We start from the raw sequence: 144,179 nt of genomic DNA on the forward strand, positions 1-144,179 counted from the left end.
AAAAAGAAAAGGAGTACTTGTGGCACCTTAGAGACTAACCAATTTATCTGAGCATAAGCTTTCGTGAGCTACGGCTGAGCTGAGCTGTAGCTCACGAAAGCTTATGCTCAAATAAATTGGTTAGTCTCTAAGGTGCCACAAGTACTCCTTTTCTTTTTGCGAATACAGACTAACACAGCTGTTACTCTGAAACCTTTCCTTGGTAGTTTGTTCCAAAGATTAATCACCCTCACTGTTAAAAATGTGTCGTCTTTATATTTGAATTTGTCTGTCTTTAACTTCCAGCCATTGGTTCTTGTTATGGCTTTCTCCGGTCAATGGACGTGCCCTTAAGTACCCATCATTTTCTCCCTATGAAAGTACTTATACTCTGTAATCAAGTCATCGCTCAATCTTCTTTTGGATAAGGTAAACAAATGGGGTTCTTTAAGGCCCTCACTGTGAGGTATTTTCTCCTGCATTCAGCTCATTTTTGTTTCTCTTTCCTGCACCCTCTGCAATTTTTCAACATCCTTTTTAAAATGTGGAAACCAGAGCTGGACGTAGTACAGGGTATTCCAATACTGGTCTCACCAATGCCATATACTGAGGTAAAATCACTTCTCTACTCCTATTCAGTACTCCCCTGTTTATATATCCATGGATTTGCCCTTTTTGCCACTGCATCATACTGGGAGCTCACATTGAATTGTTTGTCCACTGTGACTTCATAATCCTTTCCAGAGTCACTGCTTTCTAAGATAAAAGCCCCCATTCTGTGGGTAAGGCCGACTACATTCCTTATTCCTAGATTTATGACCTTCAATTTGCCTATACTGAAACACATTTTGTTTGAATGGGCCCAAGTGATCCAAATTCTCTGCATGACTGTCCTGTCCTGATCATTATTTACCAGTCTGAGAATCTTTATGTCATTGCAATTTTTATCAGCAATTTTATATTTACTTACAGATAACTGTCAAAAATATTGAATAGCATCACGCCTAGAACAGATTCCCTGCAGAACCCCACAAGAAACACCCCCATTCAATGATGATTTCCCATTGACAGCTGGTTGTTGAGATCTGTCAGTTAGTCATTTCTTAATCCATTTAACACATGCTTTATTGATGTTGCCTAGTGCTAAGTGTTTAGTCAGAATATCATATGGGACTAAGTCAAATGCCTCGCAAAAGTCTATGTATATTGCACCTACAAAGTTGCCTTGATCAAGCATACTTGTAATCTCATCAAAAAATGAAATCAGGTTTGTTTGACAAAACCTGTTCTCATATAAAACACCATTGATTGGTGTTAAATAAATTCCCATTGTTTAATTCTTTATTGATTGAATCCTGCATCAGCTTTTCCATTCTTTTTACTGCGATTGAAATATTTGTTCATTCTTTATGGTATATGGTTAGTCTCTTAAGTCACAAATGAGAAGCAAACCTGTCAGAATTATTGTATTATTGTAAGTATTGTATTATTTCTGCTCCCTATTTGGATAAATCAAACTTTTTGAACAGGAGATTCAGTAGTGGCAGGTAGAGACCAATCCTGATCCCATCAAAGTCAAAGGCAAAACTACCATTGACTTTAACATTGCAGAAGCAGACATATTAAGGATAACACGTAACGTGCTTCTAGCACAGTATTTCAAATGAATCACACATTGTGATAAAACTCATGAATCTTTCTGGCTTTTCATGAATAACTAGTGGTCATCTGAATATTTGTGAACAATTAACTCCATGCCCCCAGGAATCATCTGTCACCGTGCCTCAATAGGACACAGCTGAGAATACCAAATTTAGGGCAGACTGCTGAAAAATAGGACAGATTCACCCCCAAATTGGTGGTTATTCAATCGTTAGACTATACCAGGGATCGGCAACCTCTGGCACGCGGCCCGTCAAGAAAATCCGCTGGTGGGCTGGGATGGTTTGTTTACCTGCAGCGTCCACAGGTTTAGCTGATCACAGCTCCCACTGGCCACGGTTCACCGTTCTAGGTCAATGGGGGCTGCGGGAAGCGGCGGCCAGCACATCCCGCAGCCCACGCTGCTTCCCAAAGCTCCCACTGGCCTGGAACGGTGAACTGTGACCAGTGAGAACTGCGATTGGCCAAACCTGCAGATGCTGCAGGTAAACAAACTGTCCCGGCCCGCAAGCAGATTTCCCTGATGGGCTGCGTGTCAAAGGTTACCGATCCCTGGACTATACCAAGCCAGGAGCAAAAGTGAACTTCTGTCTCACCAAATTGGTTAACAAGAAGCCAAAAAGGCAGTCTCCTTAGGCATTCCAGGCCTTGGCTCACCACCCAGACACTGGGCTTTATGATGAGTGGTTACTGAAAACCAATTTACTCAAATATAGGGGCCTTGTAATCAATATATAACTCAGATCTTACCCAATAATCACGCTGATGCCAATCCTTTAGTAACTAAAAACTAAAGGTTTAATAAGAAAAGAAAAGAAGAGCATTTTATAAATGGTTAATAGATCATATACATGCAGGTGATTTTTTTTTTTTTTAGTGTTTATAGATCAGGATCATAACAGTGATGGAATAAACTGGTAGCTTGCAAAAGCCTTTTTGGAGTTTTCCAAACATATTGGGGGTCATCAGTCCTTGTCCGATGCTTCCTTTTAGAAAGCCACTCCAGGGAAATGGAGATGACATGGAGATGCCTCAGCTGCCTTTTTATAGCCTTTTCCATGTGCATGGAATTTTACTGTCTCAAAGCTCACAGCCTGCATGGGAAATTACTGGCCCAAGATGGCGTCCAGGGTCACGTGAGCCTATCACATGCCCTTACATGCTTTTGATGACTCACAGGGGTAGCCATTGCCCATATTGTTTCTGAGGCTTCCACAGACATGAGTTTCTTTGATGGCTGATTGTTAGAGTGAAGTGTCCCTAATGGGCCATCGACACACAGCAGTCTAGCCTTGCTGTAAATTTTATCCGGTGGGTGTTACCCAGGAATACAACGCATGTATAAGCTACAAGTCAACAGCCAATATTCACAACTTTAGATGCAAAGATGGTACATGGATTTAACCAGGATAACCATATCTGAAAGACTGTAACTTTTCCATTGACACTGTACATGACATATTTTGTACAAGATTAACAGTGATAGCAACAATGCTATAAATGACCATCTTTCTTATACACAGCGTCACATCATCACAAACTGAACTCAGCACTGGGAATTGCAAACATTTTCCTGATCAGTTATGTTATTATTCAACCAGCTCTAAGGCTCAAGTAATGATCATATATATGAATAAGCAAGTAACAAATACTCCATCAATGACTGCACAGTGAAAATCATCACGTCTCATATTTTGTATAACCCAAGCAAGATCTAGTTATTTTCTATGGAAAATTAAGCACAGTTTAGCATAAAGAACCAGTAATGTGTGCAGTTGGCATTTTTCTGTTTTTGTTTCATCCCTACGTTCAACTTGTTAGACTCAATGTACTGAGTGTTAGCAAGAAGCTTTCTGACAGGTTTGCTTCTCATTTGTCTGTAAATATACTGATGAATTGTAGTGCATTGCAAATGGCTTCTGGTGTGTACTTCTATACATACAGCTCTGAGCACCACGGGGGTACCACGTATTCAACTGTCCAACTTGTGACCTTCCTGAGCTCACACAGCAAGTCAGTGGTTAAAGCCAAGCCTACACTATGAAGTTTTGGTGGCGCAGTCAGAGGCATAAAAGAGCTACACCCCTTAGCCAGCATAGCTATGCTGGAACCCCTGTGCAGAGGCAGAAGAGGGCTTTTGTCAGTATAGCTAATGTCAGCAGCTGCATTGATGTAGCACTGGGTAAAGATGCTCCTGTGATGATGGGAGAAAGTCAGCATAGATAATCCACCTCCACGAGAGGTGGTGGCTATGTCGATGGGAGCTGTCTACACAGGGGTTTAAGGTTGGTATAACTACATTGCTCAAGGGTATGGATGTTTCACACCAATGAACAACATAATTATAGCACTCTAGGTCTGTAGTATAGACCGGGCCTATATGAACAGAAAAACGCCTTCTGTCAGCATAAGCTATGTCTACCCTAGGGGCTCTGCTAATTTAGCTATACTGACAAAGCACTTGCAGTGTAGACAAGGCCTTAGTCAGGAACTGAATCCCGATTTCAAGTCCCCTGATCTAGCCATCTTCTGCTTTCATTTAAAAATGTACCCAGAAATTATTTTGCAGCACTGACCATGCTGCACATTTATTGGGAACGTTTGGCCCACAATTGATACATCACTTTGTAAAGTGTCTTGAGATCCTTTCAGATGAAAAATGTGTATAATTACAAGTCATTAGCATAACAAAATTTGAAAAATGAAAACAAAAATAATCTATCCATGTGATGAATCAATCCGATTATCGGTAACACATAAGTATGCTCCCGCCCTGCTCTGGCAGGATTGCCAGGGTATTAGTGACCGTTGTTTATTGTACAGCATCCATCATGGTTCACAAGTCATTATAAGCTTGATCTCTGGCTATAAGTATACATGACTCAACATAGTGTTCCCTTTCATATCTATCTCTTTGAGCAAAGAAGAGACAGCACTAATAGACATGGGACTGTGATAAAATGTACAGAAGGCCATTAGAAAATTTTCACAGGATGGGAAAAAACATTTCCTACTCCACTCGGGGACACTTTTATTCCATAATATGAGCGTCCACATGCAGATTTACACCAAAATACCCAAACGGTGTGAATGAGACCAGTGCTCTCTGTGTGAGTCTGCGGGTAGACCAGCTCATAGGGCCTCATTCTGATTTCTGTCACTTGTGTAATTCCAGTGACTTCAGCCTACTAGGCCTGTCTTCCGCACTGTCACACTGGTGTAATGGAGTGGAACATCTGGCCTGGTGCTGCTAACCTGCCAACCCATTCACAAGTATTCACTGCGAAAGTCACCTTCCTGTTCTGTCACTGACCATATCAACCAAGGTCCTCGCTCTACTTACATCTCTGCTGTCATTTCTACCTACTCAATTTGCTCCCTGCACCTCTCCTAGTCCTCTTGCTTAACTGAACCTCCATTTTCATTCTTGGCATCATACTCTCTGTCGTTACCCTATACCTGAAATAATCTCCCACTCTTCAGTCTGCCAAACGTCTCATGGTAAAACCCACTTTTTCCAGGAATTCTTTAATCACCTTTTCCCTACTCCAGTAATTTCTTTCTGCTTTCCCATCCCTGGAATGCCCTTCATATTGTCTTGTATTTGTTTTCCATTTACCTTAGACTGGCAAACTATCAGTGCATGACCTGTGCTGTACTGTATGTTTGTAAAGCACCATATCAATCTATGACCAAATATATACAGTTTAAGAATAATAATTATTCCTTTTAATATGCTAAATGTCAGGAAGCTTCTAGATTGTCCTATTATTTCCAAAACAGTGGCATCTCAGTTTTGGCCAATGAGTGTCAAGATACATTTTCTTGCAGTTATAGCATTCATGCAATAGGTGTCTCTGTGTCGTGTAGAGTTCCAAACTGTGTGTGATACTGGTAAACAAGAGAAACAAAGCTGGAACTTAAGGTTTGGGGACATTTTGTTCATTTGCATATGTAGCTGTAGTCATTTTGTTTAATGTATGTATCCTGTTTAATATTGTAATACTGTATATATTATTACAGTAAGGTTTGATGTATAGAGAAAATGTATATAACAGCAGCGCTCAGTAATTCAGAGTGCATTTACAAAGCAAAAAAAAAAAAAAGACCCAGATCAGTGAGTCTCAGTGTCTGAGTCAACTGACTCAGGCTCATGCTGGGGAGCAAAAAATAGCGGTTTAGACATTCGGGCTTAGGCCAGAGCCCAAGGTCTGAAACCCAGTGTGATAAATGGAATGCGGCGGGAAGCTCCCTTTTATGGACACCCAGCCTGCCAGTTAGCTATAAAACCACTCGTAGTAGCTGTTCTCTACTTGCTTTACCAGTAAAGGGTTAAAAAGTCTCACTGCTATGCATAGGTAAAAGGAAGGGAGTGGGCTCCTGGCCAAAAGAGCCAATGGGAAGGCGAGAACTTTTTAAAATTGAGAAAAAACTGCCCCTTGTCAGTCTGTTGTGGTTCTCTCGGCTGGAGAGGTGGACAGAGCAGCAACTATGCTGTAAGAAGCTTGGGGCCAGGTATGAAAAGTCATCAGTATCAGAACTAGAAACGACTCATTTGAGACCCCAGACATGTAAGGAGATCAGGTTATCTACTTAGGTTTCTCTGTTTATTTCTTTATGGCTTGTTGATTCCTCTGTGCTAACCCTAGGTGCATTTGTTTTGCTTGTAACCTTTTAAGCTGGACCCCAAGAAAGCTATTCTTGGTGCTTAGTCCTTGGAGTTGCTCTTTTAAAATCTAGCAATAGATTTTCCAGATGTATTTTCTTTCTTTTTGTTTTTAATAAAATTTACCTTTTTTAAGAACAGGACTGGATTTCTCTGTCTTAAGAGGTTTGTACACATGTTTTTTAGTTAGCTGGTGGCAACAGCTGACTTATGTTTTTACTTTTTCTTTCTCAGGTCTTCCCCGGAGGGAGGGTGAAAGGGCTTGAGGGTGCCCCACAGGAAGGAATTCCCAAGTGCGCCTTCCTGGGCTTTCAAAGGGGTCTGCACTTGGGTGGTGGCAACATCTACCCATCCAAAGTCAGAGAAAAGCTGTAACTTAACTGGAAGTTTAATACAAGCCTGGAGTGGCAAGTATTAATTTTTAGAGTCCTTGCAGGCTGCCAACTTCTGCACTCGAAGTGCCAGAGTGGGGAATCAACCTTGATGGGGGGAGGAGCTCAGATCCTGGTCTCCAGCCCAAGCCTGAATGTCTGCATCGTTATTTTTAGCTCTGCAGCACAAGCCCAAAGAGCCTGAGTAAGTTGACCCAGGATCTGAGACTTGCTGCTATGGTATGGTTTTTTTCCTGCTTAGATGTGCTCTTTTGCTTCTTGGAAACTCATGTGCTCCCATGTCTCCTGCATAAACTCATTACAACCAGCGTGAGTTCTACTGGCACCTTTGCTGAGCATGCTAGTTCCTGGAATTTCGAACATATTAAATAAACAGCTTGTTGACATCACAGTGGTAAAGACATGATATAAATATGCTGATGATTGTTATGGAAAAAATGTATCTCAACAAAGGGGACAGGATGTCAGGGTGTCTGGAGTAGCTCACAAGCGTGAGTGCCAACCTCAGGGCAGTCTGGCCAGGAACAGGGCACAAACTGGTTGTATGTTCTATAATTACATTTCACCAATCCAGTAAAAAATGTAAACTCCTCAAGCACTATAACAGCCTTAACATGGAGTCACAGATAGTCCCCTTGGGCACTCCGGTCTCTCTTGCCATGCAGGCCCACCTGCCTTTTCAATAGATGGTCCCTTACACCTAAAATCACAACAATATTCAGGTTACTTCCAGTCCCAAAGGACCAGGTCAGTTGTACCATAGAGATTGCATTCCAAAGACAACGCTTGTAGCCAGTCCTGTAATAAACTAACTCAAGATTTGTTATGTAGGAAAAAGAAACGAGAGTTATATACAAGGTTAAAGCAGGTAAACACATGAGCTACAAGCTTAGGTTTCAAAAGGTAATAAATGTTGCAGTAATATGCAAGCTCCATATGTCCTTCAGGGCTAACCCAAGCTAAACAGCTTGGGCATCCCTTGTTTATGCTTAGAAATATTGCCCTCTCCAAATTCCAAGCAGCATAGTGCTACAGTTCCTTCTTATTAGGCAATTTTATTCTCTTCCCCGAGAGCTCAGGTTGATGGGATGAATTCATGTGCAGGTCCCCTCTCTAGGGGGCAATCAACAAGGTCTTTGTCTTCTGATGTTTCACAATGGCTCATTTGGTTTCAGTGGACCTTCTTGTGGGCAGGACCTAACACCTTCAGTAGGAAGTCAGTATTTTAAATCAGTTAATGCTTCTTTCCTGTTTGGTGAGTTACACAGTTACAGAAGTTTACAGTGCAACCACTCAGTAGAACTTTATACCATGGGTTACAGAGGTTATAAGTGAGATCAATACATGCAGCATCCTACAAGCATTTCTTCATGACTAACCGCTAAACACATTCTTATCATCATAACAGCTATTTTAACAATGCTAACACACAGAGGCCAGAAGAGCATGCAGAAGTTACCTACGACAGGACAGGCCCGACAAAGAAAGTAACAGAACGCCACTAGCCATCACCTTCAGCCCCCAACTAAAACCTCTCCAATGCATCATCAAGGATCTACAACCTATCCTGAAGGACGACCCATCACTCTCACAGATCTTGGGAGACAGACCAGTCCTTGCTTACAGACAGCCCCCCCAAGCAACCTTGAAGTAAATACTCACCAGCAACCACACACCATACAACAAAAACACTAAGCCAGGAACCTATCCTTGCAACAAAGCCCGTTGCCAACTGTGTCCACATATCTATTCAGGGGACACCATCATAGGGCCTAATCACATCAGTCACACTATCAGAGGCTCGTTCACCTGCACATCTACCAATGTGATAAATGCCATCATGTGCCAGCAGTGCCCCTCTGCCATGTATATTGGCCAAACTGGACAGTCTCTATGTAAAAGAATAAATGGACACAAATCAGATGTCAAGAATTATAGCATTCAAAAACTAGTTGGAGAACACTTCAATCTCTTTGGTCACTCGATTATAGACCTAAAAGTGGCAATTCTTCAACAAAAAAACTTCAAAAACAGACTCCAACGAGAGACTGCTGAATTGGAATTAATTTGCAAACTGGATACAATTAACTTAGGCTTGAATAAAGACTGGGAGTGGATGTGTCATTACACAAAGTAAAACTATTTCCCCATGTTTATTTCCACCCTACTGTTCCTCAATTTTCTTGTCAACTGCTGGAAATGGCCCACCTTGATTATCACTACAAAATGTTCCCCCTCCCTCCCCCCCCGCTTGCCTGCTGGTAATAGCTCACCTTACCTGATCACTCTTGTTACAGTGTGTATGGTAACACCCATTGTTTCATGCTCTCTGTGTATATAAATCTCCCCACTGTATTTTCCACTGCATGCATCTGATGAAGTGAGCTGTAGCTCACGAAAGCTTATGCTCAAATAAATTGGTTAGTCTCTAAGGTGCCACAAGTCCTCCTTTTCTTTTTGTGGATACAGACTAACACGGCTGCCACACCTGACACAGGGGAGTGTCCACTGGTTTCCAGCTATGCATCTGCCAGTGTTCAGTGAGGCCTAGGGGGCCTTAGCATGGGCTGGCACCTGGTCTGCCAGCATCACACAGCACAACTTAAGTTTTGTATTAAATAACCCCAAACAATTTTTGATAAATTCAGACAGAATCAGGTTGATTGCAGCAGAAATATATTCGTGCTAATCATACAATGCATGAATAGAGCAGAAATATTTGTATAGTTCTCTTAACTCATTTCACAGTGTTTCCTGGCATGAGACGAGCATGCTTATCAAGTTCATAGTGATTTTGTGTTCCTGGAGAGTTGTCAGACATAATTGCCTATAAAATACTACTTACAGTTTGCTACTTATTGAGTTAAATGCCAAGTTTTCTTTCTTTCCCCCTGCAATCAACTAGAATTTGTTCAAAATGACCTTGCTTTCTCACGTTTCCGCATACACACTGTTATAATAATAAAGATGCCACATTGCCCCATCTGTACTGACCAAAGCCAGGTTGCATTTGCAGCACAATTTAGATAGGTGACTTGCCGTTCCTTTGCCTTTGACCATGTACTTCATCCATAACCTCATTTTTGATTTTGCTTCCCTTTTGGTCAAAAGTCCAGAGGCTGATTCTCCTCTCACACCACCATTTTACATGGGTCTGATTCTATTGGCATCAACAGAGGTACTCCTGATTTGCACCTTTGTAACTGAGTTCAGAATCAGGCCCAGTTTCTTTTTTACTCTGGGTTATTTGATTCCTCTTGCAGTGACTTCAATTCCAAATCCGGGAGCCAAACTTGTAAGAGAATCATTGAGAATGACAAAATAAGCTGTAGTTAAACACCGCTCAACAGAGACAGCTCAAAGTAATATTACTTAAGGGCCTGCTCCAAAATCCATTGAAGTCAATGGAGAGCTTCCCATTGAATTAATGGGCTTTGGATCAGGGTCCCAAAATATCTCTAGGTAAGCAAGAATGTTGTCATATAATATGGGAAGCATTGACTAAACATGGCAGGAAAAATTCTTGATTCCAACCCACATCTCACCAACTGGGTTAATTCAGTCTGTGTGTGTTTGTCAGCTCTGGGCCCCAGGTCAAACTCCAGTGTGCATCTTTTCCCACATTATAAGACACCCATGTTCTTTGTCCTCCCAAAGGGCCTGCCTCTTTATCACTGGTCACAGTAGTTCAGGCCCCCAGTTGTAACCAACATCTCAGAACTTGTCCAATGTCCCCTTTTCTGTATATGTTTGGGTCGTCCCTTCTTTAGCATCTTCACTCATACTTGCGCATAAGGTTGACACCATCTGTTGTTCAACTCACAAAGGGGCTATGTGTGTAAACGAGTCATGAATATAGTCAAGGATCTATATTATTATATGTGAAAAATATTTTTCAAACTCTAATGAAATTTCTGGTAAGATTCATCTGTCTCAGCATTATTTAGATCAGGTCCATATTGCATTGTCTAATGTTCAATGAAGTCAATGGAAAGACTCCGGTTATCTTCTGTGGGTTCCCATGTCACTCACTGCAGCCTGAAAAGATGGGAAAACTTTCTCCCAACCCCACAGCTTCAGTCACGGTTATATCAGAATACAACCATGTCTGACAAAAATAAACTGGCCCTTTGGATTTTCTGGGATGTCAGCTGTGGCCTGTGTGCATAACGGCCAATATGCCAGGGAGTATTTAAAGCTGCTGGTCACAGTGCAGACTAATTAAATTAAATCAGGTCGCAAAGAGAACGTGAAAAGAATACTCTTTTGATGTGGCTCACTGAATTATTTCTTTTAAATAAAAACTACCATGGTCATCTCACGACCATGGATCCTCCGCCAGTATAAACCAGTGCAGCACCACTGAAGTACGTGTAAATAACAAGCTGGCATAGCGTTACTTTCATCATCTAGCTGGTGTCAATGCTTCCCATACATTGGGGGTAAATCTTTAGCTGAAGCAGGCTCCTTGAGCCCAGAAACAATATCCATCATAACGTGTCCTGTTATGTTTCTAAACTTCAGTGCTCTCTTCGTTTGTTTAGATACATTTGGCGAACTGCCATCATCGTAAAAGCTCGATGAGGAGCTCACCAAAGCACCTCAGAAAATGTTGCTTTGATAAAGTCACAACTTATTCAACACAGTATGGACCAGCTCCTCAGCTGGTATAAAGCCGTGCTAGGCTGAGGCCTAAAGGCTTGGCAAGAGCTGGCACCTGGTCTGCCAGCATAACAAACCTAATAGAATTGGCTAACCGGACTTTTGCCTGACTAAGGAATATATGTTGAGGTTTTAGACAGAAAATCTGATGACGACAAGCTTTGTTGCAAAATAGCGTCGTTGCTCCTGTTAATCCCGCTCCAGGAATAACACAAGACTCCTCCTCCTGGGTGGTATTTAATACCGTTTTTTCCAATGTCTGTTAGAACTTGGCTTCAATGGGGGAGGGAAGAAGTTAAGTGGATGGTTCAGAACCTTCAGAAAAGTTAATCGCAGGTTCAACTCTGGCACTGCTCAAAAGTTTACTTTTTGGGGGGGGGGTCAGAAATGGGACAGTCACTTCTCTAAAATGTAATGTGCATTTGTAATTTGGCAAGTAATAGCTTATTTTAAAGCATTGCTATGTACTCAGAGGGTATCTGCGTTCTTTATGCCACCCGCCTTTTTTTTTTTTTTTTTACTTGCAGCAATCAATAATCTTCCTGGTTCCTCCAATACGCTAGTACAATTTCCGTTGCGTTCGTTACGTAGCTTTGATGGCCTTTCTTGCGTCTTTTATTCACTCCTTCACTGTATTGACCTCTGTGATGTTTCTCAGGCAAATAGGAGAGAGGAAGGTAGGATTTAGCTATTGCTTCTTTTTTTCAAGACTAGCGTTCCACCTTGATAATTGACATCAATCAGCTTTCTTGCTCTTATCAGTCTCTTTCTCACAGTCTGTATCTTTCTGCCTGCTTGTTTTAATGATCTTGCTGTCTCACGCAAGTCTTCATGAGCACTTCAAAGATGGTCCCAGGCATACTAAGCTAAGGATCTTGAGACTAAATTCATGGATTTGTTATGTGTATAGCCAATTCTATTGTCCCAATGAAGCTTACTGTAACTGAACCCCCCAATATCCATTTTTTACCCTTTCTTCATGAGGTTTATCACAATTCCCTTGGGTGCCAGTCTCTGCCTAGGACAAATGCACCAGTCTTTAGTTCCAATGTCAGTCCAAGCTTTCCCTTGCTGTGAAACCCGGTTAAATACATTTTGCTTAGGTGCATGAATGTAACCGAAAGTTTATGCTTGCTATACATACATGATTCAGAGACAGGTTAAAACATAGGCACAGAGGATTGTCACACTTAATCAGAGCATGGTTCATCTAGTCTGGTATCCTGCCCAATACCAGATGCCTTAGAGTAAGGTGCAAAAAATCCCTTAAAGAACAATTATGGCACAGGCCCACAGAGAAAGTGTCTTCATTAGTTAGTGGCTGGCTGAGGCCTTTGAGGGTTAATGAGGGAGATTGTCAAAGCCACAAATGACAGGCTGCCAACTCTTACTGAGTCAATGGGAGTTAGGTCTCTAACTACTCTTTATGCCTATCAAAATCTCTCTGTGGAGGGGTAGAGAACCCCCTCCACGAGTCAAGAAGGGGTTAAAGACCCATTGGAGTCACAATCAGCCCCAACTCACCACACCTGTGAGGCATGGTGGCAGGCCCTTAACAGCGAGGTCCTCTGCTCAGGTTGGGGTGACACTCTGAACCAGACCAGGGCTGTGGGCTACTGGCTGAGGAACAGATTGACAGCACTCCCACCTTGAGCCTTTTAAGGGAAAAAAAGATGGACTGGCTTGTGTCATTTGTTGAAATTCTCAGGGCTAGGTCTTGGCCTTTAACTGTGCGGGAGGGTGGGAGCTGACACTGCCTCTGGTACCAACCCCAAGACTGCTGCTGCCCACGGACTGATGTATGAGGTTAGAAAAGTACCTGCCTTCACCTCAAGGGGGTGACCTTGAGACATAACCTTTGACACTCCCCCTCCATCGCTTCTATATATTTTTATTTCCTATGTGTTATCTTAAAAGCTTTGGCTCTTTTAGCTGCTTTAGGTATGGAACTAACAGGCATTGAAAGCCCAACGTGAATTTAGGGATTCCATTTTGGAGAAGCAACTAACCGGGCAACAATAATAATAAAGGTTGACTCTGCTCTTCATAAGGGGCATGTTGACACAAGTATAGGAGGGAGTGGCTCATAGATCCAGCTGTTGCAATGGGTCAAAGGCAGGCTAGATGACCTTACCAAACCCTTTAAAATGCAAGTCTGTTCAGCAGGGAGTGCATGCACACCTTTTCAAGGAAAGAAGTCCTCTGACGGTCACGTTGTTCGTCAAAGCAGCATTCTCTTAAGTGTTCCCTGCTCCCACACCAAAACCATTCCAAGTATTTCAGAGTATTACAATTGTCTGCGGGAACACATTAATACCCTCCTTACAATGGATCCTTTAAATATGATGACAGAGAAGAACATTAATGGCTTGATTCTCCACTCAGCCTGAGCTGTGGAAATGGTTTGAGGGGTTCGTAGTAGGGCGCCTGCCCCACTCCGATAGGCAGGGGTTAAAAGCAGCCCTGAAGAGGGCAGGGGCTGGGAAAAGCTAGGCTGACTGGGGAAGCAGCCACAGCTGTGGACAGCTCAATCCAGGCCCAGCTGGCCCTTATAAGAGGGCTGCGGGCCAGGAGCTGAAGGAGTCTCACTCTAGCCCTGGAGTGAGAAGGGCTAGCTGCCCGGGAGCAAGGTACCTGAAGTGGAGCAGTGCTGGGAAAGGGCAAAGGGAGCTGGGGAGCTCAGCCTCGTAAAACCCCATGAAGGTACTGGGGCTATAGAGGTGTAGCCTAGGGATAGGCAAAGGCAGCAGTTCCCATCCTCCTTGCCAGTGATGAGTGCCCATTACAGACTTCAGTCTGCCCCAGTGAGCGGGGGGCTAGATGATGACTGTCAGTAGCCACTGAGGCAAGGTGGGTTTAGAGGGTTGGGGGTTCCCCTGGGAGGGGAGACGCAGAGACTGCGGGTACTGCAGTGGGCAGAACCTCAAGGGAAAAGGGCACTGGGGTCCGGGAGGGACATGGGGCCTGAGGCAGGCGAGACACCGGCCAGAAGGAGGTGCTCCGAGGCTGGAAAGAGCTATTACCCAGATGACCAGCAGGAGGTGCCGTGCCGGTAAGTCATTGTCTTGCTACAGGGTTGTACAGGGATCCTACTCCATTAGGCATAACTGAGCTCTGCTCCGCTCCACCCGCTTCTTTCCCTGGTAGATTGGAGAATCTGGCCTGATGCACTGAGCAGAAAGTAACGAGCACTACCTCGCTGTCACTAGATGTGATCAGCCCCGGTGAGGTAGGAGGCAACCTGACTGGATAGTAAAGAGGATGTTTGCAGTTGCATTGGCAGTGCCATAAATCAGGAGGTGTTCATGTTGCTGGTGCTATCAATCTGAGCTCTCTCACTGGCCATGCACTTGCTTTTTAAAACTATAAAGAAAGAACACTCTTTTGGAGACACCGTGATAAAGCAAGGAAGATGACAGGAGGACCCTTTCCTCAGACAGCTGCATCCAGGGATTGATTTGTAAAATGTCACTCCTGTGCATCGGGAAGAGAAAATATTATTACTCCAAGGCAGCAGACAGCTCTTCCAGCAGAAATAGTTGCTGAACCAGTATCCAGACTTGGATTCAGATGAAGTGTGAAGGTATGAGCTTGGGCAACCAGTTTTGCAGAAGGAAAGGCTGCAGAGGGGCTGGAGTCAGTGCCAGGTGGGGAGAGGGAAGAGTTATGAAAATTTTTCAGCATCTACACAGTTGAGAAAATGAGGCTGACCCATAAGCTTCTTTAATAAACCTCTATAATATAAGCAAAGTCGAAATGCTGGCCAGTTAGGGGCTGGTGCTGAAGTGCAATGTAAATCCATTCTATTACATTCATGTCATCTTTGACCATTTTGATGGGTTTTTCCCCCACTAGTTTTCTCTTCTGGACTGTTTACCTTTGCTCATTGGTTTGACAGAACGTTTGTCTTATTTTCTGGGCTATTGACTGTAGCTCTGTTTCAATTTCTTGCTGCTCTAGATCTGACCCAGATTAGTAGAGACAGAGGCCCAGATCGTCAAAGGAACTCGTGCACCTAACTCTCACTAATTGCCATCTTGTCTATTCCCCTGTCTAAAAGGTTTACCGGCTAGTTCATAGGCTCAATGAGGGAAATCTGAGCTTTTAATCACAGAGAATACCTGGGTAGGAAAAGGATCACTGTAATGAAGAAGCGTCTCTGAGAGAGATTTGATAGGCCACAGAAGCAGAAATAAACGAGAAGCACAAGTGCCAGGCCAAAGCTTTAAGCACAACTGAAAAGCTGAAAAAAGGAGGGTGTTTTTTAATGTTTCTCATGTGCCACTGAACAATAGTTACCCAACAAAATCATGAAACAACAGCAACCGAAACAGCACAATGGACATCTAACATCTAACATCAGTTAGCACTTCACAGCATCAGCCCTCTGATGTTTCATTCAGACATGAAGTTGCTGTGGGATCTGGGACTTTTTGTGGGAAATCATGCAGTTCCCAGAGAGCGGACTTGGCATCGCCCTGGCCTGTTCTTCTTTTCATGCCTTGTAGGGAGAAATGCGCTGCCGTTCCTGGTAAATTTCAAATCTACTCCAAACAGATCATTGCTTCGTTAGTTATCTCAGTCTTTTCGGCTCAATTGACACTCAGATGAAATTTAAACTATTTTCACCCATTTCCCCCAAATTCAGTCATTTAAAAAACATTTCCGTGTTTTACAGCACACTCTGGTACTTCTCAATAGTTAGGATGGAAGCCCTCCCTCCCCCCCGCCTCATGTAGACATGTGGGGATGTGAATGGCAGCATACTGCACCTTCCACCCCACCCCAAGCGGTCCAGCTTACACAGCAGCACCACAAAAATGGCCTTTTTGCTGCCATCTTCACCCCTGGGCCGTGGTGTGAGTTTTTCTCACAAGGGAGGAATTCAGTGCATTTCCTGGGCTTCCCCCTCTGCCGTTGCCCTTGTTATGGCCGAGCAGAAGGCAGAAAGAGTGAAATCTTTCTAAGAGTCAAGACTGTGGCACGGACGGCAGCACTAGCCTACCACGATGGGAGCCATTGCATTTCCATTTAGGGGCTCTCTCATGAGTTCCCCCTACCTAGGCCAACATGGCGAGGCAAGCAGCAGCTCCTTAACTGTTCTGTCCGATTGTTATACCATGTCCATTACCACATCTGAGCTCAACTGCGTCTTCTCCACTTTACATAGCAGCTCCGCATGAGGGGAAGCAATGAAAAATTGCCTGGACAGCAGAAGCATGTCAGAGGGGTGCACTTAGAGGGGCTGTGGAGAGACGTGGTGTAGGCAGCTGCCAGACTGTGTATCCGATCCCCCCTGTAGCAGAAATCCACTGCTTGGAAATCCATGGAAGAATGGAGTGGGATTGTGTGCCAGCAGAAGAATTTGATCTCCGCATAAGGATCTTTGGACCAAAGTTGGCCAACAGGAAGTAAGTATCTGGCAAAGATCTTGACGTGTTTAATAAAAGTGCTTTTGACACAGTACTGAAGCTGGCTGAAGTAGTTCAGGTCTCTATTCATCCAATCACGGCTTCTTTTGATGTTTAATGGAGATTCAGAGGGCACAAACCCATTCGCTGTCCAACATCAAAGTCTTTCAGAGATCGACATACAGCAGGAGACATTCCTCCACTACAGGGCACTAATTATATTTAAATTTTCTGGTGCTCTTTTTAGCATTATTTCAGTTACCCGGAAGGTTTTCAAATGATTTCATATTCAGTTAGTATTGCCACTTAATTCCCAAATCACTGCAGAGCTCAGTGCATGCAGTAGGGGCTGTCTCATTAGAGAATTTAGGTCGCATAGTACATGAGGTTTTGGTTTGGATGTTTCCATAAAACAAACTAAAGCAATAGTATAAATAATCAAACGTAAGTAGCATCTCAGTTTAAAAACATGATTTGAAACATTCCGCTTTGAGATCAAAGTTCACAAGGTACTGGATGGAAACCCTTAAGTTTTTCCCAGCCCTGTGATTCACAGCGAAGACATTTTGGAGTCCAGAGAATCCCTTCACATGCATATACTGTAAACCTTCTGATTTCCACCTTTCAGGTCTACAAATGGAGGAGTCACCTTTCACATGCCTTCAGAAGAGCATTTGCATAAACCAGCTAAGATGTGTTTGCTGTGCAGAGTTTTAAGTGTAATGCAGGTAGTGTAAGCATATAAAGAATGACTGTGTCTCAACAGAATGTTTTATCGTGTATAAAGCCTCTGGCTAAAAATTCACTTTTTTGTGCCTTTGCCATTTGTGGCTGTCATAAAAATAAAGGGAAGGGTAACCACCTTTCTTTATATAGTACTATAAAATCCCTCCTGACCAGAGGCAAAACCCTTTCATCTGTAAAGGGTTAAGAAGCTAAGATAACCTCGCTGGCACCTGACCAAAATGACCAATGGGGAGACAAGATACTTTCAAAGCTGGAGCAGGGAAACAAAGGGTCTGTCTGTGTGATGCTTTTGCCAGGAACAGATCAGGAACGCAGTCTCAGAACTTCTGTTAGTTAGTAATCTAGCTAGAAATGCATTAGATTTCCTTTTGTTTAATGGCTGGTAAAATAAGCTGTGCTGGGTGGAATGTATATTCCTGTTTTTGTTTCTTTTTGTAACTTAAGGTTTTGCCTAGAGGGATTCTCTATGTTTTGAATCTGATTACCCTGTAAGGTATTTACCATCCTGATTTTACAGAGGTGATTCTTTTACCTTTTCTTTAATTAAATTCTTCTTTTAAGAACCTGATTGCTTTTTCATTGTTCTTAAGATCCAAGGGTTTGGGTTTGTGTTGACCTGTACAAATTGGTGAGGATTTTTATTAAGCCTTCCCCAGGAAAGGGGGTGTAGGGCTTGGGGGGATATTTTGGAGGAAGACATCTCCAAGTGGTCTCTTTTCCTGTTCTTTGTTTAACACGTTTGGTGGTGGCAGCATAGGGTTCAAGGACAAGGCAAAGTTTGTACCTTGGGGAAGTTTTTAACCTAAGCTGGTAAAAATAAGCTTACGGGGTCTTTCATGCAGATCCCCACATCTGTACCCTAGAGTTCAGAGTGGGGAGGGAACCTTGACAGTGGCATAGAAACCATTTTGCGTAGTCAGCAGCATTATGTAGGTCTGGAGTCCTTGTAAATTGAGCTTCATCATTGACCAAGATCTTCACCGAGATTGGCTCAAGGCAGTATACAGATACTAGTAGCTGTTGGCATCATAAGAGGATTCAACTCGTTTTATATTGGACATCCCCATGGATGTCCATGACTGTTCACAGAGCCTCCTCCATTTCTACCCTGTTCCGCTCAGGGTCTGTGCTACTACCCCGCGGTCTAAGTGATTCCTTGAGCGATATATCATCCACCTGCTCCTCTTCATTTTCATTGGCCTCTTCACGAACCCAGTGGTGCACACAGTCCTGTTCAGTGTTGCTCCTAACGTACCCAGGCAAATTCATGTGTGCCTCATTTTGCCTACTGGCATTTCTGCAGACTTTGCTGGAAATCAGAACCACGCGAGAGCTGGCCACCATCTGAGACTGGCTGCTAGTGCTGTGGGTCATGTTGGTTAGGACGGAGCCATATCTGTAATTGCCACATGGAGTCGTCCTTTTCCAGTCAATAGCCAGGTTCCATCTAGTCCAAGTCTTCTTGATTTCAGTCTGAACCTACCAGAGGGAAAAACAAAATCAATCAACAGATCTAAGGCATAAATTGTAAGGGGAAGGAGTCAAAAGCTAAAGGAAACCTTTAACCATCTTCCCTTTAAAGCACAATCTTGAAAATTCACATGATATGAAGCCCCTCCAGCTGTGTAAAATCAGGTTAAAAAATCACATATTAACCCTTAAGAAAAATCCCAAATGCCCAATCAAATGTCATCACCTATCAGCCAGATTCTAATTAACTTTCTCAAGTTGTACAGTTCCTTTCTCCAGTCCTACTGTAATCATAGATTCAGATGATAAAGCCAGAAGGGACCATTAGAGTAAAGTGTTGCTGAAGTAAGAGCATCAGAATCTGGCCCTGTGTCACTAATGTCACCTTGACTGAAAGACCTTTTTAAACATTGCATTTACATTTCATCGTGCATGTCATTTCACTCCATTGGTACAATGAATATTACTAGTCAGTTTCTGACCAAGGTGCAAATAATACAGGGGCCTGTTCAAATCTAGACAAAAATTGTTTCCATTTTGTTTATTTTATAATTCATAACAATTTAGGGAACCAACTGCCTGACCCTATCCCTTTAAGAGTTGCTCAGTAGCTGTAGGGACAAACTGCTAACTCGCAACTACCCTCTTATTACATTCTGTACAAAATATCCCTTTCTGTCACGCAGTGATTTTTGGTTAGGAGCCTCATCCAATCCGGGCTTTCAACTTACCTCTCCATTGCAGTAACAATAGATGATGGAGACGAAGAAACCCTAAAGGATAAGGAAGCATAAATTATTAAGGGATAATTGCCATGTGAAGAAGCATGTCAAATGTAAGTCTCCTTCCAGCTAAATTTTAGCATGTCTAACTTATGTTAAACATATTAATGAAGTTTATCATTTCTCAAAGTCTTCTAAGTTCTTTCCATGTTATTTTAGCTACACCCAGCAGAGTTTTATCTGTTATCACAATCCCTGGAGAAAGAAGACAAGGAGATGGAAGCTAGATACTCTCTCTAGTACAACTGGCTGGAAAATGGAAATCCCTTCCCATGAAATATTTCACATTCCTGGGGGGAAAAAATTGGTGCCAAATGAGGACAGAAAGTAAAAAAATGTGAAATGTTTTGTGAGAAGAAACTTCCAGAAAAATTCCCTTTCAGGAGAACTAAAATGGAATGTTTCCACTGGCCAGAATCCTGCCTGCAGAGAGAATGTGAAACTGACAAGAGTCAGAAAGTGAAATTAACAAGACCTTTGCACAGGGCAGCTGGAAAACCATCACTTCAGTTTTCCTGAGAGAAAATATTTTTTTTTTTTTTGCAAAATTGATATTTTCCTACAGAAAATTTTGATTTTTGTGAAAATGGCATTTTGTGTTGGAAAATTATTCCAACCAATCAGCTCTGCTCTCTATCTTCAGATTCGTGTCTGCAATGTCTGCTTTCACTGTTATTTCTTGAACCTACATAATCTTGTGGTTATTTACACCCAGTTGTCATAGTAACTGAATGCATATAGTAGAAAAGTAAATTAAACTCGGAATCTTCATCCTAACTAGGAAACAAAAAGACATCTATTTTATCACAAAAGCTAATAATACGCCAGCAGAGAAAACACACTCCAGATATAGTCATCACAACCCTTCCATGGTAAATAGCACACAGGAGCAGGAGTACTGTTGTGTTTTCTCTAGTGTGGAACGAGCCCCCAGCTGCTCCTAGGTTTAGGAACTCAATGACCAACCTTGTCAGAGCTCTGTAAAAATGTGATTTGCCTTTGGCGTCAGAATTACACTGTTACGTAGTGTCAAGGGTCTGCAGAAAACCAGAGAGAAGGGGTAAGGGATGAGAAGGACAGAGAACAAAACGGATAATATATCTCGCACCTGGAAAGAGTTGAAGAAGAGCTCACAGTGCATTCGGATCTGCCATCCCAGCCCGGTGAAAGTGTGCGGTAGGCACACAAAGACAATATAATGCACCCCGAAGACCAGAATCAGAACCAAGGTGGACTTTGCTAACTTCCTGTAAGACCGTTACAAAAAAATACAAGAATGAGTGGATTGCAGTGAGGAGATCATGTAGACTCATTAAGATTACATCTAACATAAATTTGTTGACTTTTCAACCTCCTACAGAGTAATGACTTCCTATTTTGTTTTTAGCTAATCATTTTCCAGCATAAAAAGTCCCAGTGGCAATGTGGGATAATTACATTTCCTCAATCCAGCATAAAACATAGAGTCCCACTTGATTGTGTCCCCAAAATGTACCCCAACAAGGGTGATTTGTACTGCAGCCGTCACTCCCTCAGCAGGTACTTGCTACGTGAATTAGCACTGTGGTACACAAGTACTTTTCTATTACATTGGACCCGTGAGAGCTTTTACACTTCATCTTGAAAAAGCAAAAGCTCTCTTTTCTTGTGTGAAATGCTGAAAAGCTCAAGAGCCTGGGGAAGGTTCAGTTAAAAAGGAAATGGGCATTTCCAAGAAAACCCTACAAATTAAGGGCTCTACTGTGGCTTGCAGCAAAAACCCTCCAATAGGGTGTGGCTTGTAGCTGCAACACCTCAGTGAGAGATCTGTGAAGCATTGGAGCTCCAAGAGGTCCAGTGGAAGTGTGCCTGCTGCTACATCCCTTGCACGGCTGGCTAGCTCCACTGCTCAGTGTGGTGGAGGCTGGGAGCATGGGCTCACAACCTCCCCATCGCACCCTGTCTACTTTTGCACCCCAGGACACACCTGAAGGGATCAGTTTCAAACTGTTCCAGAAAATGGCAGAGGTGCTCCCCTGGTTAGGACCGCCCTTTCAATACAGCTTTGCAACTTCAGTGTGTCACTACCGAGCCCGCTGCTCGGGTAAGTGTGACAGCCACGAGTGTTTTTCCCATTGGCAGGTGGTGTAATCTTTCTTTTCTCATGCAGGTCTTTGCACATTCATCTACGCTTTTGTCACCTTAGGAATAGTTTATTGTAATTCACTCTACGGGAGGCTACACACAGCAATCAACTGGAAACTGAAGCTAGTGCAGTATGTGGCCAACCACTTGTTAAGCAGAGCGCCGTGGAGAGAATACATTACACCAGTGCTCCAGAGTCTGAACTGACTGCCTATTTGGTTCCAGCTGGAGCTTTAATTATATTAAAATTTGCATTTCTTTTGCTGTTTGGACTTTTGCAGGAGCCATGAAACAGAAGCAGAGATCTCTAGGGTCAAGCTGGGTTAGCCCTATAAGACATTCAGTGCTGACGGATTTCTACAACTCTGTCACCTTTTGGAACCATAAACTGTAACTCATTGGCATATATATGCTTTACCTGTAAATAATTCTCTCATTCCTTTTCTTAGTTAACAAATCCTTAGTTAGTTTATTACAGGATTGGCTACAAGTGTTGTCTGTGGTGTGAGATCTAGGTACAAATTGACCTAGGGTAAGTGACTGGTCTGTGGGGACTGGAAGCAACCTGAATCTTTTGTGGTCTTTGGTTTTATGTGTGGCAGCCAACTATCACTGAGTCCAGCTTGCCTGGCTGGCAAGATAGCGTGGAATGCCTGAGGGGACTGTCTGTGACTCCATGGTAAGACTGGTATGGTGCTTCAGGAATTCACATTTGTTACTGGGTTGGTGAAATCTAATTTTTGACAGTCTGCCCTGAGATTGACACTCACAGTTGTGAACCACTCCAAACAGTGTGACAGTCCTTCATTGGTTTGGGAGCTGGTTAACTGAGACACCACCTTTCACCTTGAAGAGATGCTGGACCTTGCTTGAGTTAAAGGTATACATCTGCTGGCAGGACATTCTCCAAGTTGGGTGCTCAGTTTGGAATGCACTCCCTCTCCTTGATTCGCCACCCCCAGAATTGTTAACCTGCAAGACCCATCTGTTTTCTCAGGAGTTTGGTAGATCAATGGGTTGACTTGGGTCCCAAGTGGTGGTGGTGGTTATAAGAGTAAGAGGGGATTTTTGAGAGTACCCCTCTATAAGAGTTCTGTAAGCATTTGTGTGTGTGTGTGATTTTTTTTAACGATATTTCATTATGGTTAGGTGTGCTAGGGTTGTAGCCTCTGCTGGATAGATCTAGATTAATGAATAAATTAGGGCTGTCGATTAATCGCAGTTAACTCACGCGATTAACTCAAAAAAATTAACTGCAATTAAAAAAATTAATCGTGATTGCACGATTAAACAATAGAATACCAATTGAAATGCATTAAATATTTTGGATGTTTTTCTACATTTTCAAATGTATTGATTTCCATTACAACCCAGAATACAAAGTGTACAGTGCTCACTTTATATTTTTGATTACAAATATTTGCACTGTAAAAATGATAAACAAGAGTATTTTTCAATTCACCTCATACAATAGTGTAGTGCAGGGAAAACGGGCTCAGAGGTGATTCCAGCACATCAGGTGACAGTCCCAAAGGGGATCCCTGTGACCGAACCCATCACAGCCAGTTACAACAGTGCCATGCGAACGCTTGTTCTCACTTTCAGGTGACATTGTAAACAAGACGTGGGCAGCATTATCTCCTGCAAATTGTCACCAAACTTGTTTGTCTGAGCAATTGGCTGAAGTAGAACTGAGTGGACTTGTAGGTTCTAAAGTTTTACATTTGTTTTATTTTTGAATGCAGTTATTTTTTTGTACATAATTCTACATTTGTAAGTTCAACTTTTGTTATTAAGAGATTGCACTACAGTATTTGTATTAGGTGAATTATACTATTTCTTTTGTTTTTTACAGTGCAAGTATTTGTAATCAAATATAACTATAAAGTGAGCACTGTACACTTTGTACTCTGTGTTGTAATTGAAATCAATATATTTGAAAATGTAGAAAACATCCAAAAATATTTTAAATAAATGGGATTCTATTATTGTTTAACAGTGCAATTAATCGCTTGACAGCCCTAGAATAAATGAATGAATATTTTTCAGAAATGCCCACAGGAAAGCTGAACTTGCATGCCCACACAGTCTGGAAGATGAATTTACAAAACCAGGATATTTCAGATGAATGTAGCAAAACAATCCATCAACCCCGAAATTTCTCAGAAGCTATGCTTCAAAGGCTGCTTCACCTTTTATTGAGACTTGTAGGTGATTCATACCGTTTAAAGCATCTCTTTTAGCCAGAAAAATCTTGACTATGCTGTTAAACAAAATCCAGCCCAGGGATTTACCTGTATTGTTTCCTTGTGTCATACCCAACAGCATTTGTCTCCCATATTTTGGTTGCCAGAACCCGTACGGTGTTCAGGAACAGAATGAAGTTCAGCTGTAAAATGCAGAGCGGTATTACAGGGGGTTTGAAGGTTGGTTGAAAAGAATGTAATCAGGAGCATAGGCACAAAAACAATGAAGAACATTTTGCCACATAGGAAAACTGCAGAAAGGATAAAATATATCTTTCTGATCACTGGTCCAGGACATTGCTTGGAAAAGTTACTGGTTCTGAAGTTCCTAGCCCTGGCTAGCTGTGAGATATCACATCACTTGGTTATCATGGATGGGCCAGATTTTCAGCTCCATTGAAGTCAACCATGCCAAATTAAACCACTTCAGTTCTGACATGGGTTAAGTTAGATATTGATGAGGTGTTAATTATGGGATCCCATGCTTTCCATTACTAAAAGCTTTAGGGCCAGATTCATTGGCCTGGAGGCTACTCCAGAGGTGCAAAGTGGACTGGCTACCTGGGTCAGGGGAGGGAGGAATCCTTGGGTGGCAGAGAGATGATATAAACACTCCTATGTCAACCCTTCTTTGATTTAGTGTAGGGGGGATAGCCTGGCAAAAGGGACTGTGGCTATGATGGTCTTTTGGGGCCACAGGCACCAGGTTTAAGTCATGCTGGGGACAAGGACCAATGCCCATTGACCACATGATCAGGGAGTTGCAAAGATGGCTTAATATCACCTTAGTCCATCACCAACCTGTGCACTTCCCCTGAGCACAGTTCAGCCAGTTCGGTGACTCTGGGCCTAACTCCAGCTGTGCTCAATATAGCAGCAGCTCAAACCACATCAGGATTTGAGTAGAAACAAAAGTCAGCTCGGTATAAAGTGTGGGTTTTTTTTTTTATTGTTTTTAAGGGCTGATGTCCTCAATCTGGCCAGGATTACTGGAGTTGGCAGTACCAGCTCTGTGAAATTGGACAAATCCCAGCTTCCCAAAGCTATATGGCATTTCTTTCCAGCCCCGGGGGTTTGGGAGATATTGCACCTTAAAACAGGTTCCGCTGAACTGGCGGAGATCTTTTCGGCATTGCTTGAGTGCTGGGCATAGTAAGCCCTAGTCTTCACAGCAGTGTAATTTTTTTATGCATCACAGATAGCCCTGTTATCACAGTTTATTTTGCATTGTTTCCCTTGTACCTACTGCCAGTGTTACTTGTGTACACGCAGGGCTTTCATTTGCAAACCACCCCTTTCAAGTGCAGCTTTGGCAAGACTTCTGTGGTGTAATTTAGAAATCCTGAATACACCTGCTGCCTTTATTAGGCATAGAAAGCATTTTCTATTCCATGCACCAAAGTGCCTATTATTGCATCAGCTAAGCCCTCCCGCAGAATTGGATGCTGATTGTGAACAAACAAACAATCAAATGGTCTCATAGTGTCAGTTGAAAATCTAGTGAGTACGCTGCCAGGGGATCATACGCTATGCTGCCAAAAGGATGAAACTGAGAGTATAATGGGTCTTTTGTATCACTAACTGGAATCCCACGCTGTCACAACAGCATATTGCCAGTGGAAACAGTTGCAGTGAAAAAGGTTTGGGGTCCCTTAAGGAGAACTTTCATCCACATGAATCAAACAGAAATTTGTTAGGAAACTTTCAAATCTGAGCTACCTGTCAGACCCCTTCTCCCCAAAGCCCATCTAGTCAATTGGAGCATTTTCCCATTCACTTCAGCGGCTTTGGACCAGGCCTTTATTGCCACTGTGACCTCTGAAATAAGGGCAGAACATCTGGGATCTGGAGGCAAACTGGTCTTGGTGAAAGGCTTTTGAATTCCTTGTTCCTATAGGTCCTCAGAGGCTAAGTTTAGGACATCAATTCACACAGGGCCTGAGCCTGATTCTCCTGCTGTTTAAATCAGAAGTAATTCCATTGAAATTGTTGGCACGAGACCAGTGGCATGAGAGAAGAATCAGGTCAAGAACTGGACAGCATCATATATGAACACAGACAGTTCATTCACATATTACTGAGGCTGTAAAAACAGGGCTTGAAGAAAGGACGCTCTCCCTGCATTAAGCATGGCCATTTCCATTACACAAATTACTGCCACTTTCACCTTGAAACATAGTGAAAGGTCCCAATTGACACCAAAAGAATGGATTGACTGCACTCAAAATATGGCACCGAAGTGGAGTATACTGACAGAGAGCACCTATGTCACTGTTTTCTGGCAATTCCTTATTTCTACAGCAATTCTAAATAGCACATAGTTAGAACAGTACGCAGGGGCCTCTCGTGCCACTGCTCATAAAGATACCAAGGGATGTGACGCATCCTCCGGCAACAGAATTTTTCAAATTAAGATTTCATGTTTTTCTAGCAGATAGTGCAAGCAGAGCTATTGGACGTGAAGCAGGAATTAATTCTTTGACATTCGATGGCCTGTGATTGCAGGTGGTCAGATTAAATCATCAGAATGATCCCTAAAAATCTGTGACTAACTGACCTGATTCCAATCTCATTTACACAAGTTCTGTGCGGCTGTATATCATTGGGCATGGCTCTCCTTTACACTTAAGACCCTTTTACACCATTATATTAATGTAAAGGAGAATTTACATCCACTTCACGTTGCCAAAGAGAGGAAGAGGGGCCACAGTGTAAACACAAATCAGGTTCCATTGTCTTAGTGGAGTTACTCCTCTTTTACACCTATGTAAGTTAGCCCACAAACAGCCCCAAAATCTTCACTAACCAAAGAAAAGGTGACTTCGTCGTTTTTTTGAAACCTTTCATTTTGATGTTACTCTTTTTGGTTTCCTGGGTGTGTGCCTTTAAAAAGGATGTGCTTTGTCTCAATTTGTTTTCATTTCTCTCAGCCCGTTTTTATGCTGGTTTGTTTGTTACTTGGCTTTCCTGAAATATTTCCAGGTTCATTTGAAAACAAACCAGTGCATCAGATATAATGTCCGGTCATAGAACTGGGTGGCTTTTGTACTCAGAGAGCAAACAGCAGTGCAAACTGTCACTCTTGGGCTTGAAGAAAAACCCCGTGTTCTGTTCTAGAGACAAAAGAAACAGCTAGCTTGCGATCGGAGTGTTTGATAATAAAATTTGTTCCGTAAAATAGGATGGGGGCACCAGTAATGTTGTTATTTCTATGTATTACAGTAGTGCTTAGTGGCCCCAATTGAGACTGGCACCCCATTGTGCTAGGTCCTTTACAAATACTGAGAGTATGTCTACACTACACAGTGCAGGTAGGCATGCCTATGCTAGCTTTAATCTAGCTAGCGGATCTAAAAACCCGCAGTGAAGATGTGGTGGCATAGACCCTTCCATTGGCTGTACAAGCTGCCTGGAATCCTGGGTTGGTAGTGGGGTCTGGGTCCCCACAGTTTCACTGCTAGTTTGGCATGAGAGTAGCTTGCTAAATGCAGGACCAGCATATACCATTCCCCAGACAATTCTCTCAGTGCAGCTAGTCCTCACCTTTCAAACCTCGTCCACTCTCCTGAGGTCTCAGTCCCACAGTTTTGTGATGCTGGCAATCAAGTTGAAACTGCCATGCTCATTTTCATTTGGGAAGCAAGCTGGCTTGGAATCCAGATCTCCTGTTCCAACCTGTCATAACACTTCATTTACTACAAATGTGTTTTGAGCCCAGTAAGAGTGATAGCTCTGGAAACTCACCAAAGTGTCATTTTGATTATAATAAAAAAGCTTGGTGTCAAGTGCAGAAGCGGCTAATAACTAGGGGCCATGTCTAATACCTAGACTCTGAGTTAAGCACATTTCAATGAGCCATCTAAAAGCCTTAAATCAGAGATGAGTCTGAAAAGTAGATTTTAATGTCTGGACAAATTTGATCATTTATTACAACACCGCTCCTAAGACAAGAGACTCTGGCAAGAGCTACAGCCATTACTAGTGAATTTTTATGAGGCCGAGGCAGCAGAAATTAAGTGTGTCTAGAAACAAAGGAGGATATAAATGTAAATATAACAGAAGAAGAAAACGCTCTCCAAAGATTTTTTTTTTCTGCTTCTCCTGAAGCAAACAAAATTAACTGTGTAAGGATGCATGTGTCCTGGTTACAGAAGCACCTTTGACAGGTTAGGTTGATGCATGATGAAAATTCAGTATGCAGCAGCCCTTTAAAAAAAATCCCATTTTTATGTGTTTTTAAGGTGTCACATCAGGCTCTGCACAGTGTACAGATGAGCTCAGCAGAGGTGCTGCAGTGAAAGCTACGCTGGTATAAATAAGAAAGGGCAATTGGCTGAGTGTTCTCTGGCCTCATGGCTTTGGAATTCAATCCCAACTCAGTGGTCTGAAACAGACCAAATCTGATCAGTTGACATGATCAGAAAGTGAGAACCATGTCATGAAAATAGCACAGTGTTATTTGTTCTGCTGGTTTAGAAAAGGAACAATTATTGGGTTATTCCAAATTTTTTCTTTAACATTTTTATAGAAAAGTTTTCATTTGGGACTTTTTTTATTTTTCCTTTCTCCGCCCCCCCCCCCCCCCCGCCCTTCCCATGTTGCCAACAGGAAGAATGATAAATCAAATCTCAAAAACTTAAATACCCCCCCCCCCCAATATTTTTGTTTTCTATGTTTGTTCAAAACACCAGGACCGTTTGGGAGAAAAAAAGGTCAAGAAATTTGTCAATTTCCTAAAAAGGCCATTTTTGACACTGCCCTCGCCCCCGTCTCCCCCCCCACACCAAAAATTGTCCAACCAGCTCTACTACTGATCCTCACGGCATGCTGCAAAGTTAAGCTTTGGTGGGGAAAGGGTATTTATGCTTTTAATATGCTGGGGTTGCTGATGGTGGGTTATATTGGATCGCCCTGCTGTGCTTTAGCTATTTTGGGGAATATTTTTAAATTATTTTTAAGTTATGCCAGGGGAGTGTACAGCTACATTCTGTTTAAATATAATATTTATTTTATGGGCCAGATTAATTAGTAGGATAATGGAGACACAATTCTTGGTTTCCCTATGCATTGGCAAATGCCAGTCTTTTTAATTCTGTATTTGAATAAATTGTTCCAGTTATAATCATCAGGTATTTTCATGTGTGTCAAAAATTGGGCCATACACAGAGCATGAATGAGATTTATGACGTACTGATTTTACATAAATACAGACATGAGATTAATCATGAGATGCATGAAACTTGGCAGGTCCAGCTGCCGTATTATTATTATGTTTATTATTTGTGTGCCAAGTTACGGTAACAAAGATAGTACCCAGTGCAGTACTTGGGTTGTGCAATGCTGCCCAGGACTTGGGCCATTGTGGATACAAGCACTATAATTCTAAAAGCAAAAGTATGGACTCATTAGCATTATCCCCTCTGAAGAATCTACCTTCATATCAAACTCCCAGTAGTTTCAATGAGGGTTTCGCACATGGAAGAGCCGCATGATTCGGCTCCTGGAGTCACACATCACTTTCCTATCTTCCTTGCCCTACTCTGTGCTTTTCAGCCATTCCCTTTAGCATAAAATGTTACAGGGCTAAAATTCAAGATGAGAATATGGGCATGGGGATTGAAACTGCAAAGAAGATCTTTCGTTTCCCATATACTTTTGAAAATGGAACTCACGTGATTTTGAAAAGGGAACCCTTGGCCTACACTTGAATATGATCATTTTTATCAGCTATCATAAACAAAGTGTTCTCAGTCTGGAATTTTAAAAAAAGAAGCCATTACAGCTTTTGCCCTAAACTTTCCCCTTGAGGTTCAAAAACCAAAAGTTGGATTAACTTTATTTTTAAATTGCTTTTCATTGTCACCCGTTTTTACACTTCTGGATGGGACCAATAAAGAAAGTGATTAAATCCTGACGCAAAGGCTGTTCTTATGTTATTCCTGGCCTGGACAGGAAGCACTGGAAATTCCATGAGAACATCTGTTTTCGGGCAAGTTCCAGCCAATTTTATAGACTCAAGAGATTTCAATAATTAGGAAAAGGATCTGAAATTTGGAGCATTTATCTGAACAGAGTCTAACTGCTGACTCTTCATTCATCCATCACTAGGGAAAGCTTCACCTTGATCAACTTCATTTCTTGAGTCACTTTTTCTGATCGATCCCAAGAGTTAGTTGAGAGACTAAGGTAACTTGCTCCTCATTCCACCCTCCCCATCCCCACTCTCACTTCAGAACCTGTGTCGTTTACAGCAAAGCCAGAGAGTTTAAAAAAAAAATCAGACAACCAATAAACTATTTACGCTACATCGCATGTATAAAACCTACCCCAATGGCTGCTAATATCGGTGCTTGGTAAATCCATTTGATAGCGCCGGCACTGAGCTCCCAGCATCTGTGATATCAACAAATACCTAGAGTTAAACTAATGACAACAGCAATAAACAATCAAAGGTGGGTTTTTTTTTTTTTTTTTTTTTAGTTTTGTTTTTTCCCCATTGGCTAGAATGGGTCATGCTCACTTTGGAGGCGTGTAGACGAATGGGCCACCGATTTAGGTCAGCCAAAAGAAACAGTCAGCGCTAGGCTATCAGTCTACGAAAAGACCAACAAAACCAGCCACATCATCACCCTCAAAACAATGACACTCCCCCCATCCCCCACTGGGACTAACTGCCTTCATTGTTGGCACTCGCAGAGTGAAAGGACAAGGAGACTGGAAGCTCTAGTCAAGAGCTGATCCCGCTGGGGCACAGTTGAGACCCTCTGAGAAGACAAGGTGGGTAACTTCCACTGCTGCAGGAGTGGTTGCACAGACGGCATCATTCGCCTGCGCTGTCAAGACAGCAGCTTTCATGACCGTTGACTGGAGACATGGGTTTTAACCAGGAAAAGCATGTCAGCCATAAGTTCAAGCTTCAGAATGGGGTCAAAAAATGCGTTTGGCTGATAGATAAATGACGGAGAGTGGAAGCGAAAACAAGACTGATCAATACAACCCAAATGGCCCATATTAGACAAACATGCAGGGCTTTGATGACTAATGATGAGGGTACAGGGAATCAGAGTTTGTCTCTATAAAAACATAAGCCAAAATGATGTGATCCTTTACCTCCTGCTGCATGTTTTCATTATATAAACGTAGGTATTACAGCTGTTTAGCTACTCTAAAGCAATGTAAATACTTCATCACACATGCTACAGTTGGGTCAGCTGTAGCTGTAATCATGTTAACGATAGAGGCCATGACACTACTTGCTAAATGCAGATACCATTGGTTTTACAGGAATAACATGTCAGTTTAGGGATAAGTTTTTTCCTGCCGGGGCGTGCTTAAGCACACCCATTTGCCCATTGACTTCAATGGGTCCCTGGTATGACTAAGTGCTCTCCAGGCTGAGTTAGGTTCACACAGTTAGCCTGTGGTTAGTAAATAATGCATATGAATTGCAAAGTTCTGGTGCATCCATTTACAAGTAGTCATGAGCCTGGAGTGGCAAGTCTTAAGCAACCTCAGGCCTTGTTTTAGGGATATTTTATGAGCGCATTTCCTGCTGAATGGGCGTATGTGTTGTCTGAACATGACAATAATTTTCTGTCTTACTCTATATGAGACTCTTAGCTATTCAGGCTTGTCAACAGCGCCTTCTGCTCTCTAAAGGACTTATTTTCTTCCTGTTGTTGACAAAATAATGTCTGCAATTTCATACCGACACAGACATGAAAGAACGTCAACCGATTGTCATGCTGGACACTGTGTTTCAGCCCTGTAGAAAACGTAATGTTTTAGTATGAATTTACATTGCATATAAAGGGTCAAATGCTAACCAAACACACCCAAAATGCATCATTTGTGGTGTTTGCATGGTTATTTTTCAGCTGGAATAACAGACTTCTTAATTGACTTCTTAATTCAGCTGGAATAACAGACTTCTTAATCCGAGTGTGTGTTTGCTGAGTGAGTATCCGAGTGTGTGTTTGCTGGGAGCACAGTTTGAAAGCCTGAGCGAGTGCCTGATTGGGTGGTAGCCTGCAGGGGGTGGGTATTGGGGGTGTCTGTTTGTTTGTTTCAGGGAAGCCTGGCTGTTTAAAAATAGCCAGAGCTCCGCGAACCAGTTGAGCGGCGGCGGACCAGCTGAGCAGCGGGGAACAGCAGAGCAGCAAACAGCAGGAGTTTGCCTGGGAGTTCACCTGGGGTGAGCCCAGTGAGGCTTACATCTTGCCAGCTTCTCTGAGGAAGCTCATAGTAGGAAGGTGATATGGAGGGGGGGCGTTCAGCTATTGTGACCTGCACTGGATGTGCCATGTTTGTCTTTCTTCCACAGGACAGAAGTGACTTTGTCTGTACAAAGTGCAAGCTAGTATCCATATTGGAAGAGAAGATTGAAGGTCTGGAGCAACAGATATCGACCCTGCGTTGCATACGAGAATCTGAGGATTTCCTGGACAAAAGTCAGGATATGCTTCTACGGGCACAAAGCTCTAAAGATTTAGAGCACGTTGCACAGCGGAGCCAAGAGGCCAGTGAAGAAGCTTGGCAACATGTGACCTCCAGAAGAAGAAGGGGGAATGTCCGGATACCAGCAACGCAGACACAGGTAAGTAACCGTTTTCATGTTCTCTCCACAGGTACCATTGTGGAGAGTGGACCAGATGATACGTCTGAGGGGAGAAAGCAGAAGGAGACTCCGCTGGTTGGAAGGCATGAGATGCGCTGTCCTAAGGTTGGGGGTTCCACGACCACCACTCCCAAGAGAAGGAGGCGGGTGGTGGTGGTCGGGGACTCTCTCCTCAGGGGGACTGAGTCATCTATCTGCCGCCCTGACCGGGAAAACAGAGAAGTCTACTGCTTGCCAGGGGCTAAGATTCGCGATGTGACGGAGAGACTGCCGAGACTCATCAAGCCCTCGGATCGCTACCCCTTCCTGCTTCTCCACGTGGGCACCAATGATACTGCCAAGAATGACCTTGAGCGGATCACTGCGGACTACGTGGCTCTGGGAAGAAGGATAAAGGAGTTTGAGGCCCAAGTGGTGTTCTTGTCCATCCTCCCCGTGGAAGGAAAAGGCCGGGGTAGGGACCGTCGAATCATGGAAGTCAACAAATGGCTACGCAGGTGGTGTCAGAGAGAAGGCTTTGGATTCTTTGCCCATGGGATGGTGTTACATGAACGAGGAGTGCTGGGCAGAGACGGGCTCCACCTAACGAAGAGAGGGAAGAGCATCTTTGCGAGCAGGCTGGCTAACCTAGTGAGGAGGGCTTTAAACTAGGTTCACCGGGGGAAGGAGACCAAAGCCCTGAGGTAAGTGGGCAAGCAGGATACCGGGAGGAAGCACAGGCAGGAACGTCTGTGAGGGGAGGGCTCCTGCCTCATACTGAGAATGAGGGGCAATCAGCAGGTTATCTCAAGTGCCTATATACAAATGCACAAAGCCTTGGAAACAAACAGGGAGAACTGGAGGTCCTGGTGAAGGCAAGGAATTATGACGTGATTGGAAAAACAGAGACTTGGTGGGATAACTCACATGACTGGAGTACTGTCATGGATGGTTATAAACTGTTCAGGAAGGACAGGCAGGGCAGAAAAGGTGGGGGAGTACCACTGTATGTAAGGGAGCAGTATGACTGCTCAGAGCTCCGGTATGAAACTGCAGAAAAACCTGAGTGTCTCTGGATTAAGTTTAGAAGTGTGAGCAACAAGAGTGATGTAGTGGTGGGAGTCTGCTATAGACCACCGGACCAGGGGGATGAGGTGGATGAGGCTTTCTTCCGGCAACTCGCAGAAGCTACTAGATCGCACACCCTGGTTCTCATGGGCAACTTCAATCACCCTGATATCTGCTGGGAGAGCACTACAGCGGTGCACAGACAATCCAGGAAGTTTTTGGAAAATGTAGGGGACAATTTCCTGGTGCAAGTGCTGGAGGAGCCAACTAGGGGGAGAGCTTTTCTTGACCTGCTGCTCACAAACCGGGAAGAATTAGTAGGGGAAGCAAAAGTGGATGGGAACGTGGGAGGCAGTGACCATGAGTTGGTCAAGTTCAGGATCCTGACACAGGGAAGAAAGGTAAGCAGCAGAATACGGACGCTGGACTTCAGGAAAGCAGACTTTGACTCCCTCAGGGAACTGATGGGTAGGATCCCCTGGGGGAATAACATGAGGGGGAAAGGAGTCCAGGAGAGCTGGCTGTATTTCAGAGAATCCCTATTGAGGTTACAGGGACAAACCATTCCGATGTGTCGAAAGAATAGTAAATATGGCAGGCGACCAGCTTGGCTTAACAGTGAAATCCTTGCGGATCTTAAACATAAAAAAGAAGCTTACAAGATGTGGAAGATTGGACAAATGACCAGGGAAGAGTATAAAAATGTTGCTCGGGCATGCAGGAGTGAAATCAGGAAGGCCAAATCCCACCTGGAGTTGCAGCTAGCAAGAGATGTTAAGAGTAACAAGAAGGGTTTCTTCAGGTATGTTCGCAACAAGAAGAAAGCCAAGGAAAGTGTGGGCCCCTTACTGAATGAGGGAGGCAACCTAGTGACAGAGGATGTGGAAAAAGCTAATGTACTCAATGCTTTTTTTGCCTCTGTCTTCACGAACAAGGTCAGCTCCCAGAGTGCTGCGCTGGGCAACATACCATGGGGAGTAGGTGGCCAGCCCTCTGTGGAGAAAGAGGTGGTTAGGGACTATTTAGAAAAGCTAGATGAGCACAAGTCCATGGGGCCAGATGCGCTGCATCCGAGAGTGCTAAAGGAGTTGGCGGCTGTGATGGCAGAGCCATTGGCCATTATCTTTGAAAACTCATAGCGATCGGGGGAAGTCCCGGACGACTGGAAAAAGGCTAATGTAGTGCCCACCTTTAAAAAAGGGAAGAAGGAGGATCCTGGGAACTACAGGCCAGTCAGCCTCACCTCAGTCCCTGGAAAAATCATGGAGCAGGTCCTCAAGGAATCAATCCTGAAGCACTTACACGAGAGGAAAGTGATCAGGAACAGTCAGCATGGATTCACCAAGGGAAGGTCATGCCTGACTAATCTAATCACCTTCTATGATGAGATTACTGGTTCTGTGGATGAAGGGAAAGCAGTGGATGTATTGTTTCTTGACTTTAGCAAAGCTTTTGACACGGTCTCCCACAGTATTCTTGTCAGCAAGTTAAAGAAGTATGGGCTGGATGAATGCACTATAAGATGGGTAGAAAGTTGGCTAGATTGTCGGGCTCAATGAGTAGTGATCAATGGCTCCATGTCTGGATGGCAGTCAGTATCAAGTGGAGTGCCCCAAGGGTCGGTTCTGGGGCTGGTTTTGTTCAATATCTCCATAAATGATCTGGAGGATGGTGTGGATTGCACTCTCAGCAAATTTGCGGATGATACTAAACTAGGAGGAGTGGTAGATATGGTGGCAGGCAGGGATAGGATACAGAGGGACCTAGACAAATTGGAGGATTGGGCCAAAAGAAATCTGATGAGGTTCAACAAGGATAAGTGCAGGGTCCTGCACTTAGGACGGAAGAATCCAATGCACTGCTACAGACTAGGGACCGAATGGCTAGGCAGCAGTTCTGCGGAAAAGGACCTACGGGTGACAGTGGATGAGAAGCTGGATATGAGTCAACAGTGTGCCCTTGTTGCCAAGAAGGCCAATGGTATTTTGGGATGTATAAGTAGGGGCATAGCCAGCAGATCAAGGGACGTGATTGTTCCCCTCTATTCGACATTGGTGAGGCCTCATCTGGAGTACTGTGTCCAGTTTTGGGCCCCACACTACAGGAAGGATGTGGAGAAATTGGAGAGAGTCCAGCGAAGAGCAACAAAAATGATTAGGGGTCTGGAACACATGACTTATGAGGAGAGGCTGAGGGAACTGGGATTGTTTAGTCTGCAGAAGAGAAGAATGAGGGGGGATTTGATAGCTGCTTTCAACTACCTGAGAGGTGGTTCCAAAGAGGATGGTTCTAGACTATTCTCAGTGGTAGAAGAGGACAGAACAAGGAGTAATGGTCTCAAGTTGCAGTGGGGGAGGTTTAGGTTGGATATTAGGAGAAACTTCTTCACTAGGAAGGTGGTGAAACACTGGAATGCGTTACCTAGGAAGGTGGTAGAATCTCCTTCCTTAGAAGTTTTTAAGGTCAGGCTTGACAAAGCCCTGGCTGGGATGATTTAATTGGGGATTGGTCCTGCTTTGAGCAGAGGGTTGGACTAGATGACCTCCTGAGGTCCCTTCCAACCCTGATATTCTATGATTCTATGACAGTGGCTAGCACAGCTGAAATGCCTTTGAATGCTCATCAGAGTGCCACTCCATCAGTAATTACATTGTCTATCTGATGCCCATGGTTGTCATATCGGAGCACCTCAGAATAATGCATTTTTCCTCAAAACAGCTCACTGAGGCAGGGAAGTGCTATTATCCACGTTTCCTGGATGGTGAACTGAAGCCCCAAAGAGACTGACTGTTCCACAGTCACACAGAACATCAATAGCAAAGCAGGGACTTGAACCCAGGTCTCCCCACTTCTTGGGTAGGGGCCTCACCCTTGGAGCAGAGCTTCAACTAGTGTCAATCTGTGTTGAACCACTGACTTCAATGGAGTAATGCTGATTTGCATCACCTGCTGTTCAGCCCATACATCGGTGATCAGCTTGCAAAATAGATATTTGATAAGAATAGGATTTTCAATTAAAAAAAAGCCAGAAGAGTGGGACCTGGCTGGAGGCTATTTGCTGTTCATAGTGGGGGTTTATACACCAGTAGTGTTCCTTCTAAATGCCTGTATGTACACAGCTTACGTGGACTACATTATATTCTTTAATCGATTGTTTCTTTCGGTACCGAATGTAGCTCTCTTGAAAGGCGTCCGACTGATAGCCCTAGAGACTGAAGTCACCGACTGCACAGTATAAGTGACAGCCTTCTGCTAGTGGAAGCTGGTTCCTTTTGAGTGCTGTTGAATGAGCTCTGTGAAGCCAGTCGCTGGTCTCCATCCAATTTCAAGTTGGCAGATGCCCATATCACAAAAACCACCTGAGCAATCAACATCTTCACTGGAAGACTCAGCAGCGAGGTCAAGAACTGACTTACCCATCGGCGTGGGGGAGCTCCCTCAGTTCAGAGTTTAATCATGGTGATGTGACAAGGCAAGGATCCTTGAACTGCAACAGCCCAAACCACCCCAGTTTGATAAAGGCCTTTCAGTCTCTGGGGCTGTCAATCTGGCAATTAAGCATGTTGCAGAATAGGTTATGTTCTGATGGCAAATTTGTGGAATATCCATGAATGGCAAGAAATCAGGCAAGAATATATGGCATGTAACAGACAAACAGCGCTGCTGTTTTTATTAATAAGATATTGTACTTGATTTCTTCTGGCCACTTACTCCACCGGGAAAGTATGTTTATTTTACAAAGGAAGCAAAGGCTGTTTGAATTTAGACAAACTAAAAAAAAAAAAAAAATCAATACACAGATTTAAAGACCAGAAGGGACCATTATGATCTAGTCTGACCTCCTGCATTACATAGCCCAGAAAATTTCACGCAGTGAGTTCTGCATCAAGACCATAAATTCTATTCAAATTACAGGACATCTTTTAGAAGTACATCCAGGCCCAGCTCCTAAAAAGTAGTTAGGGACCTAATTCCCTTTTAAATCAATGGGAGTTAGGTACCTAAATACCTTTAAGGATCTGGGCTCCAGTCTTGATTTAATGAATTAAAGTGATGGAGAATCAACCTCATCCTTAAATTGTTCCAATGGCTAATTACCCTCACTTAAAAATTTGCACCTTATTTTTAGTCTGAATTTTGAGGGTGATTTTCTCCTTTCTGACAGACAGACAGACGTAGAGGGAATGTGCACACAAGCCACAGTGATAGGTGCCAATAGTTTTGATTTTCCGTACATTTAGGATGAGTGGATATACTTTGTTACACTAAGCTATACTACGTGACGGGAAAGAAATGTATAATATTGTACTGTTAATTAGAGCTGGGTGATAAATGGTTTTCCCATCCAAGGAAAACTTTTGAGATTTTGAATTTTTTTCCCATCCTGACTCAGAATGAAAAGTCAAAATCTTGAAAATGTTTGCTAACCAACAATCACAAAATCAACCATTCAATCAGTTTGAATCCATCAAATAGTTCAGTTTCAAAAAAGTTCTTTTTTAAAATTGTAACTCTTTTTAAAACTACACTAAGCTTAACTTTTGAAACAAAGTAATTTTGAACTAAAACCTGGAATATTTCTTTTAAAAAATATCAAAACGGGTCATTGTGACAACTCTGAATTTTTTTCAAAACAAGACATTTGTCAAAACCGTTCCTGTGAACTGTTTTGGTTTAGATGAATCAGCATTTTCTGCTGAAAAGCCATTTTCTTGACAAAAATTCCATCCTGCTCTTCCATTAGCACAGTGTAATGCTCTCCATTTCCTACCAATGGACTTCACTGATGATGATTTTTCAATATAAGAAATAGCTGGAAGACTCCAAACTGGAAGAGAATAACACAAGGCCCAATCAAGTTGGCCGTTTTTCAAAGAGATATTATTAAGGGAACAAGAGTAAACTATCCCACTGCGTAGGAAAGATAGGAAGTATGGCAAGTGACCACTCTTGCTTAACCAGGAGATCTTCAATGATCTGAAACTCAAAAAAGAGTCCTATAAAAAGTGGAAACTATGTCAAATTACAAAGGATGAATATAAACAAACAATTCAAGCATGTAGGGACAAAATTAGAAAGGCCAAAGCACAAAATGAGATCAAACTAGCTAGAGACATAAAAGGGTAACAAGAATACATTCTTCAAATATATTAGAAGCAAGCGGAAGACCAAAGAAAGAGTAGGCCCATTACTCAATGGGGGGTGGGGGGAAGAGACAATAAAAGAAAATGTGGAAATGGCAGAAGTACTAAATGACTTTTTGTTTCAGTTTTCACCAAAAAGGTTAGTAGCGATTGGACATCTAACATAATGAATGCCAGTGAAAATTAGATAGGCTTTAAAGCTAAAATAGGGAAAGAACAAATTAAAAATGACTTAGACAAGTTAGATATCTTCAAGTCAGCAAGGCCTGATGAAATACATCTTAGAATACTCAAGGAGCTGACTGAGGAGATCTCGGAGCCATTTCATGACTATCTTCAAAAACTCATGGAAGATTGGAGAGATTCCAGAGGATTGGAAGAGGGCAAATATAGTGTCAATCTATAAAAAGGGGAATAAAGACAACCTGAGAAATTTCAGGCCCATCAGCTTAACTTCAGTACCCAGAAAGATAGTGGCTCAAATAATCAAGCAATCAAGTTGCAAACACCCAGAAGATAATAAGGTGACAAGTAACAGTCAACAGGGATTTGTCAAGAACAAATCGTGTCAAACCAACCTAATAGCTTTCTTTGACAGGGTAACAAGCCTTGTGGATGGAGGGGAAGCAGTAGATGTGGTATACCTTGACTTTAGTAAGGCATTTGATACTGTCTCGCATGACCTTCTCATAAACAAACGAAGGAAATACAGCCTAGACAGAGCTACTATAAGATGGGTGTAAAACTGATTGGAAAACCATTCCCAGAGAGTAGTTATCAGTGGTTCACAGTCATGCTGGAAGGACATATTGAGTGGGGTTCCACAAGAATCGGTCCTGGGTCCAGTTCTGTTTAATATCTTCATCAATGATTTAGATAATGGCATAAAGAGTACGCTTATAAAGTTTGTGGACAATACCAAGCTGGGAGGGGTTGCAAGTGCTTTGGAGGATAGGATTAAAATTCAAAATGATCTGGACGAACTAGAGAAATGTTCTGAACTAAATAGGATGCAATTCAATAAGGACAAATGCAAAGTACTCCACTTAGGAAGGAACAATCAATTGCTCACAAACAAAATGGGAAATGACTGCCTAGGAAGGAGTACTGCAGAAAGGGATCTGGAGGTCATAGTGGATCACAAGTTCAATACGAGTCAACAGTGTAACACCGTTGAAAAAAAAGTGAACATCATTCTGGGATGATCATTAGTGGGAGGGTTGGAAGCAAGACACGAGAAGTAATTCTTCTGCTCTATTCCGGACTGATTATGGCTCTGCTGGAGTATTGTGTCCCATTCTGGATCTTACATTTCAGGAAAAATGTGGACAAACTGGAGAAAGTCCAGAGGAGAGCCACAAAAGTTATTAAAGGTCTAGAAAACATCACCAAGGAGGAAAGATTGAAAAAATTGGGTTTGTTTAGTCTGGAAAAGAGAAGACAGAGCAAACATGGTAACAGTTTTCAAGTACATAAAAGGCTGTTACAAGGAGGAGGGGGAAAAACTGTTCTCCTTAACCTCTGAGGATAGGACAAGAAGTTTAAATTGCAGCAAGGGAAGTTTAGGTTTGACAGGAAGTTTTTCCTAAAAACTGTCAGGGTGGCTAAGCACTGGAACAAATTGCCTAGGGATGTTGTGGAATCTGCATCACTGGAGGTTTTTAAGAACAGGTTAGACAACTAGACCATCCTTGACAGGTGTTTATTACGTAGTCCTGCCTTGAGTTCCAGGGACTGAACTAGATGACCTACTGAGGTCCCTTCCAGCCCTACACTTCTAGGATTCTATGCTCCCTAGCTCTGCAAGCAGAGGGGAATCTATGGGTGTGAATCTTCCCCTTAAGTGAGCATACAATGGCAGGGGACCTGTGCACAGTCAATGGAAAGGCCCAGCTCAGTTGCATTCTCTGTGCTCAGTAGAGTGCATGAACCATTCCCTCGCTACTCCTCCATAGGCACACAGTGCCTCAAAGTGGCAAGAGGAGCCATGCTGTCCTATGGCCCATAGGGCTATCAGCTGCTATCCCATAAAGATGTGTGGTAGCAGGCATGTTCCTTCTACATGTTAGGGAGCTACTTAAGATGTAATGTGCTTTGGGACAGCACAGTCTGCCCAACCCTTTCCGATTGTTTGAGCTGTGCAGGTCATATAATTATTATTTATGAATCAAAAATGTTTCATTGATGCTAATAACTCATAAAAACATTAACAGGAACTCTCCAGTACTGATCTTGTCTGATTAAAGAAACAGATTCTTTCCATACCATTGCAAAGTGACAATACATACTGCATGAAACCAAGCTTTCTGAAACATGATTCTGTCTCATCCATCTGTGGGCATCCAACAGAGCTCTTCTCTATATCGGATTGTGACTCATCAGACCATTACTGCTGGACAATTTTCATTAGCAATTACGGGAAACTACTGCCAGAAAAATAAACACTTACCATAACCATAACAGCAATACAATGAAAAGAACCCTTGTTAATTTACGAGTCTGGCTAATTTGCTCAAACCAGGGTGGACTGATTTAAATCAAAGCAATTTAAAATGACTGATTTTAATTAGCAAGCAGGAAACCTTGATTTACGTAATCAGTTTCAATCATATTTTGCATTTGTACTTTTCAGTTATTTTCATTAATTCTTGGTAGTTGGTAACCATTAAAACATAGACTCATAGATAGTAAGGTCAGAAGGGACCATTATGATGTTATTTGCAACTAAATATAGCCGTTACGTTAAATTTGTCGCCTTTTTGCTAACCAGCAGGATATACAATATCTACACACATTTATTGAAGCAGTTATATAGCTTAATTTATTCAGATTCTTAGTTTTTCTATTTTTTATCAGTTAGAAAATGGTGAATGATGCATCTCTTACTTACTAGATGATTAATTTTTATTTATGATCTGTGCCAAGTTTTAATTGGATGGAAATTAAAAATCTGATTAAAATGCACAAAAGCATTTTTTTGTTAAATAAAACCACCTTAAATGTGTTGGATACATAAGAAAAAGTTTGTAAAAACACGTTTTGCATTTAAAACTAACTGCTTTTATTAAACAAAGGTGGTATTACCCATAGTTAATTAATTGAACAGATTGTTTCTGGTCACCATGTCCTTCCTGAGTCTAGTACTAGTAGATCTCGCTCCCACACCTTCTTTTTTATTCATACATTGCTGGAGTAAACAAGCTTTCTTGCTTTTTCAACTCCCAACTGGTTTCTTAACTTTGAATGAACTAGTCATTGAACTGAATTAGATGAATAAACTGAAATGGAGAAATAGTCTCTTTGCACTGGCAGAAAGGGCTACTGCTGTCAAAAGCCAGGTTAGCACTTCAAACACACACTTGTTTCAAGTGCTTAGCCAGTGAGTTCAAGCAGTTCAGGGTTTGACTTTCTTAATACCTTGTCAGCAAACTTGTACTGCTTAAAAGCTTTTGTATTTAATTTTAATAGATTAGAATAAGTTTAGGCCTTAACATAGATTGTCAATTTCAAATTTCAATGTAAATAGGTTTATTTTTAAAAATAAATCGGGATTTAAATGTTAAAAATCAGATTTTTTTTTTAATGTCTCACCAATTTGTATTCACCTGGTCTCAAACTGACTTGATAATAGGATATGGGGTACTTTGTACTAGGGCTTGTCTATATGGAGAGTTAGTGCACAGCAAGTTAGGGTGTAAATCGACAGCGCACTCGCCTTCTATCACTAACTAGCCCTGGGAACCCTGCTACCACACACAAAAAGCTCCTTAGTGCCCTCTGACCTGCGTGCCTTTACTGCAAAGAAGCAGGGTCCGCATGGTGACCTAGTGTGCAGAAAGCTAGTGTGCAGTAGATTTACTCCCCAACTTGCTGTGCATTAACTTGCCACATAGACAAGCCCTTAGCCTTTGCCTCCAGAGTCTTCCGACTTCATAAGAGACATGAGTTAGTAAAAGATCTCAGCTCATATTTCCTTCCAGGAATGCTGCCTTCCTAAACAAGGAAAATGGAAACCTTCACTGTGTTGAGTGTTCTCCCTCTTCATTCTTTGCTTAACAAACAAACTCTGCTAGGCAGCATTGTTTGAATCGCAGCCAGTCTGACTCACAGAACAATAGGGTTAGAAGGGACCGCAAGGACCATATGGCTATTGACCCTATGAGTCCCTCAATATCCACAGGCAAAGTGTTCACCATCTGTAATGAGAATTGTTACCATGTCTGACAAACTCACTACACATCACACCCTTTTGTCATAATATTTATCTAAAGTGCATCTTGTAAGCTACCATATGAAAACTAGTGACACTCTGGTCATTAATATCTTGTGCAATATATGTACAGTGAGCATATAAAGAGTTATGCAGGTGTGCTGGAAACGTGTTACTAAAATATGTTGAGTCCAAGCAATCCAAGTAGAGATGATAAGCAGGTTGTCCTAGAGAAAGGAAGGTATATTGACCGGTCTGCCAGCATCAAGCTTTGCAAGCCAGTGGATAATGCATTTGCCTCTGTGGTAAACAGAGTGATCAAGCTAACAGGCAAAGGAGACAACAGTATGGCCTCATTACAAGCAAAAGACATTTGCATCTAAGGTAAATAGAGTAATCAAACCAGCAGGAAAAGGGACCCAGCTTGCTGGAAAACAAACGAGCATGACTGGAGTCTGAACCCCAGGCTCTGAAGGCAAAGACAATGAACTTCAGGGAATATAAGGAGAAGCAAAAAGACATTCTGGTTATCCATCACTTAAGGGACCAAGAGACCTGTGCTCTTTGAATCTGTGAAAGATGGAACCCCACAGCCATGTGGGTTGAAGGTGATGAGAACTGACTCAGTGAGAAATTGCCTGAAACCAAGATTGTAATCTGCTACGCTGTAGACACTGGAAAGCATGTTTTATTTTTGTTTTATTTGTAACCATTGTCTGTTTCTATTATCCTTGGTTACTATCACTTAAATTGCGGTTCTTTATTAATAAACCTTTGTTTGGTTTTAGCATAAAATCATCTCAGCGCGGTGTATTAAAGTGCAGGTCCTCTGCTAAATTAACAGGATGATGAGTGCACTGTCTCTTTGGAGGCAGTGGACTTGGTAGTTTGTGTGAGTGTCCAATGTTAGGGGCTGGATACTGCTCTTCTGCGGGGTGTTGGGAACGGTGTTGGGAACTAGAGAGTGACCTGCAATGCCAGGCTGAGACTGGCAGAGTCTCTAGGAGTTTGCTGGGGAGGTAGACAAGCTGCTGACACACAGTTTAAGCTCCTGTAAAGCTTTCTCTTCCTAAGGCAAAGGGTAATACAGTGGCTTACAGTTCTGGACGCCCTGACAAAGCATCCCAATGGCCAACTTCAGTGATACTAAAGCAGAGGAATTCTGATGAGAAGGGTGCCATCTGTTAATGGAGACTGGACTGCCAAATTCAATGCACATTCAAATAAAATCTCTGGCTCAAGTAAATGCAGGGGTAACACAGGACACTCTGGGCCAGATGCTGATCTCGACTGAATGGGTGTACATCTGGAATAACTCCATCAGCAGAGTGACTCCACGAATACATCAGTGCAACAGGGATCACAGTCTCTCCTTTCTTCGTAAAAGAACTATCAAGCTATCTATGGAAATTGACGCAACTTTCAATATCTGCCAGTGGAGAACTACTAGGTTTTGTTTTGTTTTTTTAACAGGAGTCAGAGCTACTTGCTAACAGTTTTGAGTGGATGAAGTGATTGCTGTGAGTCAGAATGTGGGAGACAGAAACTTTCAGCTACTCAGTCTAGTATTTACTGGGAAAAAAATGTTCCTGTATCAGCCTAGCAAGAAAAGATAAATGGTGACATCCTCGGTGAAAAGGCTGCTGGTAGTGAACGACACTTCAAAAGAACCTGCAACAGCATCCTCTGCCAAAGATCAAAATGGAATGACCGACATTGTTCCGTCCAGTGAGTGCTACTATAAGGAAACTGAGCAACTGACAGAAAAGTTAGTACCTTCCTTTAGATTTCTTTCACTCAAAATAATAGAGCACATGGGCTGATGAGCATCTTTTTCAATCTTGCTGAAATTTCAAATTTTGAAATTAAAAAAAAATTGAGTTGGACAAACTTCTGAATTGAAAAAGAAACCTGGTGAAATACTTCTCTTCCCCCCTCACCCCCCATTATCTCTATATAGCACCATGATGGGGTAAAGAATCTGTAAGGAAAGTTCCCGTATGTGTCGAGTAATTTGCTATGGTTGTTCCAAGGCATGGGAGATGTTTGAAGAAGTCAAAGGGTCGCCATTCACACTGGAGTGCAGTTCTGGGAATGTGCAGCAGAATGGAGAGCTGCAAGCTGCGGCTGAATAAACAGCCTCTGGTTTTTGGGGTGCATGCACAGAGAAAAGACCAGAAGTATTTAATGGAGGTTTACAAGCTCTCCTTGTTTTCCTAAGAAGAACACCATCATTGGTTGACCATATCTATCCCAAACGACTGGAAATTCAAAGGTTAAAAACATAAGAACAGCCATACTGGGTCAGACCAAAGGTCCATCTAGCCCAGCATCCTGTCTTCTGACAGTGGCCAATGCCAGGAGCCCCAGAGGGAAAGAACAGAACAGGTAATCATCAAGTGATCATCCATCCCCTGTTGCTCATTCCCAGCTTCTGGCAAACAGAAGGTTCTGAGCATCTGTACGTCCCACTGCCAGCAGTCGGAGAGGTGAGTGCTTGAGCACCTTTGAAAATATATCAACAGGTGCATGATACAATTAATAAAAAAGCCCCAGTTCCAACTGAAGAGCAGGCTGCTGAACGAGCAGATCACTTATTTTAGGTGTCTAAATATGGGCTTTGAAGAATCCAGGTTTCAATATTTTTGGTCCAATACTCCTAGGCAGAAGCTCTATTAGTGGAAACATACCAATAAATCCAGTCATGGAATTCAATAAAATAAATACGCCAGGACAAATCAGAGATTTGTGTAGGCTCCTCCAGAGAGGGGCATGCAAATTAGATTCTTGCATGCACATGCACAAAATCTGGTCCGATCTGGGGACTGAAGATCAGGCCCTATATGTCTTTGGAATATTTTACTCTGTGACAGCTGGGTCCATAATTCAGGTTTCAAAGACTTTTTTTCTTTTCACCTTGATGTTTTGCATGAAGGAAAGTGGCAGGGGGAGGCTTAAGCATGGGTTCAGAATGCACCCACAGAAACTGCAGCCAGGCCATGGCACATGGGGGTCACACCGCCACTTGGTTTGGTGACTCGTGCTGTGCCCTTGCAAAGCAGCAGCCCTCTAGTGGTCAAGACTGAAGATAACACTGGCAATTGCCGGCAGGAACGGGAACAATGGCTTCTTTATAGGCTTTTCACATCAAAGCTTCATACACACCTTCTACATTAAAGGAGCCGCTACCCTTTGTTTCCTGTAGAGTTACAGCTGTCTCTCCTCGGCGATGATGTTTTTCATTAGTCACCTCAGATTTCACTGCTTTCTTCCTTACCACAGGCTTTAAGTGCGATGAATCTCATCACACAATGGAAAGAGGGTTCTGAGATGGATTTTTTATTTTTTGTACATTTTATTGTAAAACCAGATTTCCACTGTTGATTTGCAGGGGGATTTTTATATGTCCTTTAAGGTTCCTCAGTTAAAACCCCCATCATGGTCTGGCTGCTTGGCCCTGGTGTGGATGCACAAGGAAAAGATGCAGGGCACCTTTCCCACACGTCTGGTCCCCATGTCCATGAGCCAGCCACACATGCCCACCTCCCTTTCCAGGATGCCCACAGATGCTAACTGCCTCACGGGGAGAAGGGTATGCAGAATTTTGGGATGCGGCCCTACTGCCATTCCTGTGCAGCAGCTAGCAGAGCTAGGTGGGAACGGGGGGTGTGTGAGATGTCACGTCTTCTCCAGGAGTGGAGTAGTTACCATGCCATGTATGCTGCCTGAAAGCTCCCTTCCTGGGGACTTCCGCTACAGTACAGCCCTTTCACACCACCTAGCTCTATATGCAGCCCTCTTCATTTCAGTGCAGGCATAACACAGCAGCTTCCGGCGTACAAATTTTCAGACCAAATTCTGCGCTTCCCTGGACTCATGCTCAGAGCTTCTGAGGAGAGGGTGAGAAAAAGGTGACTGTAAGCCACCTTTCCAAACTGCTTATCCTGGAGAGATCCCTGGAGGGCACGGATCAGCTAAAATGTCATGTGTTCTGCTCCTACCCCTGTTACACCATTCTGAGACTGCCAGCAGCAAATATCTCCAAGGACAGGGGATGGGACTCTAGATGGGGAGGGCTCCAAGTTACTACAGAGAATTCGTTCCCAGGTGTCTGGCTGGTGGTACGGTGTCAGACTGTAAACTGGAGCAGGGAGCTTGATTTCTTTGTAATTTTTAGGGTAATGGAGGAATCAGTGATCTATGTTGCCGGTGATTTTTTTAAATATAGAAATGTCAGAACTGAAGTCCTGCATAGGCGAACTCGTGTATTGATTTCAAGATGCAGGTTGGGTTGTTCCAGCTGAAGGCTGGAGAGACGTAGTTGTGGGTGGTGGAACTTGAGAATGAGAACTAGTGAGTGGAGTGGAGGTGGGGTGTGGAACAACGTAGCTGCTCCTTTCCGGCCATGTGGCGTAGCAACCTTCTCTCAAAGGTTATGAAGACACTATTTGCATGGGAGTTTTCCGTGTGTTTAATAAGGCTGCTACTCAAAGGGGCCTGATCCAAAGCTCATTGAAGTCAATGGGGGGCTTTCCATGCCTGTGGATCAGTCCCATGGATAGCTGTCAGGGTCGACATGTAAAATCCCTTGTGTATCCTGCTGCAGAGCCCCAATGTCTTCCATAAGCTCCCCTCTTCCCCAGCCTTGCTCCTCATCAAGGCCCCCGAGTGCGTCATAGCAAAGAAAACTTCGAAAGCAAAAACTCCAAGATCAGTGCACTTCCTTGACTCTAATTGTCTGTCTTCACTATTACTGTGTCCCAGTGATAAAGCAAGCAGCAAACTAACAGTAACAATTCCAACCTCAAACAAATGGCTATTAAGTGGACAACCTGGCACCAACACTTGCCCTTGGATTCAGCTGAAATGATGAATCATAGGAGCAACTACTAAACAATATCTATGACCTTATTCCAGGCTCTCGCCCTCTGCGTCAATATGTGCAGAAAATTATTCTTTCCTCTCAGAGCTTTACTTTTGTCTGTGTAATAATTGCTGAGGATTTGCTTTGCTGCATGTCGATAGTTCAAACCTTTGTCAGGCAGCAGGAATGGTTCAAAGCAATTTACTACCATGCATCACTTTCACTACCCACAAATATATACTGAGCTGGGCTGGACAACTCTTTGTTCATGTCCTAGAAGAAAGGTACATTGTGTATTCAGACAAATATCTGCTCATTGTGAGTGACAGGTAGAGAGACCATATTTTCCTATGCTGAATACCGGCCACATGGTAAAATTACTCATATTCAAGGTAATTCAAAGAACTATGCAGTACAAATGTTCAAATTAACATCAAGTTGACTGAGCCCCTCTTAAAAAGAAATACTGGGTCGTTAGATTCTTTTTATTTACCTTCTCATTAAGGCTTTAGGGTTCAGATGAGGAGAGGTGACACACACATCTCTCTCACACGGGGGTAGGGGGGAGGGGTGTTTGACTGACCGACCCCATGCTCCCTGCCTGGCATTCTCTGACCTCCATGCCTGGCTGGACGCACCCACCTCTCTTGGTACCTTGCACTGCATCGTCCCAAGGCAACATGTGGGGGGCATGCAGGGTCACCTAGCTCTCTCTCCCTCCACCTCCCCCCCCACCCCGTGGCTGGAAGCTGCTTGTCCCTTCCTACCATGCACATGGAGTGTTGAATGACTTTTCTTAGCTCCTTGTTTGTTGTGAAGGGACTTTCAAAAACACTCAGCATCCCCTGCTCCTGTTGACCTCAGTAGCAGCCGGGAGGCCCATGCTGAGTGCATTTGAAAAACCCACCCTAGATGCCTGACTCTCGTCTGTCGACAGAGTCTGGGAGGATGAAATGTAAATTCTCTTATTTGCACTTATCGCTAACGGTATGTGCAAACCTTTGGATGTGTCTAGAAGCCAGCTTGGGGGCCCCTTTTTAGAAAATGGGCAGTAATGGATATGGAGCGTGTGTGTGTGTATATACACACACACACACACACACACAATATGAATATATACAATATGTACTGGTGATACTCCTGTACTAAACTATGGTACCGTGTGATAAATCACATTTATCATACAACTTTCATTTTCTCACTTGTCCTCTCCCCACCAGTCCCTCAGTACCACCAACTTTTAACATTTCAAACATCTGAGCAGCTTCAGTTACTATTCGTTTACAGAAACAGCCTGTCAGGAGAGTTCGCCCCTTCCTTGCAAATATAAAATGTTTACTCCCAAAAATTCACTGGCTTGATATGTCTGCCAATCAGTATTCAATCCTGGGTTAATGGCAGGTTTAAGGTCCAATAGCTTATCAATCACGAGGTCTAGAAAAAGCAGTTGTTTGAACACTGGCTAACCCAATATTTGGTCTCATTGAGTGTAAACGGTATATAACAGAAAAAGATCCAGAGTGGAAATGACGCACCATTCTTCAGTGCTCTAGCTGCATGCCTAGCAATTTTATTGCCCACTATCTAAATGCCATGTCTGATTTTAAACCCTTTAGAAATACAATAGAAACAGGTTTATAATCGCAGCGAGGATCTACACAGCAATGAGTTATCAGACCAATAGGAATGATTTGCTTTGGGCATTTAACTTACTATCGGACCTTCGGGAAATGAGAAAGGAAAGCTCTATGTTGGGCTTTAGCCCATTATCATCTCTCAGCTTTGCCACACAGAAAGTAAACAAGGGAAAGTAGGGTTATGCAGGCTGTTATTCTCGGTACTCGTGGAGCCATGCTGAGACACAGCAGTAAATAAACTGGCCCATTGTTTTTATCATCACTTTTCTTCTCTTTTACATTAAGGTTTCCACCATCGACCCCGGCACTCTGATGGTGCATCTGTCTTTTGCTGTTTAAAAATGACACTTTGTTTGCAGGTAAGAATGGGAGCACGTGATCTGCGGTACATGCAGGAATGGAGAGATGAAAACAAATCTGACAGCTTTCCATAAACAGATAGCTCACAGCGCCTTCTGCGTCTTTGCCGCTTACCTTGCATCTGCCACCGTTGCACGGACCACTGCCCAGGCTACTACAAAGACAGCCGGAAATCCTACAATTATGAAAAGTTAATTGGTTACTGTTCAGAGTAGGTTCATTTGGAAGAATGATGGCATGGGTGAGAAAATTACCTTTTATTTGCACCTTAAGGGAAAGTAAAATAACTACTTGTAAAAGAAGCCAGAAGGAAATGAAGTTCTTATTATTAATAAACCATGAGCTGTGAAGAAGCAGTATTCAACGTGAGCATGAAAGACAAATTCTAAAAAAAAAAAAAAAAAAAAAGTCGATGGGATGGAACGGAGGTCAGAATTTGCACATAAATTTTAGACAGAGCTGAAGGTTTGGAAAACACCCATTCTACACACAACTTTTTGGGCCAGATTCTTGGATGGTGTAATTCAGTGGCTTCATTTACATCAGCTGAGGATCTGTGTCCTTGCCTCCACTGTTTCTTATACACCATGAACCAGAGGATGAGGTGATTATGAGTCATGGAGCTTTTCTCTCTATAGGATACAGGAACCCAGCCCAGCTTGGAAATGATTTAAAGTTTGACAGTCATTGGTTGGTGTATGTGAAATGAATTGGGTAGCCTCAAGCCAGTTCCAAGTGAACAAAAAGCACTAAACAAAAGCCGGAATCACAGCTGGCAACTTTCAGCTGTCTCAGGCCAAGGCCAAGGAACGTATGGGCGGGAAGCATGAATTATTCTTTCCCTCGAAAAGCTAGTCAAAGAAAGGATTGAGGCAAAGTGGCAGGACAGGGACATTTGCACTGTTTCTGCCCGCAAGGGAACCTGTTGGCTGGACAGAGGACTTCAGTCTCCTGCAATGTTCTCCCGGCACACGTCTCAGATTGAGTATTTAAAATGCAGCACCACTCATGGGTTGTGTGATGCAAATATAGGGTCTGGGTTTGTTCTCACTGAGGACAGTGGGAGTTTTGCCACTGGCTTCAATGAAGCAAATGCAAAGGTTTCCAGTCACCAGTCTCTAACCTCCCCTGTGAGAGTAAGAATATTTGTAGTGGAATCAAGGCTACCAACCTTTCCCATTTGAAAATAGACAATTATGTGCAAAGTGAGCTACTCCCTTGGGGGAAGATTTGCCATGGTGCAGAGGGCTGGCCCACAGCCCACTGTAGGCCCATTTTGATGGCTTAGGCAGGACGTATGCAGTTCATGGATTTGCTTCAGCTTGTCCGCAGAGCGCCAGATGTGGCCTACTCCTAAGGAAACGATGTCAAAAGTGTATTAAAAATGGTGCTGGTGGTTTCGGGAAGGATTGTTGCCCTTTCAGGATGTTTGTTTTTGGTAACAATTTTCTTAACATAGGAAACCTGCAGATGACAGTTATTGAAAACACTACTGACCTTACTTTGGCCAAATGCATTAGTGGCCTGAGCTAAAGCCAATGGGAGTTTTTCCATTGACTTCAATAGGCTTTGGGCAAGGCCCTAAACAACCAATAACAGCAAGAACTTCCTGTGGACTACCATCTGAGCACCAACAGATTAGAGCATCTGATGCTGACATTCCTCTTTAAGAGATGAATAGAGTTTTAGAAAGCTGACAGCGCTTTCAGGCTATACTTGCTCAAGAAGTTGTGATTTCTGAGATGCACCATGCAATGCGACCCTCAATACTGACAAAGGCTCAGGTGAGCTACCATTTGCTTCCTCCATTCGTTAATGGAAATAGCATTGTGTGTTCCTGTGATCCTGCAACTCTGAATTTGATTTTGCCATGTGGGGAAAGTTGGTGATAAAGTATTGAATTAAAGTGAAAAAAAAAAAAGACAAAGCCTTATGTTTATACTTGAAATGGAAGAGCCATCTCTCTGCACAAACATCATTGCTCTCTACAGAGTGTCTTCTAATGTCATGACTAGTCTCATTTTAAAACACTCCAATGCTGGGTCTTCAGAAGAGCTGAGCAAACAATTGTCCTTTTGCTGTTTGTGAATTCTCTTAGAACAGACTTAGATTCCTACTAATTTGTACCTTATTCAAAATATGGTTCATGAGGACATATCTCAGTCTATGGAGTGCTCTCAAACTATTCTCTGCCTCTCTTGCTTTGGAGATATGCCATTTGTGTTGTGCACTCTTCACTTATATCACCTGGTTTTACATACCAGGAAGCCACAATTCCTTCTCTGCTCCAAGCTGGCCCTAGGGAGACAGTAATTTACCCTTGGCCTACACCAATAGTAAATTACCACCTCTGGGGAGCTGGCTCAGATGTACTGTGTGTTGTGGGGGCAGAGCCAATTCCCTGCCACTCTCTACCTGTTCCATCTGGTATGCAATGAACTTCTCCCCAACACCCGAACTCAAGGACTAATCTGCCCCCCCTCCCCCGCCTTTGTCTACACATGAATTGCGCTAACCCAAAATTTGGACTCAGGGTCCCAGGACCCCAGAGGGTGAGTCAAGCTAGGACCCCGGGTTCAAGCCCTATTGCTTTGCACTGTAGAAACAGCCCCACAGGACTTGTGCTCTGGGAGTCTGCCAAAAGTGCCCCACAATCCCATGGGCTGACTTTGTCCTCTGGACAGTCAAATGTGGTGGACAGTTAAGTTTGCCCACACTGCACCACAAACAAAGGGCTAGAACAGTCACATTTTGGGAGGGTGAGAGGACGCCTGGGACATGGGTGGCTGGACTCAGGTTCAGACAATGCAGTGTAGATGCTGGAGCCCCAGGTTGGGACCCAGGGTTCAAAAATTCCTAACCTGGGGTTACAAACGAGTGTCGATGCTCAACCCCTAGGTTAACAAACCCCAGGTCTGCTAACTCGTGTTCTACTAACCGTCGGTTACAGTACAGTGTAGACATTGCCTTAGGCACACACAATTATTAGCAAGCTGGGAAGACAGGGATCTGAGAGAAAACCCCAGACACGAACACTGCCAGCCAGGAGGAAGTGTATGCGAGGATCTAGACTTTGAGAGTGAGCCAAACCCTGTATGTCAACATCCATGAACTTTGAGATCCAGATTCAGACTTTTGCAACTCTGTCCATCCCTGTTCAGGAGAGCCTCTGTGGAAGAGAGGATTCTGGCTGATTGCATTTGGTTATGTCAGGACCTGTAGGGTCTACTAAGGGTGGCCTGGAAACAGCAGAGCTATTCAAAAGTATATAGAAGACTCGCTGCTTGTTCCAGGGGCAGGTTTTTCCAACAGTTAAAATGTATTCACCCTAACTGATGCCCACAACATCTAGGAAGGGACTATAGGGCAGGGAAATGATAGACTGCAACAGATGAAAGAAATAGAGAAACAACAATGAAGAGGAAAGAGCGGGGAAGAAAGGAAGGTGTTAATGTCAGATTGGAGAAGGGTATTAGAGAATGAAAGAAACAATGATTAATTCTTTACTTAAAAGCATTATTTATTCATTATTTGTATTACTGTAGCCCCCACAAACCCTAGTCCTAGTCCTGTGCTAGGTGCTGTACAAACACAACACAAAGAGGCTACCTCCCTACCCCAAAGAGCTTAACAATCTAATTGGAAAGTATAAGACAAAAGACAAAAGGGCCCAATCATCAGCTCGTGTCAACTAGTAAAGCTCCAGTGAAGTCAATGAAGCTACAACCCTTTACAGCAGAGGACCTACCCGGTCCCTTTTGGCACCAAAACAGTATTAAAATTCCCCAGGTGCAAGGGAAGCTCAGTGTGCTTCAGTGTCCAAGTGCTTTTTATTTATATCTTCCTCAAAGTCAGCTGCAGCTTCTGGCTGTCACAAGGTGCTTTATCCACTTTTATAATTAATAGTAACTGTGACATATATGGCAATTTCCTCCCATACCCTTGAAACACCTTGTCAAGGTTCCTCCCCCACTCTGAACTCTAGGGTACAGATGTGGGGACCTGCATGAAAAACCTCCTAAGCTTATCTTTACCAGCTTAGGTCAAAACTTCCCCAAGGTACAAAATATTCCACCTTTGTCCTTGGATTGGCCGCTACCACCACCAAACTAATACTGGTTACTGGGGAAGAGCTGTTTGGACGCGTCTTTCCCCCCAAAATACTTCCCAAAACCTTGCACCCCACTTCCTGGACAAGGTTTGGTAAAAAGCCTCACCAATTTGCCTAGGTGACTACAGACCCAGCCCCTTGGATCTTAAGAACAATGAACAATCCTCCCAACACTTGCACCCCCCCTTTCCTGGGAAATGTTGGATAAAAAGCCTCACCAATTTGCATAGGTGACCACAGACCCAAACCCTTGGATCTGAGAACAATGAAAAAGCATTCAGTTTTCTTACAAGAAGACTTTTAATAAAAATAGAAGTAAATAGAAATAAAGAAATCCCCCCTGTAAAATCAGGATGGTAGATATCTTACAGGGTAATTAGATTCAAAAACATAGAGAACCCCTCTAGGCAAAACCTTAAGTTACAAAAAAGATACACAGACAGAAATAGTTATTCTATTCAGCACAGTTCTTTTCTCAGCCATTTAAAGAAATCATAATCTAACACGTACCTAGCTAGATTACTTACTAAAAGTTCTAAGACTCCATTCCTGGTCTATCCCCGGCAAAGACAGACTATAGACAGACACACAGACCCTTTGTTTCTCTCCCTCCTCCCAGCTTTTGAAAGTATCTTGTCTCCTCATTGGTCATTTTGGTCAGGTGCCAGCGAGGTTACCTTTAGCTTCTTAACCCTTTACAGGTGAGAAGAGCTTTCCCCTGGCCAGGAGGGATTTCAAAGGGGTTTACCCTTCCCTTTATATTTATGACACACCTAATGAAATTAAGCTTAAGTATCTTTCAGGTCCATTTCATTAAATGAAAATTTTATGTATTATTGTAGGCCAGGATTGTATGTAACCTCTCTAAGGAGGTGTTGACCTATGACCCTATTTTATGTATAATTTAGCTTGCTGTGAAATTAGTGACACTGCAGGGCCTAATATTGATAGCTTTATTCGATTGGGACATGCTAGGGGGCAAAGAGGAGAATCCAGATAATTGGGTTATTTGGCTTTGCTCTGGTTAAGGCCTACTCTATTAGTGTGAGAAGCTTGACTTTGTCATGCTAAAGTGAGAAGGTGAAAAGGTAACTATGTTTGATTGGGGCGATTGAGACAGGAAGGCAAAGGGTTAACTGTAGAAGTTCTCATGTGCAGTTCTAGTCAGGAATGGCCGAAGGCCTGTGTGCCTATCAATATTTAAGGGGGGGCTACCTCCTACTCTTGTTAATGACAAAGTTTTAGCCACTCAAAGGCTCTGCATACAACTCAAAGGCTATAAGCACTTGAATTGGGTGGTAATAGTGTGGACAACTTTATTTGAATGATAATCACAATATATTACTAATTCCTAAAGGTATATATAATTATTTAAAAGAAGGAACCTCTGCGTATCAGACAATAATGGAAGCTTAGTTATTCACAGGTTTGAGAGGCTGCGTAGCTATGTATTTTGTAAGCCATAGAGAAGGGCCACCAGCTGTAATGGAAGTAAAAAGGTTTATGTAAAATGTGTACATTACCTGGACTTTTCCCCACACACACTACAAATCTGTTTGCCTTTAATCATTAAAAGACAAATAATTATAAAGGTATTATTTAATTAGTTAATCAAGTTTAAAGTTAAAGGCATTAATTAATTCTTTCTGTGCCTTTCACTTGTAATTCAGGTGTAATCTTCAGCTAGAAAGCTGACAGGAGGGAACAGTGAAATGTGGCTTAAAACTCTTTGGCCAGCTGCCAATATGTTGATGTACGCAACTGGAAATGACTTCCTTGGTAGTTTTATCTGTGTCTATTAAAAAGGGAAGCAAATTGCTTTTAACTTATATCTGACTGAACAGAATTAAAATTGGTTCCCCATAAATCAGTCTCAAAATCATTATTTTAAATGTACAGAATGTATCAAACAACAGCAATTAACAGCCTTTATTGTTGCAGAACATCTAATTTAGTACCCTTTAGATGTATTAACATCAAAGAGTCCTGTGGCACCTTATAGACTAACAGACGTATTGGAGCATAAGCTTTCATGGGTGATACCCACTTCGTCGGACGAAGTGCATCCGACGAAGTGGGTATTCATCCATGAAAGCTCATGCTCCAATACGTCTGTTAGTCTATAAGGTGCCACAGGACTCTTTGCCGCTACAGATTCAGACTAACACGGCTACCCTTCTGATACTTAGATGTATTAGTAATTTGTAAAGTTCACTATCTCTTTAAACAAAACAATATATTTTACATTTACATCAAGCAAACTAGTAAGTAAAGGTAGAGAGAAAACAAACCCGAGTCACTACCCCTGTGACCTGAAAGTATGACAGGGGAGAAAGTTTAAAAAACAAACAAAAACCAGCAATAAAACCCTTTGGTGAATTAAAGTATGGAGAGAGAGAGAGAGAGAGAGAGAGAAGATGTGTGTGTGTGTGTGTGTGTGATATATACATATCGCAGCATGTTCACTGACTGCTTCATCTCCAGAAGGTTGTACGTATGCACAAGGTTAGATTGCAAGGATGAATAATACAGGAAACCACTTTACTGTACTTAAATTATACTTGTATGTATTAATTTCTCTATGATTTCAATTACATTTGTTTGTATTAACTAAACCTCAAAGTTTCTTTGTGTTTTTCAAAAATTTCATCTTCTTAATTAACTCTAAGCAGCTGTCTGAATAAAGAACCTGTTATCTGTGACAAGTGTGTGTTGCAATAATCAATCAGGCTACAGGGGAGATGTGATGTAAGGCCCAGAAGATCAAAGGACCACACTGAATAATATGCCAAACAAGAATGGATTTTTGGACAATACATGTGAAGCGGATTTCCTGGGGAAAACACTAAGGAGAGGTAAATGCTAATTCCCCACTTCTGGTAATGCAACCCCCCCTGCCTTTTGAAGCTATGCCTGGAGGGGAGGACCTTTGTCTACTGATTATCTGTCTCTGGAATCTCAAGATCAAAATGCCCAAACCGTATAAAGGAAAGACTAACCTCTTCCATGTGGGTGCGAGTTCTGAGCTAAGGCTGTTATGAAAGTGTCACCACAGAAAATAAAACCTTTGGTGGGGTTTGAAGGACTGACTCCCACCAGATCTCAAGATTAGAGTTGGGCTGATCTCTGGTATGCTTATTAGCTTGCCTGTAGGGTCTTTGATTGTTTTTAATTGGTTGTCTCTGTAATGCTTTCACCTTAAGAATAAATGTGCTTGCTTAGAAAGAACTGTGTGATAATTCATAACTGTTGGCAATTACAGCTGTTCATGGCCCCTAGAATGAAAGCAGCGTGCAGACGCTGGCCTGTTTAGGCAGTCTGGCTTGCTGGGAATATCAGAACTATGGGAACTATGCAGGCTGGAAACCCCCCGGTCATAGGAGGGAGAGAGATGTGGGTCTCTACACAAGAAAGATGACAGCTAAGGAGCAGTGAGCGTAGAGTGGCTGCCCTTGGTAGACCAGCAAGGGGAAATACACAGTGCAGTAGCCCTGAACTTGTGACACTAACCAAGACACAGAGATTAAGTGACTCCCTCCCTGTCCCCACAAACACATATCCTAAGATCATACCATGAGTAAGTGTGTCTCAAGCCTGTTTTAGATGGACTTGCCCTAAAAAGACAACTGAGAATGGTGGGGTGGATGTGAATAATAAACCAAGAAAAGCAGCCAGGAGCCAAGCTCACACTCCACTCTAATGAAGCTAATAAATCAAAGCACTGGAGGAATGTATGAACTCTTTTACTTCAGATGACTCAGCACACAGAAAGAAAAGGAGTACTTGTGGCACCTTAGAGACTAACAAATTTATTTGAGCATAGGCTTTCGTAAGGTGAATGCCACTGAATACCACTGAATGCATCCGATGAAGTGAGCTGTAGCTCACAAAAGCTTATGCTCAAATAAATTTGTTAGTCTCTAAGGTGCCACAAATCCTCCTTTTCTTTTTGCGAATACAGACTCGAAAAAATTCAGATTCGGCAACATCAAAATGTTTTGCAAGTTCGTGTTGGCTTCCCCAAATTATTGTTTAGAAAAAAAAACAAGTTGAAAAAACCCTGAAACAATTTTGTCAGCCCTTATTCTTTGTCCCCCTCTCCTGCCACACGCTATCAGCTGAGTAGCACAGGCCTGAAAAAAGTTTTAATGTCTCCTTGCTTTTTGATGCATATTATAAAGTGGGCTCCTTTCTGAATGATGCACTCCGCCGGGTGTTTACCGTCTGCTGGAAGAGTATCTGCTGGAGAGCGGGCGCGCTGAGGCCAGAGAGGAACAGCGTTTAAATCACAAGGGCAGGCCTTACCGAATGAGACACTTCGCAGTGGAGTTCACCTTGCCCAGCTTGTCAAGGAAGGAAGGGGGGCTGACAGCCGGGATGCTAAATAGGTTGGTTCACCTGTCCAGTTTCATGAGGGAAAGTGGGAAGGGGGAAGCATGGAACAAACAAACTGCATTAATCTCAAGTACTCCCACCATCCGCTCACATAGCTGTGTATAACCCCTTGAGCACCACAGCTGGTGTGCATCAGGGAGCATGACATTTTACCCTAACCTTCACTGGGCTGGGCATAAACTTGAAAGAACTCTACAATGCACAGGAGTACGGCTACACACATGGCCCTTCCGTGGTCGCACGGTGAACACCCATAGGGCTGATTTATGCTGCAGCCTGGCAGTTGATCACACATGAAAGACAGGGAATATGGGCTCCAATCAATTAACTAAAAATGGTGGCCTGGAATGAAGAGCTGAATAAAAATCGCTAGGGGTCTCATTTATACCAGCTTTACATAGATTGACCTCAGAGGCATTACTCCTCTTAGAACAGTGCGAGCAGGAGGAGAATGAGGCCCTAAGTCTGCCCTCGGATCAGCCTACTATCTTGAATACAGTCGTTAACTCAAAGCAGTACTTGGCACATACCCTCGTCCTTTTCTTTACCCACCCTTTCCTGACCATGCACTTGACTGCTTAGTCCCTACATCCCAAGCCCTAAAGTGGCTAGATGATTAAATTTGGTCTCCCCTCTGAACAAGCTGTGTGATGCATTATGGGAGTCATATGGCTCAGGTGCATCATGGGAGATGTAGTCTGGCCAGAGAGCCCAGCCCACACTAGAAAATGGGGGCAACAAGTAGCTGAACCACATCTCCTATGAGGCAATACAGCACCACTGGAAGAAGCAGTTTAATCATTTCAAGTCAATTCAACAAACCAGAGCTTGAATGTTTTCATTCAGAAATATAGAAAACTTAGCTGTGATCAAAAATGCTGAAACAAAAATGTTTCACCATTTCCAAATCGAAGAACACATGTTGAAATACCTGAATTTCCCATAGGACAGACATTCCAAGTTTTGTTCAGCTCAATTCAATATGTTTTGTGTGGACTATTTATAGAGATCCTAAGCAAACTATTTTAGAAGCCATTCTTGGAATTGGTGTCTGGGAAGCAGCTGCGATGTACTTTATCAAAAATATGTTAGTTTAGAAAAAAATTAAATAAATATAACAGTAAATGAGCATGCAGAACACAGCATTGGCATGGAAACCAGCAAGTGTTGTGTGCTCCTCTCTTCAAGTACTTTCTTTTCCTTGAGCTGCCAACTGAGATTTGAACATTACCATGATCAGAACATACAGATGTTCAGTTATCAGCAAGACCATGGCAGTGGTGGCTGAAAAATAATTGCTTAATGCTGCAATATGTATGATCTTGTCCCTATAAGGCATTATTGGAAGGGTCTGTGGAAAAGTACCCATGCGGAAGTGTATTGTTCGAGAATGCCACTGAAAACCCTCTATAATTCTGTTAAAGTGTATGGAAAACAGAGCAGCTTGCCACCCTGCGTGGGGCTATGCTGACTCTCCTGGCATATATGCTTGCATTAAATAAAAGCCTCAGGCAATTCTGATTCCTAAAACAACGAGTGGTTAATTTTCTGCCACACATCCAAAGTAAATATGCAGATAAAAGGCCCACGCAAAGCAAGAAGTGACTGAAGAGGAAGTAACTGATGGCCTTTATGTAAATAATGGTATCATAGCAGTTGGTGATTGAAAAGGCCTATTTGGTCACCGCATCCATCCCTTTGCAGAGGCAGGCTATAAGTCTATATGAAAGGGCTACTGAACTCAGCAGAAAGAGTGAAAAGTAGCTTGAAAATAATAATCCCCAAATACTAGTAGTTTGTTTTTTTTTTTTTAAAAAATCACAAGGGACTCCACATTTTCAAAATGAAAAGTTATGAGAAGGAGAAATGTGCTAGATCTCCATATCGAATCCACCTTCAGCCCATCTTTATTCTCCATGGTAGGACTGCCACTGGCCTAGGGACTATGGGCTAGATTTCTGAAGGTAGTTCAAGGAGTTAGACACCAAATTTAGCTCTCGGTAGGCCCACTGAAGTCATAAGATGAATTTGACACATCATGCTTCATGTCCCTGTTCGTTCAGCATTAGCACTTGGGAAAGCAGCTCTGTTCTCTAATTACCCTCCACATCATCTACTGCTGTAAACCAAAACTGATAGCTTTCCAGACCTTTAAAAATCGGGCCCCTAACCTTTGAAACAATCCAAATGTAGCCCTGCATGTTCCAGGGGGACTGGGGTGTCTAACTCTCTTCGGATCCTTTGAAAATCATAGCCTACATTTCTAAAGTACCTTCCATCCAGACATCTCAAAGGCTATTACACACAATAACACCACACAGAGCCCCTGTGAGTTAATGAGTATTACACCTAATGTGTTTTGATATAGTGAAGCTGGCATGGGAGGTTAAACGATTTGGCCAAGCTCACATAGATAGACATGCCTATGTCAGAGCGAGGGATAGAACCTGGACGTATCCAATCAAGCATTTCCTATCAGTGTGTCTTAATAGATTAACTCAAAGCTTTGGCAGATGATGGCAAGCAGGGCTGCACCCTGAAAGCTGCTAAGGAGATTTGGAAAGCGATACGTTTTTGTTTACAGCAACAGGCGAGGGGGAGGGTACGTAGAGAGGAGCGCTGCTTTCCCAAGTGCTAATGCTGGAATGAACAGACACATTCAACAGGATGTGTCAAATTCATGCGATGACTTCAATGGGCCTGCCCCAGAGCTCCCTTTGGCCCAGGATATTTTTCCTCTGGAGTGTTCTTCATTCACAAGAAAAAGCAGCCTGCTTGCTCCTGAAAAGAGTTGTGTTACTTTAAGAGACTAACCAGAGATGGGAGAAACTCATGATGTTTTGGGTTTCCTGAAATGTTTAGATATATAAAAATAAATAAATAAATAAATAAAGCCCAAACTTCCCCCCTGTACTGTAACCTTCCTTTCCATTTCTCCCTTACCAGGGAAATTGATTTTAAAAACCAGGCAACGAGCCCTGTTTGGATCAGGCCCTCGCATAGGCACTCAGATACAATGCTGATGCAGGGCCATATAAACATCTAACTAGTTAGCCAGATGGATTGAAAACCTCTTCAAAGCAGGTATTACCTGCATCTCCAGAGAAACATTTCATTTCTATTCCCCTGTCCCGCAAGTCCTGAGACACACCCCAGTCTACGTGCACATCGATGAGCCTGTGACAGCCTTGGCTAACAGAGCCGGGTCTTTTCGCTCAGGTAGTCAAGGCTTGTAGCACACGAGGTCCTGGGTCAATCCAACCTCCATACAACCCACTACTGCTGCCCCGCCGAGGAGCGCGGAGTCAGTTACTTCTCCTGGAGATTTTGAGACGACAGTAAAGAACGGTCCTGTGCATAAACAAGGTCTCTCTCTCGTTCAGTTCTCTTTGGTATGAAAAGAGTAGCCTTAGATCCGTGTTACTGCACTGCGAACATTTAATCAAAGACACTTTATGGCGCCTGTCTCACATTGCAGTGCTTATTTATCTATTCACTGCAGATACCATCCCCCAAGCAGCACTTAGAATCATAGAATATCAGGGTTGGAAGGGATCTCAGGAGGTCATCTAGTCCAACTCCCTGCTCAAAGCAGGACCAATCCCCAATTTTTGGCCCCAGATCCCTAAATGCCCCCCTCAAGGATTGAACTCACAACTCTGGGTTTAGCAGGCCAATACTCAAACCGCTGAGCTATCCCTCCCCCACTTGTTACAGGGAAGCCTCCATTTACAGTGTCTTATGCCAGAATCACCACTTAGTATCAAGGATGAAATGTCAGTGGTGAACCATCATGCCACACCATTAATAGATTTTTAAGGCCAGAAGGGACCACTGTGGTCACCTAGTCTGAACTCCTGCATAATAGAGGTCAGGGAACCTCACCCAGTAATTTCTGCATCCAGCCCATAACGTCTGGTTGAGCTATAGTACAGCTAATAGAAAGATAGAGTCTGCAAGTGCTGGAGAAGCCACATCATCACTAGATAAGCTGTTCCAAAGATGAATGACCTTCACTGTTGGGTTCTGAGTTGAATCCAGAACTAGAAAGACAAGGAAGGGGGGAGCTGTTTACGCTTGGATCAGCTGTGGAGAACACGAGTTTCAGCCTGGTAAATATCCTTTTTTCTCCTTCATGAATTTCCTTTTCAGAGCCCCCACCACCTGTCAATTTCACCAGCGTTAACTTCATTTCCCCCATTTCAGAAAAGTTAAAAATATTGAAATACAAAATGAAGTTAACCTCAGATCTCTTTACAGACCAAACAGAGAACACACTTCACTGTGAAAGCAAAAGGAATCAGACAACGGATCTTAACTGCAGTGACTGTTTATAGAGGGGATGGTATAAGACTGCCTACAATGGCACTTGTCCCATCCGTGACTGCTACTAGAAAATATCTCCAGTGGCCAGATATGGGACACCAGCTGGGGAGAACTCTGTGTTACTACAGAGAATTCTTTCCCAGTTGTCTGGCTGGTGGGTCTTGTCCACATGCTCAGGGCTAACTGATCGCCATATTTGGGGTCAGGAAGGAATTTTCCTCCAGGTCAGGTTGACTGAGACTCTGGGGGCATGGGGGATTTCACCTTCCTCTGCAGCATGTAGAATGAGTCACTTGATGGAATGAACTAGAATAAATGATGAATTCTCTGTACCTTGAAGTCTTTAAATGATTAATTGAGGACGTCAGTAACACAGACACCGGTTATGGGCCTATTACAAGAGTAGGTGGGTGAGATTTTGTGGCTTGCGATGTGCAGGAGGTCAGACTAGATAATCATGATGGATCCTTCTGGCTTTAAAGTCTATGAGTCTAATGCAAGACTATGAGAACGCAATACCAGTGTAAGAAGTTCAACCTGAGGATGACTGTTGAAGAGACCCAGTGCAGTAAGTAACCTCCTGCCATTTCTCTTCTGAGGCTTGTGGTCAATCCCTAGTTCTGGACATGGATAAATTCTGCTCAGTTACACTGGTTTAAATCGGGAGTAACATCATTGACAGGAGCAGATTTACATGAAGGGACTCAGTGGAATTTGCCTTAATCTCTGCAAATTCATAGATCCTTCTTGAACGGATAATAATGGCCAGTGTATTGATATATGAAATAAGCTAACAGGAGGACAGGAGATTCACCTCTCTCTGGAGTATGGAGAGGACCAAATATCCAATTATCTCTTATTTTAATTTATAGTGAGGCTTTTCTGTGGTGCTCCCCACCATACCATGTTTAGCTTGCAATTAAGCACTTCACATGATTTGCTTTGCCCTCACAACACCCCTGGAAGTAGGGATGTATTATTATCCCCATTTCAGAGTCGGGAAATGGAGGAGTTAAGTCACTTGCCTCAGGTTGTACAGGAGTCAGTGGCAGAGCTTTACCTCCTGATGAGTTCACCAGTGGTGCTCAACACAATCAACTTCCTGTAACTACTGGTGGCCCTGGATTATTGCTGGACATAGGTCCTTCCTGTCTTTTTCTTTGTGTCTCATGTGATAAAACAGAGCAATGGGGATAGTAAAATAGCAGAATCCTCTCCCTCTGAGAAGCCTGATGAAAAGATGCAAGGAACAGAAGAGTCCCATATACCTTACCCCAGCCTATCAAGGTGAAACCCCACAGGTATTTGGTATCCGAAAAGAAAGCCACGAAGATTAGGCTGTGCAGGTAGAGGCCTTCAACCAGGATCCAGTAGTAGTTGGTGGCTAAGAAGTAAATAAACATCAAAACCGCAATCTTGCACCCCACCTGTCAAGGAACCCAAACAGAAAGATAATGGGTTACCATTCCTGGATACAGCAACCATCCAAGAACTGCATCTGTAATTTTCACTCCATGCATCTGAAGAAGTGGGGTTTTTTACCCATGAAAGCTTATGTCCAAATAAATCTGTTCGTCTTTAATGTGCCACCAGACTCCTCGTTGTTTTTGTGAATACAGACTAACATGGCTACCCCCAAAACTTGACATTATGCTACTAAACCCATTGCACATGGCTCCTATTCTGACAACTTTAACATGTCTTATTTACAGAGATAGGAACAGGTAGCAAGGCCATCCTTAGCACAGTGTCAAGTCTTTGTGTAAAATCAACAGTTCTCCTTGCTTTGTAAGGACCATTTGTGGATGAATTAGTGCTTGTGAAAGTGGAGAACTAACAGCTTTTCTTTGAGACAGCTAGAGAGAGGGCGAGTGCTGTAAAAGCTTCCCACACCCCCGCTGCTCTGCTAAGGCAGCTTCATTGTGACCTGCTAATGCAGTCCTGCATCTGACTCGAGCAGAAAATGACAAGTGGGTCAGATTTTGCAAGGAGGACAGCCAGGGTGACCTGAACAAATAAGCAAAAGTGAGTCAGTCTCATCCCCATTAACAAAGAGAAAGATTCACAATAGAAACAAGTAGACAAGTATTGAAATCTGGGGAACAATTTTCAAAGGTGCTTAAGTCAGAGGTTCTCAACCAGGTGTACGTAAACCCCTGGGGGTAGGCAGGTCTCCCAGGGAGTACATTAACTCATCTAGATATTTGCCTAGTTTTACAACAGGCTACATAAAAAGCATTAGCAAAGTCAGTACAATGTAAAATTTCATGGAGACAGTGACTTGTTTAATACTGCTCTACATACTATACACTGAAATGTAAGTACAATATTTATATTCCAATTCATTTGTTTTATAATTAGATGGTAAAAATGAGAAAGTGTGCTGTGACACTTCTGTATTTTTAGGTCTGATTTTGTAAGTTTTTAAGTGAGGTAAAACTTGGGGACATGCAAAACAAATCAGAGTCCTGAAAGGGGTACAGAAGTCTGGAAAGGTTGAGAGCCACTGGCTTGAGTGACTTAGGAATCCAAGTCCCATATTTAAAAGTGTCAAGCACTTAAGTGAGGATCTTAAAGGTATTTAGGCACCTAAAGATGAAGATAGGGGCCTAGTGGGATTTTCAGACATGCCTAGGCACCTAATTCCCATTGGCGCCTATGCACTTCTGAAAATCCCACCAGGCATCTATCTTCACCTTTCAGCCCCTAAATACCTTTAAAAATCTGGCCCTAGGAGCCAGAGCCTCACAGGCCCCCAACTTCCATTGACATCAATACCTTTGAGGATCTGGGCCTCAGGAGCTTAAGTTACTTTAAGAAAATGAGACTTTGGCCCATTGCATACTGAATTTTCAAGAGCCTGATCCTCAGGATCAGCCTGATATTTTATACTGATTCACCACAGTAATACCTCACCCCTCTGGAAGGAATACAGATTGTCCTAAAAGGGGCATAACAACTCAGAGAACAGTTAACTAGCAGGCTGACTGTTTTCCCAGAGGGTCAGTGCTTACGTATTGTGACTTGTCAATTGCAGGTGCCACTACAGTGCTCTGGAGGTCACTCATCAGCAGCGAGTCCAGCTCTTTGACTCCTCTGTGCGTATGCACAACTTTGTCCTTGATAAAGATGCTGGCAGCTCTTAGCATGAAAGAGACAAAGAGATGCATGTGGATGCAATTCCTGGTGCAGTGCAGCCTCCTGTGGGACGAAAAGGATAATTTAGGTTTCAGAGGAACAGCCGTGTTAGTCTGTATTCGCAAAAAGAAAAGGAGGACTTGTGGCACCTTAGAGACCAACCAAATAAATTGGTTAGTCTCTAAGGTGCCACAAGTACTCCTTTTCTTTAAGGATAATTTAGAAGAGGTTATTGAATTCAGCCAGCAAAAGGGCAAAATTTTGCAGTAGGCTCTGGGATAATCTATGGCCAAGCTCAGCAAGTTCAATACTTCCACATCCCTCGACTTAGGGTACGTCTACACTACCCGCCGCATCGGCGGGTAGTGATCGATCTATAGGGGATCGATTTATCACATCTAGTGTAGACGTGATAAATCGATCCCTGATCACTCTGCCGTCGACTCCTGTACTCCACCGCAGCGAGAGGCAGAAGCGGAGTCGACGGGGGAGCAGCGGCAGTCGACCCCTCGCCGTGAGGACACGAGGACACTTTAGCTACACTATTCTCGTAGCTGAAGTTGCGTATCTCAGGTCGACCCCCCCACTAGTGTAGACCAGGCCTTAGTCACTATTTCATACTTTAAGGACTCTTATATTTTTCTTAGGAAGGTCAAAAATACAAAATAAAAGGGCATGATTACTTAGTGATGACAGTTACCGACAATATTTTTGCTGAACTTTCCTATCGTAAGATAAGGCTTAAAATGCAACACCTCACATGAGCAAATATTTACAAGTCTCAACTGTTGACAGTCTGCAGCTTGTTGTTAGTAAACTGAATATAAAGCTTGCCAGATGCCACCCTGACAGCAATAGAAACTAATTGGGCTGAATCGTACAACCACTTACTCAAACATTGTGCACTGTACAGTGAATAATGCTACTGAAGGGGGAAGTTCATGGTATTATGCACTATGCTTGGTAATAAGAGTTTGCAGTACAGCATCCTTAAATTACATAGGCTCCAACTCAGGAAAGCATCTCTATTCAGGACAGCCCTCCAGCAAATGCTTAACATCAAGCATGTGCTTAAGTCCCGTTTGTGATGCTGGCAGACCAGGTGCCAGCTCATGCCAGAGCCCCAGGCCTATTCATTGTCTATTTGTGTGGATCAAAGTGATTATTAAATGTATAAGAGTGTATTTGGTGTTTAAACGTCATGAAAACTAGTGGGATGTTACTTGCATTGTTTTCACTTATCTGTATCCTGCTATAATGCAGTAGCAAACATTTCCATTTTGTGTACCCCCGTAACTAAATAACCCACCAAACAAGCCCTAAAACGCAAAGGAGGCTTTGTGGAATGCAAATGAGGAACTTGAACAGAAAAGTGCTAATTTCAAAGCAAGTGGTCATTATGTATGATGACCGGAGGTCAAAGACTCTAAATACCTTCCTCACTCATCAAAGGAAAAACCCACCTGGGTAGTGACATTGTCAGCTTGTTTTCTGTGAGAAGAAGCTATAAGTATGGATTCAGAGAAAGATCCTTCATCTCTGGACTGTTTGGACTCTTACAGGGAGGTGTACCAGATACAAAGCCGAGGTGCCCAAAGACAATCTGGGTACCCTGAGAAGACTTTTGGGAAACCGGCAGTTTATGACATCACTGCCACTATTTGGAATTACAAACTGTGATTCATTTGTGCATATATTTTATCTGCTTTAACCTCTCAATAACTCTCATTTCCTTTTCTTAGCTAATAAGCATTTAGTTAGTTTACTATAGAATTGGCTACCAGCGTTGTCTTTGGTGTAAGATCTAGAGTAAAATTGATCTAGGGTAACTGATTGGTCTCTTGAGACTGGGAGCAACCAGATGTGACGTGATTTTCGGTTTAAGTGACCATTATCACAAAGCCCAGTTTGTCTGGGTGGCAAGATAGATTGGAGAGTCTAAGCCCTGGTCTGCACTGGGGTGGGGGGTGGGGGGAATCTATCTAAGTTACGCAACTTCAGCTACGTGAATAATGTAGCTGAAGTCGACATACTTAGACCTACTCAACGAGGTGTCTTCACTATGGTGAGTCGACTGCTGCTGCTCCCCTGTTGACTCGCCTGCACCTCTCGCGGCGGTGGAGTACAGGAGTCGACGGGAGAGTGCTCGGGGGTCAATTTATCATGTCTAGACTAGATGCAATAAATCGACCCCCGCTGGATTGATCACTGCCCGCCGATCTGGCAGGTAGCGTAGACAGACCCTAAGGGGACTGTCTGTGACTCCATGGTAGGACTGGTATAGTAATCCAGGAGTTCACATTTGTTACTGGGTTGGTGAAATCTAATTATAGAACCCACTACCAGTTTGGGGTGTCTACCCTGTTTTCTGACAGTCTGCCTTGAGGTTGGCACTCAGAGCTGTGAGCCACTCCAGACAGTATGACACCATTGACTGCATAGATTCACATATTTTAAGGCCAGAAGACTACCAGTGATGGAAAAATCCACAATGTCCCTAGGTAAGTTGTTTCAGCGGTTAATTGACCTTAATGTAAAAATACACATCGTGTTTCTAGTCTGAAGCTGTCTAGCTTCAGTTTCCAGTCCGTGGGTCCTGTTAAGCCTTTGTCTGATAGATCAAAGAACTGTCTACCATCAGAATTCTTTCCCCCTTGTAGACCATGATCAAGTCACCTTTTAACCCGCTCTTTAATAAACAAAACAGATGGAGTCTCTTTACTCTCTCACTATAAGGCACATTCTCCAGACCCTGTAGTTCTTTTCTGAACCCTTTCTGATTTTTCAGCATCCTTTTTGAAGTATGGACACCTGAACCAGACAGTAATAGTCTCATTAATGCTATATACAAAGATAATACCACCTCCCCATTCTGACCTGATATTTCCCTGCTTATGTGGATCACATTTACTCAGCATCTACCAACTCACACTCGGAGCTCACACTCAGTTGGTTATCTACCATTTCCTTTACAGAGTGACTGCGTTCTTATTGACTTAAGTAGGCCTTAAGCACATGAATGTGCCTAAGAGCTCTCCTGAACGGAAATGGCCTGAAGCACATAAGTATTTTTCTGAATCTGATTCTAGCAGACATCAAACTTCTTGCTGCTTGCAATAGCTTCTTCTACCCACACCCTTGCAACTAAAACTATATAAACATTTCTTCCAAGATTAAACCTTGTTCACATGCTATGGAAAAGAAGTTGGAAGAATGTGTGTAACTGCCCCACCTGGAGATGCCTGCCCTAATGCATAATATTAACTAGTTAGCAATCACTCAAACTCCCTAAGGTCCTTTCCCAGAATGCACTGGGTTTTATGCTGATGACTCAGTAAGGCAGGCAATCATTATTATCTATTTTTAAAGCCATAATAAAAACTCAGACAAAATTGCCAGAAACACCAACAAGTGCAAATGCTGACAATGAAAAAACTGCATAGTCTTACTGCGGTAATCCTCATCCTCCTCGCTCCTTTCCCTTCCTACTGTTTGCCCCCATCGTTTTTGTCTGTCACAGGTCAGGTTTGCATTGGGACTGTGACCATGCATCCCTAGGAGGCATGGCCCAGAACTTGCAGCCCAGGAGGGTGCGGTGTCAAGGGACTGTCTACATTACAGCAGCCTCCCTAGGCCGACCTATGGGTCACAGCACTGCTCTTAATGGCTGCAATGCTACTTGCATTCCCTGGCATTCCTCTCCCACACCTAGCATGCGCCCTACACCAAGATTCGTGAGGAGGTTCTCCACTCTATGGCTGTCTTCTGCAGTGCCTGTACCAGAAGAAATCTTCCAGAGCCAAAAACAGGGCTTTCAGAGCTCCTCTGCAGCCTTTTTACACAGCATAAAGGGGCCAGAGCAGAAGCGAGGATCTCACTGTTTTTCCATGTCTTCCATGAAATGCCTAACACGCTGCTGGAGACCTTAATATGAGGAATAGTCATGGAAAACTTGGCATGCAGTCTTTAGAGTTTGTTTCTTCTTTGGTTATTTCAAAAGAGAGCATTAGAGTGAGCATTCAACTCCTAAAGTGTTGGCAACTGACCACAGCAATATTCCTAGCAATAACTCAAGCGGATAATTCCACATGCCAGCAATCCTATTGTTTCAGTTGTGAAATAAGCCATTAAGCCTCAAAAACAGACTATAGGATAATCCACTCTGATCTTTCTGTGCCTCACTGTGCTGTCATCTTTAACTGTTCTGGAGACTGATACAATGTCTCTTGCTGCTTGCAATTTTTACATGGCCATGGGAAATTATTTTCCCTTGAAATGTTTTAACGTGTTCTTCATCTGATCAAAGCTTTACACAATGGGTAGCCATTGAAAATTACTCCATGCAATGCACAATATTTACTGTCAGCACTGCAGACAGGAATATAAAAAAGCATCAAGAGATTGGACAGTCCTGTGTGAATAAGGAATATAAGATTATCTCTTGTAGAGATGATGGTGCAAAAAGGGGACAGAGCAGCTGGAACTATGAATTGCTCACCTGAAGTAGCCGATGATGAAAACAGCCACTGCCAGGGAACTGAAGGACATAGAATATCCAACAGTATACATAATGTAGAGACGTTCAAAGAATTCCCTCTGGAAAAGAAAACAAGACCATTTCCACTTTATTTTCTTCATCTGTGTGTACAAAGTCTCCAATAATCCAGTTTACCAGTTTCTGACATCAGTGGATTTACACCAGGGATGAACCTGTTGTACTGCCATCCCAAAGAATTCAAGATTCATCAGTCTACACTGGAAAAAAATAAATCACAAGAGTACTAAAAGGAAGAACTTGGGTTCATATATTTGCCTTCTGGTGTTGTACTCCTTAGGGGGTCACTTTTAAAACTTTATTCCACAACCATGGAAACTAACATTTATTTTTATAAAGAAAGATGAGATCATGTAACATGATTCTTGGAGCTGCAGATTTGAAGAAACACACTAACCATCATTCAAAAGCACAAGAGCAGGCAATATTGGCAATATTGGCATTTTGTCTGTTGTCAGTTCCCGCCACTAGCTTTGGTGGGAGGGAGGGAATAATTGGGCACACTTCTCTTGCCCTGGTATCTGCTCAGCTCCATTGACTTCTACATTGGAGGGGGTGGAGCCAAGGCTCTGATTCCTCCTCCTCCCTCTCAGCTCAGCTGCTGATGGCGTTTTAGAATATGTTTGCCCATTGCCCTGAAGAGGGCTGCTGTGTGACAGCTTGCTGAGAGTCTAGCATGAATACATCACACAGCTCAATATTAAAAGGAAGAAAGACGTAGCCTATTTAGACCCGGATCCAAGCACACAGCCCTGGGACATGAATTTTGGATCCAAGAATCTGGAGTTAGTCCACCCCTGCCTAAAGCAGATACCATGCCGACTGATGACAATGGAAATTGCAGCTCTTCTGCTATGGATGAATTTAGCCCTCACAACCACATTAAACACAGCGAGGCACACTTGAGAGGGGAAAGTGCCTTCAGTTCATAGCTTCAATGTCTGCAGTTCCTTGACGTCTATGTTGTTTTAAATAAGACTCTTCCTCATTTTATGACTTAAAAACCATTGTGTAAATAATAAACGCTCAATGGGACTGATGCACCATTATTAAGTTAGGACAACAATGTGCATGTCATTCATATTTCCATTTGTTTCTGTATAGAACCATCAAGGAATGAAAAGTGCGTACAATTTCAGGATTTGTTCCTCCCATCCAAACTCTCATGCTCTATGATTGCATTGGGAAAACACCCCCATACCTTCCCCGGGCTGATTTCTGGCTGTAAGTAGCGAAGGCAGTCAGAGTAATTGGCCCACGTTCGGTTCAAACCCTGCACAAGGTCCCATGTTCCATTAGGGCTACAGTGTCTGAAAGCCACCCCTGCATGGAGGAAATAAGTCTTGGTTAGTCTACGCAGGTCCTTTGCACCACCTGGCTTTTTATTTGCTTCAGATAAATCCGATGAGAACAAGAAGACCAGTGGTACCTTTGTGATTGAAGTCATATATATAAGGAGGGCATGGGACAGCCATCTTTTTTCCCAGTGAGCCCCTGGGCCAGCATATTAGTCCATCCCATTCTGGAAAGCAGTTACCCTCTGCACACAATAGAAGGAAGACATAGAAAGAAGAAATGAAAAGTGTGAGACAAGCCTCTATGCCACTTATGTTTTTACCGTTTCGCCTAAATACCTGTGCCCAAATTAAGTAACAGAGATTTAAAAGTATCTTGCAATTTAGGTACCTAAGGATTAAAGTGTTAAATTTCTTCCCAAATAACACAATTGAAAATGAACTAGTGACATCTAGCTTATACCCCCAAAACAATATCAGTTTCTTTAAAAAAATAAAATCAACCTCTAAATATTTTTAAAACCCAATTCTTAGACTCTCTGGAGATGCAGCCAGTTCCGCACTTCCATAGAACTCTTCATCTCTGACTCTCAACCCACTTAATTTACACCATCCACCTACCTTAACTCTGCCCTCCAACATTTGCAAAATATGTCAAATTTATTGGAAATTCATGGTCCCCCATGAATAAGAAATAGGAGATCGTATACTGCTAGGAAATTGTTATTTTGACTGTTGCACACATTTTTGCTGATTCTAGGAGCTGTGGTAGGATAGGTATATCAAGGTATGTCTGTGAACCTCCTAAATTGTCTAATTTCTGACTGCTCAAATTAAGACTGATTCCAAAGCGGAGTCCTGCTGCCAGGACAATTATCGGTGTAATAAAGTGAGGTCTATGTGGTGAAGCTACACTGGAGTCTGTCACCATTTGACTCCACAATAATGCAATGTGCAAATCTCCTAGCGGAAGCAGTGATAACTTACTCCTTGTGCTTGCTTGCCCCACAGAGAGGGATATAGGACACAAGTACCAAGGGGACAGAGAAGAAGGATGGTCCAGTGGTTATACTGCTAGCCTAGAACTTGGGAGACCTGGTTGCAAATTCCCTGCTCTGCCACAGACTTCCCATGTGACCGTGGTCAAGTCTCTCTGTGCCTCAATTACCCCATCTGTGGAAATGGAGATAATAGCACTTCCACGCCTCACAGGGCTGTTGTGAGGGACTAATACATTAAAGATTGCGAGGTGCTAAGATACTATGATAATGGGGCTATATAAGTACCTAAGTTAGACAAATGGTAGCCACACAACTCCTATGGCCTATGCTGACTTGCACGCACCATGCAGGGTTCCTGCATCTATTTAGTTGACAGCTGATTTCCTGATGGACTTGGCCCCACCTGGTCCCCATATTGGTGCTACAGATTCTTCCCCTACATTGGAAGGATGAAGAGGAAACTCTGGGTTTTTCAACAGGAGGAAGGATAACTGGCCCCTGGGCTTCCTATGAGAACAAACTACATGGGAAAATATATGTGCAGTATATCCATGCCATTTAGTCTACGCAGAGAATCATAGAAAAGTAGGTCTGGAAAGGACCTTGAAAAGGCATCTAATCCATCCCCCCACCTTTCATCTTCAGATTCACAACCAATTCCTCACTGCTAGCCAGAATCAAGTCTAAAATAAATGGCTGCCCTTCGGCTTCTGAAACAAGAAGTTGTCCCCATCACATTCCAAGAATTCACTAGAGATTTTGTGCTTTGCCATATCACTTTTCTAACAGCTGTCTGGGTAGTTGAAGTCCAGCATTACTACCAGGGGAACATGACGATTTTGTGGAAGACAGACTGCTATGGTATATACCAAAATCCAATTCAAAGTTATTGATGGTGTTGATGGAGCAAGTTGCAGATGGCCAAGCACTGCTTGTGGGCCTAAGAAAGGAGCACGGATGGGTGGGATTGCACTATAATGTAGGTTTGGGATGACAAGCAGTGGCCACAGAACTCTTTGATCAGAAAGGCCACATTTCTGGATCTGCATGCAGAGCTCACCCCAGCCCTCCAGTGCAGGGACACGAGAATTAGAGCTACATTGACAGCGGGGAAGCAAGTGATGATCACACTGTGCAAACTTGCAATGTTGGATTGCTACTGGTCAGCGGGAAATAGTTTGGAGTTGGAAAATCCACGATGGGGGCCATTGTCATGGAAATGTGCAGGGCCATTAATCATCTCCTCCAACACAGGACTGTCACTCTCGGCAACGCACAAGACTTAGTGAATGGATACGTAGCCAGGGCGCTCCCGAACATGAGTGGAGCAGTAGGTGGCCTGCATATTCTTATTTTGACCACCTAATCCCAGAGTAAAACAGAATGGGCTACTTTTCTATGGTTTTACGAGCATTGGTGGATCACCAGGGATGCTTCATCGACAGTCTTGGGCTGGTCAGGGAAGGTGCATGACGCTCGTATCTTTAAGAACACAGTACTATTCAGAAAGCTGCAAGCCGGGGGACATTCTTTCCCATCCAGAAGGTTACCATTTGGAGAATGCTGAAATGCCAATATAGTCCTGGGGGACCCAGCTATCCCCTTGTTCGTGAAGCCGTACACTGAGCACCTCAATAGCACTAAGGAAAGATTCAGCCACCGGCTCAACAGGTGCAGAAGGACAGCTGAACGTGCTTTTGGTTGATTGAAGAAACCATGGGGATTGTTTACTCACAAGATTGGATCTCCAAGCGAAATATCTCAACAGTTATAACTGCCTGCTGTGCCCTGCATAATATCTGTGAGGCAAAGGGGGAAAAGTCACCACCAGTGTGGAGGGCTGAGGTGGCACATTTGTTGAATTTGAGCAGCCGGACACAAGGGCTATTAGAAGAGCTCAACGTGGAGGTTTTCTGTTAAGGGAGGCCTTGAAAGAGCATTTAACCATGAGCCACAGTAATGCACTGAAGTGGCCCTACTGTTTTGGGGCCTGTTGGGAATTGCGTGGTGTACATTTATGAATATAGCACTGTTTGTCACTGATCCTAGGAGTTCTGTCACTCTGTACAACACGCATGTAAGTGCTTTCAGTTCCACTAGGCACTCTGCAGAATAGGTTGTCAAGGAAAGAAGATGAATTATTTTCCAAAAAATAGGAGTTTATTGAGTAACAAAAACAGTGCAAGAAAAATTGGTGCAATTTAAAAGCAAATACGTTTTAAAAGAACTAAATAAATGAATGGAACAGAACTTAACAAGGGGAAAGAACACGCATGTCCATTTTTACCTACACACAGCAACCGTGGCTCTCCCAGGTCAGTGTATGTGAAGCAGGAGTTGTCCTTACTGTCCCTCAGTGTGAAGTAGTAGGGGTAGGGATGCAGCCCGGGGGGCCATGTGGACTGTTGAGCGGGGTGTAGGGAGGTACTAAAATGGAGTTCTCCATGGAAGGCAAAGGGAGCTTAGCCTGTGCTTGTTGAACCGGTCATTCCACTTGAGTCTGCAGCATCTGTGTTTGGTGCCACAGAAGCCCCTGTGTGTCCTGGTGCATCTCCTTCTCCCTCTCCTTTTCAGTCTTTCTTTTTCCATACAGCCTGCAATATTCACCCTCCAGGCCCTCTGCTCATGGTCTGATGCAGCACTGGCTTGCAGGATCTCATTGAGCATGTCGCCCCAAGTCCTCCTCTTTCTCCTCATCTGGCTCAGGCATTCCGCGGGTGTGGAGAGGGAAGCCCTGAAGGCTGCAACACCAGCAGCTACAGACAGAACACAGGTACCTTTTGCACTGTAGCCATAACAGAAAGTGAAAGGGTCAGAACTCCCTTTGCTTGCTCCCCTAAAGTTTTACACAAGACATACTTATTGACACTTCTACTTGGGATTGCTTGCACACAGCACCAGCCATGGGGAGTGTGGCCCACCAGGGGCGGGAAATGAGGAAGGAATTGTTCAGTTGCACGAAACTATGATGATCAGGCACTGAATACCCGTACCAGTTTCCACAGGCCATGGTGATTTTAGTGGATATCTCACTCCTGACGGTAACAAAGGCACAGAGAGCACAGCTGCTGCTGGCATCCTGAAGCCGCCCAGGCCTATATGCCGCTAGCCTGTGTACTGCAGTGGTGCCTGACGAAGTCATCACAGATTGGCGTGGGAAAGTGTCCTGCCATAGAGGAAGAAATAAGGCTGCCATCCCTAGAAACCTTTGGGAGAGGATTGCAAAGAACCTCCATGAAAGTTTCATCAAGATCTCTCAGGAGAATTCAAAGAACATAAGAATGGCCCTACTGGGTCAGACCAAAGGTCCATCTAGCCCAGTATCCTGTCTTCTGACAGTGGCCAGTGTGCCCCAGAGGGAATGAACAATACAGGTAATCATCAGGTGATCCATCCTCTGTCACTCACTCCCAGAAACAGAAACACAAAGGATGCCCCTCTGTACATAAACTGCTCTGCATGGCCTCCCCTGCCTAACTCTACAGGGGACTGAAAAGCAGATAACTGTCTCTGCTTGTTGTACTGCTACCTCTTCTAGTACGAATAAATTAATGAAAAAGTTGAGAGCTACATCCTGCTAAGCTGGGAGCACCATCAGTACATCACTGGAATGGGAAATACGTTTACACGCCTACCCAAGGTTCTTTCCCCTGCATCAAGCTCGCCTGTGCTCGACCCCTGGGGCTGACTGGACTGCTGTGAAGTCTTCAACAGGTTCTGGCTTGCAGCATAGCTGGGCCCGCCGTCGCATGTCTCCCTCCTCTCCCCATCCTCCTCCTCCTCACTGTTCATGTCAGGGGCCTGTGACTCAGCTCCTTGAAGACATCCACAATGCCGTGCGGGGTGTAAGTGGGGTCTCCACCAAGCATGGGATGCAGTTCTTTGCAAAAGGGGCAGGTCTGTAGCTCAGCACTGTATTGACTCTTGGCTTCCCTGACCTTCTGATATGCCTGCTGCAGCTCCTTGGCTTTCATTCGGCACTGCTGCTGGTCCCTGTCATACCCCTTCTCCTGCATCCCCCGTGCAATTTCCCCATAGATGTTCACATTTCTGTGGCTGGTCCATGTACATCTGGAGCGTGTAGTCAGCACAGTCAGCTGAGCAGTTGTACATAACAATCGAGAGCTGCGACGTGTGCTCATCAAGCTGGGCAATAAGGAAAAGGCATTTCAAAAATTCACAAGGCTTTAAGGTGGGAGGAAGAGAGGCTTCCAGTGTCCGTGACCCCCTGGGTAGTGGAGTTCACATTTGTGACCAGAGCGGTCAGTGTCGGGCATTGTGAGACAGCTGCAGGAGGACTGTTAGGGTTGACATAGGTAATACAGTGTCTACATGCACGTCACGTTGACCTCAGTACATCAACCGTGGCTCAATGCCGTTCGGGGAGGCGATGTCACTGTGTCACCACAACAGGGTACTTACGTTGGTGGGAGACAAATTAAAGTATAGACACATGCACAACTAGGTTGATGCAAGGCAGCTTATGTCAACCTAACTTTGTAGTATAGACTGGGTCTCAAACTCTCCACATCACTTAGCCTGCCTCTTTTATTCACACAGTGGGAAATACAGGTCATTCATCAGTGCAGAACAGAGACCCAGCAACCTTTCTGGAAATATAATTGAAATTATTCTATTAAAGAAATAGCAACCAACTCAGTTACCCTTTACTCACTGGCTCAATACATCTCGTCTCAGAACAAGTATACCCAATTATATTTGGCTGCTTAAAAGGGGTTGGCTTTTGAACAAACGTAAAATCTGATTAACTTTTGATCCAGTAATTTTTGTGTGGTTAAAGATTGTTCCAGTTTGTTTCATCCATTAAGAATTACACTTGTCAGGGACTTCACTACTAAGAATAAGTATAAAAGGCTCGTATATTATTTCAGGTCCACTACAGGAAGTCACTACCACCAAAAAAGCAGATCAAAGGAAAACCTGAACTTCGGGGCTTCTTAAATATTTATTTTTAACTCATTCTGTAAAGCTTCAGGGCCAGATACTGATCTCAGTTACACTGGCGTAAATTTGGAAAAACACCACTTCCTAAGAACGGGATTATTTCAAATGCACAGCATTGTAAAGAAAGCACCCTTATTCAGGAAGCACTTACACACATGTTTTTGTACAGCATGGTCTTAAAGTTAAGGATGTACCTAAATCCTATCTGGAATACAGATTGATTTACACACGTTTAAGTAGTGTCGTGAAATAGGTCGTGAGATGAAATCCTAGTTCATAGTATTCATTTTTCTGTGGCACCTCGACAGACATGTTTGTGTGTTACTGTAACTCACATGACCTAAGCCATTGGACTTTGCATTCATTTTTGTGGAGCTCTCGTGAAAACAGGCTTCGGTAAGTATTTTGTTCACCGAGAGTTGTTTTGTGCATGTAAACAGTACACATGCATTGTCTGGTAGAAGGAAAAAAATACTTTATGTTCAATTGAATATTAACTTGCCATCTTCCTCTCAATGAACACCATAAATTATCTTCTTTCAAAAAACTTGGAAACCGTGATTACTGTTATTAGTGATATTACTATTATGACGACTGGCATTAGTATTATTTATTGGTGAGACTGTTCTTATGGTTGCTATTACACATTGTTACTGACAGTAATAATATGTATGTACAGAAGACATGTTTTCTTATTTAGACAAAACCAAACGAAAACAAAGCAAAGCCTAATTTTGTGGTTTCCCTTTTATCCCAAATTCCTTTTACTCCAAGTCCTCATCCTCCAATATAAATCTCTTCTCCAACCGCTCGCAAGAGTATCTCAATACTTATGATGTCTTTGAAGCATTTCCATGTAAATGGGGTGATACAATATGTTTTTGAAAATAGTGTGCAAAGTTCACCGATATGTGGTCTGTAGGAATTAATCCTGCAGTGACAGGGAGCTAGACTAGCCGATCTTTTCTAAATTCTAGAGGCCAGATTTTCAACTGGTGAAGCCAACAGTTATAGTGGGGGTAACTCTAGTGTAAGTAGGAAAAGAATCAGGAAACCTAGAAATTCAAGTCCTGACTGGGCTGGAACTCTCCATAAAGAATGCAGAACTAGTGAAACGGTGATGTCTAGGGCTAGGTGAATTTTGCTTTGGGCAAATATTCACACACACATTCAGGTCTAATTTGGCAAGTAGCTTCAGCCAAAAAAAAAAAAAAAAAAAAGTTTTGGAATATTTTGTTTCACTGGTTCTGAAACAAAATGGTTTTGACATTTTGAAATGAAGCATTTCATTTCAGCAATTTCAACAGTGAAACATTTCGACTTCTCATTTCAAAATGGTGTTTCATATAGAAATTAAGTTAATTAAAAAGGGCGAAAGACAGCAATCCCATCTGCAATCATTTCAGGTTGAACAAAGTATTTAGATGGATACTACACAACATTTATTTTGCATTTTTCAGTTCAGCGCTGAACCAAAAAAAATAAAAATCCATTATCTGCTCAGCTGTAGGGATGTCAGAAGAGCCAAAAGAGTAAAAGTTGATCAACTGAGAGAAGAAGGGATTTGAAGTCTTTATATTTGATTTGTCTTAATTAACAACTATTTAAGTTCAGTGGCTAACATTTTAGACAAAAGAAAGTTTTGTTAAAGATTCTGTAGCCTCATCCTTTCAATTCAGGTGTTATTGTTCACAATAAAGATGTCTGAGACCTTCTAAAAAAGAAAAGGAGGACTTGTGGCACCTTAGAGACTAACAAATTTATTTGAGCATAAGCTTCCGTGAGCTACAGCTCACTTCATCAGATGCAAATAAATTGGTTAGTCTCTAAGGTGCCACAAGTCCTCCTTTTCTTTTTGCAAATACAGACTAACACGGCTGCTACTCTGAAACCTGAGACCTTCTAGCAAACCAGGAAAGATCAAACTGGACATGCATGATAGCCAAGATAAAATCTCTTCCAAAAGAGCAAAAAAGGCATGTTTTTAAAAACCCTTTTCAGCTCACCTTTAAACTTAACTCCACAGCAGTGTGGAATAATAAAACAGACTATGAAGAGAATGTGGTATCTCAGGCACATCCATGAATTCAAGTGACTGGAACCTCACTAACTACGGATATCAAAGAAGGCTCAAAAGCCTTGATCAGTTTGAAGCATCAGCCTATGTGCAACCTTGTCTCCTTGAGTCTTCAAGATAAACTGGGAGAGAAATAAGGAATGTCTATTAAAGGCAACATTCACACACACACACGATTCGATTCAGAGAAATGTTGAATAAGAAAAAAATTGGGATCTTTCTGCATTGATCTCCTGCGCTTTGGGATGGTCAATATACTTGACAGTCTTGACACCCCTTTAGTACTGATGGTGGAGGGAAGAGAAAGATCGGGTGCTTAAGTACTTCACCTCCTTCTTGTAGTTGGGTTGTGAGGTTTAGTTCACACTGAATTTTGGCTTCCAGGAGAAGATAAATCTGCTCCTCCGTGGTAATCGTGTCATCAGAATCCACCTGTACAGAAAAAAAATGCATAGAAAACAGCAGTGAGAAAGGCTGTTGCTTGGATCCTTTGACACTTAGCTGTATTTTAATGGGAGTGCTCTAAACGAGTTAATTTTCAAAACCCGCATTTCTAACACTTTCAGAAGGAAATGTTTTGATTTTACAAAGGGACACACATTTTTGTTTTGAATTTCACTTTTTTTACATTTGGGGGTGGGGTAACTTTACACACTGGTTGATCTGAGACAAGTTCTCTCCCCCCCCCCCCCCCCCCGCAAAAAAAAATTCATTTCGCCAAAAAAAAATGTAAATAGTTTCATTTCAGGTTAACCCAAAACTAGTTTTTCCGCAATGCTGCAGTTCAGCCACTAAACTGAAAGGTTGGCTATTCCCACAACCCTAATTCCACCAGTTAACATTCTCATCATGCCGGCATTTTCGAAGGCACGTTCCCCTGTAGCTGTTGAGAAAAACTTCTGGCAGATTTAATGGTGCCACTAGCTGCACACTATGTATGTACATCGTCAAACCCTGACTTTCAACCTACGTACTGCCTGCTGGGATAGACAGAGGGGAGTCGGGTGAGTCTCAGTTACTCCCATGTCCCTGTGCCTGTGCTGAGGATGAGGAGGTGATGGTAGACAAAGGTGGTTTTAAGCCTTCTTTGCACTCCCTGTATTCCTCCCTGGCCCTGTTGTGTTAGAGCATCCCGAGGGTTGCTCTGATTTGTACTCTGCTTCCCATTTCCCCAGATGCATCCTGGAAAGCAGACTAGTTGTAGCATAGTGCGCTGCGGTCACACTCTCCACCCACCCCCTTTACACTGCCACTCCATCCTCTACACCAGGGCTGAGAACAGGGAACCTGGACACAAGCACTATACCAGATAGGCAGTCCCCTCTGCATAAGGGATGCTTTCAGAAGGCTGTTTCCGCACGCTTCCCGTAGGTCCGGGGAAAGGGGGAATGTGTGCATTCTGATAGAAGCATGTATAATTCATTCCAGAATAATACTGTGCCCTTCTATATCACCTTCTGTCTGAAATGCTCAAAGCCCTTTATAAACATTAGTGAATTAAGACTTAACACATCCTGGTGAGGTAGGTGTTAAGCCCATTTTATAGAAGGGAACAATGAGGCAGTGTTAAGTGACACAACCAAAGTCAAACAGGAAGTCTGTGGCAGATCAGCCAGATCTCCTGACTTCCACGCTTGACCTGGCTAGACCACTCTCCTTCCCTCCTGTAAAGCATAATGCCCTGAATGCATGCCCCTGCATATGCAAACGTAAGGGGTACATTAGCCAAGTCTCCAGAACCCAAACTCACAGAAGTGGAGTTTCTTCAACTGAAACCAGGCAAGGGTGAGTTTTTTACCTAACCTACCGGCTCAGCCCTAGCAGATAAGTTGTCTCTTTCAAAATACCCTTATCTACAGATCTGCTATTCAGGAGAGGATATTTCATAAGCTGAGCATCTAAACATTTCCCAAAGTCATGCGCATCAAAAATAAATGTCTCTCTCAAAGTTCATATGTAATTTAGCTCGGTACAGGATTGTCCTTTTTTGTGCCAGTTTCCCAGTGGGTAAATCTTAAATTCACCTGGGTTTTCTTTTCTTGTGTCAAAAGAAAAAAAATATTAGACAAGTAAGAGCTATGGAAAGACCATACTTCATGTTCTCCCCCACTCCCTCCCACTGCTGCTTTAACCCACTCTTTATCCACATAGGATAAATCAGACCTAAATGAAAGTTAAAATGCATCTCTAATATATGGTGGTGTTAGCCCTCTGGAGCACCTGAGCACAACATATTTGCGTGGTACAGGACCAGAGATGGCTTTATGTTACTTTACCTCCCTTTACAATCCTGGGGCAAATGTAGCACCTTGTGTAAAGCGGAGCAGCTTTCCCCAGCTCCAGGGCTGCAGCTGCCAGGGAGACACCCCGCTCCTTCCCAGCCCCAGCTCGGGGGCTGCTGCGGTGCAGGAGAGAGAGCACAACCATTGCATTAGAAAGGTAAGACTACTGATATTAAAATACAAGTTGTGTGCTTTTATTTGTAGAACAAAAAACATTAATTATTATTAAGTTTTTTTTAATATAGCGCTTTTATCCAAAGCGCTTTACAATAGTTAGCTAACAGTACAAACAACATTTGGAAAGATCATTAAGTAGTCTGCTAAGACCCTCAGCAAGTTTCAAGTGGTCTGTGAAAAAAAAGTTTGAGAACAACTGATCTAAGTAATTAATGAACCTATTGACTCGTACCAGACCCAGGACTGACCCATGTGGACCCCACTAGATACACCCCTCCCAGTTTGACGGAAAGCTACTGATGATTACTACGAGTACAATCTTTCAAGCTGTTGTGCATCCACTTTATAGCAATTTAATCTAGACCATATTTCCCTAGTTTGCTTATGAGAATGTCATGTGGGACTGTGAAAAGCCACACCAAAAACCAAGTTATATCACGTTGACTGCTTCCCCACAATCCACTAGACCAGTAATCATGTCAAAAGGAGGAAATTAGGTTGGTTTGGCAGGATTTGTTCTTAACAAATCCATGCTGGCTATTACATCTAGCCCTATTATCCTCTAGGTGCTTACAAACTGATTGTTTAATAATTTGTTCCAGTACCTTTCCTTGTATCAAAGTTAGGCTGACTGGTCTATAATTCCTCTGGCCCTCTGTGTTCTCCTTTTTCAGGATAGGTACTATGTTTGTCCTTCTCCTGTCCTCTGGGACCTCCCCCATCCTCTGAGAGTTCTCAAAAATAATTGCGAACGGTTCTGAGAGTGCTTCAGCATGTTCCTTACGTACCCTAGGATGAATTTCATCAGGCCCTGCTGACTTGAATACATCAATTTATCTTATTGGGGGGAGGGATAGCTCAGTGGTTTGAGCATTGGCCTGCTAAACCCAGAGTTGAGAGTTCAATTTAGGGATGTGGAGCAAAAATTGGGGATTGGTCCTGGTTTGAGCAGGGGTTGGACTAGATAACCTCCTGAGGTCCCTTCCAACTCTGATATTCTATTCTAAATATTCTCTAACCTTTTCTTCCCTACTTTGGCTTGCATTCTTTCCCCCTCATGGTTGATATTAATTGGTCACCATTAGCCTTTTTAGGGAAGACTGAAGCAAAATAGGCACTAAACACCTCAGTTTTATTGAGGTCATCAGCTATCCTTCCTCTGTAAGTAGAGGTTCTACAATTTCTTTTGCCTTCCTCTCACTCCTATTGTATTCGAAGAACCCCATTTTATAGCTTTTTTCTGTCCTTTGCTGGGTGTCTCTCATTTTGTCCCTATAGGCAAGTGCAATACTTCTCTGCTCCTCCTTAGCAATTCATCCATGTTTCCACTTTTTGTAGGACTCCTTTTTTAATTTTCTTGTCATTAAAGACTTCCTGATGGAGTCATACTGGCCTTTCATTAGTCTTCCTATCTTTCCTTCATATCAGGATAGTTTGCAGGTAGCAGCACAGGTCTGGGTCTTGTGGGCTTAATTGGAATAACCACTATATGAGTCAACAGTGTGCCCCTGTTACCAAGAAGGCCAATGGCATTTGGGGATGTATAAGTAGGGGCATTGCCAGCAGATCATGGGATGTGATCATTCCCCTCTATTCGGCATTTGTGAGGCCTCATCTGGAGTACTGTGTCCAGTGTTGGGCCCCACACTACAAGAAGGATGTGGGAAATTTGGAAAGAGTCCAGCGGAGGGCAACAAAAATGATTAGGGGGCTGGAGCATATGACTTATGAGGAGAGGCTGAGGGAACTGGGATTGTTTAGTCTGCGGAAGAGAAGAATGAGGGGGGATTTGATAGCTGCTTTCAACTACCTCAAAGGGGGTTCCAGAGAGGATGGATCTAGACTGTTCTCAGTAGTACCAGATGACAGTACAAAGAGTTATAGTCTCAAGTTTCAGTGGGGGAAATTTAGGTTGGATATTAGGAAAAACTTTTTCACTGGGAGGGTGGTGAAGCACTGGAATGGGTTACCTAGGGAGGTGGTGGAATCTCCTTCCTTAGCGGTTTTTAAGGTCAGGCTTGACAAAGCCCTGGCTGGGATGATTTAGTTGCGGATTGGTCTTGCTTTGAGCAGGGGGTTAGACTAGATGACCTCCTGAGGTTCCTTCCAACCCTGATATTTTCTATGATGCTATGATTGTTAACAAAAAAAAAAAAAAAAGAGGTCAGTAATAGCAAAGCTGAGTGTCTGAAAGCTCCACAGAATTTCAGATCAAAGTTTGAATAATAAATCTGTCACACTGGTGGATCAAGCCATTTACAAGGGCACTTCTGTGCTAGGTCACTGATTCAAAGGGGACTGGTGGTGATTTAAGCCCTATCCTAAGTGAAGAGGTAGCCACACAACAAAACCTCATCAACCCTAATCTGTACTAAGCAGCAAACGCTCATAGTGCTGTGAGAGAGGCCAGCCGGCTAGTCTTCCTCTCTCCCTCCAATGAGCTGCGAAGTACACCTAGGCAACCTGGGGAAGCTTGCACTACTGACAGAGGCAAGGTTTACTGCAGGTGATGTTACTGTAATGATAGCCCCTTGTGATGTTCTATGGTTCTCCTTCCAGGCTGTCCATCTGATAAGGTTCTCAATCATTCCATTGAGTTAAGGAAAAGTAAAAATTTGCTTCATTTGGTCATCACCGAATCTGTACAAGGAATTAATTATTTGAATAAGGAGTTCTGCATCCCCCAATCTGAACTTCAAATATACTTTTAAAAAAAGACAGAGTTGCAGATTGAAAAAAAAAAGACTGGAGTGAATTCCTGACTTCAGTGAAGCCAATAAGAGTTTTGCCATTCACTTCAATGGTGCCAGGATTTCACCCCAAGAATTCAGTTTCACACCAGTATAATTCAGTTCATTATATCCATACAGTTTTAAAGTTTTCCAACCAGCCAGTTCAAACAATGTTGCATTTTACTTCTGACAGATACAACAAATTTTCATCATGACACTATCACCAGCATCTTGTTTTGACAGCTCTATTCAAAGTCAATGGGACTTTTCAATTGTTTTCACCTCCATTGTTTTATAGTGGAATTGGAAAAGGTTCAGAAAAGTGCAACAAAAATAATAGAATATCAGGGTTGGAAGGGACCTCAGGAGGTCATCTAGTCCAACCCCCTGCTCAAAGCAAGACCAATCCCCAATTTTTGCCCCAGATCCCTAAATGGCCCCCTCAAGGATTGAACTCACAACCCTAGGTTTAGCGGGCCACTGCTCAAACCACTGAGCTATCCCTCCTCCCTGCCATAGGGGTATGGAACAGCTTCCAGATGAGGAGAGATTAATAAAACTGGGACTTTTCAGCTTGGAAAAGAGATGACTAAGGGGGGGATATGATTGAGGTCTATAAAAATTACTACTGGTGTGGAGAAAGTAAAGAAGGAAGTGTTATTTACTCCTTCACATAACACAAGAACTAGGGGCCACCAAATGAAATGAACAGGCAGCAGGTTTAAAACAAACAAAATGAAGTGTTTTTTTCACACAACGTACAGTCAACCTGTAGAACTCTTTGCCAAAGGATGTTGTGAAGGACAAAACAAAAAAGGATGTTGTGAAGGACAAAAAAAAAAAAATGCGTTACCTAGGGAGGTGGTAGAATCTCCTTCCTTAGAGGTTTTTAAGGTCAGACTTGACAAAGCCCTGGCTGGGATGATTTAACTGGGAATTGGTCCTGCTTTGAGCAGGGGGTTGGACTAGATGACCTTCTGGGGTCCCTTCCAACCCTGATATTCTATGATTCTATGATTCTATGAAAACTAACAGGGCTCAAAAAGGAACTAGATAAGTTCATGGAGGACAGGTCCATTAATGGCTTTTAGCCAGGATGGGCAGGGATGGTGTCTCTACCCTCTGTTTGCTGGAAGTTGGGAATAGGTGACAGGGGATGGATCATTTGATGATTACCTGTTCTGTTCATTCCATCTGGGGCACCTGGCATTAGCCTCTGTCAGAAGACAGAATACTGGACCAGATGGACCTTTGGTCTGACCCAATATGGTCGTTCTTATGTTCATATTTTAAGAGAGTTGGGTGCCGTTTCCTGTGAGAACTGAGGGCATGGCTACACTTGCAGATGTAGAGCGCTGTGAGTTAAACCCGCCTTTGGAGAGCGCAGCAGGGAAAGCGCTGCAGTCTGTCCACACTGACAGCTGCAGGCGCACTGGCGTGGTCACATTTGGGGCACTTGCAGCAGCATTGGGAGCGGTGCATTATGGGCAGCTATCCCATAGAGCACCTCTTCCCATTCTGGCACTGTGGCTTCTGGGAAGGGGGCAGGGAGTACGGGGCATTCTGGGTCCTGTCCCAATGCCCCGTGATGCATCAGTTTGCACCCCAGCATTCCCTGTGCTTCCGTCCACATTTGGCGCTATCTTTCAATGGTTTTTGTACTGCGCGCTCTGTCCTCCCTTTCGGTCTGCGGGAATGGAGCCCGAACTGCTGAGGAGTCTGCTGATGAGTCTCGCCAGCACATCACGTTTGGCAGTCAAGTTATTCCTCATGATCTAAAGGGACAGTGAGGGCTCCGACGAGGATATCGACTCGAGTAAAGCATATGACACGAGTTAGCTTGTGGCATTCACAGACATGCTCACCACCGTGGAACACCGCTTTTGGGCTAGGGAAACAAGCACTGAGTGGTGGGATCACATCGTCATGCAAGTCTGGGATGACGAGCAGTGGCTGCAGAACTTTCGGATGAGAAAAGCCACTTTCATGGGACTGTGTGAGGAGCTCGCCCCCACCCTGTGGCGCAAGGACACGAGATTGAGAGCTGCCCTGACGGTGGAGAAGCGGGTGGCTATTGCAATCTGGAAGCTGGCAACTCTAGACAGCTACCGATTGGTCGCTAACCAGTTTGGAGTGGGGAAGTCAACCGTTGGAATCGTGTTGATGCACGTTTGCAGGGTCATTAATCGCATCCTGCTCAGAAGAACCGTGACCCTGGGCAGTGTGCATGACATTGTGGCTGGCTTTGCACAAATGGGTTTCCCTAACTGCGGAGGGGCGATAGATGGCACGCATATTTCAATTCTGGCACCAGCCTACCTAGGCTCCCAGTACGTTAATTGGAAGGGGTATTTCCTCAGTGGTTCTCCAGGCGCTTGTGGATCACCATGGGCGTTTCATTGACATTAACACAGGCTGGCCCAGAAAGGTGCACGACGCACGCATCTTTTGGAACACTGGCCTGTTCAGGAAGCTGCAAACGGGACTTTTTTCCCAGACCAGAAGATCACCGTAGGGGAAGTCGAAGTGCCCACTGTGATCCTTGGAGACCCCACTTACCCTTTAATGCTGTTGCTCATGAAACCCTAAACAGGGGGCCTTGACAGCAGCAAGGAGCAGTTCAACAACAGGCTGAGCTGGTGCAGAATGACTGTAGAGTGTGCTTTTGGCCGTTTAAAGGGCTGCTGGCTCTCTCTGTAGGGGAAGCTGGACCTGGCCGATGACAGCATCCCTGCGGTTATATCCGCGTGCTGTACCCTCCATAACACGGGACTGAAGTGCAGTGGTTCCAATGTTAGTAGGAGTCTATGTTTGCTATGCTGACATGCAGAGCCTGTTTCTTTCCTGGGCTAAGGTATCTTTTACTTTATGCAATAATAAAGAATGTTTTCAAAGCCAAAAAATCCATTTATTTATTGAAAAAGAGACAGAACTGCTTGGGAAACAGAAAGGGCAAGGAGGTAGGGAACGGTACAATCACAGATTTGCGTATGTCCTGTCTGGAGTGCTGTGCAATGAGTGCTGCACTTCAGGATGGCTATGCTGCATGGTGATGGGGGTTGAGTGCTGTGGGTAAGGGTCGTAGTTTTCAGGGCTGGGTGGTGAAGCTACAGGCATTGGAGGCAGCTGGTGGCGGTAAGAACCCGGATGTTGGGGAAAGTGGGTTGGCAGTGACATGGGGGCACAATAGTTTTGGGACAAGGGCTGCGGGGAGCAGGTGCGGTAGTGTTCTGCCTGCACGGCTATGAGCGCCTGGATCGAGTCCCCTTGGTGCTCCATGACGCTTAGCAGCCGTTCCGTGCTTTGGTGCCGGCGATCCGCATTCTGCTGGTGGACCCTCCTGTCACTCTCCCCCCACTCCTGCACTTTTTGATTTTCATTACTTGAATGCTGCATTATTTCATGCAACATGTCTTCCTTGCTTCTATGTGGCCTCTTTCTGATTCTTTGGAGTCTTTCGGCCGGTGATAACGCAGACGGCTGAGATCTCAAGGTTGCATCTGTAAAGGCAAAATGCAACACTTAACAGAGGCAGCATTGTTCACACCAGACAGAGCAATGATTCCCCCCTACTTAAGGGCAAGCACAGTCTACACAATAGCATAATTTTCCCATCCCAAAGCGAGTGCACATAACCCACGGGAGCCCCAAAACGGTGAGTAAGCACAGGGTCAAGCGTGACTGATTGTTTCATGGCTGTACTGTCCTCTGAGTTTCTGTGCCTTGGGGAGAGCCAACAGCGGCAGGGGACCCCTATACTGAACACTGTCCCCACATTTTCCACAGGAGTTGGTCCTGGAAGATATCTCGCTGCTGAGGGTGACCTGGGAAGAAAGACAGGGTCTTCTACTGCAATGCGGCTTCTGCCCTGGCCCAGCTGCAGCTTGCAAGTGTGCAGCAATGGTCCCCCCGCCCCTCACGGCACAGTGGTGCAGACAAGTTAGCCTGACTGGGACAAGGAGCACAATGGCTCTCCCGAGAAACCTGCGCAAGCGTATTGCCCAAGTTCTGGATGAGACCTTTGAAGAGATCACTGAGGCCGATTACCGCGATGTGAGAGAGCACATCAACACCCTATTCCGCATCTAGGCATGCATGCAGCCCTAACCCTCCTCGCCCCAGGAGCCTGCACCGAATAACTTCCTTCCCAAAATAAAAGCCACTTACTGGGAACCTCCTCTGGTGTTTGTCCTTCCCCAAGCACCGGCCACCACAACTGGCTACCTTCCTCCTGGCTTGAGAGCAGCTCCTGGCTGCATGCATCTAGGGATGCCGGGGTGTCTTCCTCCACCTCAGCACCCTCGCTCCCACTTTGCTCCTCATCTTCCCTTGTTGCACTGGGCTCTGAAGTGTCCCTGGTGGTCCCCAGAGTGGAGATGGGGTCGCCCCCAAGTATTGCGTCCATCTCTTTGTAGAAACGGCAGGTCGCGGGGGCAGCACCGGAGCGGCGGTTTGCCTTGCGGGCTTTGCGGTCGGCATTCCACTGTTCCTTCACTTTAACCCTGCACTGCAATGCGTCCCAATCATGGCCCCTTTCCGTCATGTCCCTTGGTACCTGCCCAAAGGTATCGTAATTCCTACGGCTGGAACGCAGCTGGGACTGGACAGCTTCATCCCCCCAAACACTGTTGAGGTCCAGCAACTTGCCATTGCTCCATACCGGGGCTCGCCTGGCGCACGGAGGCATGGTCACCTGGAAAGATTGGCTGAGAGCACTCCACGCCTGGCTGAGCAACCAGGAAGGGATTTTTCAAAATTCCCAGAGAATTTAAAGGGCGGGTCTGACGCTTGGTCACCTGAGGGCAGGGCAGTAGAGTTCAAAGTGATGACCAGAGTGGCTAGCACAGGCATTGTGGGACACTTCTGGAGGCCAATCAGCGCGCACTCTAGGACCAGGGCGTCCACACTGGTGCCGCGGCGCTCCAGCGGGGGCACAGCAAACGTTATTCCACTCGCCGAGGTGGAGACCAGCAGCGCTGTAGCCGCGGAGTCAGAGCGCTCTACGTGCCTTGCCAGTGTGGACGCGGAGTGAGCTAGTGTGCCCGGGGCTCCTTTATTGTGCTGTAACTCGCAAGTGTGGCCAAGACCTGAATTGGGCCAGATACTCAGACGCTGTAAATCAACCAATAGAGCTGCAATGGAGGTAGGCTGATTTAGACCAGCTGATGGTGTGGCCCACTGACCTTCGTGGAGACTCTCCCACTTTAGAGGAGACTACTGAACGATGAATCAGGCCCTTTCTTTCCCCCGCCTTCTCCCCAGCAACTATAGTCTGCAATGTTTCTCACAGAGCAAGCTCACAACAAGCCTCTGTTTTAAGATGACCACACTGAGCATTTTGCACCATCTTGCCTTAATACTTGAGACTATAATCCAGCAAAGCACTTAAGGATCCGCTTGACTTCAGTGGAACGACTGACGTCAAGTGCTTTGCAAGATTGAGGAGCAATAGTTTACATGAAGTTGTTTGTTACTCAGTAAAAGGAAAGCGGGTAAGCATGTGCTTAAAGTCCACCTGTTTCACAAGGCTCGTAAGCACATGCTTACATTTCATTAAATTTCAGTGGGACTTGAGCAAGTGCTTAAATGCTTTGCTTACCAGACGCCTAAAATACAGAGAGCTTACAATTTAACTATACACATTAGGACAGAATGGTAACATCCCCTGTGGGACTGCAGTCAGATGGATTCTCCCAGCTTTCTCCCTGGAATTTGTCCAGCCTCTATGTTGAGGACTGTTCGTCCACTAGTGCTAATGTTATGCTTTGGCTGTATAATTTGTAAGTGTTTTTTGGTAAATGCTTAAAAATGCTTGAAAGTGAACTGGGAACAGCAAATCAGAGCATGAGTAATTCATGACCAGAAAGCATTCATGAATACGTATTAAGTAGGCACACTGAGAATCTTATGTGATAATTTACATCTGAGTTTGAAACCACCTGTGCTGTAAATGTTCAATCATTTCAGAGAGACAGAGAGAGGGGGAAGCCAACGGACCACAACCCTTCGCTTTAGAAGATTATTTGCCGTATTTCTCCTCCGAGTCCCAGATCTGCCTCGGAAATATGCTTTAAGATTATAAAAATATTGGTTCGGTTCTGAAGGGTAAAAAGGACAATATATATTTTCATTTCCTGGGAAACCTAATGGTAATTTCTCTAGAGTAGCTGACAAGAAATATGCTTCTCACAGCCCCAAACCGAATTTGAGTGTAGCTGCCCTTTATGTAACTGAGCATACAGTACAGAGACCAAAAGAGCTTGATTAATATTGGAGTCAGCTCGCACAGAGGAAGTGCTGCTGACAACTTTTGCACGATCCAAGAGACAAATGAGATCCTGAAGGATCTCGTACATGGCCATGGACTCCATTAGAAAGGGCAGTTTATGAAATATTAAAATAGCATTCAACTACTGGTGAGATTCAAGAGGATTTTAGAGAAAGTGCTGAAAAGGAGGTCAGATACAAACAGAGGTGAAAGTAAGCCGGTATGGCATACCAGCAAGAGCCGGTACACAGCCAACCGTACCTGCAGGGGGCAGCTTCCCCAGGCCGGCAATTTAAAAGGGCCCTGGCCCTTTAAATCACCGCCAGAGCCCCGGGGCTCCCGGCTGCCACTGCAGCTACCGCTACCATGGGGCTCTGGTGGGGATTTAAAGGGCCTAGGGCTCCCAGCCACCACGACCACAGTCAGCGCCTTGGGCCCTTTAAATCGCTGCTGGAGTCCCGGGGTAGTGGCAGTGATTTAAAGGCCCCGCCCCTTCCACCCGAGGCCTCGCCCCTTCCACCCAAGGGCCCCCCCTTGCTCAGGACCCCAGCCCTGCGTACCAGTAAGTCTCAAGTTATTTTCACCCCGGGATATAAATGAAACCAGACTGATCATTCATAAGAACATAGGAATTGCCACACTTGATCAGACTACTGGTGTATCTAGGTCAGTATCCTGTGTCTGACAGTGGCCATTACTAAAGGCTTCAGAGGCAGACACAAACCCCAAATTGTGCAATTATTGGATAACCTGCCCCTAAGGGATGTTACTTCTTAACTTCCAGCGGGTAGAGATTGGCTGATACCCCAAAGCACAAGGGTTTGTAACCCTTTCAACTTTTTTTAAATGATCCTTTCTGATGTATCATAGAATATCAGGGTTGGAAGGGACCTCAGGAGATCATCTAGTCCAAGCCCCTGCTCAAAGCAGGACCAATCCCCAATTTTTGCCCCAGATTCCTAAATGGCTCCCTCAAGGATTGAACTCACAACCCTGGGTTTAGCAGGCCAATGCTCAAACCACTGAGCTATCCCTTCCCCCCCTTTTATATGAGTCACATGTCCTTTGCATGTTTGTTAATAATATGTTTTGGCTTATGACTGGAGTTTATTCTTCAGGTAAAACATGCTCCACAAAGAGAATCATAGAATATCAGGGTTGGAAGGGACCTCAGGAGGGCATCTAGTCCAACCCCCTGCTCAAAGCAGGACCAATCCCCAATTTTTGTCCCACATCCCTAAATGGCTCCCTCAAGGATTGAGCTCACAACCCTGGGTTTAGGAGGCCAAAGCTCAAACCACTGAGCTATCCCTTCCCCGCCCACTGGGTGTGTTCTCATCACGCACCTTGCTTTTAGCACTCTTCTCTCCAAAGCATCTCATCAGATTTGCCCCATTGGTCACAAGACTCCTAATATGACATAAGATCACACATGGGCTATCTCAGAGATATTAGTGTCGTTCTGGTGAAGGAGTTGGCATTTATAATGGAAAGTTGGCGTCACCATCCAGGGCAGACTACAGTCCCAGTAATTAATACTAGTTACTACTCAAGACAGAGTAAGTTGAAAGCTACTGTGAAATACGAACTGGAAGCAATTTCTCAGTTACAAATAGGGCTTTTCTACACTTACATTTTACAGCGCTCTAACTTGCTGGCTCAGGGGTGTGAAAAATCACCCCCCTGAGTGTAGCAAGTCTGAGCGCTTTAAAGCTCTAGTGTAGACAGGCACCCTCGTGGAGGTGGATTACCAGGAGCGCTGGGAGACCAGCGCTCACGCACGACCACACTCGCACTTCAAAGGGCCGCTGCGGGAGCGTTCCCGCGACAGTGCTGTGAAGTTGCCAGTGTAGCCATGCCCTTAGAGTTGGGTGACAAATGGTTTGGACTTTTTTTGTGTGCTAAAAATGCAGATTTGGGTTGACAAACGTTTCCAAATGTGTGTCAAATTTACCAAATTGTTTTGGCCAAAATACAAAATTCTAAGACGTCAAAAAGCGTTTCATGTTTACAGTTTCTGAATGAAATGTTTTAATTTTTTTAAAAATTCAAAACAAAGAACTGTTTTGAATTTAACTTCAATTTTACTTTTTTTTTTAAATGCGTAAAAATTCAAACGTGAAATGAAACATTTCAGGTTGAACAAAACATTATGTTCAGCCTGAAATGAATTTTTTCACTTTTCTGGTTCGGGGGAAAAAAAAAATTCATTTTAGGCCAACCCAAAACAATTAAAAAAAAACAAAAAAACCCAAAAAATCAGTTCAGCCAGCAAACTGGAAGCCAGTTCGTCTTCAATATGTTGCTAATTCAGAGTCTAGAAAAGTTTTTCTAGACACCAAATACTGTGCAGGATCCCCCAGTTTGTGGCATTTTCTATTGTATTTCATGAAAGCGGGAGAACACTGGAACATCAGACACTGCTCTAGAAGGATTGTATTGATAAGCAAAAGCTCTTTCTGGATGCCAGCCGTGAGATGGGCACTTTTTCATTTCAGGACATAGTGCAGTACAATCACTGAGCTATAACCATTACAACTGGTGAACGTTCAAAATAAAAGAAGCGGTGGGACAACTGAGCAGCAAATAGCCCAGATAATTAATGGTACATTTCAGGATAGAAAAAGTCACATGGGCCTTCTACCTGCTGGTCTAGCAGTTGTCTGTAAAGTTTGTGACAGTTCCAGGGTAACTGCACCTGTATTCTGCCTTCACGATCTAGCAAGGGCACCCACTTAGAAGTTTATAGCTCCCAGCCACCATCTCTCTTGAGTCGAGACCTGCATTTCTCCGCCTTGTGACCAGCTTTTTAAAGGCTGCACAGTTCCCTGCCTTACACGGTGATATTCCCAGGAAATTAGACTGCCTAAATAGGCCAGCAATTGTCAGTCACAAGCTACCACACAGCTGTTTCTAAGCAAGCACTCTTCTTAAGTGAAATCGTTACAGAGATGACATACTAAATAAATAAGAGGCTACACACATCAAAAAATCTTACCAGAGGTCACCCCATCTGGTAGGGATCAGTCCTTCAATCCAACAATGAGGTACTACTCTCTGTAGTTACAAGTTCATAACGGTCCACAGGCGCCAACTTTTACTTTTGCCAGGGGTTGTTCCACCCCCACTGCGCCCTGAGGCCTCCACCCCTTCCCCAGAGGCCTCCCTTCACTCCGCCTCTTCCCGCCCCCTCCTCCGAGGCCTCCCCTTCACTCCGCCTCTTCCCGCTCCCGCTCCGCCCCCTCCCCCGAGGCCTCATCCTCACGCCGCCTTTTCCCGCTCCCGCTCCGCCCCCTCCCCCGAGGCCTCATCCTCACGCCGCCTCTTCCCGCCCCATTCCCTGATGCCACCCCCTGCTCGTCATCCTCCCCTCAAGCCTCTCCCTAAGCCGCCAAACAGCTGTTTGGCAGCGCCCCTGATTCGCTAATCAGGGCACCACCAAACATCTGAATGGGGGTGCAGCCAAACAGCTGTGACTGCTGAGTACCCATGGAGTCAGCGCCTATGTAACTGTCCCAGATTCAGCACCAGAACCAAGACTGGGCAGATCAGCCTGTTTCTTTATACAGCTTCGACCTTTGATCTCCAGGAACAGGTAATCAGCAATCATCCTCTGCTTCTGGCCTTCTATACTAGCAGACAATGACCCTCTCCTCAGGGCATAGCTTCAAAAGGCTGGATTTTTGTATAACTGGAGGTGCGGGATTTACATTAACCTCTCCCTAAGTATTCGCCAGGAAATCCACTTAACATTCATTGTCCCAAAAGTTCATTCTTGCCAGACACGTTTTCAACATAGTCCTGTTTCTTCACTTCGCAGGGGGAAGGGAGAGCTCAGTGGTTTGAGCATTGGCCTGCTAAACCCAGGGTTGTGAGTTCAATCCTTGAGGGGCCATTTAGGGATCTGGGGGGGAAAAATTGGGGATTGGTCCTGCTTTGAGCAGGGGGTTGGACTAGATGAGGTCCCTTCCAACCCTGTGATTCTATGATGGTCAGCAGAGCAGAAATTTAGTGGGAACCACTGTGCAGTAGTCAAAAGCTGTTACTTGTGACTGCTAGGATGGTCCAAGATATTTTATACTGGTTTGCTGTGGGTATGCACACACCACCTGAAATCTGTTCGGTTTTTGCCCCAGATTTCAAATGCAGGATGTTGTGATCTTTTTGTTTCTGTTGCTTTCCTAACTACAGCAGGAAACTCGAAGGGCCAAATTCACCACTTGAATAACTACACTGATTTCAAATTCATCCCGGCTATAACTTATTTGACACAAGCCCAGATTTTGTCAGGACCTACAACATTCTGAATTCATAGGGGTGAGCAGAGATGTCAATCTGGGCCATAATCCTAATCCTGTATTCCTTGCACAGCCACAACTCCGCTGAACTCACGGGGATCTCTAGTGCACAGAATCAGTCCCAGTAGGGAACTTGAATCTGTGATGCCAAGAGCGGCGCCCACCTGCAGTGACCTTCCACACATAATGGAAAGGAGAAATAAATACCCGCACGTTGCAACGTGCAAACTGCAGCTCTGGCTATAAGGCATCGGCTTGAAGTGAAACTCTTCTGGGGAATGGGGGGGGGAGAGTGACTTTGCTAAGAGGGTTTCACCATATTTGCTAGAGTGCATTCCTGTCAAGTGCCTTCTCAAAGCCCACTCTCTTCATTTGACCTCTCCATGGCACCATGCGCTTCCACCTCAGCACTGATGTTTTTCTTATTTGTATCCGATCCATCGTAATACAACTATAATCTCTTCCAGGTGTGGCTCTTTTCCTTTTAGGCTTCACACATGTGCGGTACTACGTGCCATGGATTTGTAAGCTTCTTTATGACGTGGAGTGGTTTACAGTCATTATGTTCCTTCCTTTATAAAAGCAGCCTCAGGCAGCACTTAATGGCAGTACACCCTTTGAGCTTCCAAAATATTTCTCGCCTCTGGAGTGCAGCAATTTGCACGAGGCAGATCTGGCTCCACGCAGAGAAAGAACACACAAGCTAGGGCAGCAAAGCATTAGCCTCTCTGTATTGCATGACTGACTCCAGGCGAAGACATTTTGCCATCTGCATAAAGCAACAAACTCCAGAGCTGTGGTTCCCTGGCTGTAGTCTGAAGAGAGCTTGTAGGTGGGTCCTCAGAGCGACCGCCCTCCTAGCGGTGAAGCATCCAGCGACCTTTAAGCAGTGACACTTGCTGCTAGAAGTCACCTTTTCTCTCTCATGAGTTCCAGCAGCATCTTTGACCTACTAAACCAGAGGTGGGCAAACTAGGGCCCGTGGGCCACGTCCGGCCCGTGGGACCCTCCTGCCTGGCCCCTGAGCTCCTGGCCCAGGAGGCTAGTCCCCGGCCCCTCCCCCGCTGTCCCCCCCCTCCCCCGCAGCCTCAGTGTACTACACCGCCAGCGCAATGCTCTGGGCGGCCGGGCAGCACAGTGGCAGATCCGCGGCCTGTCCTGGTGCTCTGGGTGGCGCGGCTGCAGCACCACCAGCCACCAGCGCTCCAGGCAGTGCCGTAAGGGGGCAGGGGGGGTTGGGTAGAAGGCAGGGGAATTGGGGATGGGGGTCAGAGGGGGGTTGGATGGGGCAGCAGTCCCGGGGGGCAGTCAGGGGCAGGGGTTCCGGGGGTGGTCAGGGTACAGGGAGAAGGGGTGGTTGGATGGAGCGGGGATCCTGGGGGGCAAGTCAGGAATGAGAGAGGGGGTTGAATGGGGCAGCAGGGGGCGGGTCTGGGGGTGGTCGGGGTAGGAGTCCCGGGAGGGCCATCAGGGGACAGAGGGGGGTTGGATGGGGCAGCAGTCCCGGGGGAGCCATTGGGGGCGAGAAGCTGGGGTGGGGGGGGGTCAGATAGGAGGCGGGAGCCGGGCCATGCTTGGCTGTTTGGGGAGACACAGCCTCCCCTAACCAGCCCTCCATACAATTTTGGAAACCCGACGTGGCCCTCAGGCCAAAAAGTTTGCCTGCCCCTGTACTAAACTGTCACTGGGACGTGTCGTGATGCACCCTTAAGCGGCACTAACCTGTGTTTTGGTGTGCATTGCTTTAAATGGTGTTCAGGTGAGCAGGTGGGTACCTTTGGAGGAAGGGATTAGACACGGATAGTCAGCAGAGCAGCACACAAATGTTCTACAGTGGGTAGGGCACAATTTGTAAGTCTCACTTCTTGTGCTTCAGTGCATATGTTAATCAGCAGCCAGCGTCAAGAAGAAAGATGCCCTCTTCTATAGCATTAAGGGGGCAAGTATTCCTTACTCTTACAGGGAGTTACGTTGAATGCTTCAGAGACATCCCATTGGCTTGTTTTAAATACAGTAATTCTGACGACTACTCATTTCCCACCACACTAACAGCTTTCCACTCCTGCTTCTATATAACAACACTTGATTTTTAAATCTTGAGGCATAAAGCTTGAATAGAAAGTGTGCTGTAGAGGACAATCCTGCACAGTCCCTGGGTGACCTAACAAGTCTTGTCCATGCCTGGAGATCAAGATAATGCAATTAATATATCTGACATATATGGCACGTGGCTTGCAAATTCTAATCTATTCGCCTCTTTTTGAAATGTTTACTCCCACTAGCATCAAGAAACCGAATAATAAAGGAATGCCACATTCATATTAAGGGTACAGTAGGCAGACCCCTTAGCAATGACTTAATTCATCAATATCTCAAGTTATTTTTTTTCCCCCTTTTGGACTTTTTGTTTTTAATTTGAACATTTAGGAAAAAGTAGAGTGCCACTTTAATACCAAAGCCTGAGAACGCCAATTAATTTCCAGTAGCTGTGCTGGTGTAATTAACTCCGTATTGATCTGGATGTCCTATTGTAGGCACACTATTTCCACATGAGGGACATTAAAAGCCAACATCAGCTAATTAGGAAAGTGGGCCAGCAAGCCCCGATAGCAGAGAGTGTCAGTAAAACAAAAACAAAACCACTCACCTTTGGGTCACTGGCTCAGCTCTGGCCCAGATTGGGGGCAATTATACTGTACCTTGCACTTCTTTAGCACCTATTTGAGGTTCCCACAAGGAGTTAAAGCCTCAACATCCCTTTGAGGTACAGTACTGTTTGTAAATATTTTGTACCAATTTTACACATGGGGAAATAAAGGCAGAAAAAGGTTGAGTGACTTGCCCAAGGACACACACAGCTTAAGGAAGAGTCAGATATAGAGCTCATACACAAATGTCCCCATTCTTTGCTTTAACCAGTAGACTGCACTGCATCTAGTAACCAAAAGCTGTTACCAGTGGCTGGCTGGCATTTTATTTGAACAGAATAGGTGGGCTTAGTCCAGGTCCTACTGGAGAGAGGTTCACCTCGCAGCCAGCACTAAGTGACACCTTTAATGGTATGGTCAATGGCTGGCTGTGCCTGGGGCCCAAGCAGGCCTCACATTTCAAGGTAGTTCCTCTAGAAGACCCCAAGGCAATGGCAGAATTCAGACATCACTATGCACTCTGTACCTCCTAGATGGGTACACAAATGATTATTGCCCTACCAAATTCACAGCCATGAAAACCACATCACGGACCAGGAAATCTGATCTCCCCACCGTGAAATCTGGTCTTGTGTGCTTTGACCCTATATTATACAGATTTCATGAGGGAGACAAGAGTTGCGGGGGTCCTGACCCAAAAAGGAGTTGCCCGGGGGGGGGGGGGGGGGTCATAAGATTATGGTGGGGGGGTCGCGGTATTGCCACCCTTACTTCTGCGCTGCCTTCAGAGCTGGCGGCCAGAGAGCAGCGGCTGTTGGTTGTGCGCCCAGCTCTGAAGGCAGCACCCCGCCAGCAGCAGCGCAGAAGTAAGGGTGACAAGACCAGACCACGCCACCCTGAGTTCTGCGCTGCTGCCTTCAGAGCTGGGCAGCTGGAGCGGGCTACCCTTACTTCTGCGGCTGCTGCAAAAGTAAGGGGCTTGGCAGTGCTGCTACCCTATAACAACTTTGTGACACTAGCCCCCCCCCCCCAACTCCTTTTTGGGTCAGGTCCCCTACAATTACAATACCATGAAATTTCAGATTTAAATAGATGAAATAATGACATTCACGATTTTTAAAATCCTATGACCGTGAAATTAACGAAAATGGACTGTGAATTTGTAAGGCCCTACAAATGATTAACTTAGAGCTACACTGAGCCATCAGGCTAGGGCTGGTGCGCAAAATTGCACTCCTCTTGGAAATCGAGTGCCTCTGAGGCACTCGGAGTCACAATTCCTCCCCTACTCCTCCTTGCTCCCAGGGGAGTGGCAATTTGTTGCTGGATTGTACCAGTATAACCGACTGCACACTGGTTGAGCATGTGGCGGGTGCAGCCAGCCTTCTTCCTCCTGCTCTGAGGACACAATAAGCAAAGGTTTCAGAGTAGTAGCCATGTTAGTAGCCTAGCACATCTACCAATGTGATCTATGCATCATGTGCCAGCAATGCCCCTCTGCCATGTATATTGGCCAAACCGGACAGTCTCTACGCAAAAGAATAAATGGACACAAATCTGAACATCAGGAATCATAACATTCAAAAACTAGTCGGAGAACACTTCAATCTCTCTGGTCACTCAATAACAGACCTAAAAGTGGCAACTCTTCAACAAAAAAACCTTCAGAAACAGACTCCAACTGGAATTAATTTGCAAACTGGACACCATCAGATTAGGCCTGAATAAAGACTGGGAGTGGTTGGGTCGTTACAAAACCTAAACCTAATTTCCCCCAATACCAATTTCCCCTACTGTTGCTCACACCTTCTTGTCAACTGTCTGAAATGGGCCACTCTCATTACCACTTCAAAAGTTATTTTTCCTTCCTTGGTATCCTGCTGTTAAGTGAATTGTCTCATTAGACTGACCTCACACTTGGTAAGGCAACTCCCCTCCTTTCATGTATTTATACCTGCTCCTGTATTTTCCATTCCATGCATCTTATGAAGTGGGTTCTAGTCCATGAAAGCTTATGACCAAATAAATTTGTTAGTCTCTAAGGTGCCACAAGGACTCCTCGTTGAATAAGCAAAGGATTAGTCCCACTTGCTCATCCCCCCTAGACACAGGGTAGCCCAGGCATTGACATAAGTGATTTAATAGTTTATTTTTTAAAACTCATTCCTTTGCCCAGACATTGAGTTCAAGTCACAATCTAGCCCTTTGTCTGCAAGACAGCCTGGTGCCTCCCAGAAGTGCTAAACTCATGCCAAACTAAGTGAAGATTAGTTTTCTAGATATCCCACGGGATGAGTGGCATAATACTGCTGTGGCATAATACTTAGTGAAACCTCAGAAAGTTCACAACTACAGAGTTAGGTTAATGCAAGGCAGCTTACCTCTACACTAATCTGTAGCTCCCACCGATGTAAGTCGCCCACTACATCAACTTCATAACTCCACCACCACGAGAGCCGTAGAGCTTAGGTTGATGTAGTTAGGTTGACTCAGTATCCGTGTAGACACCGCATTGCTTACATCAACCTTTACTGCCTTTGACAGAGCGCCCCGTGCCAGCTTTCAAAGGTAGCAACTGGTGCTGTAAGCGTGGGGCTGACCACCGGAGGCCCCCCGCCCCACGTGGGGCTGACCACTGGGGTGGGGAGAGGAGATCTAGCAGTCAGCCCCATGCAGAGCTGAGGGGCTTCAGCTGTCAGCCTGGGCATGGGAGCTCTGGTGCTTAGCCTGTCTGGTGCTGACATCTCCGGCAGTGAGCCCCAGGGTGGGGAGGGGGCTCTGGTGCTCAGGCTTGGGGCAGGGGAGGGGGAGCCTCCAGCAGTCAGCACTGCGTGGCTCTCAATCCCCCAACCTCTAGCTGTCAGAGCCCCACAATGCCCCACTTCAGTAGGTGCAAGCACTCCTGATGAGGACACGCACCACCGGCAGAAGGAGGGCAGCACTGACATAAACAGCTGATCAAATTACTGCGGTGGCTTTAGGTTGACCTAACTTAAGTCGACTTAATTTTTCAGTGTAGTCATGCCCTACGCTCAGTAAGTCTTAGTGGAACTATACTGACTTCCTTCTGATTTCAGCGGAGCTGTGGTGATGGACACCAGCTCAGGATCAGGCGTATAGGGTTCAGATCATGAGATGTGTGGGTACCTGCCTTTCATCATTAATAGAATATAAAAACGCGCACAGTGGACTGGTTTTTCCTTGCCGGACTTGAGTTCTCAGATTGTTATGATTGAATTGGTGGCTGTGTTGAACTGAAAGCAACTCCACTTTCAATGTAATAGGGCAGCATTTGCTAATGAGCTGATAAGCTGCTGAGTACACAGCTGCGGGAGGCAGTAATTCACCTGTCGCACCAACCCTAAGTGTTCAAAAGCCATGAGTCGCCTCTTCCCAAAAATCATACGATTTTTAAGCCAATCACAAGAGTTTGAAAAATAATACAGTTTGGGGTTTTCCTATTTTGCCTTCTGGGTTGTACATCTTCAAGGCATCTTGTACTTCAGGCAAAGCAGAGCCTGACCCACGTGTAATCAATGCAGCAATTCCTGCCTGAGTCTGCAGACAGCCTGAAACAATAGCTCTGAGAATGGCCCCATCCATCTCCCTGGGAGATTAACTCCCAAACCCACTGCTGTAGGGGAACCCTTAATTTTGACACTACCCTAGAGGACTGCTTGAGGCAGGTACGGAAGAGTGCAATAGGCTCAGCCCACCCAGGCAAAGAGATACGTCCTGATTGTTGGGGTCAGTGCTGCCACTCCTGACTCTTGGGGGAGAGAAAGGGTCCCTGCCGTGCTCCGAGAAGACAGGAAGCGGCCCCACTGCCTCTCTCTCTGTCCTACAAGTGAAGGGCAAAGCCCTAGTAATAGGAGAAGAGCTGTGCGTGGCCCCACAGTGCATTAATCCAGCCATTCTACTAGTACTGCAGCCAAACAACAAGACTCAGAGACTCTGGAAAGATCCCAATGGAAGGATTAGCGAGGGCTTCTGAAGAAACTCAGCATGCGGCAGTCAGGTGTTCCATTGAGGCTGTGAGGAAGGGAAGAGAGGAACCTGAAAGGCAATCAGCACCTCTCAGGACAAAAGGACGGGGGTGGGGAAATACCATGCTTTGAGCTGGCAGATGCGTTAAACATTTATCATCTGCTATGCAGGCGCTGCTAGCAACTGAAAGGACTGAGGGATTCCCTGGGGTTACTTTAAAGGATTTGAGCTATTTGGATAATGAACAGATCAGATCAAGTTAGTCAGGGGTAAGGAGAGTGTGTGGGTAGCGTGTTTAAAACAAAGACAGCAGGTCCTTGCAAGGGCTCAAATCGGAGCACATGGCTCATTCTGGTGACAGAAACAGCAGATCCCTGGGCACCAAAGCAGCCAATGCAGGTTCCATGGACAATGAAAGAAATCCCGACATTCCTTTCTTCCCCTTTCGCCTTCCTGCAACAAGACAATGGCAGAAAAATCACCGAAAGTCAATTTCTTCCGACCCTGACCAAAGAACTTTCATTGAGAGGGGAAAATACAGTAACATCTTCGTGGCTGCTTGTGTTTCTCTCTTTGCTTCTCTGCAGAGCTTCAGCCTTAGTGCCCCTTCCTGCCCCTCACACTGGGGTACCTGGAGGAGTTTACCATTCTTGTTCTCACAGTGCACAAGCATCCTCAGACTATTCACACGAGGAGAGGGGGAGAGTCATTGGAGCCCACCAGCGAAGCCCCACAGAACCCACAGGGGCAGAGCAGTGACTGTGTTTTGCTCTCACACAATGGAGATCAGATCCGAAGGAATTTTTTGGCTTCCCTCTTTTGCTCTATTTAGGCCAGGTCTACACAAAAACTTGACCTAGCTACGTCCCTCCGGGGTGTGAAAAATCCACCCCCTGTAGTTAAGCCATCCTAACCCCTGGTGTAGGCAGCTCTAGGCTGACTGATGAATTCTTCCATTCACGTAGCTACCGCCTCTCAGGGAGGTGGATTAAGTCCACCAATGAGAGAAGCCCGGTCGTCGCTGTGTTGAGTGTCTGCACTACTGCAGCATGTCTAGTGAAGACATAGCCTCGGTCTGTAAGCTCCTTGGAGCAGGGATGCGTAGTTTTGTGTTTTGGAATTTGTGCAGATTTGGGTTTTGTAAATGCAGAGCACATTCAAGGCACTATCCCTGTGATTCACACTAACCCCACCCATCCTGCATCCCCAGTCCAGTTCCAGGGAAAGGCCACACACTTCCCACAATCCCTCCTTTCTAAGCCATGGAGAGAATAGGAAGCTCTCCCTCACCATGTTCATAACACTTGCATCTCTGCATTAAGACAGTGACTGCATGCAAATCTCATCTTCCGGACTTCAGCTGGTCACCTGTAGGGTCAAGAAGGATCCCCCATCCATTGCCCGGGCCAGATTGGCCACATACAATTGGCCGGGAGTGGTTGCCTTCCGTTGAAGCATCAGATATTAGGCACAGCTAGAGGCAGGACACCAGACGAAATAGCCCAATGTTCTGAAGCGCTACAGAGAATCCTCGCTCCTCCATGCTTAGCTGGGGAATCTGGCTTCCATGCTCTGGGTCAAACTGATCACCAGATTTGGGGTTAGGAAGGAATTTCCCTCCAGGTCAGAGGGGTTTTTCACTTCGCTCTGCAGCATGGAGCAGGGATCACCTGCCAAGAGCTACTGGGCACAGCAGACTTACTCTATTCCCTGCCATCGCAGGGGCTCAGGCATTGGGGCCATCTGCATCTCTCCTGTGGCACAGGACACTTTAGTCTCAGGACTGGAAAGTAAACAAGACATTTGGACCAATAAAATCGACTTGGAAAGATTCAGAAGTAAGCCGTGTCTTGCCTCCGCAGTTATTTCTAAGTAAGGCACAAACAAGGCATATGATTTACTGCAGGTCACCCAGCACTAAACTTTACAGCTGGAGCATCATGGACAGGAGGAGAAAGATGGACAGAGGCGCTGGGGAAAGAGGAGAGAGAAAGAAACAGTCCCAGTTGGAGCAGGAACAGTCAGTGCAGGATTGGTTCCAATCCCAAGGAGAGGAAATCAGGTGAGAGCAGCAGTGCAAAGAGCAGGAAATTTGGGGGAGTGGGGAAGAATGGGAAGGGCTATGAGGAGGAAATCAGATACAGCCCTCCTGGAACCCCGAGTATGTAAATCGCATTCCTAGCCTGTGCTGGGGCCCATGCCACTGCATCTTCATTGCGATTTGTAGCTGCCCTAGCTAGATTAAATCTTAGCATAGATATGCCTACATGTGATAATAGACACACCCTATGCTGACTACTCATAGATCTACCTCTGCTCCAGACCCATCTCTTTCTAGCCAAACTAAAAGGTCAGCCTGACTCTGGTCTAGCCATCAGCTCTAGTTCAACCTGGCTAAAACAGAGCTCTGAACCCCCCTTCCCCACGCCCAGAACTGCCCCCCGCCTCCTTTCTTGATCACTGGGGGTGGTGTTGTCACATCCTGCCTGTCACTCACACCTCTAACCTGGGGTCATCCTCACAACTGCATTAAACTACTCCCAGTGTTAAATGGCATTATTTACACTTCCAGTCCTCCTTTAAAAGAGTCTAACAATCTACAACAGCTAGGCATACTCTTTTAAGTTTATATAAGGGCCTTATGGAATAAACCCTGTGCTTATGGAACTCCTGTGGGAACACGGTGTATGAAGGAACAGGACTCGGATGTTATAAATATATTTATCTAGGGAAGGGAAGAGGGAATTAGTGTTAGGGAGAAAAAGGAAAAACACACAGAGCAAAAGGTGGGTCAGATGGAGGGCAATGGCCTTAATATAGCAAAGTCCCATAGAGCTTTCCAACATCAACCTATAGCAGAGCCTCTGTTTGCCTCATCAATTGTGAAATAGTTCCCAGTAACGGCTTAGAAAGAGAGAATGGAGGTTTTTTGCTTATTCTACTGTAGCAGCCTTTTTGTTCCATGCAGACATTGCCCTTGTAAAAAATAAAAGTTGCCAGACCACACGATAAGAGACGGTCTATGCTAGAAGTCTCCTCATTATATGCTTCAATGCCTTTTTAGCAATTGCAGAATGCTGTGCATGATACATATAGCATACAGATTATGCTGGCTAGAATTGTGACAAATTTCAAACCTGAGATCAAATTTATTTCTGTGGGCCAGATGCAAATCTCAGTATTCCCAACCTCCAGTGCCCCAAAATCATAGGCCAGGCCCTACAAAATCATGAGATATGACCCCTAAAGGTTTAGAATAGAAGGCAAATAAAAATCTCATTTTTAAGCCAATCTCAACACCTATGAGGGCTAGAAGTTTACTTTTAAAAATGGAAGCTGAAATTCTCACTTAAACATGGGATTCCAGTAGGTGGAGTTTTTTTAAAAAAAACAAAACAAAAACACACACTCACACACCACAAGACTAGGGCCTGCTCTACACTATGGGGTTAGGTCGAATTTAGCTGCGTTAGGTCGACTTAAAAATGACTGCGTCCACACAACCAACTCCATTCCGTTGACCTAAAGGGCTCTTAAAATCGACTTCTGTACTCCTCCCCTACGAGGGGAGTAGAGCTAAAATCGACCTTGCTGGGTCAAATTTTAGGTAGTGCAGATGCAAATCGATGGTATTGGCCTCCAGGAGCTATCCCAGAGTGCTCCATTGTGACCGCTCTGGACAGCACTTTGAACTCTGATGCACTAGCCAGGTACACAAGAAAAGCCCCGGGAACTTTTGAATTTCATTTCCTGTTTGGTCAGCATGGCGAACTCAGCAGCACAGGTGACCATGCAGTTCCCCCAGAATCGTAGAGCGTAGAATGTTTCTACACTCCCCCTATCATCTCTGTCCCTGAGGTTATCGCAGATTAGAATGCGGAAAAAAACAACAACAAAAAACACACTCACAATGACATGTTTTCCGAGCTCATGCAGTCCTCCTGCACTGATAGAGCACAGCTTAATGCATGGAGGCATTCAGTGGCAGAGGCCAGGAAAGAATTGAGTGAGTGCGAAGAGCGGAGGCAGGACGCGATGCTGAGGATAATGGGGGAGCAACCGGACATGATGAAGCATCTGTTGGAGCTTCAGGAAAGCCAACAAGAGCACAGACCCCCGCTGCATCCACTGTATAACCGCCTACCCTCCTCCTATGTTCCATAGCCCCCTCACCCAGACGCCCAAGAACGCAGGCAGGGGAGGCTCCGGGCACCCAGCCACTCCACTCCAGAGGATGGCCCAAGCAACAGAAGGTTGTCATTCAAAGAGTTTTATTTTTAGTGTGGCTACAATAAGCAATGTGGCCTTGTCCTTCCCTCCTCCCCCACCCCACCCGGGCTACCTTGTCCGTTATCTCATTTTTTTTAAAATTAATAAAGAATGCATGGTTTCAAAACAATAGATACTTTATTTCGAAGGGGGAAGGGTGGTTGGCTTACAGGGAATTAAAATCAACAAAGGGGGTGGGTTTGCAGCAAAGAGAAACATACACACGACTGTCACACCGAAGCATGGCCAGTTATGAAACTCGTTTTCAAAGCCTCTCTGATGCGCAGTGCGCCTTGCTGTGCTCTTCTACTCGCCCTAGTGTCCGGCTGAGCAAAATCGGATGCCAGGTGATTTGCCTCAACCTCCCACCCCACCATAAACATCTCCCCCCTTACTCTCACAGATATTACGGAGCACACAGCAAGCAGCAATAACAATGGGAATGTTGGTTGCGCTGAGGTCTGACCAACAGCGCCAGCGATCTTTTAAACGTCCAAATGCACATTCTGCCACCATTCTGCACTTGCTCACCCTATCGTTGAACTGCTCCTTACTACTGTCCAGGCTTCAAGAGCCATGGGAGCAAGGGATAGGCTGGGGTCAGTGCGACCACGCGGTGCTGCCAGCTGGGAGAGCAGCCTGAGGCAGAAGCCTCCAGCTCACATGATATTCCAGGCAGGACTGAATCTGCATGAGACAAAACTTAAAGAAGAGAATGACCTGGAGCCTCTGGCTCCCATTCAGTGCTCTAAGAGGAGGATGGCCTGATTGACCTCACTGAGGAGGATTCCAAGGAGTCCTCCCAGAGCAGCAGTACCATGTCTGCCAGCAGCACCCAGGGGGACCAGAACGGATCCCCCGAGCTCGTCGCTGGGGAGCAGAATTGTAGGGGAAGTGGTGGAATACCAGGATGGGAAAGATTTTGGAATTGGAGAGCTCATGTGGGGGAAGATCAAGGGCTTCTCCTGGTGGCCTGCAATCATCGTCTCCTACAGAGTCACATCCAAACATCAGGCAATCTCCGGAATGCGCTGGGTGCAATGGTTTGGGGACGGGAAGTTCTCCAAGGTTTCAGCAGACAAGCTGGTGGGTCTGATGGTTTTTAGGCAGCATTTCAACCACTCCACGTTTAATAAGCTGGTCTCCTATCGACGAGTCACACACTATGCCCTGGAGGTTGCTAGAAGCAGGGCAGGGAAGACGTTCCCAGAACCCCCCGGCCAAGCGGCTAAAGACTAACTTCTGCAACAACAGCAAGGAGCGGGTGGAGGAGGACCAGAGCAGAGAGCAAATAGTTTACGAAGGCACAAACAACAGGAGCCTTGAAGACAGTTGTTTATCGTGCAGGAGAAAAAACCCAGCCACATTCCACCAGCTGTTTGAGGGGGGCCTTTGCCAGACTTGCAGGGATCGATTCCTGGAGCTCTTCTATATGTACGACGAAGACGGGTACCAGTCGTACTGCACTGTCTGCTGCGTAGGCAAGGAGCTGCTGCAGGTGCTTCTATGTCGAATGCCTGGAGGTCCTGATAGGGCAAGGTACCTCAGCCAAGACAAAAGAGCAAGAGCCCTGGAGCTGTTACACGTGTCAACCACAGAAGTGCTATGGGGCGTTACAGCGCCGATTGGACTGGAATGTACGGCTGAAAGACTTCTTCACCAGTGACAAAGGACAGGAATATGATGCACCTAAAATCTAAAAAGGCCCACACATTTCCCAGAGTCACTACCCTTGATAACAGAATGTCAACAATTGCACTGGCTACGTGGATCACAGCAGTCCCCCACAGTAGACTTGCCCACAGCAGCAGTGGTGATGGTGAGCTGAGCGGGCTCCATGCTTGCCGTGGTATGGCATCTGCACAGGTAACCCAGGAAAAAAAGGCGCGAAATGATTGTCTGCCATTGCTTTCACGGAGGGAGGGGCGACTGACGACATGTACCCAAAACAACCCGCAACAATGTTTTTGCCACATCAGGCATTGGGAGCTTAACCCAGAATCCAATGGGCAGCAGAGACTGCGGGAACTGTGCGATAGCTACCCACAGTGCACCACTCCGTAAGTCAATGCTAGCCAGGGTAGTGAGGATGCACACCGTTGACTTAAAGCGCTTTCTGGGGACATACGAAATCGACTGTATAAAATCAATTTCTAAAAATCGACTTCTATAAAATCGACCTAATTTCGTAGTGTAGACATACCCTAAATAAAAACCAAAAGAATTTCTCTACGCTCAAATCAGCTGTGCCGACATTCCCCAGCTGAAGAAGTGGCCCTCTCTCATTTATCAATTGTATCAATATAGATAAGGAAACTTAATGCTGGTTTTGCTCAGTGGCAAAACAAATCATATTGATTGTTGGCACAATTTTGCTGGCTTTTGAGTGTAACTTGTATGTCACAGTAGAAGGGGGTCTAAAAGAAACCACTGCCACAACCAACAGCATATCCAGCTTTCAAGAGCCAACTCTTACCTGCCTGATTAAGAGAGCTCCTGCACTAAATAATACAATGGGAGGAAGTAGATCTGGTCTTATCCCCAAGCAACACATGCAGTCCCAATGGATATGCTTCTTTGCTCCTCTCATAAACTGACTGCTTTTCTAGAGTAGATTCTTGGCTCTCCAGCTATTTCATTCCAAGGACCACATCATAAGAGGAAGTGCCTTTTAAGGAACACCTTTCTTCCAGACATCCCAGTTCTCTACTCTTTTGTTCTCAAAATATTTTATTCACCGGGCTCTATAGCCCAATGAGAATTTATACACCACCATTCCAGAAGCAGTATCCTCAACTGGGGGTTCCCAAACGTTCATAGTGGTGACCACATCTTCATAGAAGGATGCACAACCGAGATAGACAGCCTCCACGACCCACTCATGATTGCAACTCATCCCTGGGTCAACTGAAGAACAACATTAGGATAGTATTTTGTACATCGTCAGAATGCTGGTAAAGAAGTCCCACTATAGTCTTTGCCCAGTAAGGATAGATGGAAACAATACAACTGACCAACGATTGGAGACTAAGACATCAGAGGGAAAACGTGCAAGTTATCTTGCTATCTGTGACCGACACAAAGAAAATGGAGTGGATATTTCCTTATCATGAATATGGATAAACGAGAAAGGGAAAGATGAAAGAGCAGACTGACTGACTTAATGCTAAGCAAAGCTGCTACGGAGATAAGGGGTTCTTCAGAACATCAGAGGCAAAAGAAATATTAAAGGGAAAGTCATCCTGTTAACAAGCAAGAAGGTGAATTAAACCTGTAATGACTCAATCACAGCCAAGATGCCACTTTCTTTGTTAAACACTCAAGATCAACAGGGGAAAATAAACAAGGAGCTTTGGAACCCGACTGCCAGATTGTGGCCTTTCCTGCATTCAGTGCAGGGGATTAAAAGGGCATGAAATACCCCTTATGCCTCTGCACCAGCTATCCACACCCTGGGTGGCTGCACAGAATGGGAGAAGAGCCACTGAGGATCTGGGTCCTAGAGACTCTGTAAAGGTAAAAAACACAATATAGCGCTCACAAAGTAAGATGACCTCGTGCAAACAGCTATTCATAGAGATGAAGAGAGAGGAAAAAGGACTATTTGGAAAGTCTGAGCCTTTATATCACACTGCAGGTCTGGACGATATACGGTCTGGGGCGCAAAGAGAATGAGCTAACATGCTAAATCACTGAGAACTGTTTCTGAAGAGTTATGGAGATAGACGATGGTGGGACGGCGGGGGGGGGGAAATCACATAGGTCAACAATATTCAGAATTTAAAAACGACACTCAGAAAAGCTGCTGGCAACTGCTGTTCAGCAAAGGTCATTTCTATGATAACAAAACCATCAACAGTTAGAAACGTGGACTCCTGTAAACCATATCAAGCCAAATCACAGGCGCTGACTTTTGTTTTTGCCGGTGGGTGCTTTTGAAGACGTGTGTGTGTTTGGGGGGGTGGGAGGGAGGGCGACTCTGCCAGTTTTTTTTTTGGGGGGGGGGAACCTATTTGTAGTATATTTATACACTTTTCATATTCTAGTTATTGAATATGTGTGTCCATCGTTGGTATCTTATCAATTTAACTATTATTAAAATAGTAATGAACTACACAACTACATCATCATGAATTACAGCAGACTAAAATCCTTGCCCTCGCCTACAAGCTGTCTTCACTAACGTCCCAGTTTAAAGTCATTACATCTCACTGTAGCTTTCTGGATGAAATGATCAGCAACACGGTGGCTCGTGAGGGTGCTGAGCACCCCCAATTTTTTTCAGTGGGTGCTTAAGCCCCGGAGCACCCACAGAGTCAGCGCTTATGGGCCAAGCACACTTGATTGTAGTTCTGTGAGAAAAGGAAAGAGCCAGTTTGAGAGTCCTCCATTCTGTGAGGAAGGTAGGCATAAAACCTATGCAACACTTCATTACACTTAAGCTCTCAAAAGAGGGTTTAAGTGGATCTTCTCTGGTACACATACGTTCTACCTAACCGTGAACGTCATCTATCTGCAAGCAATCACTCACAAAGTAGTTTCATTGAGATCAGCAGGAGTAACTGCTCAACACTGCGAGTAAAGGACTCACAATCTGGCCCAAAGTTACTGGATGAAAGGAAAATAATTCAGCGGAATTCACACCTTAGTTTCTTGGCTGCTGCAAAGATGGCCTTAACCTGGAGTAAAGACAACAGGAAGAGCCTACAAGCTGCAATTGACCTCTCCTATGTAACTCAACAAATCCACAGAGTAGCGTAGCATCTTTTCAAAGAATAGTGAAACATTTTGGCTTACCAGTGGTGGTGCAACTAGGGATTTTGTATCTGTTTCAGTTATCAGAAGAGAGAGGACTTGCAAATCACACACAGTAATTTCATAACATGTGAAGAGTCTGGCTTCTGGGCCTTCTTTAGACTGGCCTTAGGACCCTGTAGAAGGGTGGTCACCCAGAGCATGCTCCCTTGTGGCTGGGTGGGGAGCAGCCCTTTCCTGTCTGTCAGCAGTCGCTCAGGTCCGACAATGGGCTGCCACCAGACAGATCACGTTTGACTTCCACACCCATTTTGGAGTACTCCAGTCAAGTCCATATAAAACACCACCCAAAGTTCCTGTTGCTTCAGCCCCTTCCTGGAGTTTACTAAGACCCCTGGGTCCTCACCCAGGGTCTTCAAGGTAGACCGTTCAGAGAAATCTCAGGTAAATATTTCTAGTCCCACTCAGCTCCCAGTACGTCACCAACCCCTGCCTCAGGTTCACCACAGCAAGAACCCCTCATTTCCTGCCATCTCAGAACTTCCCTGGTCTTAGCTCCACACTGAGCCTTCTTTCAGGCCCACTGAGGAGAGAATCACCATTTCCTGTAGCCTGTGCCTTTTAACTGTCCATGTCCAGAATTGTCCCCTACTTCTACCAGCCTTCCCTGACTCCGTCAGCTTCCTGGCCACCTTCCCAGGTCCCACACCCAGCTTCCTCAGGGCTTCCTGCTGGGACTGAGCCTAATGTCTGCAGAGTTCTTTCTTGCTCTTATTTCAGAGCAAGGCCTCCTGGGGCTTTCTCCCTGGAATCGCCCCTTCTCAGGGGCTGTGGCCACAGCCTATCCCTGCCTGCAGCTCCTCTCCACAGTCCTCCAAACTCAGTCCACATCCCCCTTAGGCTTTACTGTCACTGTCTCTTGGCTTCACTGCCTCCGGCTTCAGGACAATCTGCCCCCAGCCTCAGGACTCTCCGGCTCCAGGCCACCCAGGCGTCCCTCAGCCTTGAGCTCAAGAGAGGAAGCTCCCAGTACCTTTCACTTGGGTCCCCTCCCTGACCTTTCTACTGCCCTCTGCTCTGTCCTTCAGGAAGTCCCAGCTCCTCCCCTGATGGGTTTGATCACCAATTATACCTGACACCCTTCCACGTGGAACCCAGAGGCCTAATTGGACTCAGGTTCCTCTTGGGCGCTGTAATGGGGGTGTATAAACCCCACATAAGTTTACACCTACCTGCAAAGCAGTTTGTGTATATTAGAATGGTCTGTGCCTTCTCACAGGCTTTGGAGAGCAACATTCCATAGTGATGTGACATGCTTAGAGAGGTAAAGGCAGCCTCTGTCTAGAGAAAGGCTAGTCCTTTGGTTGGCGCGAGGCTGCAGCTCAGGGCACCTACGCTCAATGCTCAGCACTATCACTGGGACATCCAGCAAGTCACTCCATGTTTTGGGGGCGGGTATTCCACTGGCATACATGGTGGAGATTTACATTAGACGAGGCCCTTTGTTTGAGTCATCCATTTAAATTGTTGCGTCTCAAAGCAGGACTCTCTCTTATCAGGGGTAGGTACTACAGTGCCTAGTACGACAGAGTCCCCATGTTAGCCAGGGCCGCGAGGCTCTACTGTAATGTTACTGATAATAATAGAATGAAACAAATGGAGACAAAAACATTAGTGGCGTTTTTTCCTTTTAGTTTTAGAGAAAAATAAATAGGGATCTTCTCCTGGATGCTGAAGACCCAGGCCCTGATCCAACAAACACTGATGCACATGCTTAACTTTATTATTGTAACGCATCCCATTGATTTCAGTGGGATTACTCGCAGTAGTAAAATTAAGCATGTACATCTTTGCAGGATAGGGCCCCAAGACTGGAAGAAAATTAACAATTGCCCAAGGGGCCACTGAGCTTCATGACAAAGTTAGTCGTGAGTTTTCTTCACCACAGTACAAATGAATCACCCCCAGCCTGTGCTTACTGTTTAGAGTGCCTGCTAGCCATACATGCCTGGTCTTTGAATTCCCGGTCTCTTTCACTTACCAATGCATCCAGGCTATAAGATAACAAGCTGATCGCTCACTTCATTTTTTTTTAATTTTTTTTTGATGGAGGGGACTTGACCTAGCACTTCCATTTGAGTCATATCTCTTGAATTGACCTTTAAAGATTTCTTAAAATCCAGCTAAAAGTATACAATCAATTCAAACAAACAGGTTATGAAAGATACTGTTGAGATACAATTACATCTTGGTTTTAAAATCTAAGGCCCCTTTATTATTAAAAGCTACTTAAAACAAAAAGGAGTGTTGCATTTGTGATTTGCTATTTATATTTGTAAATATCCTGTCTTGTGTTATTAAGGGTTTCTTAAAGAAAAAAGAAAACATATCCTTTGCCAACACAGGGTTAAAAACTAGAAAACATTTAGACACTATGATAAATATAGATAATAAAAATATAATAAAATAACACAGGAAATAGTCTTGAGAAAAGAAGACTGACGGTGGGGGGACCTGATAGTCTTCACTGTCCTCTTTATAACAGCCCTTAACATATCTGATCACTTGTTCTCTCTGAAGTAGGACAAGAAGTCACAGGCTTGCACTGCAGCACGGGAGATTTAGGTTAGATATGAGGAAATACTTTCTATCAGGGTAGTTAAACTCTGGAACAGGCTTCCAAGGAAGGCTGTGGAATCTCCATCATTGGAGGTTTTTTAGAACAGGTTGGACAAACACCTGTGAGGGATGGTCTAGGTTTACTTGGTCCTGCCCCAGCACAGCAGGCTGGACTTGATTTCTCAAGGCTCCCTTCCAGCCCTACATTTCTATGATTCTATGAAATTCCAGTTTGTGGCTTACTCATGACTGTTACAAATGAGACATGTCTAGTAATGAATTATAGCCAAAGAATGACTTGATCAAGTGCTCTCTCTACCTGACCCTAGATCAGGTCTTGCTAGCACTCACTGTCATAGTCACAAGTAAATCCCAGAACAGAGTTTCTTATCAATTCTAAGTAGATTTTAGTTATTCCTTGGTCTTAGTGTATGTATCCATTTACTTTCCTACTATTCTTAAGTATCCAGAACCATAGTACCTGAGTGCCAGGTGACAATATTTAACACTTATATGGTACATTACAGTTTTTGGAAAATGTAAAAACCATTAACTAATCTTCAGTTCTCTTATATAGTTACATAAGTAGAATTCTCAATGGGCAAAAAGCTTTAGTGATTTGCCTAAGACCACAGAGGCAATCATTGCAGAGCAAGGATAAGAGCTCAGGTTTGAGAGCTCAGGAATTCCTGGCTCTAAGATCTGTGGTCAGTCTAGTGATTTAACTGGGATGATTTAACTGGGAATTGGTCCTGCTTTGAGCAGGGGGTTGGACTAGATAACCTTCTGGGGTCCCTTCCAACCCTGATATTCTATGATTCTATGATTCTAATAGACCACACTGCAAAATTTCCCACTGTTAACCTTTTGGTATTATTGATAGCCACCCATTCCAAATTAGAACCTGAAAAAAGCACTGTACATTTTGACTGTCTTTTTGAGTAACATTGAAGGATTGCTGTTTAAATTCAAAAAGAAAAGGAGTACTTGTGGCACCTTAGAGACTAACCAATTTATTTGAGCATGAGCTTTCCTGAGCTACAGCTCACTTCATCAGATGAAGTGAGCTGTAGCTCACGAAAGCTCATGCTCAAATAAATTGGTTAGTCTCTAAGGTGCCACAAGTACTCCTTTTCTTTTTGCAAATACAGACTAACACGGCTGTTCCTCTGAAACCTGTTTAAATTCAGTGTTTTAAGTATCTTATTCCTCATTCTCCTGTTTCCTTAAGTCCCACTTTTGCGCCTGAATTTATCTCCGTCCAAGGGCATGGAATTGTTCTTTGCATTTACCAATACAATATTATAAAATTAAGTGACATCAAGGATTGTTTAAAAACCTGCAGTTATATCAACACGAATAATGAGGAAACACAGATCTTGGCTGAAAGCATGGAAACAGCCGCCTATGAAATTAAACGCCGGCCCTGTCGCTTATAAACGAGCGCCCTCTACTGTGTTACTGACGGTACCAGCAATAAATGCCATGAATTCACAAACTTTTAGCTAAAACGAATCCAGGCTATTTCATGGATTCTACTTTTCACGCAAAAAAAGGGGAAAATATGTAAAAGATTTCAAGCCGGCCACGGTCCCATGGCCAAGTCCAACCGCAGTACTGTCTGCCGTCCATAGATTAAGAAACTGCAGGGGAAAGTGAATTGAGATGCTAAACTTCCTGTATTTTAGAGTAAAAAGAGCTCTCTCCTTCCGATTGGCTAGTTTCTCCAACACCGGGTTTTAAGAGCAAGACAAGCCCACAAAGCACCCGAGATGTATTGGATCGCCACTCGAGACAGCAATTTATTCCGCTTAGACGCATCCCCAGTGTTTGCCCTGGCAAAGTGGCTATCGCGGTCTGAGTGGAACCGGAGAAAAAATATCAAGTTTTTGGCTGAGATCTTCCAAGCCGCCCGCGTCTCGTTAATTTGAGAGGCAATTAAGAGACTTGGAAATCTCAGCCTCAATTGCTCAAGAAACACCTCTCGGTGGGGAACCCAATATCCCCCCGCGGGTGCTTTCCTTGGCTTTCCAGGCAGGGCTCAGCACGGAAGTTCACAGCCACGACCTTGCGCCAGGGCTGGCGCTCGGGGGCCCCTGGGCAAGCGAAGAGCCGAAGCGGCCAGCTGGGCGAAGTTGGGCAGAAGTTCTTACCTGTGCCATGGCCAGCAGGCAGCCGCTCACGGCCAGCCAGCCGAACGCGGGGCGCACCCCCTGGGCGGCCATGCCCGGCGCCTCCCGTGCCAGAGGGTCTCTGCTCCGGGCTGGCTCCGGCCGGGGCGCAGCAACGCCGCGGAGCCGGGGGCGGATGCGCTTTCCCGGGCCGCTGCGAAGTCTGCACGGAACTTTATAGCTCGTCTCCGGTGCGGGCTCGGGGGTGGGTCCCAGATCTGGCTTCCCCCGGGAGCCGGGCCGCGCCCGCTTCGCTTCAGTGGCACATGGCTTCGCTCCAGGCACAGAGCGCTCCGGATTGCCCGCGCGGCGTGTCTACACATGAGCCCCGGGGCGGGGACGCCTCCGAGCAGGTCCTGCCCTGAGTGAGTTCAGTCGAGGCTTGGTTTGCACGGCTGGGGAGGTGCCTGTGGCGGGGGCCGGGGGAGGTGCCTGTGGCGGGGGGGCGGGCAGGTGGAGACAGCCGTAGCCGCTTGCTCAGAGAGGTGGCAAGTCCTTGCAGACAGCTGGGTTCCTGCCCCCGGACAAGGGCTGCGTGGAGCGCCCAGCCACCCATGCCCAGGGTGTGCAAGGGGCCAAGCCACCAGCAGCACCTCTTGGGATCGCAAATGCCCCCGCCCCTTCCCCCACTGGGTGCTCAGCACCGTGCCCGATTTTAGGCCACTGACCGATTACCTTCCATTTGGATCCCCAAACCATTTCGTTTTTCTCGAAATTCCTTTTTCACGTAGCCAAGCCAAACATTTACCGCAAGGTTCCTGGCTGAGAATGCTAGCATTTCCACCGCCTACCCTGAGTGAGCAGACTGTTCACAGGACAAGCAAGACACTGAATGTGCCCCTGCTATGTCTTATTTCGCCAGCTCCCTGAGAAGAACTAAACATGGACCTTATTTCCAGCACAAACCAGCAAGGCACTCAGCACCGTCCACACCCATTAAACAAGGATCTAGTAGAAATGTTAAAAACCGCCAAAGAAATCTCACTATTTAAAAAGGCGTTTTTCTTCGCCACATTTCCCACAGTAATATCCTGAACTGCTGTTTCCAAAATCTGGTTTTTCAGAATTAGCCAGGATGCATCACCCGTGCCCTCTCATCACCAGTGAAATGTGGTTCCCGGATACCAATAGGATCAGTGAATTGTGGGAAACTGAGGCAGCTGCTCCTGAAAGACAGAATCAGCTGCCACAAACTAGAAGCAGGTTTCAGAGTAGCAGCCGTGTTGGACTGTATCCGCAAAAAGAAAAGGAGGACTTGTGGCATCTTAGAGACTAACCAATTTATTTGCGCATAGGCTTTCCTGAGCTACAGCTCACTTCATCGGATGCAGAGAGCGATAGATACAAAGCACAATGTAAACCCAAAGAGTCAGTGCAGCCAGCATGAGAAAGGAGCGATTGAGGCAGAAAGATGTTTTCCATTCCAGTGGCTGAAATACAAAGAATTAATCAAATTCTCAGGAATCACACAAGACTTCTTATCAGAATGTGACAAGGAAAATTTTCCTGATCCTGCCAGAGAGCGTGACAATACATTGCAACTTGTCTATCCAATTAGGAATGGACAGTAGTGACAGATATAGAGATAGCCCTTCAAACACAGTGTATAGCCTCATCTTACCTGCCCCAGAGAGATACCTGAGGGGGGATCTGTCTTTTTCTTACACTTTGGCGACCCTTGTATCGTTTCTCAAGCCAATAAAGTCTTACTGAAAGTCTCATTTTTATCATTATTAAAAAATGGCCAGATCCCAATCTGAAATAAATGGTTACAGCCCCCAGAATTTCACATGGAGCTTTGAAGAATTACACTATCTGAGGATCTAAAACGTACAACACTGAACATCAGTTGAAATGTGTGATTGTTACTGTTACATGGACTTTTGAGCCTAGGACTGCTTACAATATAATGGTCCTGCAAGGTCTGTACAGCCTTATCAGACTCTATATGAGGCCCCAACCACCACTAGAGGAGGACAGAGTAAACACACTGCGGGTTGCACAAACTCTAATACATCTCAGTTACTTTGTGAACATAGGTTTCAGAGTAACAGCCCTGTTAGTCTGTATTCGCAAAAAGAAAAGGAATACTTGTGGCACCTTAGAGACTAACCAATTTATTTGAGCATAAGCTTTCGTGAGCTACAGCTCACTTCATCGGATGCATACTGTGGAAAGTGTAGAAGATCTTTTTATACACACAAAACATGAAAAAATACCTCCTCCCACCCCACTCTCCTGCTGGTAATAGCTTATCTAAAGTGATCACTCTCCTTACAATGTGTATGATAATCAAGTTGGGCCATTTCCAGCACAAATTCAGGTTTTCTCACCCTCCGCCCCTCCACACACAAACTCACTCTCCTGCTGGTAATAGCCCATCCAAAGTGACCACTCTCCTTACAATGTGTATGATAATCAAGTTGGGCCATTTCCAGCACAAATCCAGGTTTTCTCACCCTCCCACCCCCATACACACACAAACTCCAGAGTGAGTTTGTGTGTGTATGGGGGTGGGAGGGTGAGAAAACCTGGATTTGTGCTGGAAATGGCCCAACTTGATTATCATACACATTGTAAGGAGAGTGATCACTTTAGATAAGCTATTACCAGCAGGAGAGTGGGGTGGGAGGAGGTATTGTTTCATGGTCTCTGTGTATATAATGTCTTCTGCAGTTTCCACAGTATGCATCTGATGAAGTGAGCTGTAGCTCACGACAGCTTATGCTCAAATAAATTGGTTAGTCTCTAAGGTGCCACAAGTACTCCTTTTCTTTTTGTGAACATAGATTCACTTGCATGTGTGTTTCCAGGACCAAGCCCTACATTAAGACAAGAGCAAGGGAAAGATAATGTAGTGGAAGAGGGATGATGAGAGAGAAGACATGGGACTATGTGATCACTTTGGAGGCCAAAGCCTGTATCTTGAGACCTGGCCAAACTAGACCATCCCTTTTGGGGGGTAACCGTCATTTGAATAACACAAACATTCAAAGGTCAAACTTCCCCTCCTTGAGAAAGGTGGTAGCGATGAAACAGAAGGAACAACTAATTGGCTGAATGGGGCCCTGTTCTCTGGACCTGTTGGGAACTGGACTGAGTGGGTTTGGAGACTACTACACTCCTTAAATGATGCTTAGTGATATGAGTATATGTTAAGACTTATAGGACCGGTGCTCTTTTAAAAATCATATGCAGAAAGAGAATGAGGGTGACATGTTGTGTTAGTTGTCTGACGAACTGAAGCATTTGGTGTATATATATATTTCCACTATAATTCAGAAGCTACCACTCAATGTCTTTTTGAAGGGATGGAACAGCCCACCCATACACAGTGAGATCCCTGGGATCTGGGCAATGGGGTAGGCCACACTAGGGACTCATTTCAGGTCAGAGCCAGGATCTCCTTAATCATGTGAAAAACACAAACAAAGAGGCCCTCCTCAGCTGGTGTTTATCAACATACTTCCATTGAGGTCAATGGTATGATGTCAGTTTATACCTTTTGAGGTTCTGGCCCCTTTTTATGTATCTGGTCAAATATTAATCTTCATTTATACTAACAGGTTTGCCCTGAATTGTACATCAGGTAGAATGCCCACACCATATTATATATATATAAACTTTTAAAATGCTGATTTAAAAATATATAAATTTAAATCAGCATTTTAAAAGTTTATTTTGGAAAAAAAACAACTCATTATTCATAAAGAAAAAACAGTCTGCACTGGTACATTAAGTCAGAATAATCAGAGGGTTTATAAACTCAAAGTGGCATGTCACACTCAATATATCAGCATGTCATACCTCACAAAGTCAATCCTTTTTGTAGTTGTATATAGTTAATATTAATAGCCACTATATGGTGGGTAGTCTGCAAAAAAAAAAAAAAAAGCCGTGTGCATAAAATTAACCAAATCTACTTTATACTTATGCACCACACTTCTAGTGTTGGAATTTCATATTCAGTTGAAATCAGGCTGGCCATTCACTTTTAGCTATAGAACAAAACCAACAATTAGCCCTCCAACAGTATTATAAAACATTTCACAGCACTGAATGCTTCCTGGCTGGTTACAATGAAAGCGCAAAATGATTTGCCAAACATGTTTTTATCTCCAAACATCGGCGTATTCACCCAGTGCGCAGAAAAAAGGTATTTATAATGATCGGCCTAACTGCCTACAGAGGAGAGTCAGACGTCGAGACACCAGCAAAGATCGGCTTGAAAAGCTCTCCCTATCTTTGCAAAGAAAACAAAAAAGAAGGGAAGAAGTTGTGCTGCAATGGACCGTGTCCGAATTAGACTCTTCCTGTGCAATGCAAAATGGCCTGTCTCACTGAATGTGTTGCTGGATCCCAATGGGCTCTGTGGCAGCAAAGTGCTCCCGGTCAATAGCTCTTTGTTGTGCTGCTTCGGCATGTACCCATTTGGAGGAGGGATGTTTTGCAAGGTCATATTTACAGTAGTTGCTGGGACCAGTTCAGATTCTCTCACCAGCCCACCGGCCCTTGTGTATGTTGTCAGCAGCCATTTACAGGCTAAGTAATGCAAAATGGGTGACACTTATGAGTCATCAGAATTAAACTTGTCTGAATCAACCCTTCTAAAGGACCCAGGGATGCACAGCAAGCTACTGAGCACCTTCTCTTGAGCTGAAGACACTGGGACCTGAACATGATCAGCCCCTCACAGGGTTGGCTCTCAAACCTCAGGAGAAGATGACTGCTTGGAAGACGATTCACGTCCAAGACACTGTTTGGAAAACGATCCAAGTCAAAGAACGAGAGACGAGGAGGAATTAAAGAGAAAACACTGACGTTCATTAAAAACCTGCTGGTGCCGCTTTTCCAGTAACAGTCAGTTGTTTAGGCTGTTGTTTAGGCTGGTGCCGCTTTTCCAGTAACAGTCAGTTGTTTAGGCTGTTGTTTAGGCTGGTGCCGCTTTTCCAGGAACAGTCGGTTGTTTAGGCTGTTGTTTAGTCTGGCAAATCTGTCAGTTTCAACAGTGCCTCCTGACTTCCTCTGCTGTTGCTCAGTTCTAATGTTGCGCTTTCTCAGACTATGTGACTTGTGCCGCATAAGACGTAGAAGCACACATATGAGACAAAGGCACAAGCTGGCAGTAATATACGCCACTAAACTGGCTAGTGCATATATGTACTACTTCCCTCTGCTGGAAGGAATCAATGAATGCATGGGCCATATGTCTCGGCTTAAAGACTAAAGTAGCTCTAATTGTTCTGTGGCAAGAGGATCTGAATTTTCCCTACTGTTGCAGTGAAATTCCCAGTGCCATTGTATGAAGCTGAGTGACAGCCATGACAGGGCTAGGTGGTCATGGATTTGTTACAATAAAGTCAAGCACCCAATCAATGTGTGAAAATGGAACCTTCTTGTACAGCACATCTGTTCTTTTGGTATAGATTCTAATCACTTACACCAGGGTATAACTGGAGTAAATCCATTCGTTTCAATAGATTTACATTAGCGTAAATGAGACCCGAAGATGGCTGTTTGTGTCTTCAGAGCACATTGGTTTACCTTGGTGAGAAATAATTTTGTACTGTTGTTAGCTGGGCAAGCTGGCTGGGCTTGGTTCAGTGATCACTCAGAGACCAGGAGCTTGACAGAGATCTGCTTCATTTGGTGTCTCAGTTCCAATTGTCTCTGTATTGCATAATGTGAGCCTCTTAAAAGTACAGCTCCCAACAGTGGGTTCCAGTATTTCAGCACCATCAGCATCAGCTAAATTCTAATTGTATCATCTTTAAAACTGGTGATGATGGCAGAAAGAACACAGTTTTATTTTCCAAGCTCACAGTGAGCTCCCAGGGCTGGCAATTAGAAAAATAATCTTTTGATTTATATCAAGTATTTCAAACTCCAAGGCTGGATCCATTTTAGTTGATAGCATGAGATTAGATATGCTGTGTCAGCCACAGCTAGGAGAGATAATTCACACACAGGAAAACAAGAAAGGGTACAACAGGAGTTGAGGAGTGGGAACACGGGTGTTGTCCCTTGTACACATATGGCGACAGATCCTCAGCTGGTGTAAATCAGGAAAGCGTAATTAAAGCCAGTGCAGCTATTGCCAATTTACACCAGTTGAGGATCTGAGCTACTTATTTTGCCCTTTGAGAACATAAGAACATAAGAATGGCCATACTGGGTCAGACCAAAGGTCCATCCAGCCCACTATCCTGCCTGCCGACAGTGGCCAATGCCAGGTGCCCCAGAGGGAATGAACCTAACAGGTAATGAGCAAGTGATCTCTCTCCTGCCATCCATCTCTACCCTCTGACAAACAGAGTTCTGGGGACACTATTCCTTACCCATCCTGGCTCATAGCCATTAATGGACTTAACCACCATGAATTTATTTTTAAACCCTGTTATAGTCCTAGCCTTCACAACCTCCTCAGGCAAGGAGTTCCACAGGTTGACTGTGCGCTGTGTGAAGAAGAACTTCCTTTTATTGTTTTAAACCTGCTGCCCATTAATTTCATTTGGTAGCCCCTAGTTCTTATATTATGTGAACAAGTAAATAACTTTTCCTTATTCACTTTCTCCACACCACTCATGATTTTGTAGACCTCTATCATATCCCCCCTTAGTCTCCTCTTTTCCAAGCTGAAAAGTCCTAGTCTCTTTAATCTCTCCTCATATGGGACCTGTTCCAAACCCCTAAATCATTTTAATTGCCCTTCTCTGAACCTTTTCTAATGCCAGTATATCTTTTTTGAGATGAGGGGACCACATCTGTACACAGTATTTAAGATGTGGGCGTACCATGGATTTATATAAGGACAATAAGATATTCTCCGTCTTATTCTCTATCCCTTTTTTAATGATTCCTAATATCCCGTTTGCTTTTTTGACTGCCGCTGCACACTGCGTGGACATCTTCAGAGAACTATCCACGATGACTCCAAGATCTTTCTCCTGATTACTTGTAGCTAAATTAGCCCCCATCATAGTGTGTGTAGAGTTGGGGTTATTTTTCCCAATGTGCATTACTGTACATTTATCCACATTAACTTTCATTTGCCATTTTGTTGCCCAATCACCTAGTTTTGTGAGATCTTTTTGAAGTTCTTCACAATCTGCTTTGGTCTTAAGCATAGAGCAGTCTACAATCACAGAACCATAAGTATGAATCATTATTCCAGGCCTCACTGGGCATTTAAGAAGGTTTCCAAAAGAACCATGCCCCTTTCATTTTTGAATGAGGGAGCCAAACAATGAAAGAGGGAGAGTGGCAAGGAAGACAAGCCAGCATCTTCTCTCCCGAACCAAGAACTCATGAAACCACCAAAAAAATGCTGAGAATAAATATGAAATTTAAGTGCACTCTCTGTGGATCTTGTAAGAAGCCTGTTGGTTCATAGGAGCGTGATGCTGGCAAACCAGGTGCCAGCTGTTGCCAAGGCTTTAGGACTCAGCTGAGAACTCACTGCGGGAAACCAGCCTGTGTCACCTTTGTCTGAGCATGGTTAAGATGGTATTGAACTTATAACAATGTGTTTGGACGTATGACATGCTTGTAGGTTGCTGCATGCATTAATCTCACTTATATCTTTATCCCAGGCTATAATGTAATATGTAAGTTTTTGCTGTATAACTGTACAAAATGTTTGCCCTGAAACCGTCAGCCTGTCAGAACGGATCGTCTCTTTCCCATCAGGAAGGACTTCCAAAACTAAATGGGCCATTGTGGGACATCATGGTACAAAGACTTTGCCAATTGCCCCTGCACAGGCTATGTGCCAAAGGGTTCGTCCCAGAAGCTTGAATTCTGGAAGAAGGAAATAAAGATAGTGAACATGAATATTTCTCATCTTTTTTACTGTTTGGACTCTGACAGGACTGGAGCTATGAAACAAAAGCAGAGATCCCCAGGGTTAGCCCTACAAGACATTCAGTGCTGACAGATTACTACAACTGTGTCACCTCTTGGATCCATAACTTATTGGCGTATATATGCTTGCCTGCTTTAACCAGTAAATAACTCTCTCATTTCTTTTTCCTAGTTAACAAATCCTTAGTTAGTTTATTACAGGATTGGCTACGCGCGTTGTCTTTGGTGAATGATCTACAAACTGACCTGGGGTAAGTGACTGGTCTCTTGGGACAGGAAGCAACCTGAATCTTTTGTGATCTTTGGTGTATGGCAAGCAACTATCACTAAGTCCAGCTTGCCTGGCTGGCAAGATAGAGTGGAATGCCCAAGGGGACTGTCTGTGTCTCCACGGTAAGGCTGGTGTGGTGCTTCAGGAGTTCACATTTGTTCCCAGGTTGGTGAAATCTAATTATAGAACCCACCACCAGTTTGGGGTGTCTGCCCTACTTCTTGACAGTCTGTCCTGAGGTCTGGCCCTCCCAGTCATGACCCACCTCAGGGGGCGCGTGATAGTGAGCACTTAGTCACAGCAACATTACCAATAAGTCCCTGCATGTGCTAGACAATGGCAATGCAGCTGGAGCAATCTGCCTGGAGAGACTGAGGGAAAACCTATTGCAAAGTAAAATGTGAACTAAATGGCAACCAAGGTCGCAGCAGGGAAGCTGTTAGATCTGTCAGACCCTGCAGTAGGACACTCAGGGGGCAAACTTAGGCTAAGATTTATGACGTGCTATTTTTGAGGTACCAATAAAGCCAAACCCTAGGGAGCGGGTTGGTTTGGACACTAACTTAGAGCCACTAACACAGACTCAGTTCACTCAAAGCTGTCTCACCTGAGGCCACATTTTCTGATCTTTAGAACACCCTAAAATGCTGATCTGGTTTTGGTTGTGGGGACTGTGGTGTGAGTGGATGACGGGATAAGATTTTGCTGTGTGGTTTATATTTTCTCTCTTCTATATAGGTTCGTATATTGTCCTCGTCCCTGTAGTAGCTGAGCGTCTTGCAGTGGTGCATTAAGTGACGTGGCTCTCATCTATCCCGTCATTTGTTCTCTCTCATCTTCCACCCAAGAAGAGAATGGTGTGTGTAGTGGATTGTTTTGTTTTGGTTGTGTGGGGTTTGTTAAATGCGCACACTGCTGTGTGTGTTTTCTGATAGAGAAGACAGGCTGAAGAAGTTCACCTTGTATTTAGGGCATGTCCATTGTGCCATCACAAGGCGTGGTTGCGGCTTGTGGAAACATACCCGAACTGGCTTTCACCTCGCTCTTAGGTACCAGAGCAGGGGAGCTGCAGCTGTCTGCGTCTCAGTGCAAGCGAGCCCCATGGATAATTACCCAGTGTTCTGAGGAGGCTTATTCAGCTCCCTCTGAAGCACACGCAGCTGCAACTTTTTGCTCTGCTACTCGAGCTAGCTAGATTAAAGCTCACAGGGGTAGGTCTACAGAAGCTGCAGTCACACTTCATTATGGCAGTATAGACAGGGGCAGGAATAAAAATGTGACTGCTCCCCCCCCCCCAGCCCCGGGCTGGAGGACTTCTGTGCTTCTGCCAATTATTGGGGGTGCTGTGCCCCTGCTTGTCCCCCTTTGTGCACGTCCGTGAGTACAGACATACCCTTAGAGCAGAAAAGGTGGTGAGGTTTGTGATGGTCCTTACATCCTGGGGACATTTGTTCCATAGACTCAGACCAGCCCACAAGAAAGCTTTGTCTCCTGCCCAGGTGAGCTTTATCCTCATTATAGAGAGTTCCACTGTGCCAGAGAAACGGAGTTATCAACCATAGTCTTCATCCCAGACCTTTAGGTCATCTTTTAGGTTTCCTGGGCCCAGGCCCTTGAGCACATTAAAAATAAGGACAGAGACCTTGAACTTTACTCAATGGTCTATGGGAAGCCAGCCTACAGAACACCGAGGATAGGATAGTCTCAGGATGAGAGATGGTTGGTTTGAGCAGGTCATTTGAGTGTTGGATATTTATCCTGTATGTGGGTATTTCAAACATTAATAAAAAGCAGCTGGAGCTGTGGGGTTCTGTGTTTTAAGGAACTCTCAGGAAATTAAATGAGGGAGACTGATATAACAGATTTCAGAGTAGCAGCTGTGTTAGTCTGTATTCGCAAAAAGAAAAGGAGTATTCATTCTCTTGAACCCTGAAACAACATTGTTTTACATTTGAGTTAAACACAGCACTCAATTATCCCCTGACGAGAAGAATCACCATTATTAAGCTCCCTAGGATTTGGTTCTGCAGTCTTCAGTTTGGCAAAACGCCCACTAAATTAACACGGAGCAGAATGGAAATTTGCACAGAACTTCCAGCAGACTGTGTTAGGCATGAAGGGCCAGCATAGGGCAACAGACAACACAGATTCCCCTCAACATCTCCTGCTCCTTTGCAGTGCTGATTCATAACACTAGCAGAAAAACAAGCCTGGAATATGTTGTCCTGTTGCACAGTTTATCCAGAAAAGCTTATTTAAAAAAAAAACCCATAAATATAATTCTTCTTTTTTCTTAGTTTCACAGGCAGCTGACTTCAATTGCCATCAGCTACAAAATTTGCTTATTAGGATTTTTTTAGTGCAGGTCCTACCTGCAATGTAAGATCCACTTGTGCCTACAAGAGCAACATTCTTAATTTACATAGCTCAAAATCAATCTACATAAAAGTATGTCAGATGTCACTTGTCCAAAGGCCTGCTGCTCGTGATTTTATTTACCATGTAGACACGTGCTCATGTTAGAAAGCATTGTTTTAGAGTTTACCTGAAAATTGTTATTTACTCAAAATAAAACTCTTTCTCCAGTTACTTAGTCTTAGTAACATTTCCTCCCTGTTTTCACATCTCCAACATGCATCTATGCATACCTCTAAAGAGCTAAATTTGTCATAACCGCCCAGGCACTAGACCCAACTGGGTTTTGACTTTCAAATTGTTGCAATTACGTCAACATTGGAAGAGCAAAAAGGTACTATTTCAGGGGGATAGTAGTATTTAAATCAAAATTGCATTCCCAAAACCTGATACTGGAACACATCTAAACCTTTTATTGGGATTCATTAGAAAATGGCTGATCTTAATAACCAAATAAAATAGAAAGGATCCAATAGAAAAGCAAGAAGGGTCAGAATCTGGGGGGAGCATGGGCTATTATAGCAGAAATAAGGGAGAGAGAAGACAGAACCAGGGGCCAAAATCAAATCAGTATCTTAGATATCTGTATACTAATGCGAGAAGTATAGGGAATAAGCAGAAAGAACTCAAACTGCTAGTAAATAAACACAACTATGATGTAGCTGGCATCATGGAGACTTGGTGGGATAATACGCGTGACTGGAATATTGGTATAGAAGGATACAGCTTGCTCACGAAGGACAGGAAGGGAAAAAAGGGAGGAGGTGTTGCCTTACATTTTAAAAATGGATACACTTGGACTGAGGTTGAGATAGAAATAAGAGACAGACTCATTGAAAGTCTCTGGGTAAGGATAAAAGGGGTAAAAAAAAGTGTGGGGGGGGTGATGTCCTGGTAGGGGTCTACTACAGACCACCTAACCAGGAAGAAGAGGTGGATGAAGCTTTTTTTAAACAACTAATAAAATCATCCAAAGCCCAGGACTTGGTGGTGATGGGGGATTTCAACTACCCAGACATCTGCTGGGAAAATAACACAGCAGGGTACAGATTATCCAACAAGTTCTTGGAATGTATTGGAGACAAATTTTTTATTTCAGAAGATGAAGAAAGCTACGAGGCGGGAGGCTGTTCTAGATCTGATTTTGACAAATGGGGAGGAATTGGCTGAGAATTTGAAAGTGGAAGGCAACGTGGGTGAAAGTGATCATGAAATGGTAGAGTTCATGATTCTAAGGAATGGTAGGAGGGAGAACAGCACAATAAAGACAACGGATTTCAAGAAGGCAGACTTTAGCAAACTCAGGGAGTTGGTAGGTAAAATCTCATGGGAAGCAAGTCTAAGGAGGAAAACAATTGAAGACAGCTGGCGGTTTTTCAAAGAGACATTATTACGGGCACAAGAGCAAACTATCCCACTGCCTAGGAAAGATAGGAAGTCTGGCAAGAGACCACCCGACTTAATCAGGAGATCTTCAATGATCTAAAACTAAAAAAAAGAGTCCAACAATAAGTGGAAACTCAGTCAAATTACAAAGGATGAATATAAACAAATAACACAAGTATGTAGGGACAAAATTAGAAAAGCCAAGGCACAAAATGAGATCAAACTAGCTAGGGACATAAAAGGAAACAAGAAAACACTGTACAAATACATTAGAAGCAAGAGGAAGACAAGGACAGAGTAGGCCTGTTACTCAATGAGGGGGGAAAGACAATAACAGAAAATGTGGAAATGGCAGAGGTGCTTAATGACTTCTTTGTTTCAGTTTCCACCAAGAAGGTTGGTGGCAATTGGACATCTAACATAGTGAATGCCAGTGAAAATGAGGTAGAATCAGAGTCTAAAATAGAGAACGAACATGTCAAAGATTACTTAGACAAGTTAGATGTCTTCAAATCACCAGGGCCTGATGAAATGCATCCTAGAATACTCAAGGAGCTGACTGAGGAGATATCTGAGCTATAAGCAATTAACTTTGAAAAGTCATGGAAGACGGGAGACATTCCAGAAGACTGGAAATGGGAAAATATCGTGCCCCTCTATAAAAAAGGAAATAAGGACAACCTGGGGAATTACAGACCAGTCAGCTTATCTTCTATACCTGGAAAGATAATGGAACAAATAATTAAGCACTCAAATTGTGAACACCTAGAAGATAATAAGGTGATAAATAACAGTCAGCATGGATTTTTCAAGAACAAATCATGTCAAACCAACCTGATAGCTTTCTTTGACAGGGTAACAAGCCTTGTGGATAGAGGGGAAGCAGTAGATGTGGTATATCTTGACTTTAGTAAGGCTTTTGAAACTGTCTCGCATGACCTTCTTATAAACAAACTAGGGAAATACAACCTAGATGAAGCTAGTACAAGGTGGGTGCATAACTGATTGGAAAATCGATCTCAGAGAGTAATCAGTGATTCACAGTCATGCTGGAAGGCATAACGAGTGGGGTCCTGCAGAGATCAGTTCTGAGTCTGGTTCTAAATACCTTCATCAATGATTTAGATAATGGCATAGACAGTACACTTATAAAGTTTGCGGACAATACCAAGTTTGGAGGGGTTGCAAGTGCTTTGGAGGATAGGATTAAAATTCAAAATGAGCTTGACAAACTGGAGAAATGGTCTGAAGTAAATAGGATGAAATTCAATATGGACAAATGCAAAGTACTCCACTTAGGAAGAAACAACCAGATGCACACATACAAAATGGGAAATGACTGCCTAGGAAGAAGTACTGTGGAAAGGGATCTGGGGGTCATAGTAGATCACAAGCTAAATATGAGTCAACAGTGTAACACTGTTGCAAAAAAAGCAAACATTATTCTGGGATGTATTAGCAGGAGTATTGTAAGTAAGACATGAGAAGTAATTCTTCCACTCTACTCCGTGCTGATTAGGCCTCAACTGGAATATTGTGTCCAGTTCTGGGCGCCACATTTCAGGAAAGAAGTGGACAAATTGGAGAAAGTCCAGAGAAGAGCAACAAAAATTATTAAAGGTCTAGAAAACACGATCCATGAGGGAAGATTGAAAAAATTGGATTTGTTTATTTTGGAGAAGAGAAGACCAAGAGCAGACATGGTAGCTGTTTTCAAGTACATAAAAGGTTGTTACAAGGAGGAGGGAGAAAAATTGTTCTTAACTTCTGAGGATAGACAAGAAGCAATGGACTTAAATTGCAGCAAGGGCGGTTTAGGTTGGACATTAGGAAAAACTTCCTAACTGTCAGGGTGGTTAAACACTGGAATAAATTGCCTAGGGAGATTGTGGAATCTCCATCATTGGGGATTTTTAAGAGCAGGTTAGACAAACACCTGTCAGGGATGTTCTAGATATTACTTAGTCTTGCCTTGAGTGCAGGGGACTGGACTAGATGACCTCTCAAGGTCCCTTCCAGTTCTATGATTCTAAGAATAAGAAAGCTGCAGTGACTAGAGGAAGAAAGAAGATAACCTTGAGGATAATGACAATAGGATGTCAGATTGACAGCATCAGATCAGGAGTAATATCCAGACCTCTGAATTCAGGGGGAAGCCTGGTGTCCATCACAATAAAAGTTTCAAGGCTTGATCTAAAGTTAATTGAAGTCCATGTAAGTCTTTTAATTGATTTCAATAGGCTTTGGATCAGGCCCTGAGTGAACAGACATGAATATGTGAGCCAGCACTCACACAGTTCCTTTGTGCTTCAAGCCTGCATTTCTACCATTGGCTTTTGTCTGTGTTTTTCCAGCAGTGAGTGATAGCAGGACCATAAAAGCTTTGTTGTAGAGATTTTGGGGCTCATTGGCCTCAATTCAAAGACCAGAAAAGTCAATGGAAATCATTCCAGTAACTTTAATGAGCATTGGATTGGGCACATTCTGAGTGAGTTTCAAATTTCCTAAACTCTCTGAATCCCCTTTTCCAGCCATGTTCAGCTGGAAACAAAGATGGCAGAACATCTTTTCCTTTCTCTTTCTAAGCAGTGAGAGACTTGAACTCATGCTCGCAAGCTTTTGAACAGCTGCGAAGCATATCCTGCAGCCTGATTGTCTGACACTGGATGTAAATCAGAAGTAACTTCATGGTAATCAACAGTTAGAGCTATAACATTCCATTCAATCTCATATTTATTCACACATTCATTCATACAAACACACACACAGGTTCTGCAAGGTAGTTATCATAATTACCAGGCTTAGAGTTGCTCATGCCAAGCCACTGGCCAGGTGGCCTGGACATGAGGAGGGAGCAGGGCCTTGTCAGATGCTCATCTGATGTTCCTGGAAGTTGGTTTGCAGAATCAGACCCCAAAGTTCTCACTTTCTAGAGTCCATTTTTATAGGAATTTCTTCCTAGGCCAGTCTATGGGAATTGCTTCATCATGCTGTTGCTGGATCAATCAGCAGATGGCACATTCCTGACGGCTCTGTGCTGCCAGAGGTTATCTTGTTCTTTGGTTCTCCCATTCTTGAGGCTGTTGGGTGGATTCCAGTCTGCCCTCCGGGGGTCCTCTGGTTATTTCCACTTGACGCCTTCTTCAGCCGATGGACACTGGATTCTTAGGCTGGTACCTCCCTGATCATTCAGTTATTATCCACACCAAGCATCCATCCACATACATCCTTTATCTCTATTTTAATCACAATTGTTAATACAACAAAAGGGCGGGGAGTCTCTGGGTGCTGTTTCTGTTGTTACACAGTATTGCTTTGAGTCTCTCTCTGTGCGAATTGCTTTGAGAACAGACTCTGTCTTAGAATGTACTAACGCAATTAGCAGCTTGGAAGTTTCACACATAGAGGGAGAGAAACAGTACCAAAAACCAAGAGACCTCTTAATTAGTAATACCCTGGAATTTAAACTATGGTGAATCAAACTCATTTGTGATTTTAATACAGAACTTCTTTAATATGATCCAACACTGAGGGGGACTTAGAGTGGAGAAACATGGGTGAGAACACCCACCAGAGTGCAGCTCCTATGGAGCTGTGCTGCCAGGGAGCCAGACAAGGCCTGGCTGAGCCAGGAGGGAGAGCAGAGGTACTGGGTCTCCCTGAAGAGGCCTTCCAGCGGGCCCAGCAAGATCTGTGATATTTGCGGGGGAGCATCAGAAGGATGGGAAAAACTGAAAGCCTTGATAGGTCATCTTTGTGGAGTCCAAGCCAGATTCCTGACCCCTCTGGCGATTCTTCAGGTGTACAAATATTGCCTGTGGCTATCACCACTTGGTTCTTCCTTGGTCTCTTTCTTCTCTCTGTTTGGAATCTTGGCCCTTCTTGATAATTAAGTAGTCACCTTCTTTGGCAAATCATTGTATTACTCAGTAAAACTGTTCAATCTGGCTAAAAGAGATCCAAATAAAGGGCAGAGATTACAATTTTCAATACCAATGGCTTGGTTTCAGAAGTCCTGATCGAATTAGAAACCAGTTATTGAGTTAAGTGGACTGCACTCTATTCATAGTAACGGATGCGCTAAAAGCGCCTATATTCGGGACTCAGCGCTCAGCTGGGCCTACTCTCAGTGCAGCTGAGGTAGGGATGTGGGGGCTATAAGCCACCTTTCCACTCCCCCAATCCTGGGCCAAACAGGGACCAAAACATCCCCCAGTGTAAGTTTGTGAGGCTGCTTGCCTTCTCTAAATTGTTGCCTGCAGCCAGATGCTGGCCCAGGGGCAGATTTAGTGGCACACTGTGTACCCCGCCCCACAATTTGTCCCTCTCCCCACAAAGATGGCTTAAGATTCATAGATATTAAGGTCATAAGGGACCATTATGATCATCTAGTCCGACCTCCTGCACAACGCAGGCCACAGAATCTCACCCACCCACTCCTGTGATAAACATGTCACAGGATCAACTCCATGTCTTCTTTCATTTCCTCCTTCCCTCTGCATACTCCCCTCTATGGAGAGGGAGTGTTGGGGTGGGGGAGACACTAAATGGCATAGAACTGGCTGTTCCAGCTTGGAAACACCTAAGGATTTCCCTGTGTCAGGAGAACTCTCAGTTGCAACTGCTTTGCACAAACAGCCGGGGTTGAAGACTGTGCCCTGGCATGGTCATGAATTTCAAACTGAACTGTATTAAACGTGTACTGGGAACGATGCATATGACACAGGATCATGTTTCTGAGTAACTGAGCACCTCTGCCACGCTGCTTGTTATAATCATGATTATTGACCGTGGGCTCATTTCAGCAATGCCCTAAACCTGGCACTGTCATTTACAACAAGGCAAAGTGGGTGTGAAATGCTATCAAATCAGAGCTTTGGTGAAAGTTTGCAGAGTGCTGGGCAAGAGGGACCTCATTGCATTTTCTTTCCCTCCATTGCTGTGGATGGAAATCTTTTGTTTCTCTTGTGACACATCTTTGTGTGTTGGTATCACTATGGTACATCTGAGTGGCATTATCTTGAATAACATTTTCCATAGGAAAATGTCATTGTCATTTTGCTTTACTGACCAGATACACTGATTCTTCTCCTGGCCTTATTTTCCAGGAGTTCATTCATCATTTTCTAGTTGGCTTTTATGTGTCCCTTCTATGTCATTTTGCTTGCCTGATGCTTTGTTGCCAGGTCTCCCTGAGATCCATACACAATGATGGTTCTTGACCCACTTCACTGTCAATGGGGCATATTTATTAACTATATCGGAGAATTTTAACACATTCCCAGCCTAAATTAAACTCAGGCTTTCAAGATAAGCTGAACCAGTTCTCTCTGTCCCGCCCCGCCCCCCACCACCACCACCATAAACTGATTTTTTTGAAAGATCAAAATACTTGTAAGATCACGAAGAAACTCTTTAAAGGGGCATTGATTCAGGAACAAAAATATCACGACAGATCTCAGCAATGAGTCTTTCACTTCCAGGCCACTTTCTTTCCAAAGTTTTGATCTATCCTAGCTAATGTCTTCTTTTCATCTGCACTCAAAATACTGAATCCTCCCCAAGTAGGATACAAAAAGTAGAGTCCAGGGGTGGGCAATAGGGAGGGAATTGATCTCCCTGCTATAAGCATACAACTGTGAGCATACGGATGGCATATCCTCTGGTGGCTGGACAGGCCATCTCCTTTTTGCCCCCTGCAGACAGGTGTTCTGGCCTTGCTTCTTCTTGCAACTCAGCCATCGGGATAGGTCACAGAATCCCACCCAGTCCAGGTTAAATCAGTAGTTCCAACAAACAATAGTCCATCACCTTCACGTTGGGCCTTCGATCCAACTCCAGTCTCATTAGCATCAGGGGGTTAAGTAGGTCTTACCCCATGTCACGGGGGGGGTTCCAAGTCACCGTTCTTGGTGGGCTGGTAGGGGGACTGTGATGGGGCACTGTGCTCACCACAGATGGGACCCCCTCCTGGTCATTCTGGGGGTAGTTCTGCCTGGCCAGTGCCCCTTCCTGCGGTTACACTCCGCCACTCTCTGTCTCTTTCACCGTCTGTGGCACCGCTCTTGCTCCAGCAGCCGCTGCCCCCTCTTTGCGGCTCAGCCCTCTCACTCCGCATAAATCAGCTAGTGGGGCCAGCTTTGGCTTTCTTAACCCGACCAGCTTTCAGAATGGTAGCCGCATTGGTCTGAATCAGCAAAATGAGGAGTCCTTGTGGCATCTTAGAGACTAAGAAATTTATTTGAGCATAAGCTTTCATAGACTAAAGCCCACTTCATCAGATGCATGCAGTGGAAAATACAATAGGAAGATATATACACACACACACACAGAGAGAACATGAAACAATGGGTGTTGCCATACACACTATAACAAGAGTAATCAATTAAGGTGGGCTATTATCAGTAGGAGAAAAAAACCTTTTGTAGTGATAATCAGGATGGCCCATTTCCAACAGTTGACAGGAAGGTGTGAGTGACAGTGGGGGGCGGGGGAGAAATAAGCATGGGGAAATAGTTTTACTTTGTATCTTGACCCATCCACTCCCAGTCTTTATTCAAGCCTAATTTAATAGTGTCCAGTTTTGCAAATTAATTCCAGTTGAGCAGTATCTCATTGGAGTCTGTTTCTGAAGTTTTTTTGTTGTAATATTGCGACTTTTAGGTCTGTCATCAAGTGACCAGAGAGATTGAAGTGTTCTCTGACTGGTTTTTGAATGTTATAATTCTTGACGTCTGATTTATGTCCATTTATTCTGTCCGGTTTGGCCAATGTACATGGCAGAGGGGCATTGCTGGCACATGATGGCATAGATCACATTGGTAGATGTGCAGGTGAACGAGCCTCTGATAGTGTGGCTGATGTGATTAGGTCCTATGATGGTGTCCCCTGAATAGACAGGTGGGCAGAGTTGGCAATGGGCTTTGTTGCAAGGGTAGGTTCCTGGGTTAGTGTTTTTGTTGTGTGGTTCCTGGTGAGTATTTGCTTCAGGTTGGGGGGCTGTCCATCTCCCAAGATCTGTGAGAGCGAGGGATCGTCCTTCAGGATAGGTTGTAGATCCTTTATGATGCGCTGGAGAGATTTTAGTTGCAGGGCTGAAGGTGATGGCTAGTGGCGTTCTGTTACTTTCTTTGTTGGGCCTGTCCTGTAGTAGGTGACTTCTGGGTACTCTTCTGGGTCTGTCAATCTGTTTCTTCACTTCAGCAGGTGGGTACTGTAGTTGTAAGAACACTTGATAGAGATCTTGTAGGTGTTTGTTTCTGTCTGAGGGGTTGGAGCAAATGCGGTTGTATCGTAGAGCTTGGCTGTAGACAATAGATTGTGTGGTGTGGTCTGAATGAAAGCTGGAGGCATGTAGATAAGCATAGCAGTCAGTAGGTTTCTGGTATAGGGTGGTGTTTATGTGACCATCACTTATTAGCACTGTAGTGTCCAGGAAGTGGATCTCTTGTGTGGACTGGTCCAGGCTGAGGTTGATGGTGGGATGGAAATTGTTGAAATCATGGTGGAATTCCTCAAGGACTTCTTTTCCATGGGTCCAGATGATGAAGATGTCATCAATGTAGCACAAGTAGAGTGGGGGCGTTAGGGGACGAGAGCTGAGGAAGCATTGTTCTAAGTCAGCCATAAAAATGTTGGCATACTGTGGGGCCATGCGGGTACCCATAGCAGTGCCACTGACTTGAAGGTATACATTGTCCCCAAATGTGAAATAGTTATGGGTGAGGACAAAATCACAAAGTTCAGCCACCAGGTTTGCCATGACATTATCGCGGATACTGTTCCTGATGGCTTGTAGTCCATCTTTATGTGGAATGTTGGTGTAGAGGGCTTCTACACGCACAGTGGCCAGGATGGTGTTTTCTGGAAGATCACCCAAACAGTATGTCAACTATGTAATGGCATCACTCCAGTTTCTAGCAGGTCTGGTGACGCTTAGCCACAAAAAGGGTAAGGAAAGTTATTTAAGGGACTCGGAAGTTATGCCTATGAATTCCCAGTTCTCTCTGATCCGGTCTCTCAGTGTGTGTCCCCTCATTTCAAAACGCAGTTCAGTGGACAAAAGTCAGCCCTGACTCAAATTTCACAGTTCAACCCTCTGATGAATCACAGTTCAATCCCCTGCATCTCACCTCTTCTCTACCTCCTTTCTCAGCTTGTACAGAGCTTCTGCCAGCAATAGGCTCATTCTCCTTTGAATGAAGAAAAAGTCCATTTTTTTGTGATGCTCCTCTTTTGTACTTACAGATAATTAGCCTAAAAAAGCCTTGCGATGGTGACTGCTTTATCTGTGCTTGGGCTGTGATCTGACTTTGTGCATAAATTGAGTACGGGAGATCGCAGATTTCAATAGGAGATTCACAATGTTATTATTATGAAATAATTAAAAATCATAGCTCACATGTTCATCTCATTCACACTGGAGATATGCCATTAATTCCAGCTTCATACCTCAGTGCCTGAGATTAGAAACCGGATGGACCTATGTGTGCAGACAACATTCAGGAAGTGAGGCCATCTTTGTAAGAGTACGCTTGTAAATAGGAGAGGGAAATGACGAGTACTTTTACCCAAGCAATAATTTGCATGCTTGAAGCCTGACTTTAGGGAAGGAAATGCAATTCAGCCCTTTTCAAATGTGCATCACACAAACACAGAGCTAAAGACCAGCATACAGAGTCCTACAAAGATGTCTACAATGAGGAAGTTTATTCACAATTCTTCTGCAAGGTAGCACAGGATGAAATACTTGACCTGTCCTATATATAGAAGCTCTTCAACAAAAATGGCTGCCTCCTGTCCAGAAAGGCTACTGTTTTTGCAGCACAAAAGGGACTGCAGATGCCAGAGTACAGTCTGTCTTCATATTTTTGTATGTCATGATGTTAAATCAGGACAAATGGTGGATTTTCAAGACCCAAGGGAGAGAATCATCATCATCCGGACCAAGGGAAGTATTTATCAGCATTCTTAAAATTAATCCTGTAAGTGTTCTAGAAAAGGACAGGCAGGCGGAGAGGGCAGATTTCTAAAGGGAAGTGCCCATCCACTCACATAGGTAGAAAGAACAGGGGTGGGATGGGATGGTGTTAAAGAGACAGAAATGACAGGAAGAAGTGGGGGAAAGGCATAATTCAAATCTCTAATGACCTTACATTATTCAATTCCTCTCCAGGAGGTCAAAACTGAAGAGTCGAACATTCAAAGTGAATATAAAAGGGAGTCATTTTGTCAAAGCTAATGACTGAAAGCAGAAGTAGTAAGATGCCCGAGAATGCCTGTCAGCAATTATTTAACAAGAGCTCATATCTGACAAGTCTCTTCGGTGGGCTCAGGCAAAATCTCTGAACATATTATATGATTTATGACGTCCCTCCATAGCCCTGGGGACTGGAGTCCTTTCTCCTCAAATTGCCAAGCCCCACTTAGCAGAATAAGTGTATATTTCATTAGTAAGGGTTCACGCAGAAAGCCAGGAAGATTGTCAAAAATGCAACAAACAAGGAGCCAAATCTTCACCTGATGTAAATCAGCCTAGTCCCGTAGAGTTACACAGATTTACATCAACTGAAAATTTGGCTCACGGTATCTATGACTGTTTCCTAGATCAGTGAGTATCTTTGTCTCAAGGATAGATGGAGTCACAACCTGCGTTTTAAAAAAATGACTGGCACTATCCATCAACACGGACATCAGTAAAAGCACAATGTGAAACAGTGCTGCAATCAGGTAGGCTACACTCTTTTTTCAGTTGGATGATGCCAGAGTGATGGGTTGGGATCTCGTTTAAAAACAGAGGCTTAATGCAAATGTCACCAGGGGAGTGTAGAATAATAGCAAAGAGACTGTGTTGAATCCATTCCATAAATTCTGTGCAGAATAGTAAATGAATAATATAGATACACTACAGCACATAAACCAAACAGCATTACCCATTACTGAGGAATTTGATCAGGATTTCATGCATCATGTAGGGCCTGATTCTCATTTATGCTCCGGCCACTTGACAACACCGTGGCAGGGTAATATGGGTACAAATTACGTTTACAGTGTGCTGTGAAGTTTGACCTTAGTGTATAGTGCCACAGAGTTCTGCACTGATGAGCTTTCAGGTATTAACGTTCGGTATATCCAGGATGTAAAAATGACTGGGTAACCTAGAAGGGAAGAAAGTGGTTAAGAAACTATGGGGGAAAACATTGCTTTAGTTTATACCAGCATGAATTCAAAGTAACTATTGAAATCAATGCTGATTTCAAACCTCATGCTTCAGGCCAACCTCTAATTGAAGGGGTTAGGAAGAAAATTTCTATATGGGCAGGTTTTCCCATAACTGGCTACTGAAGCAGCTGGCCATTGTCAGAGACAGGATACTGAACTGGATGGACTATGGGCTGAGGCAGGATGGCCATTCCTGTGTTCCTAGATAATGGATTTTAAATGCGTCTTAGTGATTTATTTTTGTCTTTTGGCCATTTTTTCCCTTTACATTTTATACTAATGATATGTTTTCTTGTCCTTTCCCCTCAGATCATCAGTGATCTCTCCCAGCCCCTCTCAGCCTGGCCCTCACGAAGAGGCAGTGATAAGAAAGCTCCCGCCTCTCACCCCTTTGCACATACCAGCAGGACTAGGCATCACCTGGCCCACTGGAGGCACAAGATTATTAAGTTAACATTGCACGAAAATAATTAACTCGTTTCAATGGGATTGAAGTTTGACCGACACAGCAGTTGCCATTAGAAAGTTAAAAGTTATCCTCCGCTGTATGTGGGGTCTCCCAGTATTCCCCTATATTTGGGGCAGAGAAAGACTGGGCACCACTGATGTAGTAATTGTGGCCAGCGTCTACTTTCTTATGCCATCTGAGGGTTTAAGGATTCAGAGGGAAACTCCTGAGCACTGTTCACACAAAACCCCGGAAGCAGCTGCAGTGAGAGAGGTTTAGTGTCTGAATCCAAGATGAAAAGATGCTCTGCAACACGAGGAAGCACCTCTAACAGCTTGCCATGTGCAGGAAGAAAGGCCCAGTCCACAGGCAAAAACAGTGACACAGGTCACCATATACCAAGTGACATCAGTGGCGTGGATGTTTACATTTCTTGATGACCCTGGGTAACTCAGTGTGTATTACAGGTCACCTGATCCACAGAGGATATACATTTGTTACCGCTGCAACTAGAGAGCTTTTGCTCAAGCTCTATCAGCCTATGCTTCTAGCTCCAGAGGTCTCCGTTCAGTCCCCGGGGGTCAGCCAAGCCATCCCAGCTGCAGCATGAGAACAGTAAGCTGCAATGCAGAAACTTACAGTAAGATGCAATCTGCTGCCTGAGCTTGTCACACACCATACCAGCATTATTGGTAAATTGCACACTCAATTCATTGCTTGACCACACTTTGGTTCGTTATGAAATATGCACACAAGACCAAATGACCAATATCAGTCGGGTTGATTGCGAATAGTCAATAATAGTATCGTTCAGGAAAAACGGTTCAGTATGGTACCAGTTTCTAGGAATCTGTCTTGTGCCATGTTGTTAAGTTCACTCTACATAGAAGATGTCTTCCCAGAGTTACACATTTCAGGTCAGACTATTTACAGGGTGATTTTACAACTTGCAAAAGTCTTTACATGTCACTAAAATCCAATGCACCAGTTCGTCCCAGTTCTCGAATTTGTTCTGTACCTTCCTTATCTTTGTTTTGGACACTAGCTTTCCAGGTATTGGTCACTGAAAGTCCCTCCCCAGCTTGCACAGGGGCAGAACTTGAATGTATTTTGCCTTTGACAGTGCCTGTTTTTCAATGCCAAAGCTGACTACAGCTTTGCAGTGTGATATTGGATACATAGCTTAGGTGAACAGGGTTATAGAAAGACAGACATAGGCCAAGTTAGGCCACACAACTGCTAGAAATATATATACACACAAAATGATGTTATATTGATATTGTGTGCTTAATGCATATTAATATGTGATGTGAATTAGAGAGTGAGGGAGAGATAAGACCAGTAGACATTAGTCAACAGCATGGAGAAACATATATTGAATGGAAGTTATTAATGCCAATAAGTATGAACCACCAAATGAAATTTTGGAGGAAGCAGTGGGACTACTTGTAGAATAGGGCGCTACTCAACATGAGTAAGAGGGGCAGAATTTGACCCATTATTATTAAGTTTACAAAAATGGATATTTCTTCACAACATAATTACCTTAGCTTTGTTTAATATTTTCAGTACCTAAATATTTTATGTAAAGGGATAGTCAAGTGGTAAACCAATTCATACATTTATCATTGGACTGTATAATTTTTGGAAAGGTTCTTTAATTGCTGAGTGTTGAGAAAGAAATGGAAGAAATGAAAGACATTCAGAGATGAAGAACAAAAGAGATGGAAGTGCTCATGAGACTTCCATATGAGGACAGATTAGAGTTGATTATCTTAGTGAGGAGATGAGTAAGGGAGACTATGCTAGATATTATGATTGGTTCAGAGACAGTAAATCAGGAGCTCCTGTACATTCATCCCCAAAGTCACTGACAATGAAAGGCAATACATACAAAGCTAACAAAAGGAAATGATTTTTAATCACTCCACTGATTGGCACAAGGTAGCATTGAGACCAAGAGCTTAGTAGGAATCATAATAAGATTAGATTTGTATTTAGTGAGATTATCCACAGTTGGATTAGACAGGAAAACACTTCTATAAAGAATTTAAACACTCATGATTCAGGGTATCAGACAGCTCCTAAATAGATGCATGTTAGTACGATAATTCCCCTATTGGCCAGTTACTCCTTTAAGGGTTTCTTGCAACTTCCTCTGAAGTAGCTGGTACCTGACAGGCAGTGCAATCTAGTGGATCGGGCACTGGACTGCTTCTGCCACAGACTTATGGTGGGATCTTGGGCAAGTCATTTCACCTCTCTTTCTCCTCCCATCCTTTGTCTGTCTGGCCTATTTAGACAGTAAGCTTTGTGGACTAGGGACTGTGTCTTGCTATGCAGCTGCACAGCAGTGACTATGGGTCCCTGATCTCAACGGAGGTCTCTAGAAAAGACTGTAACTTAAATAAAGAATGGAGCCCACTGTCAGAAGCAAGATCCCAGAGCAGATAAGAATTGCGACACCAAATCAGACCATGTTCTACCTTCCTACATAGTGTAACAGAAAACATATAACACTATTTATTTATGGTAACTTTGTATAAATGATGTGTGCTTAATAGGGTTAGATCCTCCCTCAGCTGAGGCTGGACCAAAAGGATAAACCATCTTTGTACATATTCATTTCTGCATCTGGCTGATGCGTTATCCTGGTGTCCATGCTAATCAGACTCAAGGCCTCATCCTGTAGGCTGTAGTAGCAACTGTATCTCTATGGCAGGGTTTCTGAGCGGTGGCTGTACCCCTGACCTCCCTATCCTGTCCCTCTACATCCAGTGTTCGCGTTTCCCCCATACACATTTACTTGGGCTGTGTGCAGAGGCAAAGGATTTGGCTCACTGTGGGTATTTCATGAGTTTGTAATAATCAAACACTACCTCTCTGTTTGGCACAAGAATGCCCTTAGGCCACCTAGCTCTAGGCCACCTCTGCGCTAACCAGCTGCGGGGTGCAGCCAGCTTTCTAGCCCCTGCATTTTAACAGAGCTTCAAGCAGGGTGAGAAGACCTGTGCTGTCAGCACGAATAAAAACTACCGAACCAATTTCCTTCAAACTTGATTTGCTGCCTAAAACTCCCTTCACTTCTCCCCCTGCACAGCCAGACGAGGACAGCAATGAAGGAGCCGTGCTGACAGGGACAAACCACAGGGAGCTCAAACCAACACAGAGGAGCCACATAGCCACAGCACCAAGTCTCCCCTCGCTCATCTACCCCCTGAATCTGTGCGTGGTAGGAGCCTGCCTACAGTCCTACTTACTGAACTCCCTTCAAAGGAAAACTCGGAGACCCTTTCCCCCTCTACTTGCATACTCTGTGTCAGGTTTTTCTGCAGGAAGGGATGGTCTACCCCACAGGTTTCAATCTGACCCTAAAGCGAACGGTAGCACTGCAGGAAGAAGCAACAATTTGTGGCAATGTGGGACAATCTCCTCTATACAAGTCCATGGACCAGAAGGATAACCAGTGTTGGGAGATGCAGGATCAGGTCCTCAGCCCTGCTCCCACTGCTTTGCACTGCTCTGGCCAGAAGCTTTGCACATTCTGTGGAGCTGCTCTGGATTTACAACAGTGTAACTCCGAGCAGCATCTGGCCTTTTCACTTAATTCTCAACTTGGGGCCTGCTCCCACTATTCATGTGCATGCTGAACTCCCATTAAATGTCCAGATTTGAGAGATCCATCAGCACTGCAAGGTTGAACCCCTGTAGAAAAATGGGTGTGTAATGTCTTCTTGTGATTCTGCCATCCACAAAAGGAGCCTTTGTACCTCTTCTTTTGTAGTTCAGATACCATATAGCATGCACCCAAGATGGATAATTTACTTCGTAGCTGACCTTGAATTCCAAAGGAATGACCATGATAAACTGACTAAGCACATATCAAACCTCTCAGTAAATGAGCTACATAACTTCATTAGTCAAGAAAACCAAAGGATTTGATTCATTAGTTCACATTTGCTCGTCTGTTACCACAGAGGTGTCTGAGACTACCTTGGTTTTCCATTATACCTAGATCAGGTGGAGGAGAAGGACAATTGTCTAGTGCATACAGCACTAGGCTGGGCCATGGGAAACTTGGACTCTGGCTCCACCACAAATGTCTGGTGTGATCTCAGGCAAGTCACTTAGGGATTTCAGTGGGAGTTAGGCACCTGAATCCTACCCTGTCTCTGTGCCTCAGTTCCCCATCTGTAAAATGGGGATAATGGCATTGCCCTAATTCACTTGCAGGGGTGTGCAAGTGCAGCCGAGCGAATAATTTGTTGGACAAACTAAAAAAACAAAACAAAACATCAATTTGTTTTAACCACAACTAATTTATTTCCCTGATTTTCTTGATGAAACAAACAAAAACCAGTTTAGAAGGGTCTTTTCAAATCAGCCCTTTGAAACTGAACATTTTGGAATTTTCACCTTTTTTGTCGTCAGGTTTTGGGGAATTTTTGGTCTGAAATCGTCTGCCAAATTCAGCCCAAATTCATGAATAGTTTTGGTGCCTCCAAAACCACAACTTTTGGCAAATTTATTATTTGCCAAAAAAATTCGGCCAACTTGAGTTGTGAGGATTGTCCGGGTGTTTGCTACTGACTACTGTGGTGCCTCCTTGTGGCTGATCTAGGGATTATCTCTTAATCAGTCTGATGCCCCCTCCTTCAGTTTCTCATGCTGGGGTCTCTCCCTCCGGATCCCATGGCTACCCCTTTGTGGGCTGGCCCTCCGACCAGGTCACTACAGTTTTCCCCTTTCGGGGTATCAGAGTCCCTCTGGACAACTGTCTCAGGCAGTCTTCTGCTCCACTGACCAGACCGTGCCACTCTCCCAGTGGCCGGAAGGGGAATCCAGGCCTGTCCCGGTTCCAGCCCAGGGACCATATAATTAGCAACCACAGACTACATAATTGCAGTTTCCCTGGGCTGCTTCCTACATTTTTCTCTAGTTTTGACGCCCTCTAGCTTACCATTAGAGCTTCCTCTTCTCCCGGTGGGTATTTCACCCTTCTCAGGCTCTTGCCAGAGTCTACTGTCCAAGGCAGGATCCCAGGACTTCTCCCTAGACCACCTCCTCATTTCTTGCCAACTCTCCTCCTCTCTAGGGAGTAACTGCAGAGTTCCTTCCTGCAGCCCCCTCCTGGTGCTCCACTTCCTGATTTTATACCAGCTCAGCCTGTCCCTGCCCAGCTGGGTTTCATCATCCACTAGAACTTACCAGCCCTGACTCTCCTCCAAGTGCAGCCTGCCACAGAGTTAAGGCCCTGTGACCCATCACAAGGATAAAGACATTAAAAACAAGGGGCTCTGACACTACAGTAGTGGAGGCCCGATAAGGACATGGATAGATAGTCCAACTGCTGTCTCACACTGTGGTAACGGCTGGTAAATGCTGGCTTTTAATGGTGACTGCTGTATGAGGTATTTAAGTGCTCAGAAATGAAACCCTTTGGAAATAGATATGAACTTTTGAACACACAGAAAAGTTCCTCTTTC

General features: G+C 44.3%; 1 protein-coding gene and 1 pseudogene across 3 annotated transcripts; one reads left to right on the forward strand and one right to left on the reverse strand.

Moving 5' to 3' along the window:
- Positions 1-15,605: 15,605 nt before the first annotated feature.
- On the reverse strand, positions 15,606-117,064 carry PTH2R (parathyroid hormone 2 receptor). 3 transcript variants are annotated; one of them, XM_048869919.2, is made up of 13 exons: positions 116,765-117,064; positions 80,213-80,315; positions 71,975-72,085; positions 71,747-71,868; positions 70,489-70,586; positions 65,867-66,053; positions 64,126-64,279; positions 50,135-50,195; positions 30,468-30,534; positions 24,190-24,284; positions 20,880-21,018; positions 19,721-19,762; positions 15,606-18,998 (listed from the first exon to the last, which is right to left on the reverse strand). In XM_048869919.2, the coding sequence occupies exons 1-13, from the start codon at positions 116,786-116,788 to the stop codon at positions 18,603-18,605; spliced, it is 1,599 nt and encodes a 532-aa protein (XP_048725876.2). In that variant the 5' UTR covers positions 116,789-117,064; the 3' UTR covers positions 15,606-18,602. The 3 variants fall into 3 exon arrangements, with proteins under 3 accessions (XP_048725876.2, XP_048725875.2, XP_048725877.2); XM_048869918.2 differs by lacking the exon at positions 116,765-117,064 and adding an exon at positions 116,072-116,483; XM_048869920.2 differs by lacking the exons at positions 80,213-80,315; positions 116,765-117,064 and adding an exon at positions 79,813-80,171.
- Positions 107,121-108,244, forward strand: LOC142068495 (DNA (cytosine-5)-methyltransferase 3B pseudogene; annotated as a pseudogene).
- Positions 117,065-144,179: the final 27,115 nt, after the last annotated feature.

The sequence above is a fragment of the Caretta caretta genome, chromosome 11 (assembly GCF_965140235.1).
Source record: "Caretta caretta isolate rCarCar2 chromosome 11, rCarCar1.hap1, whole genome shotgun sequence".
In the NCBI taxonomy this organism is placed as follows: domain Eukaryota; kingdom Metazoa; phylum Chordata; order Testudines; family Cheloniidae; genus Caretta; species Caretta caretta.

Bases quoted from the DNA above. Each gene is read 5' to 3' on its own strand.
- PTH2R (XM_048869918.2), bottom strand. From the start codon at position 116,143: ATGGCCGCCCAGGGGGTGCGCCCCGCGTTCGGCTGGCTGGCCGTGAGC. The intron at 30,535-50,134 runs GTAAGCGGCAAA...TTGATATCACAG, and splicing joins GCAACGGTGGCAGATGCAAG to ATGCTGGGAGCTCAGTGCCG. The intron at 21,019-24,189 runs GTAAATCCCTGG...ACGGTCTTACAG, and splicing joins GACACAAGGAAACAATACAG to GAAGTTAGCAAAGTCCACCT.